General features: G+C 49.1%; 1 protein-coding gene across 1 annotated transcript; it reads left to right on the forward strand.

Annotated features, from left to right (window-relative positions):
- The first annotated feature begins 40,819 nt into the window (after positions 1–40,819).
- On the forward strand, positions 40,820–115,759 carry LOC142312716 (germ cell nuclear acidic protein-like). Its single transcript, XM_075351705.1, has 10 exons — positions 40,820–40,882; positions 49,356–49,415; positions 113,076–113,163; positions 113,268–113,304; positions 113,392–113,459; positions 114,171–114,216; positions 114,298–114,442; positions 114,755–114,884; positions 115,251–115,458; positions 115,660–115,759. The coding sequence occupies exons 1-10, from the start codon at positions 40,820–40,822 to the stop codon at positions 115,757–115,759; spliced, it is 945 nt and encodes a 314-aa protein (XP_075207820.1).
- Positions 115,760–144,179: the final 28,420 nt, after the last annotated feature.

Raw genomic sequence — 144,179 nt, forward strand, 5'->3', positions numbered from 1 at the left:
CGTTTTGGTAGGTCGGTGGACCGGATTAATAGGGCTCGGAGCAAGCTGAACCGGGCGATTGGTAGGTTTGTGGCGAGGAATGGTGGGTTGGTGGTGCGGCATAGAGAATTGGAGGAGTCCACGGAGCAGTATCTAAGGAGAGATGGGGTTCACTTGACCGATGTGGGTCTGGATTTATGGATGTTGGGTTTGAGGGATGGCCTGGAGCAAGCACTAGGGGTGTGGGGGGCCCGGGCCAAGTAAGGGGTCACTTGGCCGGTCTGTGGCAGGGTGATAGGTCCGTCTGAGAGGTTGGGAGTACCGACAGTTGGTTGGTTGGTACGAAGTCGCTCAAGGGGAGTGGCTTCGGATTGGATGGGAACTTGTGGGCGGAGGTCCCGCAGGTTCTGGGAAGGGGTAATTAACGATGGAACGTTGTTACCCCTCACCTTTGGGCCGGGTGGTTACGGCCGAGGTGGTCCTCTGGGCCGGTTTGGAGGTTACGGCCGGAGGGTTATGAAGGATGGTTGGCCTCTTGGACGGATCTATCGGGGTCTATGGTTATACGGGTATATATGTATAAGGTTTAAGTAACAATTGAGTGGCATGTTGAGCCACGAGTTTTGGTATACATATATACGGTTTAAATAAAACTGTGGCCATTCCTGCAATAAAGTCGTGGTTCTAGTCTTTATTTTAGGTAGATATGGTTGGGTGCTTTGTATGGTAACCTGCTTATCCCTAATAGATGCGTCATGCAGAGGTGGTGGAACTTGCTTGGATCCAGTGGGACACTAATTTAGTATAGCAGACACTGTTTGGATGCCACTAAGTTTCATCACTGTTTGCTATGAAAATAGCGTAGCAAAATGTGCAGGAGGCTAGAATGCAGAGGTGGTGCAACTTGCTTGGCAACAGTGGGACACTAAAGTTAGTATAGCAGCCACTGTTTGGATGCCACTAAGTTTCAGCACTGTTTGTTATAAAAATAGCGTAGCAAAATGTTCAGGAGGTTAGAATGCAGAGGAGGTGGAACTTGCTTGGCACCAGTGGGACACTAATTTAGCATAGCAGACACTTTGTGGATGCCATTAAGTTTCAGCACTGTTTGCTATAAAAATAGCGTAGCAAAATGGGCAGGAGGGTAGAAGGCAGATGTGGTGGAACTTGCTTGGCACGAGTGAAACACTAAGTTACTATAGCGGACACTTTTTGGATGCCACTACGTTTCAGCACTGTTTGCTATAAAAATAGCGTAGCAAATGTGCAGGAGGCTAGAATACAGAGGTGGTGGAACTTGCTTGGCACCAGTGGGACACTAATTTACTATAGCAGACACTGTTTGGATGCCACTAAGTTTCAGCACTGTTTGCTATAAAAATAGCGTAGCAAAATGTGCAGGAGGCTAGAATGCATAGGTGGTGGAACTTGCTTGGCACCAGTGGGACACTAATTTAGTATAGCAGACACTTTGTGGATGCCATTACGTTTCAGCACTGTTTGCTATAAAAAATAGCGTAGCAAAATGTGCAGGAGGCTAGAATGCAGAGGTAGTAGAAATTGCTTGCCACCAGTGGGACTCTAAATTTAGTATAGCAGACACTGTTTGGATGCCACTAAGTTTCAGCACTGTTTGCTATAAAAATAGCGTAGCAAATAGGGAAGGAGGCTAGAATGCAGAGGTGGGGGAACTTTGTTTGCACCAGTGGGACACTAAAGTTTGTATAGCAGACACTGATTGGATGCCACTAAGATTTAGTACTGTTTGCTATAAAAATAGCGTACCAAAATGTGCAGGACGCTAGAATGCAGAGATGGTGGAACTTGCTTGGCACCAGTGGGACACAAATTTAGTATAGCAGACACTGTTTGGTTGCCACTAAGTTTCAGCACTGTTTGCTATAAAAATAGCATAGCAAAATGTGCAGGAGGGTAGATTGCGGAGGTGGTGGAATTTGCTTGGCACCAGTGGGACACTAATTTAGTATAGTAGACATTGTTTGGATGCCACTAAGTTTCAGCACTGTTTGCTATGAAAAAAGCGTAGCAAAATGTGCAGGAGGCTAGAACGCAGAGGTGGTGGAATTTCCTTGGCACCAGTGGGACACTAATTTAGTATAGCAAACATTGTTTGGATGCCACTAAGTTTCAGCACTGTTTGCTATAAAAATAGCTTAGCAAAATGTGCAGTAGGCTAGAATGCAGAGGTGGTGGAACTTGCTTGGATCCAGTGGGACACTAATTTAGTATAGCAGACACTTTGTGGATGTCATTAAGATTCAGTACTGTTTGCTATAAAAAAAATTGCGTAGCAAAATGTGCAGGAGGCTAGAATGCAGACGTGGTGGAACTTGCTTGGATCCAGTGGGACACTAATTTAGTATAGCAGACACTGTTTGGATGCCACTAAGTTTCATCACTGTTTGCTATGAAAATAGCGTAGCAAAATGTGCAGGAGGCTAGTATGCAGAGGTGGTGCAACTTGCTTGGCAACAGTGGGACACTAAAGTTAGTATAGCAGCCACTGTTTGGATGCCACTAAGTTTCAGCACTGTTTGTTATAAAAATAGCGTAGCAAAATGTTCAGGAGGTTAGAATGCAGAGGAGGTGGAACTTGCTTGGCACCAGTGGGACACTAATTTAGCATAGCAGACACTTTGTGGATGCCATTAAGTTTCAGCACTGTTTGCTATAAAAATAGCGTAGCAAAATGGGCAGGAGGGTAGAAGGCAGATGTGGTGGAACTTGCTTGGCACGAGTGAAACACTAAGTTACTATAGCGGACACTTTTTGGATGCCACTAAGTTTCAGCACTGTTTGCTATAAAAATAGCGTAGCAAATGTGCAGGAGGCTAGAATACAGAGGTGGTGGAACTTGCTTGGCACCAGTGGGACACTAATTTACTATAGCAGACACTGTTTGGATGCCACTAAGTTTCAGCACTGTTTGCTATAAAAATAGCGTAGCAAAATGTGCAGGAGGCTAGAATGCAAAGGTGGTGGAACTTGCTTGGCACCAGTGGGACACTAATTTAGTATAGCAGACACTTTGTGGATGCCATTACGTTTCAGCACTGTTTGCTATAAAAAATAGCGTAGCAAAATGTGCAGGAGGCTAGAATGCAGAGGTAGTAGAAATTGCTTGCCACCAGTGGGACTCTAAATTTAGTATAGCAGACACTGTTTGGATGCCACTAAGTTTCAGCACTGTTTGCTATAAAAATAGCGTAGCAAAATGTGCAGGAGGCTAGAATGCAGAGGTGGTGGAACTTTGTTTGCACCAGTGGGACACTAAAGTTTGTATAGCAGACACTGATTGGATGCCACTAAGATTTAGTACTGTTTGCTATAAAAATAGCGTACCAAAATGTGCAGGACGCTAAAATGCAGAGATGGTGGAACTTGCTTGGCACCAGTGGGACACAAATTTAGTATAGCAGACACTGTTTGGTTGCCACTAAGTTTCAGCACTGTTTGCTATAAAAATAGCATAGCAAAATGTGCAGGAGGGTAGATTGCGGAGGTGGTGGAATTTGCTTGGCACCAGTGGGACACTAATTTAGTATAGTAGACATTGTTTGGATGCCACTAAGTTTCAGCACTGTTTGCTATGAAAAAAGCGTAGCAAAATGTGCAGTAGGCTAGAATGCAGAGGTGGTGGAACTTGCTTGGATCCAGTGGGACACTAATTTAGTATAGCAGACACTTTGTGGATGTCATTAAGATTCAGTACTGTTTGCAATAAAAAAAATTGCGTAGCAAAATGTGCAGGAGGCTAGAATGCAGACGTGGTGGAACTTGCTTGGATCCAGTGGGACACTAATTTAGTATAGCAGACACTGTTTGGATGCCACTAAGTTTCATCACTGTTTGCTATGAAAATAGCGTAGCAAAATGTGCAGGAGGCTAGTATGCAGAGGTGGTGCAACTTGCTTGGCAACAGTGGGACACTAAAGTTAGTATAGCAGCCACTGTTTGGATGCCACTAAGTTTCAGCACTGTTTGTTATAAAAATAGCGTAGCAAAATGTTCAGGAGGTTAGAATGCAGAGGAGGTGGAACTTGCTTGGCACCAGTGGGACACTAATTTAGCATAGCAGACACTTTGTGGATGCCATTAAGTTTCAGCACTGTTTGCTATAAAAATAGCGTAGCAAAATGGGCAGGAGGGTAGAAGGCAGATGTGGTGGAACTTGCTTGGCACGAGTGAAACACTAAGTTACTATAGCGGACACTTTTTGGATGCCACTAAGTTTCAGCACTGTTTGCTATAAAAATAGCGTAGCAAATGTGCAGGAGGCTAGAATACAGAGGTGGTGGAACTTGCTTGGCACCAGTGGGACACTAATTTACTATAGCAGACACTGTTTGGATGCCACTAAGTTTCAGCACTGTTTGCTATAAAAATAGCGTAGCAAAATGTGCAGGAGGCTAGAATGCAAAGGTGGTGGAACTTGCTTGGCACCAGTGGGACACTAATTTAGTATAGCAGACACTTTGTGGATGCCATTACGTTTCAGCACTGTTTGCTATAAAAAATAGCGTAGCAAAATGTGCAGGAGGCTAGAATGCAGAGGTAGTAGAAATTGCTTGCCACCAGTGGGACTCTAAATTTAGTATAGCAGACACTGTTTGGATGCCACTAAGTTTCAGCACTGTTTGCTATAAAAAAAATTGCGTAGCAAAATGTGCAGGAGGCTAGAATGCAGAGGTGGTGGAACTTGCTTCGCACCAGTGGGACACTAATTTAGTATAGCAGACACTGTTTGGATGCCACTAAGTTTCAGCACTGTTTGTTATAAAAATAGCGTAGCAAAATGTTCAGGAGGTTAGAATGCAGAGGAGGTGGAACTTGCTTGGCACCAGTGGGACACTAATTTAGCATAGCAGACATTGTTTGGATGCCACTAAGTTTCAGCACTGTTTGCTATGAAAAAATCGTAGCAAAATGTGCAGGAGGCTAGAACGCAGAGGTGGTGGAATTTGCTTGGCACCAGTGGTACACTAAATTTAGTATAGCAAACACTGTTTGGATGCTACTAAGTTTCAGCACTGTTTTCTATAAAAAATAGCTTAGCAAAATGGGCAGGAGGGTAGAAGGCAGAGGTGGTGGAACTTGCTTGGCACCAGTGGGACACTAAGCTACTATAGCAGACACTTTGTGGATGCCACTAAGTTTCAGCACTGTTTGTAATAAAAATAACATAGCAAAATGGGCAGGAGGGTAGAAGGCAGATGTGGTGGAACTTGCTTGGCACCAGTGGGACACTAATTTACTATAGCAGACACTGTTTGGATGCCACTAAGTTTCAGCACTGTTTGCTATAAAAATAGCGTAGCAAAATGTGCAGGAGGCTAGAATGCAGAGGTGGTGGAACTTGCTTGGCACCAGTGGGACACTAATTTAGTATAGCAGACACTTTGTGGATGCCATTACGTTTCAGCACTGTTTGCTATAAAAAATAGCGTAGCAAAATGTGCAGGAGGCTAGAATGCAGAGGTGGTAGAAATTGCTTGCCACCAGTGGGACTCTAAATTTAGTATAGCAGACACTGTTTGGATGCCACTAAGTTTCAGCACTGTTTGCTATAAAAATAGCGTAGCAATATGTGCAGGAGGCTAGAATGCAGAGGTGGTGGAACTTTGTTTGCACCAGTGGGACACTAAAGTTTGTATAGCAGACACTGTTTGGATGCCACTAAGTTTCAGCACTGTTTGCTATAAAAATAGCGTACCAAAATGTGCAGGAGGGTAGAATGCAGAGATGGTGGAACTTGCTTGGCACCAGTGGGACACAAATTTAGTATAGCAGACACTGTTTGGTTGCCACTAAGTTTCAGCACTGTTTGCTATAAAAATAGCATAGCAAAATGTGCAGGAGGGTAGATTGCAGAGGTGGTGGAATTTGCTTGGCACCAGTGGGACACTAATTTAGCATAGCAGACATTGTTTGGATGCCACTAAGTTTCAGCACTGTTTGCTATGAAAAAATCGTAGCAAAATGTGCAGGAGGCTAGAACGCAGAGGTGGTGGAATTTGCTTGGCACCAGTGGGACACTAATTTAGTATAGCAGACACTGTTTGGATGCCACTAAGTTTCATCACTGTTTGCTATGAAAATAGCGTAGCAAAATGTGCAGGAGGCTAGTATGCAGAGGTGGTGCAACTTGCTTGGCACCAGTGGGACACTAAAGTTAGTATAGCAGCCACTGTTTGGATTCCACTAAGTTTCAGCACTGTTTGCTACAAAAATAGCTTAGCAAAATGTGCAGTAGGCTAGAATGCAGAGGTGGTGGAACTTGCTTGGATCCAGTGGGACACTAATTTAGTATAGCAGACACTGTTTGGATGCCACTAAGTTTCATCACTGTTTGCTATGAAAATAGCATAGCAAAATGTGCAGGAGGCTAGTATGCAGAGGTGGTGCAACTTGCTTGGCACCAGTGGGACACTAAAGTTAGTATAGCAGCCACTGTTTGGATGCCACTAAGTTTCAGCACTGTTTGTTATAAAAATAGCGTAGCAAAATGTTCAGGAGGTTAGAATGCAGAGGAGGTGGAACTTGCTTGGCACCAGTGGGACACTAATTTAGCATAGCAGACACTTTGTGGATGCCATTAAGTATCAGCACTGTTTGCTATAAAAAATAGCGTAGCAAAATGTGCAGGAGGCTAGAATGCAGAGATGGTGGAACTTGCTTGGCACCAGTGGGACTCTAAATTTAGTATAGAAGACACTGTTTGGATGCCACTAAGTTTCAGCACTGTTTGCTATAAAAATAGCGTAGCAAAAGGGCAGGAGTCTAGAATACAGAGGTGGTGGAACTTGCTTTGCACCAGTGGTACACTAAATTTAGTATAGCAAACACTGTTTGGATGCCACTAAGTTTCAGCACTGTTTTCTATAAAAAATAGTGTAGCAAAATGTGCAGGAGGCTAGAATGCAGAGATGGTGGAACTTGCTTGCCACCAGTGGGACACAAATTTAGTATAGCAGACAATGATTGGATGCCACTAAGTTTCAACACTGTTTGCTATAAAATAGCGTAGCAAAATGTGCAGGAGGCTAGAATGCAGAGGTGGTGGAACTTGCTTGGCAAAAAGTGGGACACTAATTTAGTATAGCAGACACTTTGTGGATGCCATTACGTTTCAGCACTGTTTGCTATAAAAAATAGCGTAGCAAAATGTGCAGGAGGCTAGAATGCAGAGGTGGTAGAAATTGCTTGCCACCAGTGGGACTCTAAATTTAGTATAGCAGACACTGCTTGGATGCCACTAAGTTTCAGCACTGTTTGCTATAAAAATAGCGTAGCAAAATGTGCAGGAGGCTAGAATGCAGAGGTGGTGGAACTTTGTTTGCACCAGTGGGACACTAAAGTTTGTATAGCAGACACTGTTTGGATGCCACTAAGTTTCAGCACTGTTTGCTATAAAAATAGCGTACCAAAATGTGCAGGAGGCTAGAATGCAGAGATGGTGGAACTTGCTTGGCACCAGTGGGACACAAATTTAGTATAGCAGACACTGTTTGGTTGCCACTAAGTTTCAGCACTGTTTGCTATAAAAATAGCATAGCAAAATGTGCAGGAGGGTAGATTGCAGAGGTGGTGGAATTTGCTTGGCACCAGTGGGACACTAATTTAGCATAGCAGACATTGTTTGGATGCCACTAAGTTTCAGCACTGTTTGCTATGAAAAAAGCGTAGTAAAATGTGCAGGAGGCTAGAATGCAGAGGTGGTGGAATTTGCTTGGATCCAGTGGGACACTAATTTAGAATAGCAGACACTTTGTGGATGCCATTAAGTTTCAGTACTGTTTGCTATAAAAAAAATTGCGTAGCAAAATGTGCAGGAGGCTAGAATGCAGAGGTGGTGGAACTTGCTTCGCACGAGTGGGACACTAATTTAGTATAGCAGACACTGTTTGGATGCCACTAAGTTTCATCACTGTTTGCTATGAAAATAGCGTAGCAAAATGTGCAGGAGGCTAGAATGCAGAGGTGGTGCAACTTGCTTGGCACCAGTGGGACACTAAAGTTAGTATAGCAGCCACTGTTTGGATGCCACTAAGTTTCAGCACTGTTTGTTATAAAAATAGCGTAGCAAAATGTTCAGGAGGTTAGAATGCAGAGGAGGTGGAACTTGCTTGGCACCAGTGTGACACTAATTTAGCATAGCAGACACTTTGTGGATGCCATTAAGTATCAGCACTGTTTGCTATAAAAAATAGCGTAGAAAAATGTGCAGGAGGCTAGAATGGAGAGGTGGTGGAACTTGCTTGGCACCAGTGGGACTCTAAATTTAGTATAGAAGACACTGTTTGGATGCCACTAAGTTTCAGCACTGTTTGCTATAAAAATAGCGTAGCAAAAGGGCAGGAGTCTAGAAGGCAGAGGTGGTGGAACTTGCTTTGCACCAGTGGTACACTAAATTTAGTATAGCAGACAATGATTGGATGCCACTAAGTTTCAACACTGTTTGCTATAAAAAATAGCGTAGCAATTTGTGCAGGAGGGTAGAATGCAGAGGTGGTAGAAATTGCTTGCCACCAGTGGGACTCTAAGTTTAGTATAGCAGACACTGTTTGGATGCCACTAAGTTTCAGCACTGTTTGCTATAAAAAATAGCGTATCAAAATGTGCAGGAGGCTAGAATGTAGAGGTGGTGGAACTTGCTTGGCACCAGTGGGACACAAATTTAGTATAGCAGACACTGTTTGGTTGCCACTAAGTTTCAGCACTGTTTGCTATAAAAATAGCATAGCAAAATGTGCAGGAGGGTAGATTGCAGAGGTGGTGGAACTTGCTTGGCACCAGTGGGACACTAATTTAGTATAGCAGACACTTTGTGGATGCCATTACGTTTCAGCACTGTTTGCTATAAAAAATAGCGTAGCAAAATGTGCAGGAGGCTAGAATGCAGAGGTGGTAGAAATTGCTTGCCACCAGTGGGACTCTAAATTTAGTATAGCAGACACTGTTTGGATGCCACTAAGTTTCAGCACTGTTTGCTATAAAAATAGCGTAGCAATATGTGCAGGAGGCTAGAATGCAGAGGTGGTGGAACTTTGTTTGCACCAGTGGGACACTAAAGTTTGTATAGCAGACACTGTTTGGATGCCACTAAGTTTCAGCACTGTTTGCTATAAAAATAGCGTACCAAAATGTGCAGGAGGGTAGAATGCAGAGATGGTGGAACTTGCTTGGCACCAGTGGGACACAAATTTAGTATAGCAGACACTGTTTGGTTGCCACTAAGTTTCAGCACTGTTTGCTATAAAAATAGCATAGCAAAATGTGCAGGAGGGTAGATTGCAGAGGTGGTGGAATTTGCTTGGCACCAGTGGGACACTAATTTAGCATAGCAGACATTGTTTGGATGCCACTAAGTTTCAGCACTGTTTGCTATGAAAAAATCGTAGCAAAATGTGCAGGAGGCTAGAACGCAGAGGTGGTGGAACTTGCTTGGCACCAGTGTGACACTAATTTAGCATAGCAGACACTTTGTGGATGCCATTAAGTATCAGCACTGTTTGCTATAAAAAATAGCGTAGAAAAATGTGCAGGAGGCTAGAATGCAGAGGTGGTGGAACTTGCTTGGCACCAGTGGGACTCTAAATTTAGTATAGAAGACACTGTTTGGATGCCACTAAGTTTCAGCACTGTTTGCTATAAAAATAGCGTAGCAAAAGGGCAGGAGTCTAGAAGGCAGAGGTGGTGGAACTTGCTTTGCACCAGTGGTACACTAAATTTAGTATAGCAGACAATGATTGGATGCCACTAAGTTTCAACACTGTTTGCTATAAAAAATAGCGTAGCAATTTGTGCAGGAGGGTAGAATGCAGAGGTGGTAGAAATTGCTTGCCACCAGTGGGACTCTAAGTTTAGTATAGCAGACACTGTTTGGATGCCACTAAGTTTCAGCACTGTTTGCTATAAAAAATAGCGTATCAAAATGTGCAGGAGGCTAGAATGTAGAGGTGGTGGAACTTGCTTGGCACCAGTGGGACACAAATTTAGTATAGCAGACACTGTTTGGTTGCCACTAAGTTTCAGCACTGTTTGCTATAAAAATAGCATAGCAAAATGTGCAGGAGGGTAGATTGCAGAGGTGGTGGAACTTGCTTGGCACCAGTGGGACACTAATTTAGTATAGCAGACACTTTGTGGATGCCATTACGTTTCAGCACTGTTTGCTATAAAAAATAGCGTAGCAAAATGTGCAGGAGGCTAGAATGCAGAGGTGGTAGAAATTGCTTGCCACCAGTGGGACTCTAAATTTAGTATAGCAGACACTGTTTGGATGCCACTAAGTTTCAGCACTGTTTGCTATAAAAATAGCGTAGCAATATGTGCAGGAGGCTAGAATGCAGAGGTGGTGGAACTTTGTTTGCACCAGTGGGACACTAAAGTTTGTATAGCAGACACTGTTTGGATGCCACTAAGTTTCAGCACTGTTTGCTATAAAAATAGCGTACCAAAATGTGCAGGAGGGTAGAATGCAGAGATGGTGGAACTTGCTTGGCACCAGTGGGACACAAATTTAGTATAGCAGACACTGTTTGGTTGCCACTAAGTTTCAGCACTGTTTGCTATAAAAATAGCATAGCAAAATGTGCAGGAGGGTAGATTGCAGAGGTGGTGGAATTTGCTTGGCACCAGTGGGACACTAATTTAGCATAGCAGACATTGTTTGGATGCCACTAAGTTTCAGCACTGTTTGCTATGAAAAAATCGTAGCAAAATGTGCAGGAGGCTAGAACGCAGAGGTGGTGGAATTTGCTTGGCACCAGTGGGACACTAATTTAGTATAGCAGACACTGTTTGGATGCCACTAAGTTTCATCACTGTTTGCTATGAAAATAGCGTAGCAAAATGTGCAGGAGGCTAGTATGCAGAGGTGGTGCAACTTGCTTGGCACCAGTGGGACACTAAAGTTAGTATAGCAGCCACTGTTTGGATTCCACTAAGTTTCAGCACTGTTTGCTACAAAAATAGCTTAGCAAAATGTGCAGTAGGCTAGAATGCAGAGGTGGTGGAACTTGCTTGGATCCAGTGGGACACTAATTTAGTATAGCAGACACTGTTTGGATGCCACTAAGTTTCATCACTGTTTGCTATGAAAATAGCGTAGCAAAATGTGCAGGAGGCTAGTATGCAGAGGTGGTGCAACTTGCTTGGCACCAGTGGGACACTAAAGTTAGTATAGCAGCCACTGTTTGGATGCCACTAAGTTTCAGCACTGTTTGTTATAAAAATAGCGTAGCAAAATGTTCAGGAGGTTAGAATGCAGAGGAGGTGGAACTTGCTTGGCACCAGTGGGACACTAATTTAGCATAGCAGACACTTTGTGGATGCCATTAAGTATCAGCACTGTTTGCTATAAAAAATAGCGTAGCAAAATGTGCAGGAGGCTAGAATGCAGAGATGGTGGAACTTGCTTGGCACCAGTGGGACTCTAAATTTAGTATAGAAGACACTGTTTGGATGCCACTAAGTTTCAGCACTGTTTGCTATAAAAATAGCGTAGCAAAAGGGCAGGAGTCTAGAATACAGAGGTGGTGGAACTTGCTTTGCACCAGTGGTACACTAAATTTAGTATAGCAAACACTGTTTGGATGCCACTAAGTTTCAGCACTGTTTTCTATAAAAAATAGTGTAGCAAAATGTGCAGGAGGCTAGAATGCAGAGATGGTGGAACTTGCTTGCCACCAGTGGGACACAAATTTAGTATAGCAGACAATGATTGGATGCCACTAAGTTTCAACACTGTTTGCTATAAAATAGCGTAGCAAAATGTGCAGGAGGCTAGAATGCAGAGGTGGTGGAACTTGCTTGGCAAAAAGTGGGACACTAATTTAGTATAGCAGACACTTTGTGGATGCCATTACGTTTCAGCACTGTTTGCTATAAAAAATAGCGTAGCAAAATGTGCAGGAGGCTAGAATGCAGAGGTGGTAGAAATTGCTTGCCACCAGTGGGACTCTAAATTTAGTATAGCAGACACTGTTTGGATGCCACTAAGTTTCAGCACTGTTTGCTATAAAAATAGCGTAGCAAAATGTGCAGGAGGCTAGAATGCAGAGGTGGTGGAACTTTGTTTGCACCAGTGGGACACTAAAGTTTGTATAGCAGACACTGTTTGGATGCCACTAAGTTTCAGCACTGTTTGCTATAAAAATAGCGTACCAAAATGTGCAGGAGGCAAGAATGCAGAGATGGTGGAACTTGCTTGGCACCAGTGGGACACAAATTTAGTATAGCAGACACTGTTTGGTTGCCACTAAGTTTCAGCACTGTTTGCTATAAAAATAGCATAGCAAAATGTGCAGGAGGGTAGATTGCAGAGGTGGTGGAATTTGCTTGGCACCAGTGGGACACTAATTTAGCATAGCAGACATTGTTTGGATGCCACTAAGTTTCAGCACTGTTTGCTATGAAAAAAGCGTAGTAAAATGTGCAGGAGGCTAGAATGCAGAGGTGGTGGAATTTGCTTGGATCCAGTGGGACACTAATTTAGAATAGCAGACACTTTGTGGATGCCATTAAGTTTCAGTACTGTTTGCTATAAAAAAAATTGCGTAGCAAAATGTGCAGGAGGCTAGAATGCAGAGGTGGTGGAACTTGCTTCGCACGAGTGGGACACTAATTTAGTATAGCAGACACTGTTTGGATGCCACTAAGTTTCATCACTGTTTGCTATGAAAATAGCGTAGCAAAATGTGCAGGAGGCTAGAATGCAGAGGTGGTGCAACTTGCTTGGCACCAGTGGGACACTAAAGTTAGTATAGCAGCCACTGTTTGGATGCCACTAAGTTTCAGCACTGTTTGTTATAAAAATAGCGTAGCAAAATGTTCAGGAGGTTAGAATGCAGAGGAGGTGGAACTTGCTTGGCACCAGTGTGACACTAATTTAGCATAGCAGACACTTTGTGGATGCCATTAAGTATCAGCACTGTTTGCTATAAAAAATAGCGTAGAAAAATGTGCAGGAGGCTAGAATGCAGAGGTGGTGGAACTTGCTTGGCACCAGTGGGACTCTAAATTTAGTATAGAAGACACTGTTTGGATGCCACTAAGTTTCAGCACTGTTTGCTATAAAAATAGCGTAGCAAAAGGGCAGGAGTCTAGAAGGCAGAGGTGGTGGAACTTGCTTTGCACCAGTGGTACACTAAATTTAGTATAGCAGACAATGATTGGATGCCACTAAGTTTCAACACTGTTTGCTATAAAAAATAGCGTAGCAATTTGTGCAGGAGGGTAGAATGCAGAGGTGGTAGAAATTGCTTGCCACCAGTGGGACTCTAAGTTTAGTATAGCAGACACTGTTTGGATGCCACTAAGTTTCAGCACTGTTTGCTATAAAAAATAGCGTATCAAAATGTGCAGGAGGCTAGAATGTAGAGGTGGTGGAACTTGCTTGGCACCAGTGGGACACAAATTTAGTATAGCAGACACTGTTTGGTTGCCACTAAGTTTCAGCACTGTTTGCTATAAAAATAGCATAGCAAAATGTGCAGGAGGGTAGATTGCAGAGGTGGTGGAATTTGCTTGGCACCAGTGGGACACTAATTTAGCATAGCAGACATTGTTTGGATGCCACTAAGTTTCAGCACTGTTTGCTATGAAAAAAGCGTAGTAAAATGTGCAGGAGGCTAGAATGCAGAGGTGGTGGAATTTGCTTGGATCCAGTGGGACACTAATTTAGAATAGCAGACACTTTGTGGATGCCATTAAGTTTCAGTACTGTTTGCTATAAAAAAAATTGCGTAGCAAAATGTGCAGGAGGCTAGAATGCAGAGGTGGTGGAACTTGCTTCGCACGAGTGGGACACTAATTTAGTATAGCAGACACTGTTTGGATGCCACTAAGTTTCATCACTGTTTGCTATGAAAATAGCGTAGCAAAATGTGCAGGAGGCTAGAATGCAGAGGTGGTGCAACTTGCTTGGCACCAGTGGGACACTAAAGTTAGTATAGCAGCCACTGTTTGGATGCCACTAAGTTTCAGCACTGTTTGTTATAAAAATAGCGTAGCAAAATGTTCAGGAGGTTAGAATGCAGAGGAGGTGGAACTTGCTTGGCACCAGTGGGACACTAATTTAGCATAGCAGACACTTTGTGGATGCCATTAAGTATCAGCACTGTTTGCTATAAAAAATAGCGTAGAAAAATGTGCAGGAGGCTAGAATGCAGAGGTGGTGGAACTTGCTTGGCACCAGTGGGACTCTAAATTTAGTATAGAAGACACTGTTTGGATGCCACTAAGTTTCAGCACTGTTTGCTATAAAAATAGCGTAGCAAAAGGGCAGGAGTCTAGAAGGCAGAGGTGGTGGAACTTGCTTTGCACCAGTGGTACACTAAATTTAGTATAGCAGACAATGATTGGATGCCACTAAGTTTCAACACTGTTTGCTATAAAAAATAGCGTAGCAATTTGTGCAGGAGGGTAGAATGCAGAGGTGGTAGAAATTGCTTGCCACCAGTGGGACTCTAAGTTTAGTATAGCAGACACTGTTTGGATGCCACTAAGTTTCAGCACTGTTTGCTATAAAAAATAGCGTATCAAAATGTGCAGGAGGCTAGAATGTAGAGGTGGTGGAACTTGCTTTGCACCAGTGGGACACTAAATTTAGTATAGCAGACACTGTTTAGATGCCACTAAGTTTCAGCACTGTTTGCTATAAAAAATAGCGTAGCAAAATGTGGAGGAGGCTAGAATGCAGAGGTGGTGGAACTTGCTTGGCACCAGTGGGAAACTAAATTTTGTACAGCAGACACTGTTTGGATGCCACTAAGTTTCAGCACTGTTTGCTACAAAAATAGCATAGCATAATGTGCAGGAAGGTAGATTGCAGAGGTGGTGGAACTTGCTTGGCACCAGTGGGACACTAATTTACTATAGCAGAAACTTTTTGGATGCCAGTAAGTTTCTGCACTGCTTGTTATAAAATAGCGTAGCAAAATGTGCAGGAGGCTAGAATGCAGAGGTGGTGGAACTTGCTTGGCACCAGTGGGACACTAAATATTGTATAGCAGACACTGTTTGGATGCCACTAAGTTTCAGCACTGTTTGCTCTAAAAATAGCATAGCAAAATGTGCAGGAGGGTAGATTGCAGAGGTGGTGGAACTTGCTTGGCACCAGTGCGACACGAATTTAGTATAGCAGACACTGTTTGGATGCCACTAAGTTTCAGCACTGTTTGCTATGAAAATACCATAGCAAAGTGTGCAGGAGGCTAGAATGCAGAGGTGGTTTAACTTGCTTGGCACCAGTTGGACACTAATTTAAAATAGCAGACACTGTTTTGATGCCACTAAGTTTCAGCACTGTTTGCTATAACAATAACGTAGCAAAGTGTGCAGGAGGCTAGAATGCAGAGGTGGTGGAACTTGCTTGGCACCAGTGGGACACTAATTTAGAATAGCAGACACTGTTTGGATGTCACTAAGTTTCAGCACTGTATGCTATAAAAATAGCGTGGCCAATGGGGGCAAGTGGGTACAGTGGCCGGGTTCTGTGGGTACAAGGATAGGAAAGGAAGCCTTACTTTCTATCCCTCCTAATGATGAAATGCAGCAAGGAATTCCCTGAGCTGAGGTACACAGATGCTGTTATCTAAAGCTGTATACACCGTTTGCACGGACTTGCCTAGCAGCTATGGCTCGGAGAGCCTGGAAATCAGCCCTGAAAAGGGCTGAAGTAAACAGCAGTCCCTAATCTCTACAGCGCTGTGTCTATAGCGCACACAGCAGGAGCAGTGGCAGAAGTAGTGTGAGCGGAGACTGTCACCCACACATACAAGGCAGATAATGGTAGCGTGAGGGAAAATGGCCGTATTTATAATGCAAGGACATGTGACATTCACAGCCTATGACACATGCCCTTCCTTGTCTGGCAAAAAGTCCACTTAGCTGTGTGTGTGTCTGTGATTGGCTGAGATTCTAGCCCGACCCACTGCACGCGCGCTTAGAAAAAAAAAAAAAATGGCGATCGGCATTCTCTAAGCACCACAGATCTAAACCGCGTCCCCCCCGCACACTATACGCTGAAATTTGATAATAGCGTGAGTCACAGTGACTCACTCTATTACAGTGAAAAGCCAGCTAGTAAATAGCTAGGCTTTTTGCTGATCGAACCGTTCTCGAACGTAACTCGAGCTATCGAGCTTATAGCAAAAAGCTCGAGTTCGATCTCGAGCACCCCCCAAAATCACTTGAACATGAAATTGGCGAACCTCGAACATGGCTCAACTCTAATAATTAACCATATTTTAATGTACAAATAAAATATCTCCTTACTTATTTGTATATTGATCTAGTCATATGACCGAAAATCATCCAATATGTTCCACCATTAGTAGCAGGAGCACCGGAAGACTGGTAATTGCTTTTCGAACTAAAAGAATTTCAAGGAAGCCAACACATTCGGCCATAACTATATTGAAGATAGACATATGTACACACAGAGAGAAGTACTACATAGGTAAGGATGGTTGACCTCGGGGAGATCAACATCAAACACCGCGGCGACACCATCACGTGTTTCTCAACGCAGTGACACTAGAACAAAGCCCCCTAGGAAAATATACAAAACAAGAAAGGAAGAGCCCGGACTGCTGACCCGAAGGGGCTTAAGGGAGGGCTACATGACTAGGAGGGATGCCAGGCCATAGGGTTAATAAGGGGTTAATGGAGAAGTCAGTTTGGGCGCGAAATTTGGGGGTGGTGCTAAGGGGCAGTTAGGATCAGGGGTCAGTGTGATTGGTTAGGGGGTGGTGCTATAGGGGGTAGTATATAGGGCAGGTCAGAGGGGGGGTGGGCCATTCCTACCTGGACGGTGACTGGAATCGTTGTGGCTGGATCCCGAAGATGGAGGACTTCATGGCACAGATGAAGAGGATGGCGGAGCAGCGTGGACAGCGTTGGATGGACGAGCAGCTCCAGCGATGGTCCGGCGTCGGCGAGGAAGATGGGACCCCCCTGCCTCCGAAGCGGCAGCGAAGAACACGGCCCCCGGAGCGCCTCAGCCCGGAGATGACGCCGAGGAGCCGGCAGCGGAGACGGAGCCCGAGTGGACGTGCGGCGGTGGATCCGGGAGCCGGGACGTCGCGAGGCCCCGGCCGGAAGTCGGGCCGCGGGCGCTAAGGCAACGGGGCGGTGAGCGACACGGCCGGCCTCCCCTCCTCTTCCGGTTCGCGGCGCACGGCAGTGACGCGCGCGTCGCGGCCGCGTGACCCGGCGCGGTCACCTGACCCGGCGCGGTCACCTGACCCGGCGCGGTCACGTGGCCCGCTGCGCTCGCATGGCCCGGCGTCCCCTTGTGCTCCGGCGGCCTCACCTGATCGAGCGCGCTCACCTGACCCGCCGCGGTCACGTGGGGCGGCGCGGTCACGTGGGGCGGCGCGGTCACGTGGGGCGGCGCGGTCACGTGGGGCGGCGCGGTCACCTGACCGGGCGCGGTCACCTGACCCGGCGCGGTCATGTGACCCCGAGTACTCACACGTCCCGGCGCGTCCCCGCGATCCGGCAGGCTCGCCTGACCCGGTGCGGTCACCTGACCCGCCGCGGTCACGTGGGCCGGCGCGGGCGCGTGGGTTGGCGGGGTCGCGTGGGTCGGCGGGGTCGCATGAGCCAGCGGGGTCACGGGGGCCGGCTGGGTTGCGTGGGCCAGCGGGACCGCAGGGCACAGATGAGGCCACAGTGGCGGCGGCAGCAAGGGCCAGGAGCAGAGCGGGGCCCATGCAGGAGCATGGGGTCCCAGTGTCGGCGGGGGAGTCCGTACGGAGACGGCCCGGAGCAGCGGGGCCCGGCCTGGGATCACAGCGGAGGGACAGCGATGGGACGGCGTCGGGATCAGCTGGAGCACGCGGGGATGTCGGACGGCATGCCCCAGGCGGTGATTATGTGGCGGCGCCAGCGTCTGGTTCGTCGCGGAGGATGGACGGTGCTGCGGGCGGACGGGGCCTAAGGTCGAGTCTGCCGGACGGCGGGCTCCCTGGGCCTGGGTCCAGTGAGGAAGATGAGGCCACCTTGGAGGAGGACGCCGCGGAGGACGACACCGGGGACCAGATCGTGGAGGTCGGCGAAGCGGCTGGAGTGCGACGCGGAGGACATGTGACGGCTGTTTCGGGATCTTCTCGGAGTCAGCCTGGTAAGACCACGGTTTCTCCTATTTCTCGTGCACCTGGTTTGGCTATGGATGGTGTGTCTGGTGCTATGGATGGCGTGCAGGGCGTGAATGTGGTTGGTGGTACGGGTGGTTTGCTTGGTGGCCCGAGTGGTGGGCAGGTCATGAATGTGGTGACGGGTGACGGCAGTGTGGCATCCGAGTTGTTGAGGTTGGTCAGGGGTTTGTTTGCCCCTGTGGGGGGCCCTAGCTTGGTGTGGCAGGGAGCGACGGGGCAGGAGGTTGCGACTCCTGTGGTTGGAGGGGTTGCTAGTGGCAATGGGGTTGGTGAGCCGGTGGTGGCGGCTCCCGCGGCCGCAGCTGCGGCTCCCGCTGCCGCAGCTGCGGCTGCAGTGGACATTGTTCGATTGGATGACAAGGCGAGAGGGGAAGTGTATGTCTGCTTTGATGGCCCGTTGGGGGCGCATCTGAAGCAGGAGACCAGGGAAAAAATATGGAAGGATGAATATGTTGAAATATTCTCATTGCTTCCGTTGGAAAAGTTTAATCTGGATCGGGTTAAACCGGATGAGAGCAAGAAGGACGAGGAAGAACGGCGGCGTTATCACCTTATTCCTCGCACTTTTCAGAACTGGTTGCAGGCCTTTGTGATACTGGCCAGTGTGGTGGGGGAAAAGGCTCCGGATAACTGTTCGGCGCTTTTTTGTTATCTGGATTCTATCTGTGAGGCGTATAGGACCTATGGGGGGACTGCTTGGCTAAGATATGACGAGCAGTTTCGCCAGAGGAAGGCGGTCAGACCCAGTTTACGGTGGGACCACAAAGAGATTAGTCTATGGATGCGGCTGATGGCTGCGCCGAAGTCGGCATCGCAGTCCTTTCCAGGGGGCACCGGCGGGGGGTCATTTGGCACCTCGCCGGGGCCCAAAAAGGGCGTTTGCTGGCAGTTCAATGAGAAGGAATGCCGGTTTGGTTCCTCCTGCCGATTCAAGCACGAGTGTTCGGGCTGTGGTGGCGCCCATAGTCACCTTAAGTGCTTCCGGAAGGGAAAAGGAAAGGCCGCTGAGTCTTCGTCAAAAAGGGAGGACCCCGGTGAGGGTAGATCGGATGGCGCCGTTTCTAAGTAGATACCCGGATCGGGGGTCGGCTGAATTGTTGAGTGACGGTTTTAGTTTTGGTTTCAAGATACCGTCAGTGGTTAAGACGGGAGAGATTCGTTTGAAAAATTTACAGTCGACTCGCCTACATGGTGAGATTGTTGCGGATAAGTTACAGAAGGAGGTGGAACTAGGACGGATGGCGGGGCCTTTTGATGCCCCTCCATTGCCGGACTTGGTTGTGTCCCCGTTGGGGTTGGTCCCGAAAAAGGAACCTAACAAGTTCCGGCTTATCCACCATTTGTCCTATCCTACTGGCCGGTCGGTGAACGATGGTATTGATCCTGAGCTGGTTTCGGTATCGTATGTCCGTTTTGATAAGGCTGTGGAATGGTTAAGGAAGTTGGGTTGTGGTTCGCTTTTGGCGAAAACGGATATAGAAGCGGCCTTCCGCCTGTTGCCGGTGCACCCGGACAGCTTTCACCTGTTGGGGTGTTGGTGGGAGGACAAGTTTTATGTAGATTGTTGTTTGCCTATGGGCTGTTCAATTTCATGTTCATATTTTGAGAAGTTTAGTTGTTTCTTGGAATGGGTAATTAAGGAGGAGGCGGGTCTGGATTCAGTGTTGCACTACTTGGACGACTTTTTGTGCATGGGACCTGCTGGATCCTCGCAGTGTTCCCTTTTGCTTCGAACAGTGGAGCAGGTTGCTCGCCGCTTTGGCGTTCCGTTGGCGCCGGAGAAGACGGAGGGTCCGGTCACGGTTTTGAAATTCCTGGGTATCGAGCTGGATACGGTTGCCATGGAGTGCCGCTTGCCGGAGGACAAGCTGGTGGATTTGAGGCGTTGCGTTCAAGGGGCCATTGAGGCCAAGAAGATTCGTTTACGGGACTTGCAGTCCCTGTTGGGGAAGTTGAATTTTGCGTGTAGGATTTTGCCGATGGGGAGAGTTTTTTCCCGTCGCTTGGCTCAAGCCACCACCGGTGTGTTGCACCCTTTGCATTTTGTGCGTTTGAAGGTGGAGCATAAGGCGGACCTGAGAGTGTGGTCCCGTTTTTTGCAGCTGTATAATGGACGGTCATTGTGGCTTCGCGAGGTGGTGTCAAATGAGGAGTTGGTACTGTATACGGACGCGGCGGGATCCAGTGGTTTTGGCGCATATTTTGGGGGGAGATGGTGTGCCGGCAGGTGGCCTGATTCGTGGCGGGCTTGCGGTCTGACTAGGAATTTGGCCCTGTTGGAACTTTTCCCTATTGTCGTGGCCATAGAGGTTTGGGGACAGGATTTGAAAGACAGGAAGGTGCGTTTCATGTGTGACAACCTGGGGGTCGTTCAGTGTGTTAACAAGTTGACAGCTGATTCCCCCCCGGTGGTGGATCTCTTGCGTCATTTGGTGCTGAAATGTCTGGAGTTGAACTTGTGGGTCTGTGCTGTACATGTGCCGGGGGTGCTGAATTCTGTGGCTGATGCTTTATCTCGCTTCCAGTGGGACCGCTTTCGAATGCTGGCGCCGGACGCGGAGCAGCAGGAGACCGTGTGGCCCGTCTGGTTGTGGGACCTGGTTTGCAGCCGGCCTGGGAATTGATCAGACATTCGGTGGCACCCAGTACGTGGCGCAGCTATAATTCAGCGTGGGACCGTTGGCTCGAGTTGGTTGATGAGGTGGGAGGTCATGTATCTGAAGGTGACAGAGTTTATTTAGTTTTGTTCATGTTGGGCAGGGCTAAGGAAGAAGGCCTGTCGTGGTCGGCCGTGGCGGGCAGGTTGGCGGGCATTGCTTTCTTTTTCAAGTTACTGGGCTGGAAGGATGTTACGAAGGATTTCTGGGTGCGCCAGGCGCTGAAGGGTTACAGGAGGGCGGGGGCGCGCCGAGACCTCCGGCGCCCGGTATCTTTTGAGCTGCTGGGCAAGCTGTTGTCGGTCTTGCCTCGGGTGTGCTGTTCGGAGTATGAATGCCAGTTGTTCGGGACCGCTTTTGTTTTGGCCTTCTTTGGGGCGTTTAGAATTAGTGAACTGGTGAGCAGAAATACGAGGAGTCACGGAGGTTTGTTGTTGGAGGACGTGGAATGCGGTATGGATGTGGTACGGTGTTGCTTGAGACGGTCAAAGACGGACCAGCTGGGTAGAGGTCGGATGGTGGAACTATGGGGTGTACCTGGTTTAGCGGAGTGCCCTGTCAGATGGCTGTCGGCGTTTTTAGAAGTGAGGGGAGCTCGCCCGGGGTCCCTTTTGTCCCACCAGGACGGGTCAGCCTTGTCTAGTTACCAATTTGTCTGCATCTTTCGGAGGTGCCTGCAGTGTTGCGGTCTCAACGAGGCTGAGTTCGCGTCGCATTCCTTTCGGATTGGGGCTGCGACTCAGGCGGCTCGTTGGGGTCTGGGCGCGCAGGCTCTCCGTAAGATTGGACGATGGGACTCGGCCAGGTTTAGATCTTACGTCCGGCCGAACTTGTTGTGAGATATTGGTGGGGGAGGGGTCGGGGGCGGTATTTGTTTGGTAATCATTACCCATCTTTTCTTCCTCGTGCCCCCCCCCACCCCCCCTTGTGTTGTCACCTTTTGTTTTGTAGGTTTACCGTTGTTGGTGTGGGTGCTCGGCCACTCATACGTGTATTGGGGGGCGTTTCGTGCGGGAATACGACCGGACGGCCGCCAGTTGGGGCTTCCCAGGGAAAAGGCTACGGTGCGATGGATCGGGGTCAGGGGCATGCTGTGGAGTGAGGTGTTGCCTACCTGGCGCCACCATTCACAGCTGGACAGAGCACCGGACGTGGTAGTACTACACGCGGGTGGGAATGACCTGGGTCTCCGGGCTTCCAGGGACCTGATCCAAGACATAAAATGTGACTGCCTGCGGCTCCTGTCTTCCCACCCGGGTCTAATAATTGTCTGGTCGGATATGGTTGCGCGGCTGACATGGCGGCACGCCAGGTCGGTGGAGGCAGTAAACAGGGCGCGAAGTAAAGTGAATCGGGAGATTGGACGGTTCATTTCCCGGGTTGGGGGTGTCTCTGTTCGGCACCCGGAGTTGGAAGCGGCGTCCGCCGACTTGTTGCGCCGGGACGGGGTCCATTTAAATTCGGTGGGAAATGATATTTGGGCCTTAGGGCTGATGGAGGGGGTTGAGAAGGCTTTGTTGGTGTGGGAGGACTCGCGCGCACAAGGGGTCATGCGCGCTCGCAGTGGCGGAAAGGAGGGGGGTGTCTGAAGGTGGGGGTTTGCACAGAGGAGAGGACGGAACCCAGTGCCGGAGCGGGTTACCTCTAGCGGTGCAATTGTTTGGTAAACGGGTCCTTGCTGGGTTGAGTCTCAGCGGGACATAGTGGGGGCAACATCTGGCTTGGGCTCTCGAGTCGGTGTGTTGCGGCTGAGGGTCAGGAGACGGGCTGATGTTGCAAAGAACATTTTGGTTAACCTTCAGGTACCCCCCCCCTTCCTTTTCGGGTTCTTCAATGAAGAATTGTATTGTTACATGGCTGATGTTTCTGTTACGAATAAATGGGGCTGCTGTGGCCTTCATATCCAACGTCACACAGTGTTTGTGTTTATTTTAGATAAGAACCCTAGGGGGTAGGGGGTTGTTGGGGAAGGTCAAAGGCCTTCAGTCAGACATTCCGGAGTCAAGGAAGAGCCCGGACTGCTGACCCGAAGGGGCTTAAGGGAGGGCTACATGACTAGGAGGGATGCCAGGCCATAGGGTTAATAAGGGGTTAATGGAGAAGTCAGTTTGGGCGCGAAATTTGGGGGTGATGCTAAGGGGCAGTTAGGATCAGGGGTCAGTGTGATTGGTTAGGGGGTGGTGCTATAGGGGGTAGTATATAGGGCAGGTCAGAGGGGGGGTGGGCCATTCCTACCTGGACGGTGACTGGAATCGTTCCCGCCCGCCCGCCCTGATTGTGGATTCGACAGCAATGAAGAAAAGAAGGAAGATCGTATTTGTCGCAGCGGCGGAAAGGAGGGGGGTGTCTGAAGGTGGGGGTTTGCACAGAGGAGAGGACGGAACCCAGTGCCGGAGCGGGTTACCTCTAGCGGTGCAATTGTTTGGTAAACGGGTCCTTGCTGGGTTGAGTCTCAGCGGGACATAGTGGGGGCAACATCTGGCTTGGGCTCTCGAGTCGGTGTGTTGCGGCTGAGGGTCAGGAGACGGGCTGATGTTGCAAAGAACATTTTGGTTAACCTTCAGGTACCCCCCCCTTCCTTTTCGGGTTCTTCAATGAAGAATTGTATTGTTACATGGCTGATGTTTCTGTTACGAATAAATGGGGCTGCTGTGGCCTTCATATCCAACGTCACACAGTGTTTGTGTTTATTTTAGATAAGAACCCTAGGGGGTAGGGGGTTGTTGGGGAAGGTCAAAGGCCTTCAGTCAGACATTCCGGAGTCATGCTGCGAAGACACCATTACATGTTTCTCAACGGTGGCAGGAAACTAGACAGGTCTTTCACCGGGAAAGAACAACCACGGGAAGGGCAGTCTCCAGTAAAGGACACCGCCTATACCAAAACATGGTATCCATCCACAGACAGCTGTTTCTGGGTATTTGCCCCTCATCAGTGTGGAGTAGGAAACGGGCTAGTGGGAGCAATGCCTAGTAGGTGACTACATAGGTAAGGATGGTTGACCTTGCAGAGATCAACATCCAACACCATGGAGACCCCATCTACGTGTTTCTCAACGCAGTGACACTAAAATAAGGCCCCCTAGGAAAATATGCAAAACAAAATATGCCACGGAGACACCATCACATGTTTCTCAACGCTGGCAGTAAACTAGCCAGGTCTTTCATCAGGAAGGAACAACCACGGGAAGGGCAGTCTCCAGTCAAGGGGAGATTGAGAAACACGTGATGGTGTCTCCGCGGTGTTGGATGTTGATCTCCCCGAGGTCAACCATCCTTACCTATGTAGTCTTCTACTAGGTATTGCTCCCACTAGCCAGTTTCCTACTCCACACTGATGAGGGGGCAAATACCCCGAAACAGCTGTCTGTGGAAGGATACCATGTTTTGGTATAGGCGGTTTCCTTGACTGGAGACTGCCCTTCCCGTGGTTGTTCCTTCCTGGTAAAAGACCTGGCTAGTTTCCTGCCAGCGTTGAGAAACATGTGATGGTGTCTCCGCGACATTCTTGTTTCACACAGAGAGAAGAACAGAAAGATATTTTACCTGTGTAAATTATTGTGATTAGAAAAAACCTTAAAACTTACAAGCATAATGAACCTGTTTAATTAATCTCCATTCTAGTATACTAGGACATAATGAGATGGATATTAAGGGCTACTTATTCTCCTTCACCTAACACAGATGTACTATAAAGTTTGGATAAATTTCTATTTGCTCCGCTGCCTATGTTTCAACAAACTTTATTTGTACCTGAATGTTTTGTTTATATGTGTTTTTTTTGTGCATTTCCAGTGCAGAAACACAATGCATTAAACACATACTTGGATTTTTGAACATGCGGCTTTTACACTTCTAATCCAAGGTTATGCTGAAATTCCGCATAGGAAACTGTGGGCAAGAGAAATTGACATTCTGCGGACTGAATAAACACACTGAAGATGAATTTATGCAGCGTAAAAGAAAAATACAGTGGACATGAGATTCTATAAGTTCCATTCACTTTACTGGATCTATAAAATGCTGCATTTCTGCTGCAGCAAACATAGAGTGTCAAAAAACTCAATAAAAGCTCATCTTGAGCACATAGCCTTATAGCAACAGAGTTGTGTACAGAATAAAGGCCAGATGGAATCTAGTGACTATATCTTCCTCACTACTGTGAATGGTTCTGTTCAGGGTTTTGTCTGAATAACATTTTTGGGGAAATTACATGGAAACCCCAAGGTACAGTGTTGTGCAAATTAATCGTACGTTGGTTACCAGTCAGTGATTCAAACCAGTTTTAACTGCTTTGAACAGGTGTGAGTGTACAACCTTGAGTTACAAAATTGTGGTTTGACTGGTTTTAGTCAGAAAATAACAGCTAGCTGCCCCCTCAGCTTCAGTTCAGAGCTTATTTCTGTGACAAGTGGTTTAGTGTAGTTTTTCTCTCAGTGTGATTCGTGCCTGCAAAAATGGATGTTACTTCACAGAAGAGGTCTAGAATTATTACTCTTAATGAACATACAAGTCTGACAGTAAGAGAAATCGCTTCCACCGTTAATATTGGAAAAGCTACCGTTTCAAGAATAATTTGCACACACAATGAAACTGGATCATTTTCTCTAAAATGAAAGGGAAATGTGGAAGAAAAAGGAAAACGACACCAAGAACTGATAAAACACTTATCAGAAATAGTAAAATTAATGCAAGAAAAACAAGTAAAGACCTCCAAAGAGACATGTTCGCTGCAGGTATTGATATTAGCGATTCGACTATACGGTGCAGGATTCTGGAAGTTGGTCGGAGGGCAACAAAGCCAGTAAAGAAACAACTTCTAACATCTCCAATGAAGGCAAAACGACTCGCATGGACAAAAAATATAAATCTTGGAGAACTAGCCAGTGGAAAAAGGTAATTTTCAGTGATGAAACCCATCTTTTTGTTCAAGGATACAGAGCAAGTGTTGTTAGAAGAAGCAAAAATTAACCATTGCGAGCTGATCATATTCAATAAACTGTAGAAACACCTTCAAAAACAGATGTTTTGGGGCTTTTTTTACAGCTGATGGTACAGGGAGCTTATTTCCTGTTGATGGTATGATGAATTCATCCAAATACATAGACATTTTCAAATCTTTTATTGTGCCATTCATGCGTAAATTTGAAGGGACATTCCAGCAAGATTTGGCTCTATGCCACAATTCCAAGTGTGTGAAGAAATTACTGGAAGAAAATAAAGTAAAAGTGCTGGACTGGCCTGGCAATTCACCTGACTTAAATCCTATAGAAAATTTGTGGAGCATTGTGAAGAGACGTCTTGGCAAAATGGACTGTACAACCAAAGAACGCATGAGAAACAGAGCCATAAAAGTGTGGTTCCATGATGAAGGATTGAAGAATTTATGCAACAACTTGGTAGAATCAATGCCAAAACGCATTGAAAATCTCATATCTGCTACAGGAGGACATATTTCTTACTTTAATTGGTATGTAGCAGTGCATTATAACATTTTATTATTAAATATTCAAAAATGTGTTTTTTTGCTGTGTCCCAATTAATTTGCACAGCACTGTAAGTGGTAAGTATAAAAAAAAATAGTATAGGTGTGAACCAAGCCTTATTGTAATATTTGGGAAGCAGAATGAACAAATAAACAGCAGTTCAAGAATTTTTATTTTTTTATGCTGTTCACCATGCATTATAATAAGACCACTGTATTCTGTGCGTCAGTATGATTTCAGATTTATATAGGTTTTTTAATGCTTTGCTACGTTTATGCACTAAATATGCTTCTTTTTTTTTGTTTTAAAAAAAAGATTACCTTTATGTCATCATTTTTTTCAGATCTGTAATATAGGCTTGATTTAATATGCTTCTTTTTTTCCTTAACTAAAAGATTACTTTCATCTCGTCAGTTTTTTCAGATCTGTATGACAGATAGAAAACTACATAGGTAAGGATGGTTGACCTTGGGGAGATCAACATCCAACACCACGGAGACACCATCACGTGTTTCTCAATGCTGGCAGGTAACTAGCCAGATCTTTCACCGGGAAGGAACAACGACGGGAAGGGCAGTCTCCAGTAGAAGAAACCGCCTATACCAAAACATGGTATCCATCCCCAGACAGCTGTTTCAGGGTATTTGCCCCTGATCAGTGTGGAGTAAGAAACTGGCTAGTGGGAGCAATGTCTAGTAGAAGACTACATAGGTAAGGATGGTTGTCCTCGGGGAGATCAACATCCAACACCGCGGAGACACCATCACGTGTTTCTCAATCTCCCCGAGGTCAACCATCCTTACCTATATAGTCTTCTACTAGGCATTGCTCCCACTAGCCAGTTTCCTACTCCACACTGATGAGGGGGCAAATACCCCGAAACAGCTGTCTGTGGATGGATACCATGTTTTGGTATAGGCGGTTTCCTTGACTGGAGACTGCCCTTCCCGTGGTTGTTCCTTCCCGGTGAAAGACCTGGCTAGTTTGCTGCCAGCGTTGAGAAACATGTGATGGTGTCTCCGTGGCATTATTGCTTTGCATATATTCCTAAGGGGCCTTCTTCTAGTGTCACTGCGTTGAGAAACACGTGATGGTGTCTCCGCGGTGTTGGATGTTGATCTCCCCAAGGTCAACCATCCTTACCTATGTAGTCTTCTACTAGGTATTGCTCCTACTAGCCAGTTTCCTACTCCACACTAATAAGGGGCAAATACACGGAAACAGCTGTCTGTGGAAGGATACCATGTTTTGGTATAGGCGGTTTCCTTGACTGGAGACTGCCCTTCCCGTGGTTGTTCCTTCCTGGTGAAAGACCTGGCTAGTTTCCTGCCAGTGTTGAGAAACATGTGATGGTGTCTCCGCGGCATTCTTGTTTCACACAGAGAGAACAGAAAGATATGATACCTGTCTAAATTATTGTGATTAGAAAAAACCTTAAAACTTACAAGCATAATGAGCCTGTTTAATTAATCTCCATTCTAGTATACTAGGACATAATGAGATGGATATTAAGGGCTACTTGTTCTCCTTCAGCTAACACAGATGTACTATAAAGTTTGGATACATTTCTGTTTGCTCCGCTGCCTGTGTTTCAACAAACTTTATTTATACCTGAATGTTTTGTTTATATGTGTTTTTTTTTGTGCATTTCCAGTACAGAAACACAATGCATTAAATACACACTTGGATTTTTAAACATGCTGATTTTACACTTCTAATCCAAGATTATGCGGAAATTCCGCATAGAAAACTGCGGGCAAGAGAAATTGACATTCTGCGGATTGAATAAACACACTGCAGATGAATTTATGCAGCGTAAAAAAAAAATACGGTGAACATGAGATTCTATAAGTTCCATTCACTTTACTGGATCTATAAAATGCTGCATTTCTGCTGCAGCAAACATAGAGTGTCGAAAAACTCAATAAAAGCTCATCTTGAGCACACAGCCTTATAGCAACAGAGTTGTGTACAGAATAAAGGCCAGATGGAATCTAGTGACTATATCTGCCTCACTACTGTGAATGGTTCTGTTCAGGGTTTTGTCTGAATAACATTTTGGGGGAATTTACATGGAAACCCCAAGGTACAGTGTTGTGCAAATTAATCGTACGTTGGTTACCAGTCAGTGATTCAAACCAGTTTTAACTGCTTTGAACAGGTGTGAGTGTAGAACCTTGAGTAACAAAATGTGGTTTGACTGGTTTTAGTCAGAAAACAACAGCTAGCTGCCCCCTCAGCTTCAGTTGAGAGCTTGTTTCTGTGACGAGTGGTTTAGTGTAGTTTTTCTTTCAGTGTGATTCGTGCCTGTAAAAATGGATGTTACTCCACAGAAGAGATCTAGAATTATTACTCTTAATGAACATACAAGTCTGACTGTAAGAGAAATCGCTTCCACCGTTAGTATTGGAAAAGCTACCGTTTCAAGAATAATTTGCACACACAATGAAACTGGATCGTTTTCTCTAAAATGAAAGGGAAATGTGGAAGAAAAAGGAAAACGACACCAAGAACTGATAAAACACTTATCAGAAATAGTAAAATTAATGCAAGAAAAACAAGTAAAGACCTCCAAAGAGACGTGTTTGCTGCAGGTATTGATATTAGCGATTGGGGGGCGTGGCCTGCACGCTGATGGCGACGGCTGCTTGAAGGAGAGCTCTGTGCTGACAGCAGGATAAACCGGCTCTTATCAGCGCACAGATAACAGGATTACCAGCTACAGGAGGTGTGAGTAACCCCAGCCCCCAGCTATGCCTAAGGGGAGACCTAAAAAGACTGGCACTCCAGCCAAACTGACAGACTTCTACCCCCTGGATAGGGATCTCTGCTCACCAAGCAAGATGGCTTCACACTCAGCTTCTTCCCACTCCTCACAGGGAGAAACAGGCTGTTTAAGAGGCTGCACAGCCATTCCTTTGACAGAGGAAACAATGCAAGCTCTGCTGAAAACGCTGAGGGCTTCCTTGCAGGCTGATCTCAGAGAAATAGTAAGAGAGCTGAAGGAAGAGATCAGGTCTCTAGGGGTTCGCACAGAGCATGTAGAAACTAAGATGGCTGAGTTTGCAACATCACATAACAATCTGATAGATGCTAACACAGCTTTGGAAAAGGAGGTGGAGGCACTAAAGCTTAAAATCAGTGATATAGAGGACAGATCCCGAAGAAATAACCTAAAAATCAGAGGGATTCCCTCATCAGTAGCAGATAAAGACCTCCAGGAATACTTCCACAAGTTTCTGCAGCTTATACTCCCTGGATGGGACACCAGAGACCTGATAGTGGACAGGATTCATAGAGTCCCGAAAGCCAAAGGCATAGATCCAGCTCTGCCTAAAGATGTCCTGGCTAGACTTCATTTCTATAAAACAAAAGAAGCTGTGCTACACACACTGAGGGGAAATCCAGCCCTGCCAGACACTTTCATGGGACTAAAAATCTTCCCAGATCTTTCTGCTGCAACTCTTAATAAAAGAAGAGAATTTGCCCACCTTTCTAAACTCCTTAGAGATCAAGACATCAAGTACAAGTGGGGTTTTCCGGTGAAGATGATAATTTTCAAAGATGGAGGCACTCACATATGTCATACTCCTTCTCAGCTGGGCAAATTGCTGGATGACTGGGGAATAGCCCACCCACCAAACCCTGGTGGGCAGGAGAATCATAGAGGCCCTCCAGACAGGATTAACCCTGAATGGTCAGTAGCTTAGCTGGGACTCCTTCCTGCTTATGGCACCTGCTGTCCCTGCTCCTGTGACACGGGATGTCACGTAGCCCCCCTGATGTTCTCGGATATGGCGAGCGGTTATACACCGGGCACCCTATTCGAGGTAAACCGGTGTTGTTGGAATTTTTTTGTTTTTGTTCCTCTTCTCACAAATGTTCCTTAATTTTTTCTGGAAATTTCTCTCAATTCCTTGCTGGTCTAGCCCCTCTCATCCCTGATGGCGTTCCTAGGAATTCAACCCCCCCTGCGGCTCTAATATGAGAATTAAGATATTGTCTATTAATGTGAACGGGCTCAACTCCCCAGCAAAAAGGTCAATGATGTGGAGAGAGGTCAAGGCATCTAACTGTGATATAGCGTGCATTCAGGAGACCCACCTTCTTTCCACAGATAATAAACGGCTACTTCATCCAAGCTTCCAACACACCTTTTTTGCTAATGACTCAAAAAAAAGAGGAGGAGTGGCCATTTTAATAAAGAACTCAGTGGCCTTTAAATTGATAAATGTCAGTTATGGAGCGGATGGAAGATATATTATTTTGTCTTGTTATATCAACAGCGTCCCTTATACCTTGGCAACGGTCTACTCCCCAAATTCATCACAATTGAACTTTGCTAGGAAATTTTTCCAAGCATTCAAAGATACTGCCACAGGGGCGGAAATCATCTGTGGAGACTTTAATATACCTGTAATACGCTCCATGGATTGCTCCAACACCAGCATCCCACATGCTAAGGAACTTAAGCATCTCATCAATGAATTCCATTTTCATGACATCTGGAGATATTTGCACGCATCAGAAAGAGACTATACGTTCTTCTCTTCCAGGCACCGCTCATACAGTAGAATTGATTTTTTTTTGGTCGACAGCAAATCTATAAGTAATTGTGTGGCAGCTGATATTGGTTTAATTACTTGGACAGATCATGCGCCGATCTCTTTGTCTGTTCAGGGTAGCTTTAATGTTCAAAATTCCCCTAGGTGGAGACTGAATACCAGCTTGCTTGGTAGGCAGAAGGTACATGATGAAGTAGAGTCAGTGTTAACAGAATATTTTAAACTTAATAATAATGGGGAAATTTCTGACGAGACCCTGTGGGCTGCTCATAAAGCCGTAGTCAGAGGGCAGCTCATAAAAATAGCCTCCATCCAAAAACGGAAAAAAGACGCAGATATTAAATATATATTAACCCGTATTCATCACCTTGAATCCCTGAATAAAGCCAAAGCATCCCCTAACTTGACTAAAGAAATTGTAACCCATAGATTCCAACTAAGATCCCTACTCCTGCAAAAATACGAACATAATCTTAAAAAAAATAGATCGACATTTTATGCTATGGGGGATAGAGCGGGGTCCTTATTGGCAAGAAGGACGAAAAAACGTGAGATCCAATCTAAAATAGAATTCCTGAGGGACCCGAACGGAACAATCACTAGACATCCCATTGAAATAGCAGAAGCATTTGCGAAATACTATGAGGCCCTGTATAATCTAAAATATGATTCCAATACGTCACAGCCGACTCAAGTGGATATACAGGGTTTCCTAGACACCCTGGATCTTCCCCGGGTCTCAGATGAGCAATTAGAGGAACTTAATCTTCCCTTTACTACACATGAAATCCTAGGTGCCATCAAAATGACTAAGTCTAACTCTGCCCCGGGCCCCGATGGGCTGCCATACGAATATTACAAACAATTTACATCCACTCTGTCCCCCTTTATGTCAAAAACCTTCAAATTTTGGCAAAATAAAGGGTCAATTTCTCCAGACAACTTAGAAGCGATAATTATCACGCTACCAAAGCCAGGGAAACCTGCAGACACCCCGGGTAATTTTAGGCCCATCTCACTCCTAAATTGTGATGTTAAAATTTATGCCAAACTAGTGGCAGATAGACTTCACAAAGTGATCCCGACCTTAGTGGCTCCAGATCAAGTTGGGTTTGTGACAGGGAGGCAATCTAAGGATGGCACCAGACGGATGCTTGACTTGATTGGACTGGTGGAGATATCGGGTGAACCCAGTGCATTCCTGTCTCTTGATGCTGAAAAAGCCTTTGACAGGGTGCACTGGGGATACCTGGAGAGAGTTCTAACAAAATTCGGGTTCTTGGGGAACATCAAGTCATCCATTCTAGCCCTCTACTCTTACCCAAATGCGTCAGTGTTGGCATCGGGGTTTCTGTCATCTAAATTTCAAATAAGTAATGGCACCCGCCAGGGGTGTCCATTGTCTCCCGCTATTTTTGCTTTAGTGGTAGAACCTCTGGCGGAAGCTATACGAAAAAACATAGCCATTTCTGGTATAAGAGTTGGGGAATTTGAACATAAACTTGGTTTATACGCAGACGATGTGATAATTTCCTGTTCTAACCTTGCAGTGTCGATTCCAGCAGTGATGAACACATTATCAAACTTTTCTAAAGTGTCGTATTATAAGCTTAATGCGGCAAAGTCTTTGATACTGCCGTTTAATGTACCGGCGGAGGCCAGGAGTGCGCTGGAGGGGGCCTTTCAATTCAAATGGTGCGACAGGGGGATACCTTATTTGGGTATTAAGCTGACACCATCGCAGATGTTAATTAAAGAAAATTTGGAACCTCTGATCCAAAATTTAGAAAAGGAATTGGGAAGATATGAAAAAATATCATTGTCCTGGATGGCCAGGATACAGTCCTTTAAAATGGTTTTCTTACCCAAAATATTGTATGTGCTCAGATGCCTTCCCATCAAAATTTCTCACAAAACCCTGATGAAACTTCAATCGTTGACTAACAAATTTGTCTGGGGTAATAAAAGGGCTAGGGTCGCAGGTAAAGTGTTATACCCCCCATATGACTTAGGGGGATTGGGCACCCCAAACATAACGGCATATTATAAAGCCTTACTAATTGAATCACTAAAGGAATGGTGGCGTCCAGGTAATTCACATAGATGGGCTCAGATTGAAAATTTCCTGTCCCGCCAGGGCTCGGTCAGAAGAATGATGGAAGCAGAATATTTGAGCCGTTCACGGTTCTCCCCGTGTGTTCCCACCATGTCAGCCTCCCTGGAGGTCTGGCGAAATGACTTGATTCAGATTCCTCTTTCAGAGATTTCCCTCAAGTCGTTGGAATCTCAAATCCCCTTTTTGAATCTGGCCAGGTGGGAGGGATCGGGCATTACAGTGCTGGCGGATCTATACTCTGATTTGGGTGTTAACCCCTTTAATGAAATAGTACGGGAACACCCCTCTTTAAAGGGCTGTTTCTATCAACACATCCAAATTAGTCATTTTCTGGCCTCTAAATTTCCTCCAAACTCAAAGCCTCTGTTACCTACAACAAAAGCTTTGGTATTTAAAAAGATAATTAAATCCAACGGTATCTCCTCGACATACAAATGGCTCAATAACCCCCCCGAAGAGCAAAAATCTCCTTATATGAATAAATGGGACGTGGAGTTGAGTGTCTCTACCTCACCTTCAAACTGGCACTCGGCATCAGCAAATATCCAAAAATATTCCAAGTGTATAAATCATCTGGAGCAACTGAAAAAAGTACACCTGCGATGGTATCGGTCCCCAGCCAACTTAGCACAGTTCCTCCCAAATTATTCGCCACATTGTTGGAAGGGCTGCCTCCAAAGGGGTACTCTTGGTCACTGCTGGTGGGCGTGTCCCAAGGTTTTCTCGTTCTGGTTGGAGGTGTTTGGCCTGATGGGTGAGCTGACAGGCAATCGTATTAATCCGAATCCGGCTCTGGCAGTGCTAAACGTGGGTATAGAGGAGTTCTCTTGGGAATCCAGGGGTTTATTAGTTCACATTCTAGTAGCTGCCAGATATTGCATAAGTTTACACTGGAAATCCCCAAAGACGCCTACATTAGTTGAACTATATAACCGAATTAATCTCCAATGCCAATACGAGTTCTGTCTGGCTCACTCCATCCGCGCCAAAAACAAAATACTTCAGATTTGGGACACGTGGTTAAACTCTGTATATGCATCCCCTGTCAGGCATCTGTTTCCAGGGCAAACTGTTGATAATTAAAAACGGGTCAAATAGGCTCAAAGTGTGTGTTACGCAGGGAGTTCACCCATACCACATGTCAATAGTCAAGGTGTTTAAATCTCTGTTGTTGTTACTGCTCGGGCTACCCCAAAACGCCATCCAATTCCCTCCCTCCCCCCTCCCCCTCCCTGGTTGCCTCCTTGCAACCATCCATGGTTCTCCCCCTCTCCCCCACCTCTCTCTCCCCTCCCTTTTCTTATCTTCCTTTCTTACTCTCTGGTTCTGGTTGTTTGGATCCCTCATTTTGAGGATTAAAGAGTAAATTGGTAGGTTGATTCTATACGTATTGGGTATTGATTAACCTAAAAAAGTTGCAACTTGCATCAGACATGATTGGTGGTGGTGTGACAGGAAATGTGAATCATAATCAAAGGTGACACTACCACATGTTACAGCGTTGTTTTCTTTGTGTATTATTGCCAATGATACCTGAATTTCTCCTTTTTTTGTAATGTAACTTCCTACAATAAAAATTGATTGGATTAAAAAAAAAAAAAAGATATTAGCGATTCGACTGTACGGTGCAGGCTTCTGGAAGTTGGTCGGAGGGCAACAAAGCCAGTAAAGAAACAACTTCTAACATCTCCAATGAAGGAAAAACGACTCGCATGGGCAAAAAAATATAAATTTTGGAGAACTAGCCAGTGGAAAAAGGTAATTTTCAGTGATGAAACCCATCTTTTTGTTCAAGGGTACAGAGCAAGTGTTAGAAGAAGCAAAAATTAACCATTGCGAGCTGATCATATTCAATAAACTGTAGGAACACCCTCAAAAACAGATGTTTTGGGGCTTCTTTTACAGCTGATGGTACAGGGAGCTTATTTCCTGTTGATGGTATGATGAATTCATCCAAATACATAGACATGTTCAAATCTTTTATTGTGCCATTCATGCGTAAATTTGAAGGGACATTCCAGCAAGATTTGGCTCTATGCCACAATTCCAAGTGTGTGAAGAAATTACTGGAAGAAAATAAAGTAAAAGTGCTGGACTGGCCTGGCAATTCACCTGACTTAAATCCTATAGAAAATTTGTGGAGCATTGTGAAGAGACGTCTTGGCAAAATGGACTGTACAACCAAAGAACGCATGAGAAACAGAGCCATAAAAGTGTGGTTCCATGATGAAGGATTGAAGAATTTATGCAACAGCTTGGTAGAATCAATGCCAAAACGCATTGAAAATCTCATATCTGCTACAGGAGGACATATTTCTTACTTTAATTGGTATGTAGCAGTGCATTATAACATTTTATTATTAAATATTCAAAAATGTGTTTTTTTGCTGTGCCCCAATTAATTTGCACAGCACTGTAAGTGGTAAGTATAAAAAAAAATAGTATAGGTGTGAACCAAGCCTTATTGTAATATTTGGGAAGCAGAATGAACAAATAAACAGCAGTTCAAGAATTTTTATTTTTTTATGCTGTTCACCATGCATTATAATAAGACCACTGTATTCTGTGCGTCAGTATGATTTCAGATTTATATAGGTTTTTTTAATGCTTTGCTACGTTTATGCACTAAATATGCTTCTTTTTTTTGTTTTAAATAAAAGATTACCTTTATGTCATCATTTTTTTCAGATCTGTAATATAGGCTTGATTTAATATGCTTCTTTTTTTTCCTTAACTAAAAGATTACTTTCATCTCGTCAGTTTTTTCAGATCTGTATGACAGATAGCAAACTACATAGGTAAGGATGGTTGACCTTGGGGAGATCAACATCCAACACCACGGAGACACCATCACGTGTTTCTCAACGCAGTGACACTAGAACAAGGCCCCCTAGGAAAATATGCAAAACAAGAATGACGTGGAGACACCATCACTTGTTTCTCAATGCTGGCAGGTAACTAGCCAGGTCTTTCACCGGGAAGGAACAACGACGGGAAGGGCAGTCTCCAGTAGAGGAAACCGCCTATAACAAAACATGGTATCCATCCCCAGACAGCTGTTTCAGGGTATTTGCCCCTGATCAGTGTGGAGTAAGAAACTGGCTAGTGGGAGCAATGTCTAGTAGAAGACTACATAGGTAAGGATGGTTGTCCTCGGGGAGATCAACATCCAACACCGCGGAGACACCATCACGTGTTTCTCAATCTCCCCGAGGTCAACCATCCTTACCTATATAGTCTTCTACTAGGCATTGCTCCCACTAGCCAGTTTCCTACTCCACACTGATGAGGGGGCAAATACCCCGAAACAGCTGTCTGTGGATGGATACCATGTTTTGGTATAGGCGGTTTCCTTGACTAGAGACTGCCCTTCCCGTGGTTGTTCCTTCCCGGTGAAAGACCTGGCTAGTTTGCTGCCAGCGTTGAGAAACATGTGATGGTGTCTCCGTGGCATTATTGCTTTGCATATATTCCTAAGGGGCCTTCTTCTAGTGTCACTGCGTTGAGAAACACGTGATGGTGTCTCCGCGGTGTTGGATGTTGATCTCCCCAAGGTCAACCATCCTTACCTATGTAGTCTTCTACTAGGTATTGCTCCTACTAGCCAGTTTCCTACTCCACACTGATGAGGGGCAAATACACGGAAACAGCTGTCTGTGGAAGGATACCATGTTTTGGTATAGGCGGTTTCCTTGACTGGAGACTGCCCTTCCCGTGTTTGTTCCTTCCTGGTGAAAGACCTGGCTAGTTTCCTGCCAGCATTGAGAAACCTGTGATTGTGTCTCCGCGGCATTCTTGTTTCACACAGAGAGAACAGAAAGATATGATACCTGTCTAAATTATTGTGATTAGAAAAAACCTTAAAACTTACAAGCATAATGAGCCTGTTTAATTAATCTCCATTCTAGTATACTAGGACATAATGAGATGGATATTAAGGGCTACTTGTTCTCCTTCAGCTAACACAGATGTACTATAAAGTTTGGATACATTTCTGTTTGCTCCGCTGCCTGTGTTTCAACAAACTTTATTTATACCTGAATGTTTTGTTTATATGTGGTTTTTTTTGTGCATTTCCAGTACAGAAACACAATGCATTAAATACACACTTGGATTTTTAAACATGCTGATTTTACACTTCTAATCCAAGATTATGCGGAAATTCCGCATAGAAAACTGCGGGCAAGAGAAATTGACATTCTGCGGATTGAATAAACACACTGCAGATGAATTTATGCAGCGTAAAAAAAAAATACGGTGAACATGAGATTCTATAAGTTCCATTCACTTTACTGGATCTATAAAATGCTGCATTTCTGCTGCAGCAAACATAGAGTGTCGAAAAACTCAATAAAAGCTCATCTTGAGCACACAGCCTTATAGCAACAGAGTTGTGTACAGAATAAAGGCCAGATGGAATCTAGTGACTATATCTGCCTCACTACTGTGAATGGTTCTGTTCAGGGTTTTGTCTGAATAACATTTTGTGGGAATTTACATGGAAACCCCAAGGTACAGTGTTGTGCAAATTAATCGTACGTTGGTTACCAGTCAGTGATTCAAACCAGCTTTAACTGCTTTGAACAGGTGTGAGTGTAGAACCTTGAGTAACAAAATGTGGTTTGACTGGTTTTAGTCAGAAAATAACAGCTAGCTGCCCCCTCAGCTTCAGTTGAGAGCTTGTTTCTGTGACGAGTGGTTTAGTGTAGTTTTTCTTTCAGTGTGATTCGTGCCTGTAAAAATGGATGTTACTCCACAGAAGAGATCTAGAATTATTACTCTTAATGAACATACAAGTCTGACTGTAAGAGAAATCGCTTCCACCGTTAGTATTGGAAAAGCTACCGTTTCAAGAATAATTTGCACACACAATGAAACTGGATCGTTTTCTCTAAAATGAAAGGGAAATGTGGAAGAAAAAGGAAAACGACACCAAGAACTGATAAAACACTTATCAGAAATAGTAAAATTAATGCAAGAAAAACAAGTAAAGACCTCCAAAGAGACGTGTTTGCTGCAGGTATTGATATTAGCGATTCGACTGTACGGTGCAGGCTTCTGGAAGTTGGTCGGAGGGCAACAAAGCCAGTAAAGAAACAACTTCTAACATCTCCAATGAAGGAAAAACGACTCGCATGGGCAAAAAAATATAAATTTTGGAGAACTAGCCAGTGGAAAAAGGTAATTTTCAGTGATGAAACCCATCTTTTTGTTCAAGGGTACAGAGCAAGTGTTAGAAGAAGCAAAAATTAACCATTGCGAGCTGATCATATTCAATAAACTGTAGGAACACCCTCAAAAACAGATGTTTTGGGGCTTCTTTTACAGCTGATGGTACAGGGAGCTTATTTCCTGTTGATGGTATGATGAATTCATCCAAATACATAGACATGTTCAAATCTTTTATTGTGCCATTCATGCGTAAATTTGAAGGGACATTCCAGCAAGATTTGGCTCTATGCCACAATTCCAAGTGTGTGAAGAAATTACTGGAAGAAAATAAAGTAAAAGTGCTGGACTGGCCTGGCAATTCGCCTGACTTAAATCCTATAGAAAATTTGTGGAGCATTGTGAAGAGACGTCTTGGCAAAATGGACTGTACAACCAAAGAACGCATGAGAAACAGAGCCATAAAAGTGTGGTTCCATGATGAAGGATTGAAGAATTTATGCAACAACTTGGTAGAATCAATGCAAAAACGCATTGAAAATCTCATATCTGCTACAGGAGGACATATTTCTTACTTTAATTGGTATGTAGCAGTGCATTATAACATTTTATTATTAAATATTCAAAAATATGTCTTTTTTTGCTGTGTCCCAATTAATTTGCACAGCACTGTAAGTGGTAAGTATAAAAAAAAATAGTATAGGTGTGAACCAAGCCTTATTGTAATATTTGGGAAGCAGAATGAACAAATAAACAGCAGTTCAAGAATTTTTATTTTTTTATGCTGTTCACCATGCATTATAATAAGACCACTGTATTCTGTGGCGTCAGTATGATTTCAGATTTATATAGGGTTTTTTTAATGCTTTGCTACGTTTATGCACTAAATATGCTTCTTTTTTTTGTTTTAAATAAAAGATTTCCTTTATGTCATCATTTTTTTCAGATCTGTAATATAGGCTTGATTTAATATGCTTCTTTTTTTTCCTTAACTAAAAGATTACTTTCATCTCGTCAGTTTTTTCAGATCTGTATGACAGATAGAAAACTACATAGGTAAGGATGGTTGACCTTGGGGAGATCAACATCCAACACCACGGAGACACCATCACGTGTTTCTCAACGCAGTGACACTAGAACAAGGCCCCCTAGGAAAATATGCAAAACAAGAATGACGTGGAGACACCATCACTTGTTTCTCAATGCTGGCAGGTAACTAGCCAGGTCTTTCACCGGGAAGGAACAACGACGGGAAGGGCAGTCTCCAGTAGAGGAAACCGCCTATACCAAAACATGGTATCCATCCCCAGACAGCTGTTTCAGGGTATTTGCCCCTGATCAGTGTGGAGTAAGAAACTGGCTAGTGGGAGCAATGTCTAGTAGAAGACTACATAGGTAAGGATGGTTGTCCTCGGGGAGATCAACATCCAACACCGCGGAGACACCATCACGTGTTTCTCAATCTCCCCGAGGTCAACCATCCTTACCTATATAGTCTTCTACTAGGCATTGCTCCCACTAGCCAGTTTCCTACTCCACACTGATGAGGGGGCAAATACCCCGAAACAGCTGTCTGTGGATGGATACCATGTTTTGGTATAGGCGGTTTCCTTGACTAGAGACTGCCCTTCCCGTGGTTGTTCCTTCCCGGTGAAAGACCTGGCTAGTTTGCTGCCAGCGTTGAGAAACATGTGATGGTGTCTCCGCGGCATTCTTGTTTCACACAGAGAGAACAGAAAGATATGATACCTGTCTAAATTATTGTGATTAGAAAAAACCTTAAAACGTACAAGCATAATGAGCCTGTTTAATTAATCTCCATTCTAGTATACTAGGACATAATGAGATGGATATTAAGGGCTACTTGTTCTCCTTCAGCTAACACAGATGTACTATAAAGTTTGGATACATTTCTGTTTGCTCCGCTGCCTGTGTTTCAACAAACTTTATTTATACCTGAATGTTTTGTTTATATGTGGTTTTTTTTGTGCATTTCCAGTACAGAAACACAATGCATTAAATACACACTTGGATTTTTAAACATGCTGATTTTACACTTCTAATCCAAGATTATGCGGAAATTCCGCATAGAAAACTGCGGGCAAGAGAAATTGACATTCTGCGGATTGAATAAACACACTGCAGATGAATTTATGCAGCGTAAAAAAAAAATACGGTGAACATGAGATTCTATAAGTTCCATTCACTTTACTGGATCTATAAAATGCTGCATTTCTGCTGCAGCAAACATAGAGTGTCGAAAAACTCAATAAAAGCTCATCTTGAGCACACAGCCTTATAGCAACAGAGTTGTGTACAGAATAAAGGCCAGATGGAATCTAGTGACTATATCTGCCTCACTACTGTGAATGGTTCTGTTCAGGGTTTTGTCTGAATAACATTTTGTGGGAATTTACATGGAAACCCCAAGGTACAGTGTTGTGCAAATAAATTGTACGTTGGTTACCAGTCAGTGATTCAAACCAGCTTTAACTGCTTTGAACAGGTGTGAGTGTAGAACCTTGAGTAACAAAATGTGGTTTGACTGGTTTTAGTCAGAAAATAACAGCTAGCTGCCCCCTCAGCTTCAGTTGAGAGCTTGTTTCTGTGACGAGTGGTTTAGTGTAGTTTTTCTTTCAGTGTGATTCGTGCCTGTAAAAATGGATGTTACTCCACAGAAGAGATCTAGAATTATTACTCTTAATGAACATACAAGTCTGACTGTAAGAGAAATCGCTTCCACCGTTAGTATTGGAAAAGCTACCGTTTCAAGAATAATTTGCACACACAATGAAACTGGATCGTTTTCTCTAAAATGAAAGGGAAATGTGGAAGAAAAAGGAAAACGACACCAAGAACTGATAAAACACATCAGAAATAGTAAAATTAATGCAAGAAAAACAAGTAAAGACCTCCAAAGAGACGTGTTTGCTGCAGGTATTGATATTAGCGATTCGACTGTACGGTGCAGGCTTCTGGAAGTTGGTCGGAGGGCAACAAAGCCAGTAAAGAAACAACTTCTAACATCTCCAATGAAGGAAAAACGACTCGCATGGGCAAAAAAATATAAATTTTGGAGAACTAGCCAGTGGAAAAAGGTAATTTTCAGTGATGAAACCCATATTTTTGTTCAAGGGTACAGAGCAAGTGTTAGAAGAAGCAAAAATTAACCATTGCGAGCTGATCATATTCAATAAACTGTAGGAACACCCTCAAAAACAGATGTTTTGGGGCTTCTTTTACAGCTGATGGTACAGGGAGCTTATTTCCTGTTGATGGTATGATGAATTCATCCAAATACATAGACATGTTCAAATCTTTTATTGTGCCATTCATGCGTAAATTTGAAGGGACATTCCAGCAAGATTTGGCTCTATGCCACAATTCCAAGTGTGTGAAGAAATTACTGGAAGAAAATAAAGTAAAAGTGCTGGACTGGCCTGGCAATTCGCCTGACTTAAATCCTATAGAAAATTTGTGGAGCATTGTGAAGAGACGTCTTGGCAAAATGGACTGTACAACCAAAGAACGCATGAGAAACAGAGCCATAAAAGTGTGGTTCCATGATGAAGGATTGAAGAATTTATGCAACAACTTGGTAGAATCAATGCAAAAACGCATTGAAAATCTCATATCTGCTACAGGAGGACATATTTCTTACTTTAATTGGTATGTAGCAGTGCATTATAACATTTTATTATTAAATATTCAAAAATATGTCTTTTTTTGCTGTGTCCCAATTAATTTGCACAGCACTGTAAGTGGTAAGTATAAAAAAAAATAGTATAGGTGTGAACCAAGCCTTATTGTAATATTTGGGAAGCAGAATGAACAAATAAACAGCAGTTCAAGAATTTTTATTTTTTTATGCTGTTCACCATGCATTATAATAAGACCACTGTATTCTGTGGCGTCAGTATGATTTCAGATTTATATAGGGTTTTTTTAATGCTTTGCTACGTTTATGCACTAAATATGCTTCTTTTTTTTGTTTTAAATAAAAGATTTCCTTTATGTCATCATTTTTTTCAGATCTGTAATATAGGCTTGATTTAATATGCTTCTTTTTTTTCCTTAACTAAAAGATTACTTTCATCTCGTCAGTTTTTTCAGATCTGTATGACAGATAGAAAACTACATAGGTAAGGATGGTTGACCTTGGGGAGATCAACATCCAACACCACGGAGACACCATCACGTGTTTCTCAACGCAGTGACACTAGAACAAGGCCCCCTAGGAAAATATGCAAAACAAGAATGACGTGGAGACACCATCACATGTTTCTCAACGCTGGCAGGAAACTAGCCAGGTCTTTCACCGGGAAGGAACAACGACAGGAAGGGCAGTCTCCAGTAGAGGAAACCGCCTATACCAAAACATGGTATCCATCTCCAGACAGCTGTTTCGGGGTATTTGCCCCTGATCAGTGTGGATTAAGAAACTGGCTAGTGGGAGCAATGTCTAGTAGAAGACTACATAGGTAAGGATGGTTGTCCTCGGGGAGATCAACATCCAACACCGCGGAGACACCATCACATGTTTCTCAATCTACTCGAGGTCAACCATCCTTACCTATGTAGTCTTCTACTAGGTATTGCTCCCACTAGCCAGTTTCCTACTCCACACTGATGAGGGGCAAATACACGGAAACAGCTGTCTGTGGAAGGATACCATGTTTTGGTATAGGCGGTTTCCCTGACTGGAGACTGCCCTTCCCGTGGTTGTTCCTTCCTGGTAAAAGACCTGGCTAGTTTCCTGCCAGCGTTGAGAAACATGTGATGGTGTCTCCGCGACATTCTTGTTTCACACAGAGAGAAGAACAGAAAGATATTTTACCTGTGTAAATTATTGTGATTAGAAAAAACCTTAAAACTTACAAGCATAATGAGCCTGTTTAATTAATCTCCATTCTAGTATACTAGGACATAATGAGATGGATATTAAGGGCTACTTGTTCTCCTTCACCTAACACAGATGTACTATAAAGTTTGGATAAATTTCTATTTGCTCCGCTGCCTATGTTTCAACAAACTTTATTTGTACCTGAATGTTTTGTTTATATGTGTTTTTTTTGTGCATTTCCAGTGCAGAAACACAATGCATTAAACACACACTTGGATTTTTGAACATGCGGCTTTTACACTTCTAATCCAAGGTTATGCTGAAATTCCGCATAGAAAACTGCGGGCAAGAGAAATTGACATTCTGCGGATTGAATAAACACACTGCAGATGAATTTATGCAGCGTAAAAAAAAAATACGGTGAACATGAGATTCTATAAGTTCCATTCACTTTACTGGATCTATAAAATGCTGCATTTCTGCTGCAGCAAACATAGAGTGTCGAAAAACTCAATAAAAGCTCATCTTGAGCACACAGCCTTATAGCAACAGAGTTGTGTACAGAATAAAGGCCAGATGGAATCTAGTGACTATATCTGCCTCACTACTGTGAATGGTTCTGTTCAGGGTTTTGTCTGAATAACATTTTGGGGGAATTTACATGGAAACCCCAAGGTACAGTGTTGTGCAAATTAATCGTACGTTGGTTACCAGTCAGTGATTCAAACCAGCTTTAGCTGCTTTGAACAGGTGTGAGTGTAGAACCTTGAGTAACAAAATGTGGTTTGACTGGTTTTAGTCAGAAAATAACAGCTAGCTGCCCCCTCAGCTTCAGTTGAGAGCTTGTTTCTGTGACGAGTGGTTTAGTGTAGTTTTTCTTTCAGTGTGATTCGTGCCTGTAAAAATGGATGTTACTCCACAGAAGAGATCTAGAATTATTACTCTTAATGAACATACAAGTCTGACTGTAAGAGAAATCGCTTCCACCGTTAGTATTGGAAAAGCTACCGTTTCAAGAATAATTTGCACACACAATGAAACTGGATCGTTTTCTCTAAAATGAAAGGGAAATGTGGAAGAAAAAGGAAAACGACACCAAGAACTGATAAAACACTTATCAGAAATAGTAAAATTAATGCAAGAAAAACAAGTAAAGACCTCCAAAGAGACGTGTTTGCTGCAGGTATTGATATTAGCGATTCGACTGTACGGTGCAGGCTTCTGGAAGTTGGTCGGAGGGCAACAAAGCCAGTAAAGAAACAACTTCTAACATCTCCAATGAAGGAAAAACGACTCGCATGGGCAAAAAAATATAAATTTTGGAGAACTAGCCAGTGGAAAAAGGTAATTTTCAGTGATGAAACCCATCTTTTTGTTCAAGGGTACAGAGCAAGTGTTAGAAGAAGCAAAAATTAACCATTGCGAGCTGATCATATTCAATAAACTGTAGGAACACCCTCAAAAACAGATGTTTTGGGGCTTCTTTTACAGCTGATGGTACAGGGAGCTTATTTCCTGTTGATGGTATGATGAATTCATCCAAATACATAGACATGTTCAAATCTTTTATTGTGCCATTCATGCGTAAATTTGAAGGGACATTCCAGCAAGATTTGGCTCTATGCCACAATTCCAAGTGTGTGAAGAAATTACTGGAAGAAAATAAAGTAAAAGTGCTGGACTGGCCTGGCAATTCGCCTGACTTAAATCCTATAGAAAATTTGTGGAGCATTGTGAAGAGACGTCTTGGCAAAATGGACTGTACAACCAAAGAACGCATGAGAAACAGAGCCATAAAAGTGTGGTTCCATGATGAAGGATTGAAGAATTTATGCAACAACTTGGTAGAATCAATGCAAAAACGCATTGAAAATCTCATATCTGCTACAGGAGGACATATTTCTTACTTTAATTGGTATGTAGCAGTGCATTATAACATTTTATTATTAAATATTCAAAAATATGTGTTTTTTTGCTGTGTCCCAATTAATTTGCACAGCACTGTAAGTGGTAAGTATAAAAAAAATAGTATAGGTGTGAACCAAGCCTTATTGTAATATTTGGGAAGCAGAATGAACAAATAAACAGCAGTTCAAGAATTTTTATTTTTTTATGCTGTTCACCATGCATTATAATAAGACCACTGTATTCTGTGGCGTCAGTATGATTTCAGATTTATATAGGGTTTTTTTAATGCTTTGCTACGTTTATGCACTAAATATGCTTCTTTTTTTTGTTTTAAATAAAAGATTTCCTTTATGTCATCATTTTTTTCAGATCTGTAATATAGGCTTGATTTAATATGCTTCTTTTTTTTCCTTAACTAAAAGATTACTTTCATCTCGTCAGTTTTTTCAGATCTGTATGACAGATTGAAAACTACATAGGTAAGGATGGTTGACCTTGGGGAGATCAACATCCAACACCACGGAGACACCATCAAGTGTTTCTCAACGCAGTGACACTAGAACAAGGCCCCCTAGGAAAATATGCAAAACAAGAATGCCATGGAGACACCATCACATGTTTCTCAACGCTGGCAGGAAACTAGCCAGGTCTTTCACTGGGAAGGAACAAGGACAGGAAGGGCAGTCTCCAGTAGAGGAAACCGCCTATATTAAAACATGGTATCCATCCACAGACAGCTGTTTCGGGGTATTTGCCCCTCATCAGTGTGGAGTAGCAAACTGACTAGTGGGAGCAATGCCTAGTAGAAGACTACATAGGTAAGGATGGTTGTCCTCGGGGAGATCAACATCCAACACCACGGAGACACCATCACGTGTTTCTCAATCTCCCCGAGGTCAACCATCCTTACCTATGTAGTCTTCTACTAGGCATTGCTCCCACTAGTCCGTTTCCTACTCCACACTGATGAGGGGCAAATACCCCGAAACAGCTGTCTGTAGATGGACACCATGTTTTGGTATAGGCGGTTTCCTTGACTGGAGACTGCCCTTCCCGTAGTTGTTCCTTCCTCGTGAAATACCTGGCTAGTTTCCTGCCAGCGTTGAGAAACATGTGATGGTGTATCCGCGGCATTCTTGTTTTCCATATATTCCTAAGGGGTCTTGTTCTAGTGTCACTGCCTTGAGTAAGGGCCGTTTCACATTTGCGCTATTTTAACGGATTCGGGCTCCATTACAAATACAGTACAGATCATTTATTTACAGTGGAAGCGCGACATCGTGTGGACACAAGCGGGTACTGCATGACACACACACGCGCCATAGTAACGCGCTTCCAATGTAAATAAATGAACTGTACTACATTAGTGACGGATTCCGTTTGCGTCAAAACAACGCAAGTGTGAAACTAGCCAAACACGTGATGGTGTCTCCACGATGTTGGATGTTGATCTCCCCGAGGTCAACCATCCTTACCTATGTAGTCTTCTACTAGGTATTGCTCCCACTAGCCAGTTTCCTACTCCACACTGATGAGGGGCAAATACGTGGAAACAGCTGTCTGTGGAAGGATACCATGTTTTGGTATAGGCGGTTTCCTTGACTGGAGACTGCCCTTCCCGTGGTTGTTCCTTCCTGGTGAAAGACCTGGCTAGTTTCCTGCCAGCATTGAGAAACCTGTGATGGTGTCTCCGCGGCATTCTTGTTTCACACAGAGAGAAGAACAGAAAGATATTTTACCTGTCTAAATTATTGTGATTAGAAAAAAACTTAAAACTTACAAGCATAATGAGCCTGTTTAATTAATCTCCATTCTAGTATACTAGGACATAATGAGATGGATATTAAGGGCTACTTGTTCTCCTTCAGCTAACACAGATGTACTATAAAGTTTGGATAAATTTCTGTTTGCTCCGCTGCCTGTGTTTCAACAAACTTTATTTATACCTGAATGTTTTGTTTGTATGTGACTTTTTTGTGCATTTCCAGTGCAGAAACACAATGCATTAAATACACACTTGGATTTTTGAACATGCGGATTTTACACTTTTAATCCAAGGTTATGCGGAAATTCCGCATAGAAAACTGCGCGCAAGAGAAATTGACATTCTGCGGATTGAATAAACATACTGCAGATGAATTTATGCAGCGTAAAAGAAAAATACAGTGGACATGAGATTCTATAAATTCCATTCACTTTACTGGATCTATAAAATGCTGCATTTCTTCTGCAGCAAACATAGAGTGTCAAAAAACTCAATAAAAGCTCATCTTGAGCACACAGCCTTATAGCAACAGAGTTGTGTACAGAATAAAGGCCAGATGGAATCTAGTGACTATATCTGCCTCACTACTATGATTTAATATTTTTAAAAGAGAAAATTTGTAAAAAAAAAAAAGCCCCATAATGTGCCATGCAATTTTTGTTTTTCTATTTTAGTCCTCTACCTTTTAGGTACATCCTTTACATTTGAAGTGACAATAGCCAGCATCACACGGATCCTCTAAGTGTCAGAAGAGCAGAATACTCAAGTGACCCAATTTTGGAAATTACACCACTATCGGATTTCATCGAAGCTTGCAAATGTGCCATTGTAGGGCCATTATATTTAGGGTTCTTCTCGGTACACTAATGCCAAAAATTGCCAAAAATGTGGGCATTACATGTGGTTTAGGCACACTGTGGGGCTCAGAAGAGAGAGGAGAATTTGGATTTGGGAGTGCAAATTTTATTGTATTTCTTGGGGGGAAGGAGCCTGGCGCTCTTCCAAAGCATCTGGGCTACCAGTAACATGATATGAGTAATATATATATATATATATATATATATATATATATATATATATATATAATTTATTTGACTAATATCACACACTAAAAAACGTGTTTTCTTTTTACAAGAAAAAAGTTTTGCATCACCATATTTTGCTGGCTATGCTTTTTCTATATTTCTGCAGACAGAGTCATGTGAGGGATTGTTTTTTGCAGGATAAGTTGACGTTTTTATTTGTACCATTTTCGTGTACATAACATTTTTTAATCTCTTTCTATTCCCATTTTTGGGAATCAGAATGAAAAAAGAATTGTTTTTTAGATTTTATTTATGGCGTTCACTGTTTGGTTAAAAAGATAAGGCAGATTTATTCCTCGGGTCAGTGTGATTATAGCGATATCCCATTTATGGGTTTTTTTGATGTCAAAATTTTGTTTCTCTATCACTATCTTCTGAGAGGTATAACCTTTTTAATTTTTTTTTCTCTGGATGAACTGATCGTGAACCATGTTATTTTCAAGACAAGATGACATTTTCAGAGATACCAAAATTTTTTATCGTGTTTTATTGCACTTTTTTCGGCAGTATGATAGAAATGCATACTTTTTTCCATTTTTTAAGGTGTTCACTGAAGGGGTTAACTAGTGAGAGGTTGATAGCTCTAGGTGTTCTGGATGCAGATTATGTGCACTTTGTTATTACATAAATGTGTGTATAGCCAGAATATTTTTTATTTATTTAGATTTCTTTATATATTTTTTACTGAGTCCCTTTATTATTCTGATCACTGGTCTCGGCTGAGCCTCCGGCAGCATAAGACACACTGGTACACCTATTTGTGTGGACGCATTTCAAAGTCGGACATAGTACGGATACGTCCAATGTAGGGAAGGATTAAAAAATAATCAAGAATCAGTGAAATGACTGAATCCGCAATAGACATTTTTGCTGAATTTGTGTCAGAACATGTGAAATCTAGTCACAACTGCAGGTTTTCATTGTTTTTCTAATTATATAAGTGTCCATTTTAGTAGCACACATTATACTGTATGGTCAGGTGTTGTTTTGCACATGCTGTGCCATTTTCTAGGTAATTGTGGAAAGATTTTAGCACTGCTATAAGTAGAAGTGGAGAGCAGTGTCAGCAGCTGCCCTCCCTCAATCTGTGGTATTCAGCGCAGACGTTTTGTCTTTATACACAGACATTTTGTCTTTATACACAGACGCTCTGTCTTTATACACAGACATTTTGTCTTTATACACAGACATTTTGTCTTTATACACAGACATTTTGTCTTTATACACAGACGTTTTGTCTTTATACAGTAATTGCCCCAGTGCTTAATGTCGTGTGCGGGTTCAGGACGACGAGAACTGAGGTGAGACGCCTCATAATGCAGAATGCTACTGCGGCGTCGAGCGCGTCCACCTCACAGCCCTCACTTTTAAAAGCCCGCCAAAAATAATCGTGCGGCAGTGCGGAGCGCGCCGCTTCCAAATATGGAACAACTGACGTAGCCGGGTAAACTCCGCCCATTGCATTACGTCACACGGGGAAGTAGCGAGCTCTCGTCACTGCGCCTGCGCGTATGATCATCATCTCGGCGCTCGATTGCGGGTGCTGCCTGGAGGCGCCGGATAGAAAAGGATGTGAGTGATGATCGCGATCATAGGAGCGTCTGCGAGAATGGCGGCTACTGTCACCAGCAACCCGTCACAGCTGCTTCCGCTCGGTAATGCTAGGGTTTCAGATTGAAGCTGCCCGCTGTGCGCAGCTGCTGGGGAGCCTGAGCTCCATGCGTTCTGCCTGGGTTACACTGATTTACAGGCTTCCTTTATGTCTCGGCAGAGCTGGTGATAAGTGTATAGGCTCCCGTATACACATCGTCATGAAGAGTGATAAGGAGATTGTGGGCAGCTGCTGGGGTTTGATGACTTTGTCAGTGTCCTGTATGTTGGGTGCTGGGCTGTGATCTTGGTGTCAGTCACTGCCGTGGCTGCCTCCGGGCCGTGTCTGTGGCTACCGCCGGGCCGTGTGTGTGTGGCTGCCTCCGGGCCGTGTGTGTGGCTGCCTCCGGGCCGTGTGTGTGGCTGCCTCCGGGCCGTGTGTGTGGCTGCCTCCGGGCCGTGTGTGTGGCTGCCTCCGGGCCGTGTGTGGCTGCCTCCGGGCCGTGTGTGTGGCTGCCTCCGGGCCGTGTGTGTGGCTGCCTCCGGGCCGTGTGTGTGGCTGCCTCCGGGCCGTGTGTGGCTGCCTCCGGGCCGTGTGTGTGGCTGCCTCCGGGCCGTGTGTGTGGCTGCCTCCGGGCCGTGTGTGTGGCTGCCTCCGGGCCGTGTGTGTGGCTGCCTCCGGGCCGTGTGTGGCTGCCTCCGGGCCGTGTGTGGCTGCCTCCGGGCCGTGTGTGGCTGCCTCCGGGCCGTGTGTGGCTGCCTCCGGGCCGTGTGTGGCTGCCTCCGGGCCGTGTGTGGCTGCCGCGGGGCCGTGTGTGGCTGCCGCGGGGCCGTGTGTGTGTGTGTGTGGCTGCCGCCGGGCTGTGTGTGTGGCTGCCGCCGGGCTGTGTGTGTGTGTGGCTGCCGCCGGGCTGTGTGTGTGTGGCTGCCTCCGGGCCGTGTGTGTGTGGCTGCCTCCGGGCCGTGTGTGTGTGGCTGCCTCCGGGCCGTGTGTGTGTGTGTGGCTGCCGCCGGGCCGTGTGTGTGGCTACCGCGGGGCTGTCTATGGCTGCCGCCGGGCTGTGTGTGTGTGGCCGCCGCCGGGCTGTGTGTGGCTGCCTCCGGGCTGTGTGTGTGTGTGTGGCTGCCTCCGGGCTGTGTGTGTGTGTGTGGCTGCCTCCGGGCTGTGTGTGTGTGTGTGGCTGCCTCCGGGCTGTGTGTGTGTGTGGCTGCCTCCGGGCTGTGTGTGTGTGTGGCTGCCTCCGGGCTGTGTGTGTGTGTGGCTGCCTCCGGGCTGTGTGTGTGTGTGGCTGCCTCCGGGCTGTGTGTGTGTGTGGCTGCCGCCGGGCTGTGTGTGTGTGTGGCTGCCGCCGGGCTGTGTGTGTGTGGCTGCCTCCGGGCTGTGTGTGTGTGTGGCTGCCTCCGGGCTGTGTGTGTGTGTGTGGCTGCCTCCGGGCTGTGTGTGTGTGTGTGGCTGCCTCCGGGCTGTGTGTGTGTGGCTGCCTCCGGGCTGTGTGTGTGTGTGTGGCTGCCTCCGGGCTGTGTGTGTGTGTGGCTGCCGCCGGGCTGTGTGTGTGTGTGGCTGCCGCCGGGCTGTGTGTGTGTGGCTGCCGCCGGGCTGTGTGTGTGTGGCTGCCTCCGGGCTGCCGTCTCGGCGTAAGTCACGGCTGGGGCTGCCTCTGGGCTGCGGTCTCGGCGTAAGTCACGGCTGGGGGGGCCGCCGGGCTGCGATGTTGGCGTAAGTCACGGCTGGGGGTGCCGCTGGGCTGCGGTCTCTGCGTAAGTCACGGCTGGGGGGGCTGCCGTCTCGGCGTAAGTCACGGCTGGGGGGGCTGCCGTCTCGGCGTAAGTCACGGCTGGGGCTGCCGCCGGGCTGCGATGTTGGCGTAAGTCACGGCTGGGGGTGCCGCTGGGCTGTGATCAGGAGAAATGCTGTGCTCCTGTGAGTGCTGGCACTCTGACGACATTCACATGAAGTGAGTCATCACAGTGACTGCGGTCATCATCTGACCCCACGCTGTCATGGCAACACATTGGTGCCCCATGACTGAATTTACCTACATATAGAAGTGTTCTACAGGTGGATGCTACTTTAATGTTGACAGTTAATTTATATAGAAAACCAAAAACTCCGTGCCCACCCCAGGTAATTGTATGGTGGAAAAGATTGCCAGACACAGCTGCACCAATCACAAGCCACCAGGTGACAATGAACGCTGCTGGTCCAAGCATACAATGTAAATACTACAGCCTAGGCTGAAGGAGGGAGGGTGAAGAATATAAAGTATATTAATCCCATCACCCCACACATGCTCCCCTCCTAACCAGCCATGATCAGATAAGGCATTGTCACCTTGGCACATGATGTGCAGCAGGTGAATAGCCAAGTCGGGGGGCAGAGGCCTCGATGCGCGTTTTACCTGACAAAGCCATGCTTGGTGAAACCTGTGTCGAGACCTCTGCCCCCCGACTTGGCTGTTCACCTATTCGCTACATGGTCGCTGGTGAGCTGTCAAACAGGCAGATCTCACCAGTGACCATCCACCAGCGACATGGAAGCGATGCTGCGCTTGCAGGGAGCCGGAGTCTGGAAGCTGCGGACACTGGTAAACATCGGCTAACCAAGCGCTTGTTACCTGATATTTACCTTGGTTACCAGCGCACACCGCTTGCGCCGGCTCCCTGCACTCCTAGCCACAGTACACATCGGGTTAATAAGCAAACTGCTGTGCTTATTTACGTGATCTGTACTGCAGCTACATGTGCAGGGAGCCGGCACTGGCAGCCTGAGAGCGGCGGTGCTAGTAACTTATGTAAATATCGGGTAACCAAGAAAGGGCTTCCCGATATTTACCTTGGTTACAGCTTTCCGCAGGCTGCCAGAAGCCGGCTCCTTGCTTCCTGCACGTTCAGATCGTTGCTCTCTCGCTGTCACACACAGCGATGTGCGCTTCACAGCGGGAGACCAACGTCAAAAAAATGAACCAGGGCTGTGTGTAACGAGCAGCGATCTCACAGCAGGGGCCAGATCGCTGCTCAGTGTCACACACAGCGAGATCGCTAATGAGGTCACTGCTGCGTCACAAAATCCGTGACTCAGCAGCGATCTCGCTGTGTGTGAAGCAGGGCTGTGGAGTCGGTAAGCCAAACCTTCGACTCCGACTCCTCAAATTCTCTTGCACCGACTCCGGCTACGTCGCCGACTCCTACATATATTGCTTATAGTTAGGTGAAAAATTTATTGTAGTACATGAATATGTGTATGTGAACATCAGACATTTAATAATTTTTATGATACAATCAAGATATTTGGATAGAACATAAAATATATTTATTGGAATACAACTTAAAACACAAAAAACTGTAATAAATTGTAAATATGTAATACACTATGTAATATACAGTAGATTACATATATATCTTGTGTGTGTATATACACTGTATATATATATATATATATATATGTGTGTGTGTGTGTGTGTGTGTGTGTGTGTGTGTGTGTATAAGCGCTCGCTGGCCTGATGCCCGGACGTCCCCTCCGGAAGGGAAGGAGGGGACGTCCGGGCATCAGGCCAGCGAGCGCTTGCGCATAACGCTGGAGGAATAGGGCAAAGTGCGGTCACGAGGTTATGGGCGGCACTTACTGATGACACTAACAGCGCCGCCCATAACCTCGTGCCCGCGCAAAGCGTCACAGCGGTCACACGTGCACACAGTGCACGGCACCGCTACAGTGTAACAGCGCATGCGCGGGACCACGGGCACCCAGGGGCGGTGTCATGAGCTTTCAAAATCAGCGTTCGGGGGCGGCATAAATATGCTGGAGGAACAGCAACGGACCCCAGGCAGCCCGCCCACATGGAAAATTTAAGAAATTTACATACGAAAAGGTACCAGTTTACAAAGTGTTTATTTTGGGATAAAAGGTGCCACAAAAACTATAGGAAGCTTCCTAGAATGCAGCCCAGGAGCTGCAGAGGGGGGAACTTTTAGCTTTATAGCTAAATTTCTGATGACAGGTTCCCTTTAACAAAAGGGATCCTTGATGACCTGCCTATGACTGTAGGGTGTGGGTCTTCATTTCAAAATAATTTTCTAGCCTCTATGTTTTGCTGTGGGTTTGTGGTCAAATTTCACCAGGTAGATGCACTTTTTGGTTTGGTAATGTAATTTTTGTTATGTTCCAATAAAAAATACAAATGATAAAATGTATGTGATTCTTTGTGATGCAAAAAAATCAAAAGAGAATATTTGTTTGAAAATGTGTTTAATAATAAAATTCTGATTGAAAAATAAAGGAATTTCAATTTTTTTTATCCAATATATTTTATTAAGGTAAAAAAAAATAAATAAATGTAGACACATTAATAAGAACATATGTACAAATAAAACAGGATCAGAGGAAATGTTGAGCTGTTTCTTCAATTTCACTCTTGTCCCATGGGTGTCTGCTGATCCGGCTGCACATCACCAACACTGGAGTACTGCCAGTGCACGGCACCTTCTGGACTCATGAAGTAGTAAGTGAAGGTTTCTCATACCAACACACCCGAGTTAGAAGGTCTTCCCGAGACCACGTTGCTCAATGGATAAATTTCAGCCTGCTGTGTTTCCTCAACTTGCTGAGAGCTGTACTCTCGAGCAGAGGGCTGCTTCTCACTTGCGAGTTTCTCGCAGTAGAGCAATGCGAGAAAATCTCACATTGGAATCGGACACATGTTAGTGAATGATTCAGCTCCCATTTGTGATTTTTTTTTTTTTCCTCAGTCCAAATCGGACAGAAAAAAATCGCAGCATGCTGCTTTTTTGCGAGTTTCTACTGTGAGTTTCTCCAATGCAAGTCTATGGGAGCGTGTAAAAAAAAAAAAAAAAAATGGATGTCACGGGACAGCACTCACACCATCCTAGTGACATCCGATTTTCTAAATACTCCCAATAGGAGCTAGAAGAAAAGGAATTTACGGTAAGTAACAAAATTCCCTATTTCTCGCATGTTTCCCAAAACACTGGAAACGAGTGATGTCTCACAATGTCTGTCAATCACTATTCTCTGTCAGTCGGTCTCTATTCTCTCTCTCTGTCGGTCGGTCAATATCTCTGTTCCTCACTCTCTGTCCATGTCGGTCTATCCCTCTCCCCCCCTCTCTCATACTCACCGATCACCAGCGCGGCGCTGCACGGCGGTCACACTGCTGCGGCGGCTTCTCCTCTTTTGAAAAACCCAACCGCTCATTATTCAATCTCGTATTCCCTGCTTTCCATGCCCACCGGCGCCTATGATTGGTTGCAGTCAGACACGCCCCCACGCTGAGTGATAGCTGTCTCACTGCAACCAATCACAGCAGCCGGTGGGCATGTCTGTGCTGTGCAGTAAAATAAATAAATAATTTAAAAAAAACGGCGTGCAGTCCCCCCCCCCCCAATTTTAATACCAGCCAGATAAAGCCATACGGCTGAAGGCTGGTATTCTCAGGATGGGCAGCCCCCCAGCCTAACAATATCAGCCAGCAGCCGCCCAGAGTGGCCGCAGCTATTAGATGCGACTGTACCCGGCTCTTTCCGATTTTCCCTGGTGCGTTGGCAATCGGGGTAATAAGGAGTTAATGGCAGCCCATAGCTGCCACTAAATCCTAGATTAATCATTGCAGGTGTCTGAGATACCCCCAATGATTAACCTGTAAATTAAAGTTAAATGATTTTTTTCAGTGTGTGTGTTTATTTGAAATAATAACAAAGACCCTCGTTCACCACTTTATTAAGTACCCAAAAAACACCTCCATGTCAGGCGTAATCCACGGAGGTCCAATGTCGCTTCCAGCTCTGCTACATGAAGGTGACAGGAGCTGCAGAAGACACCGCCGCTCCTGTCACCTCCACGCAGCAACTGAGGTGAGAAGCGCGATCAGCTGATGTCAGTCAGGTTACTCGCGGACACCGCTGGATCCTCCAACAGTGACAGCAAGTCACCCGAGTGACAGCGATGAAGTCACAGGTGAGTTGCGGTCACGGGGGGAGGATCCAGCTGGCCGCGGGTAACCTGAGTGACAGCAGCGGTAATCACGCTGCTCAATTCAGTCACTCAGGGGATTAGCGGTCACCGGGGAGTCCTTCACGGGTGACCGCTAATCAGGACGCGACACAGACAGAGCTGCGGCATGACAATGAAGTCAGGTGAAGTTCACCCGAGTTCATTCTGATCGTGCGGCTGTGTCTGCTGTCATCTGCCATTCAGCTCTGCTACATGGCTGGCTGTGGCTGCTGTCAGCGGCCATGTAGCAGAGCTGAATGGCAGATGACAGCTGCTGAGAAAAAAAAGGATCACACGCACTGCAATCATGAGAAAAATCTCAGGATCGCAGTGCAGTTGCATTGCACTCTGACCTAACGTGAACTAAAATCAGCCGAATTTTTTTCAGCCAACTCGGACCGATTTTACTTTTCTGGTTCTAACTGGGTGGTTGTGTGGAGAATCCTCCACTGACTAGTCATGATTCCAAAGGTGCACTCCACATATCTGCGTGCACGACTCAGCCTACAATTAAAAATCCTCCGCCGGGTATCCAGTCCCCTCCGTGGGTATGGGCGCAGCAGGTTTGGCAAGAAAGGAAAAGCCTCATCCGATACCATCACAAAGGGGACTGGATCTGTGGAGCCCGGCAAAGGTTATGGGGCTGGGAGCGTTGCGCAATCTTGAAGAATTTGCAGTCCAATCTGTGATAATCGCAACACCCGGGAATCCCCCGTACTGCCATAAGCACCGACATCTATGGCAACAAATTTGTAATGTGCATCAGCCACCGCCATGAGGACCACTGAAAAATACTTCTTATAATTAAAGAAGAGTGATCCTGATCGCGGTGGCTTCTGAACTCTTACATGTTTGCCATCGACCGCACCTATGAAGTTTGGGAAGTTGGCCACAGTTTGAAAGCCTGCTGCAATCTGCAGCCAACTTTCCTCGGTTGGGGAAGGCATCACCATGGGCTGCAACTTCTGCCAGATCACGCCACATGTGCACCTCACAATTCCGGAGATGGTTGATTTGCCAACGCGAACTTGCAGGTGCAGGGATGTGAAGCTCTCTCCAGTGGCCAGAAACCTGCAAATTACAAGTAGAAAGAATTAGAAAAACACACAAATATAAAGCATTGTATGCATTTAAAAATTAACTCTTCACATGATCTAATATATAAAGTTGAGTGTATGTATGTATCTCCGCTAAAGCAATGTGCACACACACATTTACAATCACGAAATTTTGCTCAGACGCCTCAAGTGACTCAGGGTACATCATAGACTATGCTTTTAAGGGAACATGTAACCACGCACTTTCCAGTTACTTTCAAAAAAACCTGCATCCATTAAAGTGAATGGATCTGGGAGGTACAAATCATTAATAGGAGCTGAGATTGGTTGCTATAGGATCAAGGTACACTCTTTTTAGTATAAGAAGCTTATGTGTGAGGCGTTATGATGTTGATGGAGAGAGAGAGAGAGTGAAAGACAGACAGAGAAAGAGACAGACAGATGAAAAGACAGACAGAGGAAGACATGTAACGATACAGTCAAAGACACAGACAGAAAGAGATAGACAGGGAGAGATAGAGACAGCCAGGGAAAGAGACATTAAGAGACAGGGCGAGAGACAGTTAGGGGTACTTTGCACGTTGCGACATCGCTACTGCGATATTGTCGGGGTCAAATCGAAAGTGACGCACATCCGGCACCAGTAACATCTATGCGTAAGGAAGGATGTGGGCAGGATGTTTACGTCCCACTCATCTCCGCCCCTCCGCTTCTATTGGCCGCCTGCCGTGTGACGTCGCTGTGATGCCACACGACCCGCCCCCTTAGGAAGGAGGCGGGTAGCCGGCCAGAGCGACGTCTCCTGGCAGGTGAGTGCATGTGAAGCTGCCGTAGCGATAATGTTCGCTATGGCAGCGATCACAAGATATCGCATGTGCGACGGGGGCGGGTACTATCGCGCTCGACATTGCTAGCATCGGCTAGCGATGTTGCAGCATGCAAAGTACCCCTTACTATCCCGGGCAACACTGGTTACTACAGCTAGTCTCCGTATACAAAAGTAGTTTCATTTGGTTGGGGTCATGGCTCTACAGAGAGTAACTACACTATCTCCACAACAAAATAAAAAAATATGGCATTGATTTATGAAGAACGCCACATTACATGTCAGTCTTGATGAACAGTACCCTTGGGTTAGATGTGCTAAATTGGCGCATCTTTCACCTGCCACATGCAATCCCGAACAATATACTCTAGTTTGATTTTTTTTTAAAAAAAAATATAAATATATACACAAAAAGGATTTTTGAAGTTGCTTACCGCAAGGTGATGAGCAGCCGCTCCTCAGCAGACACTGGCTTCCTCATTCTCGTATCGGCATACGATAAACCATCATGGATCAATGATAACAGTCGTCAAAGCCGATGGGAAGACGACAAAAAGATGTGAACTTTTCAGGATATCTGCCAAAAAAAAGAAGCAATTAATTACAAATATAAAGAAAAAAAAAATATGTAGATACATACGTAAAGAGAGATATAGATAAAGAATAAAGAGAGACAGAGATAAGGATAGCTAAATAAATATAGATAGATGGATAGATAAAGGGATAGATAGATAGAGGGATAGATGGATATATAGAGGGATAGATAGATAAAGGGATAGATAGAGGGATAGATAGATGGAGGGATAGATAGAGGGATAGATAGAGGGATAGATAGAGGGATAGATAGAGGGATAGATAAAGGGATAGATAGATAGATATATAGAGGGATAGATAGATAAAGGGATAGATAGATAAAGGGATAGATAGAGGGATAGATAGATAAAGGGATAGATAGATAGATAGATGGAGGGATAGATAGATAAAGGGATAGATAGATAGATAGATGGAGGGATAGATGGAGGGATAGATAGATGGAGGGATAGATAGATAAAGGCATAGATAGATAGATGGAGAGATAGATAGATAGATGGAGGAATAGATAGAGGGATAGATAGATAGATGGAGGGATAGATAGATAAAGAGATAGATAGATAGATAGATAAAGGCATAGATAGATAGAGGGATAGATAGATAGATATAGATAGATGATAAATAGATCCACATATAGAGATAGATAATTAGAAACAGTGTTTTCAGGTTTCTTACCTTCTTTAATCTTGATAAAGAACACTAAAATGCCCTTTGGCTTCATGAGCCACAAGCAGGGGATGTACCCACAATCTTTTTCTTTGTGCCTAAAAAAGGAAGGTTAAAATTTAACACAGGAAAAAAATAGTTAATTAGTATAGAAAAAAAAACAAAAAAAAGATACCTGTTGTCTCCGACGACGTAGAAGTGGATTAAAGTCACCAAAAGGTGCTGAAAGTGCGGTCTGTGTAGCTGCGGTAGGCCTTCAGTGTTCAGGTTCACCCGGTTATAAAAGTAATGATCACCGGTCTCTTCATCCTCGATGAAACCATAACCCTCTTTCTGGTTGAACTTTACCACCGTTCCGACGGTATACTGCCTTTCGAATTCCTCACTCCGGGGACCAGCCATCATTTCACGGGCCACGGTCTCGGCCAGCAGCCTCTCCTGTACCGGATCGGGTTCTGGTGATGGGGACTTCCGCCGAATCTGGGACGACGGCTGCACTGGATCCCAAAAGAAACCCCACTCGTCCTTTTCGAGCTCCCGGGCATATGGTTCTTCCGGGGCCGGAACTGTTAACGTGGGTTGAAGATCCCACCGCGACTGGCGGGGGTATCTCCGGGCACGGGTATGGGGTTCCCAGGAGCCTGTTCCCCGACGGCAGCTGTGCGGTGTAAGTCGCTCGGACCTCGGTCGTGGTCTCTCCGGTCGCGGCGTCCCAGGTCGTAACCCAGGTGACTTTCGTGGGCCGCTCCGGTCCTCCGGGTACAGCCGGTAGGTTGAGAGGAAGTCCTTCCGCAGCCGCAGTCTGCTTAGGGCGTCCTCTGCCCGGGTTAGTTGCTGCTAGCGCGGCCACCACATCTTGCTGCTTTCCTGCGGTATCCATCTCGTTTTCAGTCAGCGTCTCTGGTAATGGCGTCGGGGTCAGTGGAGATGCTGGAGGAAGTGGAGGCGGGCCTACTTTTCCCGCTCTTGGGTATACTCCACCCCCAGTCTCACACATCAGATCGACCCCTCCGTGGCGGTTCTTCTTTTTTTCTGAAACACCGCCCACTTCACATATCTTCCTCAGCATCCTGGGGCCAACACCTCCCCTCTTTGAGCGGCGCACTCCGCACTTCTTTTTCTTCACCGGCCAGCCCCAGGCTCTTCTTTTGGCGCCAATTCTTCGAGCGCTTACTGTGTCCTTGAAGATGACGGCCATCTTGCCGCCATCTTGTGCCCGGTCCAACGCCTTAAGCACCACTCGTTCTTCCCACCAAGGGATCGGGACTCTTTGCATATAATCCGGATCCTGACGACTATGCCACATGTAACGGGGTGCCAGGGGCGCCTCGGGGGTTCTAGTCATGGCCCCTTTTTCTGTCAGGCTTACCCCTGGCTCCGCCGTCACCATCGGGACAGGAGATGACTTGGTGGGGCAGAGTGTGGTGGTGCAGACGCCGTCGTCGGTTGTACAGAGACTCTGCAGACATGGATCAATTGAACCAGTAGGCATTTTTATTAAACACTTCTTCTTCACAGAGGCACAACACTTCAGGTGACTTCACACTTCTTGGCTGAGGGGAAAAACCTGTCCTGACGTCTCCTCCAGTGGGGATGTGCCCGGCTAATCCGCTTCACCTGGCTCCCACTACGGCTACCCACAGACCGGACCCACTCCGGTACTGCTTCGCACTTGAGGTTCCACCTTCTCCTCTTCTCTCCGGCTTTCCTATTCACTCAGCTCCCACACTCTGCCCCTTCTCTGCTTCTTCTCTCCCGTCCCGGACCCAACTGCCTTCTGAACTACTTTTTTTCCTTTCCAACTCTCCTTCTCCCCCTCCCCTTTCTGCTGCCGGCTCCTCCTTTCCTCTGCCCTGTTTCTGTGGAGACAGCCGTCCCACCCGGCCACTAGGGGAACCCCTAAAAACAGTGCATATAGCAATAAAAACATTTTTATTAAACAACATCAACATTCCGGGGATACTGGGCTTCTTTGTAAGGGGTCTGCCCACCCCTTACAGTTGCACAAGCATATGTATTCTCACGAGAGAATCGGCCCGATTATATTAATGACACTGGGCTCAGATTCTGATCAGAGTGTAATGCGAGTGGCATTTACTGTGATCCGAATCTTCTGTCTATCAGGATCAGAGCACAAGTGAGGACAAGATGGAGAGTATAATTTCTCCATTATCTGAGTCCACGTAAATTGGCCTGCACTTGGATGACATCGGTGTGCAGTCCGATGTCTCACACTTGTGTTAGAAGTCCTATGGCCGTGGTCCCACAAGCGTAGATTCTCTCATGAGAGACAATCGGATTGATTATGGAAATGACCCTCTGATCAAACTGCACTTTCTTGTGCCTATTTTCTCATTACAAATAGGCACAAGAAAAATAAAATGTCTGATCAGCCGGCGGCATAGTATAAGAGTGGACAGAGGGCTGTCCAATAAACCATCAGCTAGCACGCAACCTTGTTATACGCTACACTCATGTGACGGAGCCCTAACACTGCGTGTGCAGCTACTGTAAAAGTAAATATCTGCTTCTCTAACAAGCCTCGCAAATATGACAAGATGCATTGCCTATGAGCCACCATACTCCACTATAGGCACGCCATTGCTGGGGAGCCGGTGTGCAGAGAGGCCTCAGTATCTGGGCTGTTCACCTGCCCAGGCCATAGGAACAAATGCACAAATTCCTCTCTGTGGTTTAGCTTTTACATTTAGTTAGGGACCCACAATACATGAGGACCCCTGACGTTGGGTTGTGGGCTTCTGTATTCTGGCCACAATATCAACTAATACCTCATATATAGATAGATAATATATTTTTTGCACTTATCATATCTTTACACAGGATGCAGCCAGGCCCATTAATGTAGGCCTTGTAAACTAGGGTCTCCATTCCTGTGTGGTGCACTTATATAGTGCTGGGCAGCCCACCTAATCTAATAGTATGGGCGTCATCAGTAGGCTGTAAGCCAGACACTGTGCACCTACATGTGTGAACGGCGCCCTATACAAGCCATTTGTGTGGAATTTTAATACTAAGCAGTCACCTCCTCCATGGACTGGTGGTGTGTGGGTGGTTGCTCCATCAGTGTTTTGCCCCTGTTGCCTCCATCTGTATTAGTGGCTTATTCTGCGTCTGTCTGTGCATTTGTTCCTATGGCCTGGGCCGGTAAACATTGTTGCCCTTTGTTTCTGTGAATTTTATGGGGAAAATATAATTCCTCTTTATGGTTTAGTCTGCCACAACACGTGGTAGATGTGGGATAAGTAAATAGCTGACAAATGTCTGAACAGCGGTGGCAGAAGCTGAATTTCCATTGCTGCTTTTAACTATTTAAACACTTGATTGTTAACAATGGCGTATAAATGATGTACTTGTGGTGCTTGCACACATCGGCTCCCTTCAGTCCTCCATGGTACACCTTTGTTTGTCTTGGTAGCTGCCTGCCGCTGACATTTTGGCACTCCTGTGAAGCCCATCCACAGGGCGCACATATAAGAGACTGCGTTTTTCATTATGTACTGCAACAATGTGATGTTGAATTTAGTCCGCACGCTGCGTTCTGGTTTGACGACAAAAACGCACCCTCTGGCAAACTCATGACAAATGTAAATGTCGCGGGCGGGGAGGACGCCGCCGCCATGCGCTCGCTAACGCTCGGGTCCGGCGCTGCTGCTGCGATGACTGCTCAGTGGCTCGAGCGGTGGGCCGGATCTGGGGACTCGAGCGGCGCTCCTCGCCCGTGAGTGAAAGGGGTAGTTTGGTTTGGGGATTTAGTCCGTGACGCCAACCACAGGTTGTGGTGAGGTTAGGCACCACCGCTGCTGGTGACGGGGATCCCGTGAGCGATGGCAGGGAGCAGCTGGGATGTTGTTCTCCCCCTCCGTGGGTAGGGGTTGGTGGTCCCGGGGCCCGGTGAGGTGACGGGGAGGCAGTGTTCGCAAGGTGCGGGGTCGCCTGGACTGCGCAGCGCGGTGCCGGATGGCACGGTTGTACTCACTCAGCCACAAATGCACGCAAAGTCTCTGGTAAACCAAACAGCTGGATGGACGGGTCCCGCAGCCGGCTGCTGTAGCTTCTCCCGGACGGTTGGTGGTGGCTGCCTTTCCCTGCACCTTTGTGTATGTTCGGTCCCGATGGATTCCCACCGGTAACCCGCTCCCCAGCGTGTATATGCGCCGGAGGAGCCCCTTTTGCCCGCAGGCTCTGGCCCTCGGAACTCTAGCTGTGGCAGTACCTGTATTTCCTTCTACTGGTCGGACGGTTGCCTTCAATCGGGTCTTGGCTGTTAGGAAACCCCTGGGGTTCCGGTCACTGACAGATTTGACCTCTAATGGCGACTCCAAGCCTGGTCGGGGTCCGCAGGCCCTGCCTGTGTGTGCTGGCTTCACTTCGCTCCCCGGTTCGGTACCGGCGGGCCACTGCCCGTTCCCGGTCCTACGGTTCCGCGTTGATTCGCCTCTCCTGCAGACGGCCACCACCGTCTGCCAACCTTGCTCTTAGTGCCCGGGCCACACACCCGGACACGGTCAGTTTACTCCTCCACTACTACTTCACTCCTCTCACTTGCACTTCCCTAACTGAACTCCCTTCCTTTTCCCGCCTCCAGGACTGTGCACTCCACAGTGGGTGGGGCCAACCGCCTGGCTCCACCCCACCTGGTGTGGACATCAGCCCCTGGAGGGAGGCAACAAGGATTTTGTGTCTGGCTGATGTGCCTGTCTCGGGGTGGGAGTGTGTGTTGCAGTACCTGTGACGACCTGGCTAGTCCAGGGTGCCACATTCCCCCTTGGTTAAATGCAGACCGTCCGCGGGCTGCCCATCCATCACCAGTTTTATTTTTCTTTTCAACTGTAACAATATAAAAGTAACAACAATTTATGCATTTCAAATCTTCCCTTACGGAAGGTAGGTCACTTAAACGTTGCAAAACACATATATATATACTAGAAGGTGGCCCGATTCTACGCATCGGGTATTCTAGAATTTACGTATTGTGTAGTTCATGTATGATTTTTGTTATATATATATATATATATATATATATATATATATATATATAGATGTTGTTGTGTGTAGTTACCAAGTGTTTGTGTAGGGCGCTGTACATGTTCTGGGTGCTGTCTGGGTGTGACGGGGGGTGACAGCGGTGTTGTATGTGTGTTGCATGTGTTGCGTTGTTTGTGGAGCGCTGTGTGTCTGTAGCGTTGTGTGTGTGTGTGTTGCGCGGTTTGTGTGTGTGTGGTGTGTTTTGGGGGGAGGTATAATTTGTGCAATGTGTGTGTTGTGCGGTATGTGCGTATATTTATGTATGCCGCGGTGTTTGTGTGTTGGGTGTTGTGTGTGTGCAGCGTTGTCTGTGTGTGTGGGTGTCTGTGTAGGGCAGTTGTTTGTGGTTCCCAGTGTGTGGTGTGTTGTGCAGTGCGCGCGCGTGTGTGTGTGTGTGTGTGTGTTGGGGGGAGGTGTGCACTTCCCATCGTGCTCCATCCCCCATGCAGCGCACTCCCCATCGTGCTCCATCCCCCATGCAGCGCACTCCCCATCGTGCTCCATCCCCTATGCTGCGCACCCCCCATCGTGCTCCATCCCCCATGCTGCGCACTCCCAAACGTGCTCCATCCGCCATGCTGCGCACTCCCAAACGTGCTCCATCCGCCATGCTACGCACTCCCAAACGTGCTCCATCCACCATGCTGCGCACTCCCAAACGTTGTCCATCCGCCATGCTGCGCACTCCCAAACGTGCTCCATCCGCCATACTCCGCAGTCCGCATCGTGCTGCATCCCCCATGCTGCGCACTCCCAAACGTGCTCCATCCGCCATGCTGCGCACTCCCAAACGTGCTTCATCCGCCATGCTGCGCACTCCCAAACGTGCTCCATCCGCCATACTCCGCAGTCCGCATCGTGCTGCATCCCCCATGCTGCGCACTCCCAAACGTGCTCCATCCGCCATGCTGCGCACTCCCAAACGTGCTTCATCCGCCATGCTGCGCACTCCCAAACGTGCTCCATCCGCCATGCTGCGCACTCCCAAACGTGCTCCATCCGCCATGCTGCGCACGCCCAAACGTGCTCCATCCGCCATGCTGCGCACTCCCAAACGTGCTCCATCCGCCATGCTGCGCACTCCCAAACGTGCTCCATCCGCCATGCTGCACACTCCCAAACGTGCTCCATCCGCCATGCTGCGCACTCCCAAATGTGCTCCATCCCCCATGCTGCGCACCCCCCCATCGTGCTCCATCCCCCATGCTGCACCAGCATCAGCCTCTCTACCCGCAGCATCAGCCTCTCTGCCCGCAGCATCAGCCTCTCTCCTCCCAGCATCAGCCTCTACCCGCAGCATCAGCCTCTCTCCTCCCAGCATCAGCCTCTCTCCTCCCAGCATCAGCCTCTCTCATCCCAGCATCAGCCTCTCTCCTCCCAGCATCAGCCTCTCTCCTCCCAGCATCAGCCTCTCTCCTCCCAGCATCAGCCTTTTCTGTCCCCAGCATCAGCCTCTCTCCTCCCAGCATCAGCCTTTTCTGTCCCTAGCATCAGCCTCTCTCCTCCCAGCCTACCCCAGCCTCAGCCTCCCCCAGCATCAGCCTCTCTCCTCCCAGCATCAGCCTCTCTCCTCCCAGCCTACCCCAGCCTCAGCCTCCCCCAGCATCAGCCTCTCTCCTCCCAGCTTCAGCCTCTCTCCTCCCAGCATCAGCCTTTTCTGTCCCCAGCATCAGCCTCTCTCCTCCCAGCATCAGCCTTTTCTGTCCCTAGCATCAGCCTTTCTCCTCCCAGCCTACCCCAGCCTCAGCCTCCCCCAGCATCAGCCTCTCTCCTCCCAGCCTACCCCAGCCTCAGCCTCCCCCAGCATCAGCCTCTCTCCTCCCAGCATCAGCCTCTCTCTTCCCAGCATCAGCCTCTCTCCTCCCAGCTTCAGCCTCTCTCCTCCCAGCATCAGCCTTTTCTGTCCCCAGCATCAGCCTCTCTCCTCCCAGCCTACCCCAGCCTCAGCCTCTCCCAGCATCAGCCTCTCTCCTCCCAGCATCAGCCTCTCTCTTCCCAGCATCAGCCTCTCTCCTACCAGCATCAGCCTTTTCTGTCCCCAGCATCAGCCTCTCTCCTCCCAGCATCAGCCTTTTCTGTCCCTAGCATCAGCCTCTCTCCTCCCAGCCTACCCCAGCCTCAGCCTCCCCCAGCATCAGCCTCTCTCCTCCCAGCATCAGCCTCTCTCCTCCCAGCTTCAGCCTCTCTCCTCCCAGCATCAGCCTTTTCTGTCCCCAGCATCAGCCTCTCTCCTCCCAGCATCAGCCTTTTCTGTCCCTAGCATCAGCCTCTCTCCTCCCAGCCTACCCCAGCCTCAGCCTCCCCCAGCATCAGCCTCTCTCCTCCCAGCATCAGCCTCTCTCCTCCCAGCCTACCCCAGCCTCAGCCTCCCCCAGCATCAGCCTCTCTCCTCCCAGCTTCAGCCTCTCTCCTCCCAGCATCAGCCTTTTCTGTCCCCAGCATCAGCCTCTCTCCTCCCAGCATCAGCCTTTTCTGTCCCTAGCATCAGCCTTTCTCCTCCCAGCCTACCCCAGCCTCAGCCTCCCCCAGCATCAGCCTCTCTCCTCCCAGCATCAGCCTCTCTCCTCCCAGCATCAGCCTCTCTCCTCCCAGCCTACCCCAGCCTCAGCCTCCCCCAGCATCAGCCTCTCTCCTCCCAGCATCAGCCTCTCTCCTCCCAGCTTCAGCCTCTCTCCTCCCAGCTTCAGCCTCTCTCCTCCCAGCATCAGCCTTTTCTGTCCCCAGCATCAGCCTCTCTCCTCCCAGCCTACCCCAGCCTCAGCCTCCCCCAGCATCAGCCTCTCTCCTCCCAGCATCAGCCTCTCTCTTCCCAGCATCAGCCTCTCTCCTACCAGCATCAGCCTTTTCTGTCCCCAGCATCAGCCTCTCTCCTCCCAGCATCAGCCTTTTCTGTCCCTAGCATCAGCCTCTCTCCTCCCAGCCTACCCCAGCCTCAGCCTCCCCCAGCATCAGCCTCTCTCCTCCCAGCATCAGCCTCTCTCCTCCCAGCTTCAGCCTCTCTCCTCCCAGCATCAGCCTTTTCTGTCCCCAGCATCAGCCTCTCTCCTCCCAGCATCAGCCTTTTCTGTCCCTAGCATCAGCCTCTCTCCTCCCAGCCTACCCCAGCCTCAGCCTCCCCCAGCATCAGCCTCTCTCCTCCCAGCATCAGCCTCTCTCCTACCAGCATTAGCCTCTGTCCTCCCAGCCTACCCCAGCCTCAGCCTCCCCCAGCATCAGCCTCTCTCCTCCCAGCATCAGCCTCTCTCCTCCCAGCTTCAGCCTCTCTCCTCCCAGCATCAGCCTTTTCTGTCCCCAGCATCAGTCTCTCTCCTCCCAGCCTACCCCAGCCTCAGCCTCCCCCAGCATCAGCCTCTCTCCTCCCAGCATCAGCCTCTCTCTTCCCAGCATCAGCCTCTCTCCTCCCAGCCTACCCCAGCCTCAGCCTCCCCCAGCATCAGCCTCTCTCCTCCCAGCATCAGCCTCTCTCCTCCCAGCATCAGCCTCTCTCCTCCCAGCCTACCCCAACCTCAGCCTCCCCCAGCATCAGCCTCTCTTCTTTCAGCCTCCCCCCTCCCAGCCTCCCCATCCCAGCCTTCCCCAGGATCAGCCTCTCTCCTCCCAGCCTCCTCCAGCACGCCGTGCTCCTCTGCCGACACTCACAGATCCGATCGCATACACTCACACACACACACACCCGATTGCATACACACACACACCCGATCGCATACACTCACACACACACACACACCCGATCGCATACACTCACACACACCCGATCGCATACACTCACACACACACCCGATCGCATACACTCACACACACACACACACACCCGATCGCATACACTCACACACACCCGATCGCATACACTCACGCACACACACATTGACGATATTACACATACGCGCTCACACTCACAACATCCGGAGATACCACATGCTTCTGGCCATGTGATCCTCCGGCAGGTCCTGGAAGCTCACAGCACAGTATCGCCGCCGAGAAGCAAGCGATATCCCAGGATGTTGTGAGTGTGTGGATGCGATGTGATGTGTGTGTGATGTGTGTGTGAGAGTGAGTGTGATCTGATGTGTGTGTTGTTATGTGTGTGCGTGTGTGTATGTTCCGCCGCTGCAGGACCTTGATGCGCTGGTAACTATGCTACCATGGTTACCAGCGTATCTCATCCCCCGCTCGCACGGGAGCCCACACCAGCATACGCCGGCAACCCCAGCAATGCGAAGGTATGTGTCGGCTGGGTTGGCGGCGTACGCTGATGTGGGCTCCCGGGGGTACAGTACTCACCTGGGAGTCGTGGCTCCGTGACCGTGTCGGTTCGGGGAATGCGTGGGGGGGCGGGGCCAGAGCTAGCGTGCATTGCGTGAGGGGCGGGGCGTGGCCGAGTTGCCAATGCCTGCAGGGTGCCGGGGCGAGAGGCCAATCTGTGGGGGGGGCGGAGCCTGGGCGAGCGGCCGGCCAATCCGTGTGGGGGCGCAGCCTGGGCGAGCGGCCAATCCGTGCGGGGGGCGGGGCCATGGCGAGCCCAGCGGCCAATCAGCTTTGTGTCACCGTAAGGACACAATTTTGGAGCAAGACAGACAGACAGACAGACAGACAGAATAAGGCAATTATATATATATACTAGAAGGTGGCCCGATTCTACGCATCGGGTATTCTAGAATTTACGTATTGTGTAGTTAATGTATGATTTTTGTTATATATATATATATAGATGTTGTTGTGTGTAGTTACCAAGTGTTTGTGTAGGGCGCTGTACATGTTCTGGGTGTTGTCTGGGTGTGGCGGGGGGTGAGAGCGGTGTTGTATGTGTGTTGCGTGTGTTGCGTTGTTTGTGGAGCGCTCTGTGTCTGTAGCGTTGTGTGTGTGTGTTGTGCGGTTTGTGTGTGTGGTGTGTGTTTTGGGGGGAGGTATGTTTTGTGCAATGTGTGTGTTGTGCGGTATGTGCGTATATTTATGTGTGCCGCGGTGTTTGGGTGTTGGGTGTTGTGTGTGTGCGGCGTTGTCTGTGTGTGTGGGTGTCTGTATATGGCGGTGTTTGTGGTTCCCAGTGTGTGTGTGGTGTGTTGTGTGTGTTGGGGGGAGGTGTGCACCTCCCATCGTGCTCCATCCCCCATGCTGCGCACCCCCCATCGTGCCCCATCCCCCATGCTGCGCACCCCCCATCGTGCTCCATCTCCCATGCTGCCCACCCCCCATCGTGCTCCATCCCCTATGCTGCGCATTCCCCATCGTGCTCCATCCCCCATGCTGCGCACTCCCTATCGTGCTCCATCCCCCATCCTGCGCACTCCCCATCGTGCTCCATCCTTCATGCTGCGCACCCCCCATCGTGCTACATCCCCCATGCTGCGCACCCCATCGTGCTCCATCCCCCATGCTATAATAGTTCTCCTATTATACTCAGAGAGGAGTATATTAGGAGGACTATAATAGGAGTAGTCGTCCTGGGGGGAGAGGAGTATAATGTCGGCTCACTGCACATGTGTACCGGGAGCCGGTGTACTCTGGTAACTATGATACACATCGGGTAACTAAGGGACCTTAGTTACCCGATGTGTATAATGGTTACCAGCGTTCACCGGCTCCGTCACGATCCCAGCAGCGCAAAGTTATGTCTGGCGATGCGTGCGGAGGGCCAGGGCGAGTGGCCAATCCATGCGGAGGGCGGGGCGAGGCCGAGGCGAGCAACCAATCCGTGAAGGGGCGGAGCCGAGGCGAGGCGAGCGGCCAATCCGTGCAGGGGGGCGGGGCCATGGTGAGCCCAGCGGCCAATCAGCTTTGTGTCACCATAAGGACACAATTTTGGAGCAAGACAGACAGACAGACAGACAGACAGACAGACAAAGGCAATTATATATATAGATATGTCACTGTCCAGTTGTGCATGTTTCTTCATCAGTGTCTTTATAAAGATGCGGCACATTCTGGTATCCTCTATATTGTTACAGGTATAATATATCTGATACAGATATAACAAAGATGTTTAAAAGAAGAGACAGAGAACATCCACAGTGCCCCCACAATGAAGCCATAGACAGTGCCCCCACAACGAAGCCATCCACACTGCCCCCCCACAATGAAGCCAGCCACAGTGCCCCCACAATGAAGCCATCCACACTGCCCCCCCACAATGAAGCCATCCAAACTGCCCCCCCCACAATGAAGCCAGCCACAGTGCCCCCACAATGAAGCCATCCACACTGCCCCCACAACGAAGCCATCCACACTGCCCCCCCACAATGAAGCCATCCACACTGCCCCCCCACAATGAAGCCAGCCACAGTGCCCCCACAATGAAGCCATCCACACTGCCCCCCCACAATGAAGCCATCCACACTGCCCCCCCACAATGAAGCCAGCCACAGTGCCCCAACAACGAAGCCATCCACACTGCCCCCCCCCTACAATGAAGCCATCCACACTGCCCCCCCACAATGAAGCCAGCCACAGTGCCCCCACAATGAAGTCATCTACAGTGCCCCCACAATGAAGCCATCCACAGTGCCCCACAACGAAGCCATCCACACTGCCCCCCACAATGAAGCCATCCACAGTGCCCCCACAATGAAGCCATAGACAGTGCCCCCACAAGGAAGCCATCCACAGTGCCCCACAACGAAGCCATCCACACTGCCCCCACAATGAAGCCATCCACAGTGCCCCCACAATGAAGCCATAGACAGTGCCCCCACAATGAAGCCATCCACAGTGCCCCACAATGAAGCCATCCACACTGCCCCCCACAATGAAGCCATCCACAGTGCCCCCACAATGAAGCCATAGACAGTGCCCCCACAAGGAAGCCATCCACAGTGCCCCACAATGAAGCCATCCACACTGCCCCCCACAATGAAGCCATCCACAGTGCCCCCACAATGAAGCCATAGACAGTGCCCCCACAAAAAAGCCATCCACAGTGCCCCCCACAATGAAGCCATCCACACTGCCCCCCCACAACGAAGCCATCCACACTCACCCCCACAATGAAGCCATCCACAGTGCCCCCCACAATGAAGCCATCCACAGTGCCCCCACAACGAAGCCATCCACACTGTACCCCAAAATGAAGCCATCCACAGTGCCCACACAATGAAGCCAGCCACAATGCCACCACAATGAAGCCATCCACAGTGCCCCCACAACGAAGCCATCCACACTGGCCCCCCACAATGAAGCCATCCACAGTGCCCCCACAATGAAGCCATAGACAGTGCCCCCACAACGAAGCCATCCACACTGCCCCCCCACAATGAAGCCAGCCACAGTGCCCCCACAATGAAGCCATCCACACTGCCCCCCCACAATGAAGCCATCCAAACTGCCCCCCCCACAATGAAGCCAGCCACAGTCCCCCACAATGAAGCCATCCACACTGCCCCCACAACGAAGCCATCCACACTGCCCCCCACAATGAAGCCATCCACACTGCCCCCCCACAATGAAGCCAGCCACAGTGCCCCCACAATGAAGCCATCCACACTGCCCCCCCACAATGAAGCCATCCACACTGCCCCCCCACAATGAAGCCAGCCACAGTGCCCCAACAACGAAGCCATCCACACTGCCCCCCCACAATGAAGCCAGCCACAGTGCCCCCACAATGAAGCCATCCACACTGCCCCCCCACAATGAAGCCATCCACACTGCCCCCCCACAATGAAGCCAGCCACAGTGCCCCCACAATGAAGCCATCCACAGTGCCCCCCCACAATGAAGCCATCCACACTGCCCCCCACAATGAAGCCAGCCACAGTGCCCCCACAATGAAACCATCCACAGTGCCCCCACAATGAAGCCATCCACACTGCCCCCACAACGAAGCCATCCACAGTGCCCCACAAGGAAGCCATCCACAGTGCCCCACAAGGAAGCCATCCACAGTGCCCCCACAATGAAGCCATCCACAGTGCCCCCATAATGAATCCAGCAACAGTGCCCCCCACAATGAAGCCATCCACAGTGCTCCCACAATGAAGCCATCCACAGTGCCCCCCACAATAAAGTCATCCACAGTGCCCCCCAAATTGAAGCCATCCACAGTGCCCCCCACAATGAAGTCATCCACAGTGCCCCCAAATTGAAGCCATCCACAGTGCCCGCTTAATGAAGCCATCCACATTGCCCCCCACAATGAAGCCATCCACAGTGCCCCCACAATGAAGCCATCCACAGTGCCCCCACATTGAAGTCATCCACAGTGCCCCCCACAATGAAGCCATCCACAGTGCCCCCACAACGAAGCCATCCACAGTGCCCCCACAAGGAAGCCATCCACACTGCCCCCCCACAATGAAGCCATCCACACTGCCCCCCCACAATGAAGCCAGCCACAGTGCCCCCACAATGAAGCCATCCACACTGCCCCCCCACAATGAAGCCATCCAAACTGCCCCCCCCACAATGAAGCCAGCCACAGTGCCCCCACAATGAAGCCATCCACACTGCCCCCACAACGAAGCCATCCACACTGCCCCCCCACAATGAAGCCATCCACACTGCCCCCCCACAATGAAGCCAGCCACAGTGCCCCAACAACGAAGCCATCCACACTGCCCCCCCCCACAATGAAGTTATCCACACTGCCCCCCCACAATGAAGCCAGCCACAGTGCCCCCACAATGAAGCCATCCACACTGCCCCCCCACAATGAAGCCATCCACACTGCCCCCCCACAATGAAGCCATCCACACTGCCCCCACAACGAAGCCATCCACACTGCCCCCCCACATTGAAGCCATCCACACTGCCCCCCCACAATGAAGCCAGCCACAGTGCCCCAACAACGAAGCCATCCACACTGCCCCCCCCCCCACAATGAAGTTATCCACACTGCCCCCCCACAATGAAGCCAGCCACAGTGCCCCCACAATGAAGCCATCCACACTACCCCCCCACAATGAAGCCATCCACACTGCCCCCCCACAATGAAGCCAGCCACAGTGCCCCCACAATGAAGCCATCCACAGTGCCCCCCCACAATGAAGCCATCCACACTGCCCCCCACAATGAAGCCAGCCACAGTGCCCCCACAATGAAGCCATCCACAGTGCCCCCACAATGAAGCCATCCACACTGCCCCCCCACAATGAAGCCAGCCACAGTGCCCCCCCACAATGAAGCCATCCACACTGCCCCCACAACGAAGCCATCCACAGTGCCCCCACAACGAAGCCATCCACAGTGCCCCACAAGGAAGCCATCCACAGTGCCCCACAAGGAAGCCATCCACAGTGCCCCCACAATGAAGCCATCCACAGTGCCCCCATAATGAAGCCAGCAACAGTGCCCCCCACAATGAAGCCATCCATAGAGCCCCCACATTGAAGCCATCCACAGTGCCCCCCACAATAAAGTCATCCACAGTGCCCCCCAAATTGAAGCCATCCACAGTGCCCCCCACAATGAAGTCATCCACAGTGCCCCCAAATTGAAGTCATCCACAGTGCCCGCTTAATGAAGCCATCCACAGTGCCCCCCATAATGAAGCCATCCACAGTGCCCCCACAATGAAGCCATCCACAGTGCCCCCACATTGAAGCCATCCACAGTGCCCCCCACAATGAAGCCATCCACAGTGCCCCCACAATGAAGCCATCCACAGTGCCCCCACATTGAAGCCATCCACAGTGCCCCCACAATAAAGTCATCCACAGTGCCCCCCACATTGAAGCCATCCACAGTGCCCCCCACAATGAAGTCATCTACAGTGCCCCCAAAATGAAGCCAGCCACAGTGCCCCCACAATGAAGCCAGCCACAGTGCCCCCCACAATGAAGCCATTCACAGTGCCCCCCACAATGAAGCCATTCACAGTGTCCCCCACAATGAAGCCATCCACAGTGCCCTGACAATGAAGCCATCCACAGTGCCCCCACAATGAAGCCATCCACAGTGCCCCCACAATGAAACCAGCCACAGTGCCCCCACAATGAAGCCAGCAACAGTGCCCCCACAATGAAGCCAGCCACAGTGCCCCCACAAGGAAGCCATCCACAGTGCCCCCACAAGGAAGCCATCCACAGTGCCCCCACAATGAATCCATCCACAGTGCACCGAAAATGAAACCATCCACAGTGCCCCCCACAATGAAGCCATCCACAGTGCACTCCACAATGAAGCCATCCACAGTGCCCCCACAATGAAGCCATCCACAGTGCCCCCACATTGAAGCCATCCACAGTGCCCCCAAAATGAAGCCGTCCTCAGTGCCCCCAAAATGAAGCCATCCACAGTGCCCCCCACAATGAAGCCATCCACAGTGCCCCCACAATGAAGCCATAGACAGTGCCCCCACAACGAAGCCATCCACACTGCCCCCCCACAATGAAGCCAGCCACAGTGCCCCCACAATGAAGCCATCCACACTGCCCCCCCACAATGAAGCCATCCAAACTGCCCCCCCCACAATGAAGCCAGCCACAGTCCCCCACAATGAAGCCATCCACACTGCCCCCACAACGAAGCCATCCACACTGCCCCCCACAATGAAGCCATCCACACTGCCCCCCCACAATGAAGCCAGCCACAGTGCCCCCACAATGAAGCCATCCACACTGCCCCCCCACAATGAAGCCATCCACACTGCCCCCCCACAATGAAGCCAGCCACAGTGCCCCAACAACGAAGCCATCCACACTGCCCCCCCACAATGAAGCCAGCCACAGTGCCCCCACAATGAAGCCATCCACACTGCCCCCCCCACAATGAAGCCATCCACACTGCCCCCCCACAATGAAGCCAGCCACAGTGCCCCCACAATGAAGCCATCCACAGTGCCCCCCCACAATGAAGCCATCCACACTGCCCCCCACAATGAAGCCAGCCACAGTGCCCCCACAATGAAACCATCCACAGTGCCCCCACAATGAAGCCATCCACACTGCCCCCACAACGAAGCCATCCACAGTGCCCCACAAGGAAGCCATCCACAGTGCCCCACAAGGAAGCCATCCACAGTGCCCCCACAATGAAGCCATCCACAGTGCCCCCATAATGAATCCAGCAACAGTGCCCCCCACAATGAAGCCATCCACAGTGCTCCCACAATGAAGCCATCCACAGTGCCCCCCACAATAAAGTCATCCACAGTGCCCCCCAAATTGAAGCCATCCACAGTGCCCCCCACAATGAAGTCATCCACAGTGCCCCCAAATTGAAGCCATCCACAGTGCCCGCTTAATGAAGCCATCCACATTGCCCCCCACAATGAAGCCATCCACAGTGCCCCCACAATGAAGCCATCCACAGTGCCCCCACATTGAAGTCATCCACAGTGCCCCCCACAATGAAGCCATCCACAGTGCCCCCACAACGAAGCCATCCACAGTGCCCCCACAAGGAAGCCATCCACACTGCCCCCCCACAATGAAGCCATCCACACTGCCCCCCCACAATGAAGCCAGCCACAGTGCCCCCACAATGAAGCCATCCACACTGCCCCCCCACAATGAAGCCATCCAAACTGCCCCCCCCACAATGAAGCCAGCCACAGTGCCCCCACAATGAAGCCATCCACACTGCCCCCACAACGAAGCCATCCACACTGCCCCCCCACAATGAAGCCATCCACACTGCCCCCCCACAATGAAGCCAGCCACAGTGCCCCAACAACGAAGCCATCCACACTGCCCCCCCCCACAATGAAGTTATCCACACTGCCCCCCCACAATGAAGCCAGCCACAGTGCCCCCACAATGAAGCCATCCACACTGCCCCCCCACAATGAAGCCATCCACACTGCCCCCCCACAATGAAGCCATCCACACTGCCCCCACAACGAAGCCATCCACACTGCCCCCCCACAATGAAGCCATCCACACTGCCCCCCCACAATGAAGCCAGCCACAGTGCCCCAACAACGAAGCCATCCACACTGCCCCCCCCCCCCACAATGAAGTTATCCACACTGCCCCCCCACAATGAAGCCAGCCACAGTGCCCCCACAATGAAGCCATCCACACTACCCCCCCACAATGAAGCCATCCACACTGCCCCCCCACAATGAAGCCAGCCACAGTGCCCCCACAATGAAGCCATCCACAGTGCCCCCCCACAATGAAGCCATCCACACTGCCCCCCACAATGAAGCCAGCCACAGTGCCCCCACAATGAAGCCATCCACAGTGCCCCCACAATGAAGCCATCCACACTGCCCCCCCACAATGAAGCCAGCCACAGTGCCCCCCCACAATGAAGCCATCCACACTGCCCCCACAACGAAGCCATCCACAGTGCCCCCACAACGAAGCCATCCACAGTGCCCCACAAGGAAGCCATCCACAGTGCCCCACAAGGAAGCCATCCACAGTGCCCCCACAATGAAGCCATCCACAGTGCCCCCATAATGAAGCCAGCAACAGTGCCCCCCACAATGAAGCCATCCATAGAGCCCCCACATTGAAGCCATCCACAGTGCCCCCCACAATAAAGTCATCCACAGTGCCCCCCAAATTGAAGCCATCCACAGTGCCCCCCACAATGAAGTCATCCACAGTGCCCCCAAATTGAAGTCATCCACAGTGCCCGCTTAATGAAGCCATCCACAGTGCCCCCCATAATGAAGCCATCCACAGTGCCCCCACAATGAAGCCATCCACAGTGCCCCCACATTGAAGCCATCCACAGTGCCCCCCACAATGAAGCCATCCACAGTGCCCCCACAATGAAGCCATCCACAGTGCCCCCACATTGAAGCCATTCACAGTGCCCCCACAATAAAGTCATCCACAGTGCCCCCCACATTGAAGCCATCCACAGTGCCCCCCACAATGAAGTCATCTACAGTGCCCCCAAAATGAAGCCAGCCACAGTGCCCCCACAATGAAGCCAGCCACAGTGCCCCCCACAATGAAGCCATTCACAGTGCCCCCCACAATGAAGCCATTCACAGTGTCCCCCACAATGAAGCCATCCACAGTGCCCTGACAATGAAGCCATCCACAGTGCCCCCACAATGAAGCCATCCACAGTGCCCCCACAATGAAACCAGCCACAGTGCCCCCACAATGAAGCCAGCAACAGTGCCCCCACAATGAAGCCAGCCACAGTGCCCCCACAAGGAAGCCATCCACAGTGCCCCCACAAGGAAGCCATCCACAGTGCCCCCACAATGAATCCATCCACAGTGCACCGAAAATGAAACCATCCACAGTGCCCCCCACAATGAAGCCATCCACAGTGCACTCCACAATGAAGCCATCCACAGTGCCCCCACAATGAAGCCATCCACAGTGCCCCCACATTGAAGCCATCCACAGTGCCCCCAAAATGAAGCCGTCCTCAGTGCCCCCAAAATGAAGCCATCCACAGTGCCCCCCACAATGAAGCCATCCACAGTGCCCCCACAATGAATCCATCCACAGTGCCCCCCACAATGAAGCCATCCACAGTGCCCCCCACAATGAAGCCATCCACAGTGCCCCCACAATGAAGCCATCCACAGTGCCCCCACATAATGAAGCCATCCATAGTACCCACATAATGAAGCCATCCACAGTGCCCCCACAATGAAGCCAGCCACAGTGCCCCCACAATGAAGCCAGCCACAGTGCCCCAACAATGAAGCCAGCCACAGCGCCCCCACAATGAAGCCAGCCACAGTGCCCCCATAATGAAGCCATCCACAGTGCCCCCCACAATGAAGCCATCTTCAGTGCCCCCCACAATGAAGCCATCCACAGTGCCCCCACATTGAGAACATCCACAGTGCCCCCGAAATTGAAGCCATCTACAGTGCCCCCACATTGAAGCCATCCACAGTGACCCCACATTGAAGCCAGCCACAGTGCTCTCACAATGAAGCCAGCCACAGTGCCCCCACAATGAAGCTATCCACAGTGCCCCCACAATGAAGCCATCCACAGTGCCACCACAATGAAGCCATCCACAGTGGCCTCACATTCAAGCCATCCACAGTGCCCCCACATTGAAGCCATCCACAGTGCCCCCACATTGAAGCCATCCACCATCCACAGTGCCCCCACATTGAAGCCATCCACAGTGCCCCCCACCATTGAAGCCATCCACAGTGCCCCCCACAATGAAGTCATCTACAGTGCTCCCAAAATGAAGCCAGCCACAGTGCCCCCACAATGAAGCCAGCCACAGTGCCCCCCACAATGAAGCCATTCACAGTGCCCCCCACAATGAAGCCATTCACAGTGTCCCCCACAATGAAGCCATCCACAGTGCCCCCACAATGAAGCCATCCACAGTGCCCCCACAATGAAACCAGCCACAGTGCCCCCACAATGAAGCCAGCCACAGTGCCCCCACAAGGAAGCCATCCACAGTGCCCCCACAAGGAAGCCATCCAGAGTGCCCCCACATTGAAGCCATCCACAGTGCCCCCACAGTGAAACCATCCACAGTGCCCCCACAATGAATCCATCCACAGTGCACCGAAAATGAAACCATCTACAGTGCACCCCACAATGAAGCCATCCACAGTGCACTCCACAAAGAAGCCATCCACAGTGCTCCCACAATGAAGCCATCCACAGTGCCCCCACATTGAAGCCATCCACAGTGCCCCCAAAATGAAGCCATCCTCAGTGGCCTCAAAATGAAGCCATCCACAGTGCCCCCCACAATGAAGCCATCCACAGTGCCCCCACAATGAATCCATCCACAGTGCCCCCCACAATGAAGCCATCCACAGTGCCCCCCACAATGAAGCCATCCACAGTGCCCCCACATAATGAAGCCATCCACAGTACCCACATAATGAAGCCATCCACAGTGCCCCCACAATGAAGCCAGCCACAGTGCCCTTACATTGAAGCCATCCACAGCGCCCCCTCATTGAAGCCAGCCACAGTGCCCCCACAATGAAGCCAGCCACAGTGCCCCCACAATGAAGCCAGGCAAAGTGCCCCCACAATGAAGCCAGCCACAGTGCCCCCACAATGAAGCCAGGCACAGTGCCCCCACAATGAAGCCAGCCACAGTGCCCCCACAATGAAGCCATCCACAGCGCCCCCACAATGAAGCCAGCCACAGTGCCCCTATAATGAAGCTATCCACAGTGCCCCCCACAATGAAGCCATCCACAGTGCCCCCCACAATGAAGCCATCTTCAGTGCCCCCCACAATGAAGCCATCCACAGTGCACCGAAAATGAAACCATCTACAGTGCACTCCACAAAGAAGCCATCCACAGTGCTCCCACAATGAAGCCATCCAGTGCCCCCACATTGAAGCCATCCACAGTGCCCCCAAAATGAAGCCATCCTCAGTGTCCCCAAAATGAAGCCATCCACAGTGCCCCCACATTGAAGCCAGCAACAGTGCCCCCACAATGAAGTTAGCCACAGTGCCCCCACATTAAAGCCATCCACAGTGCCTGCTTAATGAAGCCATCCACAGTGCCCCCCACAATGAAGCCATCCACAGTGCCCCCAAAATGAAGCCATCCACAGTGCCCCCCACAATGAAGCCATCCACAGTGCCCCCCACAATGAAGCCATCCACAGTGCCCCCCACAATGAAGCCATCCACAGTGCCCCCATAATGAAGCCATCCACAGTGCCCCCACATAATGAAGCCATCCACAGTGCCCCCACAATGAAGCCAGCCACAGTGCCCTTACATTGAAGCCATCCACAGCGCCCCCTCATTGAAGCCAGCCACAGTGCCCCCACAATGAAGCCAGCCACAGTGCCCCCACAATGAAGACAGGCAAAGTGCCCCCACAATGAAGCCAGCCACAGTGCCCCCACAATGAAGCCAGGCACAGTGCCCCCACAATGAAGCCAGCCACAGTGCCCCCACAATGAAGCCATCCACAGCGCCCCCACAATGAAGCCAGCCACAGTGCCCCCATAATGAAGCCATCCACAGTGCCCCCCACAATGAAGCCATCCACAGTGCCCCCCACAATGAAGCCATCTTCAGTGCCCCCCACAATGAAGCCATCCACAGTGCACCGAAAATGAAACCATCTACAGTGCACTCCACAAAGAAGCCATCCACAGTGCTCCCACAATGAAGCCATCCACAGTGCCCCCACATTGAAGCCATCCACAGTGCCCCCAAAATGAAGCCATCCTCAGTGGCCCCAAAATGAAGCCATCCACAGTGCCCCCACATTGAAGCCAGCAACAGTGCCCCCACAATGAAGTTAGCCACAGTGCCCCCACATTAAAGCCATCCACAGTGCCTGCTTAATGAAGCCATCCACAGTGCCCCCCACAATGAAGCCATCCACAGTGCCCCCACAATGAAGCCATCTACAGTGCCCTCACAATGAAGCCATCCACAGTGCCCCCACAATGAATCCATCCACAGTGCCCCCCACAATGAAGCCATCCACAGTGGCCCCCACAATGAAGCCATCCACAGTGCCCCCCACAATGAAGCCATCCACAGTGCCCCCATAATGATGCCATCCACAGTGCCCCCACATAATGAAGCCATCCACAGTGCCCCCACAATGAAGCCAGCCACAGTGCCCTTACATTGAAGCCATCCACAGCGCCCCCTCATTGAAGCCAGCCACAGTGCCCCCACAATGAAGCCAGCCACAGTGCCCCCACAATGAAGCCAGGCAAAGTGCCCCCACAATGAAGCCAGCCACAGTGCCCCCACAATGAAGCCAGGCACAGTGCCCCCACAATGAAGCCAGCCACAGTGCCCCACAATGAAGCCATCCACAGCGCCCCCACAATGAAGCCAGCCACAGTGCCCCCATAATGAAGCTATCCACAGTACCCCCCACAATGAAGCCATCCACAGTGCCCCCCACAATGAAGCCATCTTCAGTGCCCCCCACAATGAAGCCATCCACAGTGCCCCCACATTGAGAACATCCACAGTGCCCCCCAAATTGAAGCCATCTACAGTGCCCCCACATTGAAGCCATCCACAGTGACCCCACATTGAAGCCAGCCACAGTGCTCTCACAATGAAGCCAGCCACAGTGCCCCCACAATGAAGCCATCCACAGTGCCCCCACAATGAAGCCATCCACAGTGCCCCCACAATGAAGCCATCCACAGTGGCCTCACATTCAAGCCATCCACAGTGCCCCCACATTGAAGCCATCCACAGTGTCCCCACATTGAAGCCATCCACAGTGCCCCCACATTGAAGCCATCCACAGTGCCCCCCACATTGAAGCCATCCACAGTGACCCCACATTGAAGCCAGCCACAGTGCTTTCACAATGAAGCCAGCCACAGTGCCCCCACAATGAAGCTATCCACAGTGCCCCCACAATGAAGCCATCCACAGTGCCCCCACATTGAAGCCAGCAACAGTGCCCCCACAATGAAGTTAGCCACAGTGCCCCCACATTAAAGCCATCCACAGTGCCCCCACAATGAAGCCATCCACAGTGCCCCCACAATGAAGCCATCTACAGTGCCCTCACAATGAAGCCATCCACAGTGCCCCCACATTGAAGCCATCCACAGTGCCCCCCACAATGAAGCCATTCACAGTGCGCCCACATAGAAGCCATCCACAGTGCCCTTCACAATGAAGCCATCCACAGTGCCCGCTTAATGAAGCCATCCACAGTGCCCCCCACAATGAAGCCATTCACAGTGCCCCCACAAGGAAGCCATCCACAGTGCCCTAACATAGAAGCCATCCACAGTGCCCCAAACAATGAAGCCATCCAAAGTGCCCCCACATTGAAGCCATCCATAGTGCCCCCACATTGAAGCCATCCACAGTGCCCCCCACAATGAAGCCATCCAGCCATCCACAGTGCCCCCACTATGAAGCCATCCACAGCGCCCCCACAATCAAGCCATCCACAGTGCCCCCACATTGAAGCCACGCACAGTGCCCCCCACAATAAAGTCATCCACAGTGCCCCCACAATGAAGCCATCTACAGTGCCCTCACAATGAAGCCATCCACAGTGCCCCCCACAATGAAGCCATCCACAGTGCCCCCACTATGAAGCCATCCACAGTGCCCCCACAATCAAGCCATCCACAGTGCCCCCACATTGAAGCCATGCACAGTGCCCCCCACAATAAAGTCATCCACAGTGCCCCCACAATGAAGCCATCCACACTGCCCTTACAATGAAGCCATCCACAATGCCCCCACATTGAAGCCATCCACAGTGCTTCCACAATGAAGCCATACACAGTGCCCCCACATTGAAGCCATCCACAGTGCCCCCATAATAAGAGACAGAGAAATGTACCTGCGGCAACACAAACCACTCTGCTACATCTCAGAGCGATAACACTGCCCTCTCTGAGTATAGCGTGTATCCTTAACGATGCCGCCATGAGCGCGGCAGACGGTCACAGCCTCCGGGGCCGGCACACTGTCATAAGCTAGGGGGGCGTGCCAGCATGCACTGACGGCCGGTGGGCGGGGACCGATCAACACAGCACACTGTAACAGGCTGGGGGGCGTGTCAGCCTGCACGGACGGACGCTGGGCGGAGAAAACAAGGAAAGAAGTGTGAAGACCCGGAAGAAGTATGCCGCCATGACACAGAGTGTCGGTAAGTACGAAACGCTCATTTAGTTATAGTTTCTTTCATGTTTTTGGACTTGCCAAATCCGGATCGCTCACCCGGAATCCCGCGTCCTGGTCGTCCCCGGAGATAGCACGGAAACCGCACGGATCCAGACGTTTACAGTCCGGGTCCGCTCAACACTAACTGAGAGTCCTCAGTGGTTAATACCTTTAATGGCCAACTGAAAAGATGGTGGAATCTTTGTACTCGATTATTCCACACCAGGATGGATTAAATGCTTGTGAAGTCTTCCTGGAAAATACAGGAACTGATGGCGATCCTGTGGTGAAGCTTACAAAATTCATCCCCACTCATAATTACTTTGCATTTGATAATTACATGTATCTACAGGAGACTGGGACTGCAATGGGAAGGAAAATGGCTCCACAATATGCAAATCTTTTCATGGCCAAGCTTGAGAGTAGAGATGAGCGAACCGGTCGTGGTTCGGCTCGAGTTCGGTTCGCCGAACGGAGGTCTCGGTCGAGTTCGGTTCGGCGAACCGGTTCGGCGAACCGCTCGAACCGCATAGGAAACAATGGGAGGCAATCACAAACACATAAAAACACCTAGAAAACACCCTCAAAGGTGTCCAAAAGGTGACAAACAACTCACAACACAACACAAACACATGGGAAAGTGACAAGGACATATACTGATGCGAAAACAAAAGAGCTGGACAAGGAAAAAGAGGAGGAGAGACAGATATAGGCATGGCACGCCCTTCTAAAATCATGTAAAACACCGCAAGGTGACTCCAAGCGGAGTCTCCCTTTTTTCCAAAAATTGGGCCACACACACACCCACCCATTCAGTGGCAGCACTTGTGCCCCAGTTGTACACTTCACAGCTAGATTTGCATCAAGCACATTCAAAATCCACAAGCATTTACTCTCCCCAGGATGATACAGGGGTAGTAAATTCCTTGTGGATCCATGACTTGTTCATTTTGATGAACGTTAGTCTGTCCACATTGTCACTGGACAGACGCGTGCGCTTATCTGTCAGCACACACCCAGCAGCACTGAAGACACGTTCAGAGACAACGCTAGCAGCTGGACACGACAAAATCTCCAAAGCGTAAGTGGAGAGCTCTGGCCATTTTTCAAGATTTGAAGCCCAAAATGAGCAAGGCTCCATTTGCAAAGTAATGGCATCGATGTTCATTTGGAGATACTCCTGTATCATCCTCTCCAGCCGTTGACTATGTGTCAGACTTGTTGTCTCTGGTGGCCTTGCAAAGGAGGGTCTAAAAAAATTATGAAAAGATTCAATAAAATTGCTGTTACCAGCACCAGATACGGTGCTACTGGTACGGGTAGACTGTTGGAGATGACGAGACCGTCCCATGTTTGTCAAGTTACAACTGGGAGATTCACTCCCTGCACCTGCACGGTTGTTTGGTGGAAAAGCCGAGCAAAGATCGAGTAACAGCTTCTGCTGATACTCCTGCATACGTGCGTCCCTTTCTATGGCTGGAATTATGTCACAAAATTTGGACTTGTACCGGGGATCTAATAGTGTGGCAACCCAGTAGTCATCATCACTTCTAATTTTGACAATACGAGGGTCATGTTGGAGGTAGTGCAGCAAGAAGGCACTCATGTGTCTTGCGCAGCCATGCGGACCAAGTCCACGCTGTGTTTGTGGCATAGAGGTGCTAACCGTTCTTTCTTCCTCTGACATCTCCCCCCAACCTCTTTCAACTGAAATTTGATCAAGGTCTCCCTCATCCACTGAGTCTTCCATGTCCATGGACAGGTCGTCCTCCATTTCTTCATGGTCTCCTGCACCTTCCTCAACATTTCGCCTGCTACCATGCGCCCTTGTTGATCCCTGTCCCCCATGGTCCCATGCCTGCCGCCTTGGTGATGATGAACGTCTGGACCTTGTAGATGTTGGTATCCCTTGCGCATATGAATCCTCCTGTAGTTCCTCCCCTTCCTGTTGTCCCACCCCCTGACTCCGAATAGTGTTTAGCGTGTGCTTCAGCATGTAAATGACTGGAATTGTCATGCTGATAATGGCATTGTCAGCGCTAAACATATTCGTCGCCATGTCGAAACTGTGCAGAAGAGTGCATGGGTCCTTCATCTGAGACCACTCCATCAGGGTGATCTGCCCCTCCTCTGCATCTCATTGGCCCAGGCTATACGTCATGACGTATTGCACCAGGGCTCAGTGGTGCTGCCACAGTCGCTGTAACATGTGGAGAGTCGAATTCCAGCGTGTCGGCACATCGCATTTCAGGCGATGAACCGCCAGGCCGAAAGACTTCTGGAGCGATGCAAGTCGCTCAGCTGCGGCGGTTGAACGGCGGAAGTGAGCAGACAGTTTTCGTGCCCTGTTCAGAAGGCCATCTAGGCGGGGATAGTGTGTTAAAAATTGTTGGAAAACAAGGTTCAACACGTGAGCCATACAAGGCACGTGTCACCTTGCCCAGGCGAAGGGCCAAACCCAGGTTTGCAGCATTGTCGCACACGGCCTTACCAGGCTGCAGGTTGAGTGGAGACAACCATTTATTAAACTCAGTCTCCAGAGCTGCCCACAACTCATCCGCTGTGTGACTCTTATTTCCAAGACATTTCAAGCTAAAGACCGCCTGATGCCATTGCGCTCTGCTGCCAGCATAGTAATGAGGGGTGCATGATTCCTTCTGCGCAGTTAGAACGCTGGTGGCCTGACCAGGCAGGCTTGGGGCGAAGGTGGAGGACCCAGATGAGGTGGAGGAGGCAGAAGCAGTGGCGGAACTTGGACAGACAGAGGATTGACACACAAGTCGTGGGGACGGCAAGACTTGTGCAGCAGACCCTTCACCATCTATCACCATAGTTATCCAGTGCCCAGTCAGCGACATGTAACGTCCCTGTCCATGCTTACTGGTCCAAGTATCGGTGGTGAAATGCACCCGTTCACACACAGAGTTTCTCAAGGAAGCGGTGATGTTGTGTGCGACATGCTGGTGTAGCGCGGGCACACCTTTCTTAGAGAAGTAGTGGCGACTGGGCATCTGGTACTGGGGCACAGCGACAGACATAAGGTCTCTAAAATCCTGTGTGTCCACCAGGCGGAAAGGCAGCATTTCGGTAGCCAAGAGCTTACAGAGGGATAAAGTCAACCTCTTAGCTTTGTCATGGGTCGCAGGAAATGGCCTTTTATTTGTCCACATCTGAGGGACAGAGATCTGGCTGCTGTGTGTAGACGGTGTTGAGTAGGGTGTCCCTGGAAAAATGCAGGTTTGTGAGGAAAGTGCAGGCATAGACATGATGTTGCCTTCATCCAACGTTGGTGCTATCGATGTCTGAGAGAGCTGTACACACGCACTTGTTTCCCCTTCCAAACCAACTGACGACCTACCAAGCAAACTGCCTGTTGCGGTTACAGTGGTGGAAGTTGTGCGTGGAAAACCAGGTGTGACAGCTGTCCCCACAGTCCTAGAAGATGAAGAGCGCGCGGATGCACTGGAAGGGGCAGGCGGTAGATGGTCCGCTCCGCTAGGCCGCATTGCAGCACGGTGAGCTTCCCACTGGGACATATGATATTTATTCATGTGACGATTCATGGAAGAAGTTGTCAAACTGCTGAGGTTTTGCCCTCTACTAACAGAATCACGACAAATTTTACAGATCACATAATTTGGGCGATCTTTTGCTATGTCAAAAAAGGACCAGGCTAGGCAAGGCTTAGAGGGCATGCGACCTGCTGATCCACCCCGACTAATGTTCAGAGGCAGAGTGGTGGCTGAGGATGCAGTTGTAGACGTGCTACCAGTACTCATCCTCTGTCCAGGAAGGCGTAAGGTAACTTCGTCGTCAGTTGCATCCTCCTCCACCGCCTCTGTTGACCTCCTCGAGTGCCTGACTGTGGGTTGACAGTAGGTGGGATCTAGAACTTCCTCATCAATTGTTGTGTTTGCACTCCCCTCACCCTCAGACCAAGCCTCTTCTTGCCCTGACAGAATATTTAAGTTGTCATCCCAATCTGGTATCTGCGTCTCATCGTCATCAGTATGTTCCTCATTTTCTATAACAACAGGTGTTACAGTTTGTGAAAAAGGGTCAACATTATGCTCAGAAACATGGTCCTCACGGCCTGAATCAGAGTCACAAAGGTTCTGGGCATCACTGCAGACCATTTCCTGGTCTGTACTCACTGTAGCTTGGGAGCAGACTTCTGATTCCCAGGCTATAGTGTGACTGAACAGCTCTGCAGACTCAGCCATCTCATTTCCACCATACTGTGCAGGGCGGATGGAGACTTCAGAGCTGGGAGAAAGCAAGTATGATTGGGCTGACAACTCAGAGGACTGGTGTTTTTTGGATGCGGTAGTTGAGGTGGTGGAGAGGGCACTTGTTGGACCACTTCAGATAAATTCAAGCATTTTCTTTTTTTGGCCATCATCTACCTTTGGTCCAGTTGTTCGTGTCCGTAAAAAAGGGAGCACATCGGATTATCCACGGTAAGTAGTAGACATTTTAGTTTTGCTGGAAGATGGTCTATCTTCAGCAGATGTTAATGGAGCTTTGCCACCTTCCCCACGGACAAACCCCTTTTTTTCCTTTTCCAACACGCCTCTTTCCCTTTCCACCAGCATCTGTCATTTTGCCACTCATTTTGATTGCGACAAGATTGTGCACTTAAAATGTGGTAGTAAAAATTGAGAGGTGGTGTAGATTGCAGCGGTAATCTAGCTTTATTAACAGCAGAATAAACAACAATAACTATCCCTGACAATGCAACTACGGCCCTTAAACTGGCAGCATAGTTTGCTAGTATAATGGCTTAGTAACAATGAGTTTGAGTGTGCAATGCAGAGGTGCTGCAAATAGATTTGCACCAGTGGGACAGTAATGGAAGTCCAACAGCCACTTTTAGGATGCCACTAAGTTTCCTCAGTGTTTGCTAGTATAATGGCTTAGTAACAATGAGCTTGAGTGTGGAAAGGGCAGGAGGGTACAGTGGCAGGGTTGTGGGTCTGGGTAGAGGAAAGGAAGCCTCACTTTCTATCCCTCCTAATGGGGAAATGCAGCGAGTAAATCCCTGACCTTAGCTACACAGACGCTGTTATCTTGTGTAGCTGTTAAAATCTGTTTCCACGGACCTGACTGTCACCTATGGCTCTGAGCCTGCTGTAATTAGCCCTTACAAGGGCTAATAGAAACTTCTATCACTATTCTGTATAGCGCTGTGTGTAGAGCGTACACAGCAGTATCGGAGACAGGAGCTACGCCAGCGGTGACTGACACCCAGACGCAGAAGGCAGATAATGGCGTCCAGATGGGCACATGCCCGTATTTATAATGCAGGGACATGTGACATGGACATCCTATCACACATGCTGTTGCTTCTCTGGCTAAAAGTCCACTTAGCTGTGTGTGTCTGGGATTGGCTGACATGCTGGCCCGCCCCACTACACGCGCGCGCTTAGGGAAGGAAGACAAGGAAAAAAAAAAATGGCGATCGCCATTATCCCAACAGCAGTGATCTGAATGCGCTGTTCCCGCACACTATACGCTGAAATTTCAAAATAGTGTGAGTCACAGAGTGACTTACACTATTACAGCGGAAAGCCAGCTAGTAATTAGCTTGGCTTTTTGCTGCTCGAACCGTTCTCGAACGTAACTAGAACTATTGAGCTTTAGCAAAAAGCTCGAGTTCTAGTTCGATCTAGACCAGCCCCCAAAATCACTCGAACCGCGAGCTGGAGAACCACGAACCGCGAACCGCGCTCAACTCTACTTGAGAGTGACTTTCTATCCTTTTGTCCTTTCAGGCCTCTGACCTATTACCGTTACATTGACAATATTTTAATCATCTGGACAGAGTCTGAGCAGCAGCTGAAGACCTTCCATGAACACTTTAATCAGTTTCATGCCACCATCAACCTAACACTCAACTACTCCTGCACTGAAATCAACACCATCATTAAACTACGGAACAATGAAATAGAGACATCCCTGTACCAGAAGCCAATTGACCGTCCAACATACCTGAAATGGGATAGTTTTCATCCAAAACACATAAAAACTCTATAGTGTACAGTCAGGCCATCAGGTACAATCGGATATTCTACAACACTACAGATAGAGACTATCACCTTGAGGGCCTCAGAAAATCCTTTTTGAATCACGGCTACCACCCAAGAACAATTGAAAACCAGATTACACGAGCCACCAGAATATCAAGAAACCATCTCCTACATTATAAAACTAAAGAAGAAAACATACGGGCACCTCTTGTAATCACCTACAATACACATCTGGAGGTGTTTAGAGGAGCTGCACGGAAACTACAACCATTACTGCAAAAAGATGCCCGATTAACATCTATTTTTCCAGACCCCTCCACTTCTGTATTTTAGACCGCCCCCAAATCTAAGAAGCATCATTGTCAGAAGCTCCCTGCCCTCTCCAACAGGAACATTTCCCTGTAACCAGAAAAAATGTAAGACCTGTCCATTTATACTGACAACGGACAAGATAAAGATCCCCAGATCACATCAGGACTACAAGATCCCAGGTACCTTCAGCTGCACCACAACCAATGGGGTGTACTTAATTATATGTACCAAATGTCCCACTGGGGCTCTGTATGTACGGGAGACAGGACAACAGCTCAGGACAAGGATGAATTCCCACCGCCACACAATCAGAGAAAAAAGGATAGATCTACATGTGGCCAAACATTTTGGTAACCCAGACCACAGCATCATGGACATGAAGTTGCTGGTATTGAAAGGAAACTTCAAATCCCAGAGAGACAGAAAGGTTTGGGAATACAAACTTATGATGACCTTTGACACATTCAGAGCAGGAATGAATATGTCACATGGATTTATGTCTTTTTACATCAATTAAGAAATGTGCTCCTCAGACCATCTGGGGGCATCATAACTCTGGACCAGACCCTAATCAGAGGACAATAAAACTGTCACACTCCTTATCTATGAACTGCTGCAATATTTACGGCCACAACAGTCTGTCCTCTTGCCATACTGATCGTTCTGCTTCACATAAGTTCTGGAGGAGCGGGTAAGCGACCCACGCCCCTGTATCCCTACCGGGTCGGTCGTCGCGGCTGAGGGGCCCGGTCTGCACCCGCTCGCCCTGCTGCCTCCCCCACTGCCCGTGTTGGCTGCTGCTGCCCCGCCACTAGGCCTGCTACCACCGCAACCGGTAGCGGTACCCTGCCTATCCGCCCAAGCGGACCGATCTGCAGCCGAGGCCTGTGGCCGTCCTGAACTGCTTCCATGGAAGCTGCCGAAGACCGAGCCCGTCAGCGGAGACATACCGGAGGCACATTTGACCGTGCCTGGCCCCGTACCGACTCCGACAGCCCGTCTCGTGCAGGAGGAGGCGGAGGTCAAGCGGGAGAGGACCCCTGTACCCGTCCCCCACGCCTCGGCTGAGGCTGCGCCGGGTCGCCGCTGTGAGGCAGCACCCCAGGCCATGACACCGCGGGACCTTCCACCCAGAATGCCAGTAATGTGCAGCGTAAAGGAAGTCTCGCGGGGCCCGACCCGCGCGCAGGAGCCCGCAGCAGCCCCTTACTGGGACAGGGAACCGACCCCGCTGGGCCGAGAGATTGCGGAGAGGGAGAAGAGGAAAGCGGAGCTGGTGGCCCGCACCATCCAGGAGAAGGAGAGTCTCCGCAGAGCCACCTTCCGAGTACGTGGCCCGAGATATGAGGGGCAAGTGAGGAGATTCGATGTCCATAGGGGATACGGCTTCATCTTTGAGCCGGGCCTGGAGGCCGAAGTTTTTGTGGCCCGAAGGGACGTGAATGACCACCAGCCGGAGGACCACCCGGGCCACAACCTGCACCCCGGTGACCTCGTCACCTATACCCGGCACTGCGGGGAGAGGGGCTGGTTTGCCCTGGATGCTAGGCTGAGAGGAGGCCAGGGGCCTCAAGCACCAGCCCAGCCCCTCCCCCGGTCGGTGGGGTGGACCTGAAGTGATGGCAGTGGTCCTCCGCCGCAAGTTGTCCCCGTTGGGACCACCAGCACCGTTGTGTGAATATGTAGCCGAATGATAAAAAAAAGTAATCAACCGAGTAGTTAACCAGATTTGCACCGTGATTGAACCGGCCGTTGCCGGCAACTAGTCCCCATAGGGACCTTCTGCAACGGTTTGCGTAAGAAACTGCTTACGGACAAGCCCGAGAACTTGCAGGGCAACCACAAACTTGTGGCTTGTAAATAATTGTTGGCTTATTCCGTGACCGCCTCCGGAGAGGCTGATTTGGGAGGATGGGCCTGGAGGAAAGGGATGGCCCAGGCCCGCCACTACCGTAACCGGTGGCGATCCTCCGGGGGGTCAGGGGTTCCCCATGGATGTGGGTCCCCTGAAAGAGACCGTACCTGCTCGGGCAATTTAGTGATGGACTGGGGCAAGGGGTGCTGCCCACTTCTTAGGGGCAGCATCAGGGCCAGGTTGTTTGGGCGGGGGGAGAGCGGAAGCCGTTGTTAATAAAATTGACTACCGTTTAGTAACGTTTAAGAAAGTGCCTCCCGTTAAGGGAAGTTTTACAAAGTAATGCTTAAGTTGATGTTTTATGTGTTTTTCTACTTTTTTATAGCTTTTGTGAAAATAAAACCGGTGATGGACGGGCAGCCGGCGGACGGTCTGCGTTTAACCAAGGGGGAATGTGGCACCCTGGACAAGCCAGGACGTCACAGGTACTGCAACAACACACCCCACACGCCGGCTAGGCACATCAGTCACACATACAAATCCTTGTTGCCTCCCTCCAGGGGCTGATGTCCACACCAGGTGTGGTGGAGTAAGGCAGTTGGCCCCACCCACCGAGGAGTTCACAGTCCTGGAGGCGGGAAAGGAAGTGAGAACCGTGAGGGACAGTGAAAGTGAAGGAGTGAAGTAGTAGTGGAGGAGAAAGAGAAAACTGACCGTGTCCGGGTACGTGGCCTGGGCACCTGAGAGCAAGGTTGGCAGACAGTGGTGACCGTCTGCAGGAGAGGCCGATTGACGCACAACCGTAAGGACTGGGGTCGGGTGGTGACCTGCCGGTACCGAACCGGGGAGCGAAGAGAAGCCAGCACCATTTGGCAGGGCCTACGAACCCCGACCAGGCTTGGAGTCGCCGTTAAACCGGTCAAATCCATCAGCCACGGGAACCTCCGGGGTTTCCCAGCAGCAAAGACCCGACTGAAGGCAACCGCTCAACCGTGAAGGGAAATACAGCTACCGCCACAGCGAGAGTTCCCAGGGCCAGAGCCTGCGGGAAAAAAGGGGCTCCTCTGGCAAATACACCGCTGGGGAGCGGGTTACCGGTGGGAAGCCATCGGGGCCGAAAACACAACACAGGTGAAAGGAGAGACAGTCACCGCCAACCTACCGGGAGTGACCACCGCAGTCGCCTGTGGGACCCGTCCATCCAGCCGTTTGTTTTACCAGAGAGTCCGTGTACGTTACTGGCTGAGTGAGTACCACCGTGCCGTCTGGCACTGCGCTGCCCCCGCGACCCTGCACCTCGCCAAGCCCCGCAATCCACTTCCCAGTCGCCATCACTGGGCCCCAGGACCACCAAAACCCGCCTACCCACGGAGGGGGAGAGAAACATCTCAGCTGCTCCCTGTCATCGCTCCCGGGATCCCCGTCCAGAGTAGCGGTGGTGTCCCAACCTCACCATAACCCGTGGGTGGCGTCACGGACCACATCCCCAACTCAAACCACCCCTTTCACTCACGGGCGAGGAGCGCTGCTCGAGTCCCCGGATCCGGCCCACCACTCGAGCCACCGAGCAGCAAGCCAGCAGCAGCGCCGGACCCGAGCGCAAGCGGCGGCGGCGCCCTCCCCGCCCGCGACACTAGCACTAACAATAAAGACTTGGATTAACCAATTCCTGGCTTGCAGTGGTGATAAGTGCAGCGGTGATACCCGTTTTTACTTTTAAGAATTGCATCCTATTGCTTTGGGGCTGCAGCTGTCTCCATCCACAAATATGCGGTTATAGGTGTTGTGATCTTTTCACAACCCCTATAGGTGAGTGCAGAGGCGTATTTAGGGGGGCTGGCGGGGCATTTGCCCCGGGTGCAACTGTCAGGGGGGCGCTGTCGCGCTGCCTGATGTAACGCAGTGAAAGTCTCCCTGCGTTTGCCGCCCTGTAGTGGGAGCCGCCATTTCTCTGAGCGCAGCTGTCACGCTGACAGCCGGACTTACAGAAATTGCAGCGCACGTCTTCCACTGCTCAATTGTCCTTGTATCTTTCAGACTCGAGGACAATTGAGGCAGTGCCCACAGGCGCTGACTTCCGGGTCAGAGAGATGGCTGTAGTGTGATCAGGTCAGCTAATCACACAGTTGACCCGGAAGTGAGGTCCGCAGTGCAGAGGCGGCAGAGAACGCTGATGATAAGTGCTCCAGTGTGGAGCTGAAGACAGTGGCCCCAAAGAGGAACATTATGGGGTGAGAGGGAGGTATCTATTGACACAGAATGAGGGGACAAACGAAGGGGAGAAGGAACTCTCAGTGGACACAGTATGAGGGGACAGAGGGTGGGAAGGGGGCAGTATCTATAGACATAGTATGGGATGACAGAGGGTGGGGAGGGGGCAGTATCTATAGATACAGTATGAGGGGCCAAAGAGTGGGGAGGGGGCAGTATCTATAGACCCAGTATGAGGGGACAGAGGGTGGGAAGGGGGCAATATCTATAGACACAGTATGAGGGGACAGAGGGTGGGAAGGGGGCAGTATCTATAGACACAGTATGAGGGGACAGAGGGTGGGGAGGGTGCAGTATCTATAGACACAGTATGAGGGCACCGAAGATGGGGAGTCGGCAGTATCTATAGACACAGTATGATGAGACAGAGGGTGGGGAGGGGGCAGTATCTATAGACACAGTATGAGAAGACACAGTATGGAGGAGATAGGATGGGGAGAAGGAACTATCTTTGGACACAGTATGGGGTGAGAAAGGATGAGGGCTCATGTATGGGGAGAGAGAAGGGGTGATGTATGGGGAGAGAGAGGATGAGGGGTGATGCATGGGGAGAGACAGAGATGAGGGGTGATGTATGAAGAGGGAGAGGATGAAGGGTTATGTATGGGGAGAGAGAGGATGAAGGGTCATGTATGGGAAAAGAGAGGATGAAAGGTATGGGGAGAGAGAGGATGAGGGGTTGTGGCGCCCCTGAATATATCAGGGTGCCACAGGGAACTGCATCCTGTCACCCAGGGTGCATGACCTACCCCCCATTGTTCCAGGTTCCCAGAAACCGGTATCACTACCATCAGCACCACAAATCCCAATCAACACCTCACATCATGACCTGTCAGACACACCAGTGGGTTGGTCTAGCTGGAAAAGGACCAGCCACCTAGGGGTCAGGCAGACTGGTGGGAGGGAAGTACAGGAGTCAAGTGAGAGCCCTCAAAGAGAGAGGAGCTGGGGAGAGTGAGCTCCTGGGGAGCTAGACTGAGGTTGGGTTGCAGGCGGTGGTCCGGGACCAGAGGAGTCGGGGACCGGTAGCAGTGACATTGGAAAGGGGTGTGATGAACATAGTCTAGGAGGACTGTCGGCATCAGAAAACCCAAAAGAACTGACCGGTACCGAGCACGACAGGGTACAGGACCCTAGGTCAGGAACCGATTAAACGTCCTGATAATTAACCTGGGAGGGAGAGTATCTTCACGAACTTCCCTAAGAGCTCAGAGATTGAAGGCATCATTACACCGCGGGGGATAGGGTTTCCAGTAAAGCAGACGACTGAAATCCGAAGTGTCAGCCATCAAGAGACCAGCTACAGTACACATAGTGAGCGTGGCCCCAACAGCTTGAAGCCAAGGGACCACAAACAGACAACTAAATTGTGCACGGAGGTGGGCGCCGGATTATCAAGTGACACAGGTGGGAGCGTGTACCTGGACGGGCTCCCCGCAGTGACTGTGGTACACAAAGGATTTGGTTTACCTTCAGTGTGAGTGTCTACTTTATAATCCTCATCCAGCACCACGACTACCCACAGTGAGTACCTTGTTCCCCCGCACCCTGCACTCTCAAATAACCACCAAACACCCTGAGCCCGGGGCTTTCCCTACCTGTGGAGGGACTAACATCAGGCTGCTTAACTCCATCTGCCCCGGTACTCCTAACAGCAGCGGTGGTACTCCCATTACCGCAACCCACTGGTGGCGTCACAAACTTCTCCCCTGTAAATACCCCTTTTTCGGATCAAAGTCTCCGCCAACCCGGGTCTGGGCCCCTCGAGCCACCCCGATCCTGGATCCGAGCAATCCGACTAACACCAGGGCGGTACAGGGTCATGTATGGGGAGAGAGAGAGGATGAGGGGTGATGTATGGGGAGAGAGGATAAGTGATGATGTATGGAGAGAGAGGATGAGGGGTGATGTATGGGGAGAGAGAGGATGAGGGGTGATGTATGGGGAGAGAGAGGATGAGGGGTGATGTATGGGGAGAGAGAGGATGTGGAGCGAACTGGAAATACATTTTGAGGACAGAATAAAGAGTGACATGGTCTGAGGAGTAAGTGGGCAGGATGGGGAGTGAGGTGGAGAAGTATATGGACATGCAGGAGGTAGTAAAGAGACAGAAAGGGATGAGAAAAATGTGGTGGGGCACAGAATAGAGACTGGGTAGTGTAGGGTGGCGGTATGGAGAGGAGGCAGAATGGGAGGACAGTGAGGCCATAGCGAGGAGGGGTGTGTGATGAGAGCGCACAGTATAAAAACTGGGTAGTATAAGGGGACAAAGTGTAAAGGACAGTGTGAAGAGGCTCAGTATGGAAAGGAGGGCATGTACCATAAGAGGGACAGTGTGGGGTCATATTTTGTGCAGAGAACACAGTGAGGGGTCATTATTTTTTCTGGGGCACAGTGTAGGGCAGATAATTTTAAATATAAGTATTCTAATCATTCTGCTATTTTAGGGGCATCGTGTCATGATGTGCTGCAGAAGACCGGGGAAGATGGAAATCTGCAGAGACAAGATGTGAATGTGAAAAGTCATCATGGCATCAGGACAAGGTGAGGAATAGAAAGAAATGATTGGAGACAACGTCATCTATAAGGTACCTGAATATAAATATGTATTTGTCATACTGACTATGTCTCATCATTAGGCCTCGGTCTTACTTGCACATTGCTTCTGATGTGAGCGCAGTGGGACCTCCACTGATCAGCTGTTCCAAAGCAGATCCAGAACTGAGCACTTCCGGCCACCTGCCACCACCGGCATGGCACCTAGAACAGGCGATTTGCTGGCGTGCCAGCTGCCGGACCCCGACCAATCAGACTTTGGTGGTCTATCCTAAGGAAATACCATCAATGTTAAAGTAGTGGACAATCTCTTTAATAAAGTCTTGTGCCATCTGACTAGTTAGGGGCTACTATGATTTTATTTATGTTGTTAGGAGCATTAAAGGGGTTGTCCAAGTTTGTGATGAGCCTGCAGTCACTCTGTGTGTCACTTTATGTGACTGCAGACTTCTGAATTCTCACAGTGAGCACACTGCACACTGTCAAGATTCTCTGGTGCTGGCGGTGACAGTGGGAGGTTTCAAAGCTGCAAGTATGCGATTTACATAGATGTGGTCACGTGCTGAACAGACATGCTCAATAAAAATCAATTGACTGAGGCTGGACACATCAAATCAGAATGTGGCCAGAAGTATACAAATCTCATACTTGTGCTCACATGATCGTCCACTCTCGTCACTGGCACCGCAGAATTGTAAAAGTGTGCAGAGCATGCATTTAAAGAATTAAGAAGCTTGAAGTCACGAATAGAGTCACTGCAGACTTTCAGCTCTAATCTGGACAACCTCTTTAATTACAAAATTAAGCAGTGTAGTATCCTCAGTTCTAACAGCGTGTAATATACCCACTGTCACCACATGGCCTCTCCACTCATGTGATTTTCATACTTGCATGCGGAAAAAAGAGAATTTTGTTACTTACCGTAAATTCTTTTTCTTATAGTTCCGACATGGGAGACCCAGACCATGGGTGTATAGTTTCTGCCTCCGGAGGACACACAAAGTACTACACTAAAAGTGTAGCTCCTCCCTCCGAGCATATACACCCCCTGGATGACACATCTAACCAGTTTAGTGCAAAAGCTGAAGGAGGACATCCACCCATAAGTAGAGATAGAGTAAAACCCGGAATAACCGGAACCTCTGTCTACAACAACAGCTGGTGAAAACACACGGAACAAGAACTGCCAACAAGCAACAGGGAGGGTGCTGGGTCTCCCATGTCGGAACTATAAAAAAAGAATTTACGGTAAGTAACAAAATTCTCTTTTTCTTCATCGTTCCTTATGGGAGACCCAGACCATGGGACGTCTCAAAGCAGTCCATGGGTGGGAAATAAACAGAACTGAGAAGTAGGCAAAACCTAACTTCACAAATGGGCGACAGCCGCCTGAAGGATGCGTCTGCCCAAGCTCGAATCTGCCGAAGCATGAGCATGCACTTGGTAGTGCTTCGAAAAGGTGTGCAGACTAGACCAAGTGGCAGCCTGACAAACCTGCTGAGCCGTAGCCTGGTGCCTGAAAGCCCAGGAGGCACCGACAGCTCTGGTCGAGTGCGCCTTAATCCCTGGCGGTGGGGGCACCTGAGAACATTGGTAGGCATCGGATATGGCCGACCTAATCCAACGAGCTAGGGTCGGTTTAGAAGCCGAGAGACCCTTGCGCTGACCCGTGGTTAGTACAAAAAGAGAGGTGCACCGCCTAAGAGCGGCAGTGCGTGACACATAGATCCAGAGTGCCCGCACCAAATCCAAAGTATGCAACGCTTTCTCAAAGCGATGCACAGGGGCCGGACAAAGGGAAGGCAATGTAATGTCCTGGTTAAGGTGGAAAGGAGACACCACCTTAGGGAGAAAGTCCGGAGTCGGACGGAGAACCACCTTGTCTTGGTGAAAAACCAAAAAGGGTGACTCCGAAGAGAGCGCAGCCAAATCAGAGACTCTCCTGAGAGAAGTTATGGCCACCAGAAAGACCACTTTCTGTGAAAGTCGGAACAAAGGAACCTCCCTAAGAGGCTCAAAGGGGGATTTCTGTAAGGCCGTGAGGACCAGATTAAGGTCCCAGGGATCCAAAGGCCGCCGGTAAGGCGGAATGATGTGAGATGCGCCCTGCATGAAGGTGCGCACCTGGGCCAGTCGGGCGATACGCCGCTGGAACAACACTGACAGAGCCGAAACCTGTCCCTTGAGGGAATTGAGGGATAGTCCTAGCTGCAGGCCGGACTGTAGAAAGGACAGGATGGTCGGCAAAGAAAACGGCCAAGGAGCATGGCCGGAAGAGCGACACCAGGACAGGAAAATCCTCCAAGTCCTGTGGTAAATCCTGGCCGAGGAAGACTTCCGAGCCTGAGTCATAGTGGAGATGACCTCGGAAGGAATGCCTGAAGCCGTCAGGATCCAGGACTCAAGAGCCACGCCGTCAATCTGAGGGACGCAGAATTCTGGCGGAAAAACGGACCTTGAGAGAGAAGGTCTGGGCGGTCCGGGAGATGCCACGGCATTTCTACGGACAGACGGAGCAGGTCTGGGTACCAAGCTCGCCTGGGCCAGTCTGGAGCAATGATTATAATCCGAAGGCCCTCCATTCTGATCTTGCGCAGGACTCTGGGCAAGAGAGCTAGAGGGGGAAACACGTAAGCCAGACGGAACTGGGACCAATCTTGAACCAGCGCGTCCGCTGCCAAGGCCTGAGGATCGTGGGAGCGAGCCTCGTAAACCGGGACCTTGTTGTTGTGCCGGGATGCCATTAGATCCACTTCCGGAGTGCCCCACTTGCGGCAGATTGACCGGAACACTGCCGGATGCAGGGCCCACTCGCCGCTGTCCACGGTTTGACGGCTGAGATAATCTGCCTCCCAGTTTTCTACGCCTGGGATGTGGACTGCGGATATGGTGGACTTGGAGTCCTCCGTCCACTGAAGGATGCGTTGAACCTCCAACATCGCCAGGCGGCTGCGAGTCCCGCCCTGGTGATTGATGTAGGCAACTGCCGTCGCGTTGTCCGACTGGACTCGAATGTGCTTGCCTGCCAAAAGATGGTGAAAGGCTACGAGAGCTAGAAGTACAGCCCTGATTTCCAGCACATTGATCGAGAGGGCTGATTCGGACGGAGTCCAAGTGCCCTGTGCTCGGTGGTGGAGAAATACTGCTCCCCAGCCGGAGAGACTGGCGTCCGTGGTGAGGATCACCCAGGACGGAGTCAGGAAAAAGCGTCCCTGAGACAGAGAGAGGGGCCGAAGCCACCACTGGAGAGAGCTCCTGGCCTGTGGCGACAGAGCCACTAGCCTGTGCAAGGAAGAGGTCCGCTTGTCCCAACAGCGGAGAATGTCCAGCTGCAGGGGACGCAGATGGAACTGGGCAAAGGGAACCGCTTCCATTGACGCCACCATCTGACCCAGCACCTGCATGAGGTGCCTGATGGAATGACGGCGGGGCTTCAACAGAGAACGCACCGCCAGATGAAGGGACTGCTGTTTGACTGAGGGCAGCTTCACAAGTGCCGGCAGAGTCTCGAGTTGCATCCCTAGGTACGTAAGTTTCTGGGTCGGGGTCAGAGTGGACTTGGGCAGATTGACAAGCCACCCGAAATGAACAAGCGTGGCGAGAGTGAGCGAGACACTCCGCTGACAGTCTGCACTGGATGAGGCCTTGACTAGAAGGTCGTCCAGGTAAGGGATTACTGCCAACCCCTGGAGATGCAGAACCGCAACCACTGCTGCCATGACCTTGGTGAAAACACGAGGAGCCGTGGCTAACCCGAAGGGGAGAGCCACGAATTGGAAATGTTCCTCTCCGATTGCAAAACGTAGCCAACGCTGGTGTGAAACTGCAATTGGCACATGCAGATAGGCATCTCTGATGTCGATGGATGCTAGAAAATCTCTTTGGGTCATTGAGGCAATGACCGATCGCAGAGATTCCATGCGGAAGTGCCGCACCTGAACATGCTCGTTGAGAACCTTGAGATCCAGGATGTGCCGGAAGGAACCGTCCTTCTTGGGGACTAGGAAGAGGTTTGAGTAGAAACCTCTGAACCGTTCCCGGGCGGGAACCGGAACAATTACTCCGTTGGCCTGCAAGGATGCCACGGCCTGTGAGAAGGCGGCGGCTTTGGAGCAGGGGGGAGTGGACATAAAAAATCTGTTTGGCGGGCTGGAAGAAAATTCTATCCTGTAGCCGTGGGAGATGATATCCCGCACCCACTGGTCGGAGACGTGTTGAAACCACACGTCGCCAAAGTGGGAGAGCCTGCCACCGACCAAGGACGTTGCTGGCGCAGCCAGATAGTCAAGAGGAGGCTGCCTTAGTGGCAGCGGCTCCTCCGTTCTTCTGAGGACGCGGCTTTGCGCGCCAGCTGGGTTTTCTATCCTTGGCTGAGTTGGTGGACGAAGCTGAGGGCTTAGAGGATGACCAGTTAGAGGAACGAAAGGAACGAAACCTCGACTGGTTCCTGCCCTGGACAGGTTTCCTGGTTTTAGTTTGTGGCAAGGAAGTACTCTTCCCGCCAGTAGCCTCCTTAATTATTTCATCCAATTGTTCACCGACCAGCCGGGACCCAGCAAAGGGGAGCCCAGCAAGATACTTCTTGGAAGAAGCGTCTGCTTTCCACTCTCGAAGCCACAAGATCCTGCGGATCGCGAGGGAATTAGCGGAAGCCACCGCAGTGCGGTGAGAAGCCTCCAGAATGGCAGACATGGCATAGGATGAAAAATCCGAAGCCTGGGAGGTTAAGGCAACCATCTCGGGTATAGAGTCCCTGGCGAGGGAATGTATCTCCGCCAGAGAAGCAGAGACTGCCTTAAGAGCCCACACTGCTGCAAAGGACGGGGAGAACGAGGCTCCTGCCGCCTCATATACAGATTTGGCCAGAAGGTCAACCTGGCGGTCAGTGGGATCCTTAAGAGAGGTGCCATCGGCCACAGATACGACTGTCCGGGCTGAGATTCTAGACACCGGAGGATCTACCTTTGGTGACTGAGCCCATTCCTTGACCACTTCTGGTGGAAAAGGAAAACGGTCATCAGAACTACGCTTTGGAAAGCGTTTGTCAGGACAGGCCCTGGGCTTGGTCACAGTGGCCTGAAAACTGGAGTGGTAAAAAAACATACTCCTTGCTCTCTTAGGTGAGGTAAACTGGTGTTTTTCTACCAGAGAGGCTTGTTCCTCTGACACTGGTGGATTGAGGTTCAGTACGGAGTTAATGGATGCAATCAAGTCACTAACATCCGCATCACCCTCAGATAAATCAATGGGGTACATAGAGGTAGCGTCTGAGCCCACAGTAAAAGTATCCTCCTCGCCCTGCAATTCAGCCTGTGAATCAGAGCCGTGGGACGAGGCAGGAGAAGAGTCCCTGCGTCTCCGCTTAGGAGGACGGGGTCCTAAAACATGCTCTGTTAGCTCTGCAGAGCCAGTCGGAGCAGCAGAGACGCCCTGAGAAGGGGGCTGATGCATGGTCAGCAGAGTCCGGGACAGCTGTCCCATGGAGTCGGCAAAGGACTGGGAGATAGCATTAGAAAACGATGCTACCCAAGCCGGGGGTTCAGCCACCAGGGCCGGAGCAGCCGGAGGGACCCCTGGGGAGGCTCCAGGCTGAGGCACCACCATGTTAGAGCAGGCATCACAATGTGGATATGTGCTCGGTTCAGGCAGAATCAGCTGACATGCCGTGCATATAGCATATAGCCTTGCAGCGTTGCTCCTAGTGACAGACATGCTGCTGAGGTGGAGGCTCTGCAGTAAAGAACACACTCCGACAGAATGACCCCCAGAGAGTGTATAATAAAGCCCACAACCAGAGGTTGTGGCTTACCAGACCGATTCTTGTGTGCCCTCCGGATTCCCAGCTCGGACCCCCAGTGGATGCAGAAGTTGCAGCAGCCAGCGCCGATCAGTGAGTGAACGCTGATAAAATGGCGCTGGAGTGAGGAGGGGGGGCGGGGATTAGCCCAAGAGCGGGAACCGGAGGGCCAAGGAGAGATACAGGGGAGGGAAACATCTCCTCAAAGAGGAGTGTCCTCCCCTCTGCTGAACGGCCAGTGGGCGGCGCCGCACTGTTCCCCTGCATGATTGACATGCAGGGGAACTGAAACGAAACTAGGCCGCAACTGAAGCCGGGGCCTAGATTTTGCCATGCGGCCGACGAGCAGGCACCCTCGGCGCGGTTCTCAGGAAAAAAACAGAGAACCGGCCGGAAATTACAGCAAAGTGTCAAAACACACTCTCCCCACAATAAAAGTACCCGGGACCCCTGAATAACGTCTCAATACTTAGCTTTTGAGACGCAGGGCCAGGTCCCTGGGGGGGGGGGTAAACGCTCCGTCCGACAGGATCCTGACAGGGCTGCGGATGGAGGCCGGTCTCCTGCAAAGCAGTGAGAACCGTGATGGCTCCCACTTCAAGCCAGAGCCTCAGGGGATGGTGAAGGAGCGCGGCATGTGAAGGCTCCAGCCTTGTAAAGTCAACCTTAACAGCACCGCCGACACAGTGGGGTGAGAGGGGACATGCCGGGAGTCCAGACTGGACCCGCTTTTCTTCCAAATCTTTGAAATCAAAAATCTTAAAAATCAAAAATCAGAAAATGCATGTGTGTGTGTGACCTCCTGAACAGAAAGCATTGAAACTGGTTAGATGTGTCATCCAGGGGGTGTATATGCTCGGAGGGAGGAGCTACACTTTTAGTGTAGTACTTTGTGTGTCCTCCGGAGGCCGAAGCTATACACCCATGGTCTGGGTCTCCCATAAGGAACGATGAAGAAATTAGCTTTTATTCATACGTTTCTCATTGAACATTGAGAGAATTATGAGGAGAATCTCGTCATCACGTGACTGTAAGTGTGCAAATCACATATGAGTGCTTCGTCACATGATGACCACCCAAAGTGCTTGGTGGGGAAGGCGCCAAACTGAATTTTTGCCTTGGGTGCTGGAAAGTCTAGATACACATCTGGGAGAGTGTTCCTAACGTATTACCTCAATTCCTTATCTGGTAAGACCCTATGCACCTTTTTGTTCCACAGTCTCTGAAACCCCACCAACACAGAGAGGCAGCTGGCCACCGGCACTGACAGGCACCTGGCCATTCGCACACACGGACAGGCACCCTGCCGGCCGCCCGCACGCACCGACAGGCACCCTGCCGCTCGCATGCACCCGGCCACCCTCACACAGAGCCGCACAGACAGTCCACCATCAACTTATCTCCCGGTAAGCTATTTTTGGATTTTAAGACGCACCCCTCAGTTTCCTCCCAAATTTTTGGGAAGAAGAGTGCGTCTTATAATCCGAAAAATACGGTAATTAATAATAATTAATAATAAAAATAGTCAAGAGGGAAAAACAAAAAGGTTCTTACCCCCCTTCTTCCTTGATATAAAGTATTTTTCCTTTGTACTTTTTTCCTTACACATCTCTGCAACATTATTTTACCTTTTTTTTCATATTTTTGTTTGACACAAACATAAGATTAATTTTTCTTTTTTATTAATAAAACCTTTTATGTTTCTCCCTCTTGACTACTTTTCTCCATCAATTAATCCTTATTTCCACTCACCTTTCATTTTCATTCATTTTTTCATTACTGTTTATCATAATTTTTCTTAATTTTATACAATATATTCACAAATAAAGACTTTATTTAGTTGCTTTTCTTTTTTATTGACACTTTTTTCTTCATACATACATTCTTTATCTCTTCTTTATGTTTCACACATATAACAAAAAATGGCTTTTCAACATACTTTATTAAGAGACCCCGTATATATGTTTTTCAGGGTCAAATCATTTAATCTCTAGTGCGATTCTGGTATACTGATATATGTGTAGGACTCCAGAGTTCTAATCTCTCTATTGATTTCTTTTGTTTTCCTTTTTTTATTAATTTCCTTAAAATTTATTATCCCTTCTCACTGCATTAATGTACCATTTTCTATATCGGTTTGTACATATAATGGTTTTGTATTTTTTCATAATACTGCGTCATCGATGTAATGTTGTTTGCTCACCGATGTTTTGAATCTTCAGTGGGCGGTCTCTATCTTATCACATGTATATGTGCCTGTCAATTGCTTATGCCTGCATATTGTTGATGCAGTAGTTGATGACCAGCTCCAACATGCTCGTAAGACTTCCAACCAGCCTCCACACATAACGGCGGAGTGGGCATGGATGTCTGACATCTGTGAGGTTCTCCAAAACTTTGAGGACTCCACCAAGAGGTTGAGCAGTGATGACGACATAATTAGCCTAACCATCCCGAAGCTGTGTCTACTGACATGCATGCCGCTCAGTCTGAAAGAGGAAGCTTTGCATGCAGAGCAGGTGGCTTTGGAGCAAGAACTTACATTGGGTGATACTACTAGTCCAGCTTCATCCCATCTTCTGAGCCCAGATTGGGTAATAATCAGGAGGAGGAAGAGGAAGAGGAGTTGCTTGTCTATGCTACAGCGGGGACAACCAACACCGACTTCTTCTCTGTTCAGCGTGGATGGCCTGAAGAGGAGGAGCAGGAGAAGGAGAGGCAGGAGGAGGAGATGATGGATAGTCTTTGGCTTGTTGTGGACACTGAAAGGCTGCCTCTTGGTATTCTGGCACACATGACAGAATTCATGTCCGATTGCCTTTCCCAAGACCCAATACACATTTTGTCTGCCACTAAATACTGGTTGTGCACCTTTCTCGACCCACAGTATAAGAAGAAATTTCCATATCTCATTCTGGTTGCAGAAAGGGTTAATAGAATGCAAGAATACTAGAAGGCCATGGTTGAACAGTTGCTAAAAAAATCCCCCTCAGAAAATGCTGGAGGCAGAACTCCTGCTTCTTTGGCCAACCAGGGATTAGAGAGGAGAGACACACAGACCAGGTGCAACACAGGCCGGGGGCCAATGTACAAGACCTGGGACAGTTTCTTCAAACTTTCCCAGCACCAAGGGGTAACTGTGTAGGGCTCTCTGACAAGGAGGAAGAAGTTGACGAAGATAGTGAAGGAGTACCCTAGTCAACCATACCAGCGTCGTCCATGATTTTTCAGCACCATATAACTATTAGGTGTCCAAGCTGGATATGTGGCACGAACTCTCTTTGTATGCCTTGGAAGTGTTGGCCTGCTCTGCCTCTACCATCTTGTCTGGGTGTGTTTTTAGTGCTGCTGGGGCCATCATAACAGGTGTAGCCGCCTGTCACAGGTAAAATGCCCACAGGCTGATGTGACGCCCCTGGACTATCAGGTCGTCACAGGGTATTGCACAACCTATCCTCCCGTGCAGTATTCCACCTCCCTCTTGGTTCTGGGTCCCTTTCTTAATAGGGTTTCCTCCAACAGCAAATCAAATCCTAGATACACCCTGCACCACACCCACCAGGCACATCAGTGGATGGCTTGAGTGGAATAGAGTTGCCCACCTGGGGGGTCAGGGAGGGGAGGTGAGGAGTGTAGTCAGTTAGTCAGTTAGGTAGTGAGGAGTTGAGCTGTGAGGACCCTAGCTCGGGGAGAAGCTTCAAGCAACCCGACAATTCACCTTGATCTGTTCCCACCCGCTCCAGAATCGGGGCATTAGCGCAACGAGGGGGATAGGACTTTCCAACCCAAAACGGTCCAGAAAATCCCAAGCGTGACCCTGCGAGCAATCTCCCATACTTAGCCGCCACAGTGGGGAGCGGGACCCGGAAAGTTTCAGACTACTGGGCCACCACGTAGAAGTTAAACTTAGTGCCAGGAGGCAGGTCACGGATCACCAGGCAACACTATAGGGGACGGGATCCGGACAAGCTCCCCTTAGTGGCAGCGATACCCAGAGAATTGGTTTACCCGGTTGTCAGCGTCTGCTTATGGACTGAGTAATTACGAGAGTGACCCCTGCATCCAACACCGAGTCCCGGGGCATTCCCCCTACCCATGGAGAGCTACGACACCTTGCTGCCCCACTTCATCACCCCGTGTACTCCCAATGGCAGCAGCGGTACTCCCAATTACCGTACACAACGGGTGGGGTTACGAACTGTATCTAAACTTCCTTGTACATACTCCCCTTTCATTTGAGTTGCCGCACGACCCCGGGTCCGGAGACCCTCGAGCCACAGCGAACCCAGATCTGAGCAGCTCGGCTGCTTCCACGGGGGCAGCACACTGATTCTTATACAATTGAACAAGGGCTGGATTTCCTCAGACTTTATCACCCCACCAGATGTTATGTCAGAAAAATACCTATTCGCTTTAAGTGAAAAAACTTTAAAAATGTTTTATCTTTATTCATATACATTAAAAAGAGTTTTTTTAGACCAAGACAAACAAAATAATTACACATATGGTGAATGACTAGAATAGTCTAAACCACATCACTGAAGACAATTTGAGAGGTATGGAGTGAAAGACTAATAGTACTTCCAACCGAAATAGCATCAATGAAAAAGAAGGGTGAGTAGGAAAACGTTCTGTCCTTAGTCTTCCCCTCACATGAAGAGTCCCTGCCTGTCAATAGAGTACATCCTTACTTAAACGATGCCCCCATTCCTCGGCGGCTAATCCTTACATGTCCCTTCTCTATCCCTCTCAGAAAGAATGTCTCTTTTTGGTAAAGACCACCAATATTTCTGGCACTCAAATAAATACAATAATTTACACAGACTAACAGTATTTAAATAACAGGTTATCCCTCAATAGTCTATCTCCTACCTAACAATGGAGTACACCCTTATTTTTTCGGTGCCCCCATTCCTCGGCGGCTTGCCCTAGAGAAGCCCTATAATCCTGAGAAACAGATAACAGACCTCATTCGAGTAATAAATATTCAAAAATTTCAATAATTTCCAAACTTCAAAGAGAGTCTTAAATCTCAGGAATAATATTATTCAACAATTAGGCTTTACACTTATCTGTAAGTCTGTATCATGTTTGCCTAGAGAGCATCCATCAACTTCAACTTTCTTTTAACATAGAATCCTTATGATCTCATTTCATTGTGATCTCATTTCATTTTTGGGATCTCATCATATCTCTCATATCTCAATGCGTTTCACTCCATACTAGTGGGTAACGGAGCTCATCAGGAGATATTTTCATTTTTCAAAAAGGCAAAAATGGCCTCAGATATTATGGCCTCGAGGGATCAGAGCAGTGTGACACTTAAAGCGAATAGGTATTTTTCTGACATAACGCCGATTTGAGATACCGTTTAAAATTAAGTTTCTGCCACCCCACCAGATGACACCCAGGAAACCTAAAGTCACCCAAAATGTTCTGTTTTATAAGTTGTATTAACATACATCCCTTCCCATCCAAACAGATTCTACTTCATCCACCATGTCTTGATGCTCTTCATGATATATGTAGACCCCACAGAAGTAATTTTTTTTGTCCAGCCTTGCACATAGTGCATTGGCTCTATCACTCTAGGAGTGCAACTCCTTACCAATGGTAACCAGTGTTTTTTTTAGCGGCGGTACGTGGCGGTACATCGTACCGGAAAATCTGAAGAGCACCTCTGCCTCTGTTCACATGGCTAATTTGTAAACTATACAAATTAGCCATGTGTGGAGCGGAGGCACAAGCCAGAGGCGTATCTAGGGGGGAGCTGGCGGGGTGCAGCCGGGCTGCCTGATGCGGTGGTGTGGAAGTCTGCCACACTCATAAAAAGTGCAGCGGCGGCTCCCACTGCTCAATTGTCCTTGTATCTGTCAGACGCGAGGACAATTGAAGCGGTGATCCCTGGTGCTGACTTCTGGGTCAGCGCGACGGTTTTCATGTGATCAGGTCAGCTGATCACACTGCTGACCCAGAAGCCAGCGCCGCAGCGCGGAGGCGGCAGAGAAGCGCTGATAAGTGCTCCACTGTGGAGCTGAAGACACGGAGGAGGAACAGTATGGGGTGAGAGGGGAGTATTTATGAAACAGTATGGGGGAGAGAGGGTGGGGGAGGGAACTATCTGTGGACACACTATGGGGGGACAGAGGGTGGGCAACGGGAACTATCTGTGGACACACTATGGGGGGGACAGGGTGTAATCCTTCTGCTACTTTTTTTTTACAAAAAAAGCACTGATGGTAACACAATATTTTCTGAGCCCCACCTCACCATCTCTTCCACTGTATATCAGAGAGCTTCCAGGGGGTAATTTTTATGTCCGGCATTGCACATAGTGCATTGGCTCTACCACTCTAGGAGTGACACTTCTTACCAATGGTAACACAATGTTTTCTGAGGCCCTTCTCACTGTCTCTTCCAGTGTGTATCAGAGAGCCTCCTTCTAATATTTTTAGTCTGCCCTTGCACATTGTTTAGCACCAGCATTGGCACTCTGAGTACTATGAGCTCCTTCATCTGAGCTCTGTAACAGTTCCCGTCACCTGCATAATATGTTCCACAGATCTCTTCTCTCGCTGGGTAATATCCTCTGTTCTCTATACAAAACTCTCCAAGGGATACGTTATTTCTTTGTTTTGAGAAGCTGTCGATCTCTCTGGTTGTGGATGTGGCAGAAGACGTCTGCAGGGTTGTGTTGAGAAAGCACACCAACACTTCAGGCTCCTATCCGGGAGAAAGCACACCAAACCACATCAAATGGTGCTAGAGATTAATTTTACAGACCCTAAATGAATCTGTGGCTTCTGACTTCCATTTTACTGACACTGGTTAAACCTGGGTGTAACAAACAGGCCCTGAATGCAACACACAGAGGCTTGACGCAGTGGTGACTCTACACTGTATTTATTGTATACAGATCCTAAATAAATCTGTGGCTTCTGACCTCCATTTTACTGACACTGGTCTTTGCCCTGGGAGTGATAATGGATTAGAAAATCAAGTGCTTGCAAACTACATTCAGCATACAAACTCAAGATGTGGATTCCTCTCAAATGTATGAGTGAGCACCCTCCCAAATTTCTGGTAGACGGCCACTTGTGAGCCCTCCCAAATGTATAAGGGAGGAGCCTCCCAAATGCATGAGTGACGGTCACCTGATGGCCCCCCAAAAATTATAGTTGAGGGCCACGTGATGACTGTGGGTATTAAGAAGGAGGAGGCCCCCAAAAAATAAGATCCACAGATGCCATCTTGTGCACAGTGTGTCCCGCAAATGCAGTGCTAACAACTGAGCCACCGTGCTGTATGAGAGGGCCCTCCCAAATGTATGAGTGAGGGACGCCTGATGACTCTCCAAAAATTATGGTTGAGGGCCACATGATGAGTCTGTGGATTTGGTGGAGGAGGAGGCCCCCCAAAAATAAGATCCATAGATGCCATCTTGTGCGCTGTGTGTATGGACTTAGTGTGGGGGGAGCTTGTGTCATTTAAGGGAGAGATTTTTGGTCTACAATTTTATACCTGCTAGTACAATAATCAAACAGTCCTAATTACAATCCGGTCTGGCATGGATTAATACAGCTATTCATAAATTAAGCAGGAGGTGTCTGACAATATCACATACACTACAGGGCAAGCATAAGTAGTCAAATGTTACTATTACATTTCCTGGGATTAAAAGCAATGAGACAAACAAAAGCAACAACCCTACATATGAACATAGGCTAAAGGGGAGGATTTTGTTTTCTCTTTTATTTTGCCTTATCTACAAGTCATTTTACAGGAAAGAACTTTCTGAACATTTTTGCCTGTAAATTGCAATTTAGAATTGTTTTTGAAGCTTTTATTGTCACTTCATAAAAGTAGTGTAATAATCTGACATTTTTCCCAGAAACCAACCGTGAGTCGGAAATACATCCAGGCATCTTCCCACTGCTTTTCCCATTCAGTTTCAGCACTTTTCCATCCATTGCAGCATTTTTACAGCCCTCCTAGACCTCCTTGCAAGATCCCAAAAAAATATTCGAGTTTAACATTGACTTTCATTACGTTTGTTATTTGCTACAAGTATACCAATATTACAAATTATTCAGCATGAATAATTCAAACCCGAATATTTTACTATTTGCCCATCACTATTAATGACTATCAAACAGGAAAAGCTCTGCAGTCAGTAAGAGGCCTAGCCAAAGTGGCCAGGAGGCATGGCAATGCAGTCAGCAAGAGATATAGAGGATAGACTCTGATGCCATATTTTGTTCAAGTTTGAACACACTCTTAATTATTGACTCTCAAAATAGCAAAGGCTATGCAGGAAGTGGGAGGTCCAATAAAAATGACTATGAGGCACGGGTGATGTTATTGGACACGAGGTTGTGTAAGGCAGGGACACTACACCTGGAGAATAGTTAGGGCTGGGGATCGAGTACCGAAGGATGGCCACCGCCATCAAGCTGCAGAAATCATAAATGTCCTCAAACCTTAATACAAACATTTTGCGGGAAAGCAGATTGGAAATGTGGCAGTGTATTGTTTGGGCCTGTGGGTGGGTGGCTGCGTATTATCGCTTGCGCTTTAAGGCCAGGGATAAAGAAAGCTGGACGATGCGCTGGGACAAGGAAGTGGATGTGGTGGCTGATGGTGTTGGCGCATGTGGAAAGACAGTGCATCTGCGCCTTCATCCTGGACAGGGGATTGACCAGCACGTAGCACAGGAGAAGAGGCAGCAGGGTCACCAGAAGAGAATTACTGTGGACCTAGGTGTTTGGCCCAACTAGTCGACCCGGAGGCATGGTAATACACAGTAATAGACGTACAGAAGACACTCTGATCCCAATTTGGGATTAATTTTGAAAATATTCTGATTTCTTGACTCCAAAACTGCCAAAGGAGAAGCAGGCAGTGCAAGGCCTAGCTAAAATCAGCAGAAGGAATGACAATACAGGCAGCAATAGATGTCCAGAAGACACTCTGATCCCAGTTTGCAAGAAGTAGCTAAAATCGGCAGGAGGAATGGCAATACAGGCAGCAATAGACGTACAGAAGACACTCTGATCCCAGGTTGGGATCAATTTTGAAAATATTATTTCTTGACTCTGAAACAAGCAAAGGAGATGCAAAGATGACGCCTAGTCAAAATAACTATGATACATGTGTGATGTTATGGGACAAATGCTTGAGTAAGGCAGGTAAAGCCTCCCCGGGAAAAATATTCACAACTCGGGACCAAGTACCAATGACGGCCATCCCCATCATGTTGCAGAAAGCCTCAACATCCACAAGGCTAAATTACAAGATTTCTAGGACAAGCAGTTTGTAAAACTGGCCATTTAGTGCTTGGGTCTGTGGTGGCTGCTTTTTTCTGCTTGTGTTTCATGCCTTGGGGTAAAGAGCTGGCTGCTGAGCTGGGACAAGGAGACAGACTTGGTTGCTGATGATGTTTGTGAATGTACAAAGACAGCTTCAGGACATGAGACATCCACACCTGCGTTCTGGAGACGGGATTGACCAGTAGCATAGGGGAAGAGGCTGTGGTTTTACATGCAGACAATGAATGTGGACCCAGGTCTTCGGCCCAACTCATTAAAAGCTACAGGAAGCGACTAGAGGCTGTGATTTTTGCAAAAGGAGGATCTACAAAATATTAATGTCACTTTTATGTTGAGGTGCCCATACTTTTGCACCGGTCAAATCTTGTTTAAATGCGGATTGCACATTTTCTGTTAGTACCATAAACCTCATTTCAATCCAGAAATATTACTCAGTCCATCAGTTATTAGATATATGAAACTGAAATAGCTGTTCCAAAAACCCAAATTCTTATAAAGAAAAAAGGTTAACATTAATAGGGGTGCCCAAACTTTTCCATATGACTGTATAGTTAGGATTCTGGAATTATCTGATATAATTTATTACAATACTCCAAATAATATATAGTACATTATATCACATTATGGTCCCCTAATACATTTCATCAACATTTACCTGGAACATTACAGAGCTTTTCCCAGTAATATATATTGATGCCTCATCCATCAATGTGTGATCAGTGGGTGTCTGATCTACAGAACACTATTTGATCCGCAGAAGAAAGAAAATGAATTGCAGTACTAGGCACAGATGCTGTTTAAGGGTAAAAAGGTGAAAAATATTATAAATGGTGTCCGTTACAGTCGCCATTTCCTCCTAGAAAAAAATACAACACATACGGCAAGTTGATAGCAAAACCCTTGACATGCTGCAATTCAGAGCACAAGCAGTTTGGGGCCATCCATATAACATAGACATCTTGTGAGTGGCGATCATCTCACGTCACACGTCTGGTTATACTGAGACAAGGGCAAAAGCTAAGGAAGGACACATCTGTATTTTCAGCGGGGCAGACACTGACAGTTTGGGACCCTGTGCACGAAATGTGTTGGGCCCCTCTCCTTTTATAGTAACAAATATGTGCCTATATTTTTCATGTATTACATAGTCTACACTTATAGTGTCCTCTCTTGTTAGATACAAACTAAAATGATGGAAAAATGGTAAAATTTCTTTTTTTTATTGTATGAGTCTGATAGATGGTTTTCTAGCCAAATAATGGTATATCAGCAGTCCTTTTATTTTATATCTAACAAGAAAGGATGCTATGTATAAATAAAGGGTGCAATAAATAACAAACATAATATTCTGTGTAAGTGTTGGTTTTATATATAACAATACATGATACTATGTAATAAAGGGATAGCACTATACTATACATTTTATATATATATATATATATATATATATATATATATATATATATATATATATATATATATATATATATATATATATATATATATATATATATATATATATATATATATATATATTACATTATATTATATAATAAGGGATGGCACAATTCATAACCAGAGAGGATGCTGTGTAATAAGGGACAGTTTTATATATAAGAAGAGAATACTATGTAATAAAGGGATGGCACTATAAATATTAACAAAGGACGTTATACAATAAAACATGTAACATGCCTGGCTTGAGGAAGACGTGTGTCTGATGGGAAAACGCATAGCCCCTATTCTTTTGGTAAATTCTTGTGAAGATATTACCTGCCTGTCTGTCACACTGAGCAGCACTAACATCACCGCTTTTTTACTTTAACTATTCAACTGTTAATCAGTGGAAAGGATTAAAATTTGGGGAAGAGGAATAACCAGCCCCCAATACAACAATGGGATCTATTTTGTATTTTTTTTTAATATTAGTTTTTGGGGGAATAATTGGAAATAGCCAGGAGGAGGGAATAAGAGCGCTTCTTATTTTCTCTGATTTCCATTTTCGTATCTGTAAATGTTTTATTTTTTTTATATTCTAAATAAAGTTGTAATAAAAAAAAACACAATAACACCATTCCGATTATGTCACAAATGGCTGGATGCTATAGAACAGCCCGCGATCCAAAGTTCCGCTGAGGGTGTTTTAGGCGTTTGAGGAGAGAGGAGTGTTTTGAGAGTTTTCAGTGATTTTAGTGTTTTGAGTGTATTTAATGTGTTGAGTGAGTTGTGTGTGTTTTGAGTGCGTTGAGTGTGTTGCGTGTGTTGACAGTGTTGTGTTCAGTGTTGAGTTTGTTTTTGTGTGTTTTTGAGTGTTTAGTGTTTTTTGTTTTTGTGTGTTGAGTGTTTAGTGTTCAGTGTTTTTAGTGTTGAGTTTGTTTTTGTGTGTTTTTGTGTGTTGAGTCAGTTCTGTGAATATGTCCAGAAATAAACGCTTTAAGCGTATTGTTGTCCTCTCTGACACAGAGGACAGCTGTGATGATGATGACTTCCATCAGGTAAGCGTCACTTTTATATTTTTAAATAATTAGAATACATGTGGGATAAAAATCCCAGAAAAAGATGGTGGAAGCAAGAATATAGCTCCAGAGAGGGAATATTGGGGGATAGTTTAGATCATGTTTGCAGAGTAAAGAGTACCCTGGTATTTCTTATATCTCCATGTACGAGTTATATAATAATATTGCATGAAAACATATAAATGTCACCACCGCCCCTATCCATATCCTAACCATAAGTTTCCCGTACACCCGTCATACTCTGTACATGAAATAAGCACAGGACAATGGTAACCACATTCATACAGGTGAATAAATGTGAGGCAGTGGAATATGGACTAAGATTATATATTGGAGATCTTCATGTTTATAGATTTTATCTGACATGTTTCCCATTTTTTCAGTCTCATCCACGGAAGAAGCCAATACCTAGGTCTGCAGACCAGGATACCATCACTGGCTTTAATTCGGGCCCAACTCTGGGCATACCAGGTACTGTGCTCTGATCCAGTAAAGGCTCTGGGGGTAGGGGGAATACTTCTATTAATATATTAATAATATAGTAATAAGAGATTTATGTTGTGTTTCTCCCACAGATCGGATTTCTACACCTGATCCGGGCAATAACACCTGGTAAGACTCACATCTCCTCCATTACCAGATATCTGATGGGTATTAATGGCTAATGTTGGCTCATATTCTGTTCCTTTTATTTCCCAGCTCCGATGCCGTCATTACCATCAGTGATGATGAGGACTCCAATATTGGAGGGATTCCCCCATGTGATGGTAAGTGATCATCTCTAGATACAATCCAGGTTATAATGTAACAATGAGTTTTCTGTATGGTCTCAGGTCAGTGTATGAATCTAACAATTAAAGGCAAATTATAAATGTGCCAGTGTCTTTATTTGGTCAGTTTTTAGCTTTTCCACATTTGTTTTTTCCTCTCCTTCTTTGAGAGATAACTTTATCCTCTATTTCCTCCCACATTGCTGTATCAGTGCTTGTTTTCAGTCTGATGAGATGTTCTTATCAATGATATTCATGTTACCATATAATGTACTGAAAAATGGGAAAAATTCCAAGTGAGGTGAAATTGGAAAAAATAATTAAATACAATTCCAAATGTATTTTTTGGGCAACCCAGGGGTCCACCCCGGCTATTGAGGACGGGCTCACTTCTGGTCTTGTACTGAGCACATACATCATTATTAAGTATAGATTACTGAAGGAACAGGTGGGGTAAACGTCTGCAGAAACTCATGGGCCCTGTTGTGGTTGAACGCCATTATTATTTCTGATCCTGGTCCAAGTGGAGGGTCCTGTGGTCTCTGGTGGTCTGGTCAGCTATGTATTCTGATCTGATCCCTTATGTGTAGTGTTATTAGCTCTCTACGCTCCATATTTATACACCCCTCTCTAGTATGGACCTGCACACTGACACGTCTGATGTGAACCATATAGAAATCATTTTCTCTCTTCCATATTTCTGTACAGATAATTTTCCATGTGATGGTGAGGAAAGCTATGCTGCACAGCATAGGTGAGTTATTCTGGACACATCTATCTCTATATAGTAAGAAACGTTCCCTGTAGATTTATAGACGATTCCTTTTCTCTCCAGGACACCGCTGTGTAACATCCCCGGCTGCTTCCTGGAGGACATAATATCTCCTTATTCCATCTACGTTACCGACTTCGAGGTAACACGGGAAGAGCTGGTGGAGCGGCTATACCACCATTATAATAGCACAGTCTTCGGTTATCAGGTATCTTACCACTTATATCTGGGGGATATATGACTTATCCATTATCTCCATCTACACTCATGGGCCCCCTAACCCAATGTCACTGGTCTGAAATGTAGTTATTATCTCAGGTAAAACTCGCTTAGTTTGGCAAATACTTGATATCTGGACATTTTAGAATCAGTTTATGTTTATGTGTTCTCACTTTTCAGAAGACCTCACGCCCCATGTAATGAGCCCAGTAGTGTAACTCACACATGAGAGTTGGGTACTTTGTTACATTGGGGGTCAAAGAATTTCCAAATTTAATGTAATTTGTTTCCTCTTTTTTAGCTTCCTAAGAAAATGGACTTCATGTGGAACAAGAAGCTAAAAACATCATCTGGCCAATGTCTCCACATGATGAAAGATAACCAGCGTATGTCATTAATTCAGCTCTCCAACCGAGTGCTGGATTCTGCCGGTAGGTGACACATCACTTCCATCCTGCAGCTTCATGAGACCCTGTATACAGGGCAGAAGCTGCTACTTAGGATGTAATACATCTTATATACTAATCCTGCATACTGTTCTAAGAAAAACTGAGTACACCCTCTTTAAATTCTAAAGTTTTACATGTCAGGATAAAATAAAATTGCATCAGGTCCTTAGAAGGTCTAAAAAGTAGGGAAAAAAACACGATAGGAAATATGTTGTTCATCTCAGGATCTTTTTACCTTATTTGAAGACCTCTTAAGGAGCATATATTTTATATTGTGCCCTGATATGTAAAGAGCTCCAGTAGGGTGTACTTAGATTTTCTCATCATGTACAATCTCTTTTATTTTAGAGAGACTACGATCCACAGTCGCACATGAAATGTGCCACGCGGCTTGCTGGATTATTGATGGGGAAGAGCGTGACAACCATGGCCCATTATGGCAGAAGTATGCACAAATGATACGCGAGATCCACCCTGAGCTGCCGGAGGTGACAAGGTGTCACAACTACACCATCAAGTATGATTACAATTACCAGTGTACCATATGTGATCACAAGTAAGTGGTATAATGCTTTTATACTTATATCAGCATGGACTGACGTCTGGCAGCTGTAGGGTTCAGGTGCTGCATATTATGTTTTCTGTACTGGGACCAGTTCTTAATATAATGGTTTTCAACTTGTTCTTTTCATGTAATTCATGGTATTAACCAACATTCATTCTAGTATGATAACCAATATTCCTTTTCTCTTTGCAGATTTGGACGATACCAGAAAATAGCGGATGCTAAATCCTATTGTCGCCGCTGTGGAGGACGATTGCTCCTTCTGTCCTCCAGCGAAACACGAAACGTGTAACATGTTACACAAAAAGAAACAAAAAAAAAATAAAATTGAAGTTATATATTGTTGTCCATGCTTTCTCTGTGTAGATAACTATATAATCTCCCATTACCACCTACCAGAAATCTCATGTGCTCACTAGATCTCCTCTCTTCCCTCCTCTTGTCTGCCCCTCACACATCATCTCTAACAAGGTACAATGAGTCAGAACCTATAGACTTGGTGACGGGAATTATCCTGTTTCTCCTTGTATGGTTCACTTATATAGGGTTGGGCCGTCCGCCTGATGGCATAGTATGGATGTCACAGACTGTAATCTGGCATTGAGCACTACACGTATCTGTGTGACCGGCTCCATTCACTAAAGTGGTAAATCTTGCTGCTAATATAGATTTTATTTGGATCCAACATAAAAGGAAAGACTGTTATTGGCCAACATTTCCACCAGTACACTGTGTGCAGAATTATTAGGCAAATGAGTATTTTGATCACATGATACTTTTTATACATGTTGTCCTACTCCAAGCTGTAGAGGCTTGAGAGCCAACTACCAATTAAGTAAATCAGGTGATGTGCATCTCTGTAATGAGGAGGGGTGTGGTGTAATGACATCAACACCCTATATAAGGTGTGCTTAATTATTAGGCAACTTCCTTTCCTTTTGCAAAATGGGTCAGAAGAGAGATTTGACGGGCTCTGAAACGTCCAAAATTGTGAGATGTCTTGCAGAGGGATGCAGCAGTCTTGAAATTGCCAAACTTTTGAAGAGTGATCACAGAACAATCAAGCGTTTCATGGCAAATAGCCAACAGGGTCGTAAGAAGCGTGTTGGGCAAAAAAGGCGCAAAATTACTGCCCATGAATTGAGGAAAATCAAGTGTGAAGCTGCCAAGATGCCATTTGCCACCAGTTTGGCCATACTCAGGGACATGGCCAAGGTAAGGAAGGCTGAAAAACGACCACCTTTGAACAAGAAACATAGGATAAAATGTCAAGACTGGGCCAAGAAATATCTTAAGACTGATTTTTCAAAGGTTTTATGGACTGATGATCTGAGAGCGACTCTTGATGGGCCAGATGGATGGGCCAGAGAGCTCCATTCCAACTAATATGCCAGCAAGGTGGAGGTGGGAACTGGTATGGGCTGGTATCTTCAAAAATGAACTTGTGGGATCTTTTCGGGTTGAGGATGGAGTGAAGCTCAACTCAAAGACCTACTGCCAGTTTCTGGAAGACAACTTCTTCAAGCAGTGGTACAGGAAGAAGCCGGTATCGTTCAAGAAACACATGAGTTTCATGCAGGATAATGCTTCATCACATGCATCCAACTACTCCACAGCGTGGCTGGCCAGAAAAGGTCTAAAAGATGAAAAAATAATGACCTCCCCCCCTGTTCACCTGATCTGAACCCTATAGAGAACCTGTGGTTCCTCCTAAAATGTAAGATCTACAGGGAGGGAAAACAGTACACCTCTGGGAACAGTGTCTGGGAGGCTGTGGTGGCTGCTGCACGCAATGTTGATCGTAAACAGATCATGCAATGACAGAATCTATGGATTGTAGGCTGTTGAGTGTCATCATAAAGAAAGGTGGCTATACTCGTCACTAATTTTTTGGGATTTTGTTTTTGCATGTCAGAAATGTTTATTTCTAAATTTTGTGCAGTTATATTGGTTTACCTGGTGAAAATAAACAAGTGAGATGGAAATATATTTGGTTTTTATTAAGTTGCCTAATAATTCTGCACAGTAATAGTTACCTGCACCAACAGATATCCTCCTAAGATGGCCAAATCTAAAATAAACCCACTCCAACTTCCAAGAATATTAAGCTTTGATATTTATGAGTCTTTTGGATTGATTGAGAACATAGTTGTTGATCAATAATAAAAAAAACCCTCTAAAATACAATTTACCTAATAATTCCACACACAGTGTGGATGTTCTTTATCAAGGACATGTTTGCTGATTACAGCCGGACATGGGGAAGGTGGAGCATAAGCGAGGGGCTTTATGTCATAAGGCTCCTCACCTATACACCACCTTCCTCATATCCTGGACTAAATATATATCTGCAGGAAGATTACTGCTTTTTTCTTCTTCATTGCCGATGTCTTTCATACTGTATTATAGGACTATGATCCCTTCCTCAAGCACGACTACCTCCATAGCGGTGTTTCCAGTTATTCTCTACTTGGCACCTAATACTAGCCTTACCCATGTACATGTGTAATTCAGGGCAGCCGTACCCCACCTTACTGTTCATCAGTAGTTCTCACCTGTGCGGCCCTAGTCTTTCATCATGGGCGTCTGCTGCATCCGGCAGTGCATTAGTAATGTGACCAGGTATTAGTAAGTATGGCTGTTTATTTTCTATGTACACACTTAATTCTTCTCAGTATTAAGCAATAAATTTAATATTAACCCCTTAGTGACCTATAACGTACTGGGTATGTCATGACTCCCTGGTACTTCATGGCGAAATCGCGGCCCGGAGGCTGCGATCGGTTTACAAAAACCAAAGATTCAGAAAGGAGGGGGCCTCTGTTTGACCTCAGGAGGGGTGGTGTCTCTTCCCCGGACCTACGGACACTGTGATTGGCTGACAAACTCCGCTCAGCCAATCACAGCCACTGTAATGTTTTAGCCATTGAAAATGGTTGTAACATTGAAATCCAGCCATGATCAGTGCAGCTATAGCACTGATCATTGGCTGGAGCTGGGTGACCTCTGTTTCACCTTCCCCCAGCTCCACCAGCTCTGATTGGAGAGACCGACCTTGTTGTGACTGATCTCTCCAATCACCGTGGATTTGGGGGCGGTGACCGCTCCCCTCAACTTCACTCCGTCCGTGGAAGCTGAGGAGAGCGATTCCTGCGCGTGCCCCATCGGTAAGTTATTGCCACTGCCCCCGATCAGCCGCTGCCACTGTTCTCGATCACCCGCCGCCGCCACTGCCCACTTTCAGCTACCGTAGCAGCCACTGCCCCCGATCCGCCACCACTGTCCCCGATCTGCCGCCACTGCCCCAGATCAGCTGCCGCCCTCCATCCATCACAGCTCTCCCCCATTAGCTACTGCCCCCCTCCCTGATCTGCTGCCCGCTCTCTCGCATCCTCTTCATCTGCTGCCCCCTCTCCCACCTCTCAGCCTTCCCGATCTGTTACCTCCTTCATCTGTTGCCTCCTTCCTCTGCTGTGATCCTGTTGCCTCCTTCATCTGCTGTGATCCTGCTGCCTCCTCCATCTGCTGTGATCCTGCTCCCTCCTCCATCTGCTGTGATCCTGCTGCCTAGATCCATCCTGTAAGTTAGCTATCCCCGATCTCACCATACACCCCCTCCCCCCGTCCTCTCCCCCATCCCCCTTCCCTTCCACCCATCCACCTTCCCCCCCATCCTCCCCCTCTCCCATCCTCCGCTGCTCCTCCATCTGCTGCACCTTCTCCCATCCTCCGCCACACCTCTCTCCGCCACGTCCTCTCCCATCTTGCATTGCATCATCCAGCACGCTTCCAGGCAAAAGCGTGCAGCTGTGCCGGATGATGCGATGCGAGACTCGTGCATCGCTCCCACGTGTGGCACTAGCCTTAGTGTCAGGTGCAAGCACTCATATTTTTTTTAATTTTTTTTTTTAATGACATCCGATTTTTTATTTTGCCAAACTAATATTTTTCTGTATTTTTTTTCTTTCTTTCTAGATTTTCCTTGTTCGACGAAGACACACACTAAACAAAGTATTTTTTTCCTCACACACACCGACACTAAATAAATTTTTTGTGCACATACCACACATACAATGTCCAGCTCCTTGCGATCCCAGAGATTATATTCAGCTGAGGAGGTATATTTCTTTGTTGCCTCCGAGACTGATAGCAAGGGAGAGGACTCCACATTCCTTTGCTCCTCCCAATCCTCTTCCTCCTCCAGTGACGAAAAACCACCGCGAAGACATCACAGGATGAGGAATCGGTCACGGTACAGGGGAGAAGAGCCGGAGCCCAGGGAGGAAGACTCGGAGGAGAGCGTGAGTGACCCCCAGCCCAGCACTAGTGACCGGGTATGGACCCAAGCCTCTGAAAACTTTGCACCACAGATTTCTGATTTTCTTCCCCAATCAGGAATCCAGTTTGATACTACCAACCTAAGAGAAATAGACTTTTTTAAAGTCTATTTCTCTGAAGAGTTAGTCAGTCTCATGGTGGTGCAAACGAATCTTTACACCCAACGATTTTTGGCCCAAAATGCTAACTCAGCATATTCTAGCTGGATCCCGACAGATTCAGTAGAAGTGATGAAGTATGGGGGTCGGGCTCTTCACATGGGGCTGGTGAAGAAGCCAAAACTTCGCCAATATTGGAGTGTTGATGTTTTATACAACACTCCAGTATTTGGCATGGTTATGACCCGTAAGCGTTTTGAGGCCATGCACAAATTTTTCATTTTAGGGACAATTTGGAATGTCTTCCCTGCGATGACCCGAATTTTGACAGACTGCTCAAAAGTCGTCCGGTCATCGAACACTTCAGAAACAAGTTTGCTGAAGTGTACGTTCCCCGGAGGGAAATTTGTGTGGATGAGTCCCTCATCCACTTCAAGGGCACACTGAAGTTCCGACAGTACCTGCACAGTAAATGGGCAAGGTGCGGCATTAAACTCTATAAGCTGTATGAGAGTACCTCAGGGTACACTCACAGCTTTAGAGTTTACAAAGGGAAGGATGCGCGGATCCAACCCCCAGAATGCCCACCTACTCTGGGGGTGAGCGGGAAAATTGTGTGGGATTTGATCCACCCACTGTTTGATAAAGGTTATCACCTGTATGTTTATAATTTTTATACAAGCATCCCACTCTTCCAATCCCTCTCTTCCAGAGGTAACGTAGCTTGCGGTACTGTCCGGAAAAATCAGAGGGGCCTACCTGTGTCACTAATTGGGCAGCTGCTCCCAAGAGGTGAGAGCAGAGCCCAATGTAGCGACAACATGGTTGTGGTCAAGTTCAGGGATAAAAGGGATGTCATTTTCTTGACCACAATGCATGGTCCCGGCACCAGCCATCAGTGTTCGAGGTACATCGGCACAGGTTCGTAAACCGGACTGTGCCTTGGGGCACAACAAACACATGGGAGGAGTTGATCTTTCCGATCAAGTCCTCCAGCCCTATAGTGTCATGCGGAAGGTGAAGGTGTTATATAAGAAGCTGGCTGTGCACATCATGCAGATGGCACTGTACAACGCAATCATGCTCTCACGAGGTGCAGGCCAGCCCAACACCTTCCTTCAGTTCCAGGAAGCAGTCATCAAGACCTTGATGTTTGGAAGAGAAGAAGCAGCTGTCCCTAGCACTTCTGGAACTGCAGGTGCCCGCAAGGTATCGGCAACATTTCCCTGGTGAGGTACCGCAAACCACCGGAAGAGGAAGATCGCAGAAAAGGTGTCGGGTGTGCTATAAAAGGGGGGTGAGGAAGGACACAGTATTTTAATGCGACACTTGTTCCGATAAACCTGGACTAAGTGTGGTAAAGTGCTCAAAGTCTATCACTCATCCAGGTACTAAATTAACATGTGCCATCCCAATATGCCTCCATAACACACCATCCTGATATACTCTACAAAACACACACACAACGACCTGACGTACACCACACAACACAGACGAGGACCAGACGTACACCACGCAACAAAGACGGGGACCTGATGTACATCACACAACAAAGACAGTGACCTGACGTAGACCACACAACAAAGACTGTGACCTGACGTACACCACACAACAAAGACTGTGACCTGACGTACACCACACAACACAGACGGAGACCCAACATGCACCACACAACACAGACGAAGACCCGACGTACACCACACAACACAGACGGGGACCTGACGTACAGCACACAACAAAGACGGTGACCTTACGTACACCACACAGACAGGGACCTGACGTACATCACACAATACAGAAGAGGATCAGACGTATACCACACAACACAGAAGAGGACAAGACATACATCACACAACAAAGACGGGGACCTGACGTACACCACACAACACAGACAGGGACCAGACGTACAACACACAACACAGACGGAGACCTGATGTACACCACACAACAAAGATTGTGACCTGACGTACACCACACAACAAACACTGGAACCTGACTTACACCACACTACACAGACGGGGATCTGATGTACACTACACAACAAAGACAAGGACTTACCATACACTAAACAACACACACAACAGCCTGATGTACCCTACACACATACCACACTATAAAATTGACAAACCAGGTCCCCGTTAAAATACAGCACTCCTTCCCTTCAGAGCCCTGCTGTGCGCACAAACAGTGGTCTTCTGCCACATATGAGGTATCAGCGTACTCATATTTGGCCCCCTTGATAACGCAATAAGAAAAGCCCTTAATAGGAATTGGCACATTCTTGAAAATGATCCTGATTTGAAGAAAATGACGAGCGCAGGACTCCTAGTTGCAGATAGACGGTGCCACAATCTAAGAGATCTGCTTGTGAGGAACAGGTTATCTAGTCCGTCTACATGGTTAGAAAAATATTCCCCTGTAGGAACTACCGGTGTGGTCAGTGTAGATTTTGTAACCTGCACCTCACTGGCACTTCTCTCCAGATTGGCTCTAATGCACACCAGTTCAGATAGTTTATACAGTTAGGTCCAGAAATATTTGGACAGTGACACAATTTTCGCGAGTTGGGCTCTGCATGCCACCACATTGGATTTGAAATGAAACCTCTACAACAGAATTCAAGTGCAGATTGTAACGTTTAATTTGAAGGTTTGAACAAAAATATCTGATAGAAATTGTAGGAATTGTACACATTTCTTTACAAACACTCCACATTTTAGGAGGTCAAAAGTAATTGGACAAATAAACCAAACCCAAACAAAATATTTTTATTTTCAATATTTTGTTGCGAATCCTTTGGAGGCAATCACTGCCTTAAGTCTGGAACCCATGGACATCACCAAACGCTGGGTTTCCTCCTTCTTAATGCTTTGCCAGGCCTTTACAGCCGCAGCCTTCAGGTCTTGCTTGTTTGTGGGTCTTTTCGTCTTAAGTCTGGATTTGAGCAAGTGAAATGCATGCTCAATTGGGTTAAGATCTGGTGATTGACTTGGCCATTGCAGAATGTTCCACTTTTTTGCACTCATGAACTCCTGGGTAGCTTTGGCTGTATGCTTGGGGTCATTGTCCATCTGTACTATGAAGCGCCGTCCGATCAACTTTGCGGCATTTGACTGAATCTGGGCTGAAAGTATATCCCGGTACACTTCAGAATTCATCCGGCTACTCTTGTCTGCTGTTATGTCATCAATAAACACAAGTGACCCAGTGCCATTGAAAGCCATGCATGCCCATGCCATCACGTTGCCTCCACCATGTTTTACAGAGGATGTGGTGTGCCTTGGATCATGTGCCGTTCCCTTTCTTCTCCAAACTTTTTTCTTCCCATCATTCTGGTACAGGTTGATCTTTGTCTCATCTGTCCATAGAATACTTTTCCAGAACTGAGCTGGCTTCATGAGGTGTTTTTTAGCAAATTTAACTCTGGCCTGTCTATTTTTGGAATTGATGAATGGTTTGCATCTAGATGTGAACCCTTTGTATTTACTTTCATGGAGTCTTCTCTTTACTGTTGACTTAAAGACAGATACACCTACTTCACTGAGAGTGTTCTGGACTTCAGTTGATGTTGTGAACGGGTTCTTCTTCACGAAAGAAAGTATGCGGCGATCATCCACCACTGTTGTCATCCATGGACGCCCAGGCCTTTTTGAGTTCCCAAGCTCACCAGTCAATTCCTTTTTTCTCAGAATGTACCCGACTGTTGATTTTGCTACTCCAAGCATGTCTGCTATCTCTCTGATGGATTTTTTCTTTTATTTCAGCCTCAGGATGTTCTGCTTCACCTCAATTGAGAGTTCCTTAGACCGCATGTTGTCTGGTCACAGAAACAGCTTCCAAATGCAAAACCACACACCTGTAATCAACCCCAGACCTTTTAACTACTTCATTGATTACAGGTTAACGAGGGAGACGCCTTCAGAGTTAATTGCAGCCCTTAGAGTCCCTTGTCCAATTACTTTTGATCCCTTGAATAAGAGGAGGCTATGCATTACAGAGCTATGATTCCTAAACCCTTTCTCCGATTTGGATGTGAAAACTCTCATATTGCAGCTGGGAGTGTGCACTTTCAGCCCATATTATATATATAATTGTATTTCTGAACATGTTTTTGTAAACAGCTAAAATAACAAAACTTGTGTCACTGTCCAAATATTTCTGGCCCTGACTGTATCTTGTAAGACTAAGTACGTTGTGCACATTATATACTGCCCATGTGGGAGATTCTACATTGGGAAAACGATCAGATGTATGTATATACGTTTCAGGGAACATCATAATTCCGTTATTACGGGTAAGGGTTCCCCACGATTAATAGAACATATACATACAGTACACGAAGGTAACCCCGATACCCTGCGTTTTGCTGGTCTGTTACAGACGTCTTTACCCCCCCAAGGGGGGGGGGACCTCCATAAATTGTTATTGCAAAAGGAGGCTAAACTCATAATAAAATTTGGAGCACAGGGTAATCTGGGGCTGAACGACCGCAACGATTTAGCAGTGTTTTTATAAAGTAGAGCAGAAAAATCAGTCTGCTAAAATATTTTATACTATCATATTATGCCCTTATTACATTTTGTTCCTTGTTTGCTTTTTTGGATGTTTGTTTTTAACTTGCACTGTAGTGCCTTGTAGGCACGGTTTCTTATACAGTGGTACCTCGCTTAACGAGTAACCCTCTTAACGAGAATTTCGCTTAACAAGCAAAGCTTTCTGTAAATTTGTAACCCGCTTTACGAGAAAGCTTTGCTGTACGAGCGAAATTTTCACCGCACACACTTCCGGTTTCGTCCATCCACCACACTCTGACCCGCACTTGCAGTCCGCACAAACACACACATGTACGCACAAACACACACAAACACACACGCACGCACACACATACAGTATTATGCTCACCTTACCTTCCGTTCCACCGCTGGTCTGATGGTTCTTGTAGTTCCCAGGTACATCGCGACGTCCTCGCGGCAAACTACAAGACCCAGGAGGCCTGCGATGTAACGGAGGGTAAGGCGAGCATATAATATAGCATAATATGTTTACCTTTCGTTTCATCACCGGCCTCCTGTGTGCTGTAGTGCGCCGCTGCGCTCCAGTCCACACTGTGTATCTGCATCCATAGCGACGAGGGAGGAACTTCCTGTCACCGCTAATGAAAGGCAGAGCGCTGGCCAATCAGAAGCAAGCGGCTCTGCCTTTGACGTCAGCGCTCTGGCCGGGAAGTTCCTGTCTCGTCGTTATGGTGATGCGTTACACAGCCCGGCCCCGTACCAGAGAACATCAAGTCCGAGCAGACCGGCGATGGAACGGAAGGTAAGGTGAGCATATAATATGTGTGTGTGCATGTGTGTTTGTGTGAGTTTGTGTGAGTTTGTGTGAGTTTGTGTGAGTTTGTGTGAGTTTCTGCATGTTTGTGTGTGTTTCTGCATGTGTGGAATGACAGAATAGGGGACCAGGATGGGACATTTTAGAAGTTGTGGAACGGATCGTCAGCATTGCAATGATTTCCTATGGGAAATCTTGCTCTGCTGAACGAGTACCTTGATTAACAAGCACAGTCCCAGAACGGATTGTTCTCGTTAAGCAAGGTACCACTGTAATGTTGAACAGTGATATGTATGTAAATTACTATTTGGTGGTGATTCCTCTGTTTTTTTAACATGTGGTGACGTGACCTGGGTGCACTCCCCTTTTTAAGGATTGTACGATCATCCTCTCATGTGGACCCGTAAAAGCCTGATTGGCAGGCGAAACAGCCGTCGTCCTCCCGGAGGGACTCGCATCCAGGTCACCTCCCACTGATTTTACCTGCACTTATGGAGAAAATTCCTAAATAAAATTTTCCGGCACGGCAGCTGTATGCAGTCAAGTTTCCTTCTTCTGTATATGGACTATCAATATTGATGTTCTTTCCTGATGTGCACGTTGCACCCGGAGTAAACTAAGCGCTGAAAACCCCATCCTCTGCACGTGTGTGAAAATCACAAGGTAACCGGAAGGCTGGCGGTGCACGACTTTTCCTTCACTTGTAGTATATCAGCGTACTCAGGACAAATTGTCCAACAACTTTTATGGTCCATTTTATCCTTTTACCCCTGTAAACATTTAAAAAATGAGCCTAAAATAACATTTTTGTGGCAAAAAAAAAGTACTTTTTTATTTTTTTTTAGTCTCCAAAATGGGGTCACATGTGGGGGAGCTCCACTGTTTCGACACTTCAGGGGCTCTCCAAATGCAACATGGTGCAGCTAACGATTCCAGCTAATTATCCGTTGAAAAAGTCAAATGACTCTCCTTTCCTTTGGAGCCCTGCTGTGCGCCCAAACAGTGGTTGTTCACCACATACGAGGCATCTGCGTGCTCAGAAAAAATAGCCCAACAAATTTTGGGGTCCATTTAATCCTGCTACTGTGGCGCCCCTGACCTGGTCAGGCACCACAGAGTACTGCACCCATGCTGGGGCAGTGCTTCCAGTTAAACTCCAAAGGCCAGAATGGGGTGTGTACACACAGACACACAGCAACCAGGTCTCCAACACCACTAGATGGGACCCTTGGGAAGTCCCCAATCTGGGGGCGGGCTTACAATTCTTTGTCAGGGGGTGGAGTGGAGAGGCTGGAATTTAGTTGTTGCAGGAGAGTCTGAAGGGAGGAAGCAAGAGAGGAGACACTGCAAGTGTGGCAGCAGCTGGCAGGGGAGAACGGGTACCTGTGAGTCAGCCTGAAAGACACCTACAGAGAGGTGGCCGAGTACAGGGACTGCTGGTATTCCGGCATGCACGGGGATACAGGTCCCCAGAGCAGAGATCTATTTACTGGAGCTGCTCAACCTGCCGGTGAGGGTACTTGAGGTACCTCACCAGAAAACACAGAGTCCGAGCCCAAGCAGCAACAGGGGGACCCACAAGGAGACAGTGCCAGAAGCCACCTCACCAAGGTCTACGCTTGCGGCAGACAGGCCAGGGAGTGGAGTGAAGTCAGAAGCATCTTCCCTGGAGGAATCCCACCATACTACCAGTAAGGAGTCCTCTCAAACAAAAGGAGTGCTAGGAAGGCGAGCTAACGGCTACCCTCAATCTGGCCTGACAGAGTTCCTGGTTCCTCCTGGTACAATCTCAGCATCGCCCGGGTATCTCACCGAATAGCAAAAAGTGAGTAAAGCAGTTAAAAGACATTCTGGACTCTGCCTGTATTATTTTGCAACCCGTGGCTCGACACCCACACACCCGTGCATCTGGGGCCGGCCTCACTCTCGGGAGGCCATACCACCTTACTGCCGATACCACCACCCCCAGACGTCCGTTAGACAGCAGTGGCGGTCACCTATCCCTGACCACAAATACCGAGAGTGGCGTCACGACTAGAATAATAAAACCAACCTACCTGTTGTCCCGCTGACTGAGCACAGTGGCGTCCCCGAACAGGATCATCGCTCCTGGGGCGTCACAGCTTTTGGCATCACGAAAAGGATCATCGCTCCTGGGGCGTCACACTACCCTTGTGAAAATGCAATATTTGAGGCTCAATTAACATTTTTGTTGCAAAAAGTAAAATGTTCATTTTTCCTTCCACATTGCTTTAGTTCATTTGAAGCACCTGAAGGGTTAATAACCTTCTTGAATGTGGTTTTGAGTAGCCTGAGGGTGCAGTTTTTAGACTGGTGTCACTTTTGGCTGTTTTCTGTCATGTAGACCTCTCAAAATCACTTCAAATGTGATGTGGTCCCTAAAAAAAGTGGATTTGTACATTTTGTTGTAAAAATGAGAAATTGCTCAGAAACTTTGAACCCCTATATCTCCCTTATAATTTTTTTCCCCAAAATTGTGCTGATGTAAAGTAGACATGTGGGAAATGTTATTTATTAGTAATTTTGTGTCATATGTCTCGCTGGTTTAAGAGCATAAAAATTCAGACTTTGAAAATTGCATCATTTTCAAAATTTTCGCCAAATTCCTGATTTTTTCACAAATAAATGCAAAAAATATTGTCCTAAATTTACCATTAACATGAAGTCCAATATGTCCCAAAAAACAATCTCAGAATCACCGGGATCCGTTGAAGCTCCAGAGTTATAACCTCATAGTGACACTGGGCAAAAATGCAAAAAATGGCCGGGTCATCAAGGTGAAAACAGGCTGGGGCTGAAGGGGTTAAAGGGGTGGTTCACTCATTTTTTAGCTTTTCCTAAGGCTAGCGCCACACATCCGTGCTGCCGGCACGTGTTTGTCATTTTTTACACGTACCGGCGGCACGGAGACACGTTAACCAATGCTACCCTATTGTAGCAGGCACACACACGTAAAACCACACGGAACGTGTGCCCGTGTGCGTTTGTACGTGTGTGCGTTTTTAAAAGCGCTGACATGTCAGTGATTTCTCCCGCAGCACGGGTGTCACACGGCCCGCACCCGTACCACACGGGTGTAGTGTGGATGCGGTCCCGTGTGACACGCGCCGGAGAAAACACACATGTCAGTGAAAAAAAAAAAACATTAACTCACCTTCTCCAGCCCTCCTGTCTCTGCCGCTGCTGCCTCTTGCTGCCGACCGCCGCTCATTATTCTCATTGAATATTCACTTCACTGCCTGGCAGCAGCAGCAGCGGGGAGACGGGAGGGTTGGAGACCGAGGATCAGCACCATGGACAGAACCGCGGACATCAGGAAGGACCAGGTGAGTATAATAATTACCGGTTCTACGTGTGCTATCGCGGATAGCACACGTAGAACACACGTGTCACGCACGTACCAGAGACACGTACTTACCTGCACGCAACACGCAGGGAAAATACGTGTCTCTCGGCACGTGCGTGAATTTCACGTGAGTGTGGCAGAAGCCTAACAATTTAGCTTGCTATTTCAATTCTCTTTTTAATTACCTTGTGTTTCCAGTTGTGCCACTGAGCGGCGCTACTCCCCCGCTCAGTGCCGATCACATGACCCCGGTGCTGTGGCCGCTGACATCACGTCAACTTCTGGTCTCTGAAAGTTGATGTTACCTCAGCAGCTCCAGCGGCCACTCATCCTGAGTGACTGAGCTGTGGGCAGTTTCACCGCACGTCACAGCCCAGCATCAAGAGGAGGGTTTACTTACCAATCCTGCAGCTGTGTGCGGTGCGGGACTGCACCAGAGAGGAGAGGGGTGAGCCTAGAATTTATGGGCTAATTTCAGGTTAGTGGGCATGACCAGCTGCCTGGAAACGGGCTGCATTCAGAACAAGCCCCTATCATATGAGAGCAGTGTGTTGAAGTGACATCATACCTGGAAGTAGCCCATACACTCTAGCATCTACCGAGAGGAGGGTTCCTTTGTCTCAGGGGTGGGGAACCTCTGGCCCGCGGGCCGTATGTGGCCCGTGGCGACTTTTTATGAGGCCCCCGGGCACATTCCCAGGGACCACTGTGCTCTGGCGGCAGCCGCGCTTTTTCCGGCTGCTGGTCCTTTAAATCCCACTGCCTGATGACCTGAGGGTAGATGCTAGAATGTATGCGCTCTATCCAGATCCTGACTTCCAGGACCTGACTGCAGCCCATACATTCTAGGCTTAACCCCGACCTGTGCTAGTGTGCTCTGGTGGGCGGGGTAAGCAGCACGCTGCGATAAAGTCACAAAAGAGCTGCAGCAGATTTACTGACCTCCCGGACCTGTGCTGTGTGTGTGACTCCTCCCCCACCCCAGTACTGTGAGTGCTCAACCCATCGCTGCCCCCCGCTGTGTGTACCCCCTAATGCTGTGTGTACCCCCAGTGCTGTGTACAGCCTCAGTGCTGTGTAACCCCCCACTGCTGTCCGTGCCCCCCTAGTGCTGTCTGTACCCCCTGGGTGATGTCTATGCTCCCCCAGTGCTGTCCACACCACCTAATGCTGTCCATGCTGGCACCAGTGCTGTCCATGCCACGGTCAGTGCTGTCTGTGCCCCCTTTATGCTGTCCGTGCTCCCCAGTGCTGTGTGCCACCACTCAGTACTGTGTACCCCCCAGTGCTCTGTACTCGCCACTGCTGTCTATGCCCCCCAGTCTGTGCCCTTCTGGTGATGTCTATACTTCCCCAGTCCTGTCTGTATCTCCCTAGTGATGCCTCCTAGTGCAGTCCGTGCTGCCTCCTAGTGCAGTCCGTGCTGCCTCCTAGTGCAGTCCGTGCTGCCTCCTAGTGCAGTCCGTGCTGCCTCCTAGTGCAGTCCGTGCTGCCTCCTAGTGCAGTCCGTGCTGCCTCCTAGTGCAGTCCGTGCTGCCTCCTAGTGCAGTCCGTGCTGCCTCCTAGTGCAGTCCGTGCTGCCTCCTAGTGCAGTCCGTGCTGCCTCCTAGTGCAGTCCGTGCTGCCTCCTAGTGCAGTCAGTGCTGCCTCCTAGTGCAGTCAGTGCTGCCTCCTAGTGCAGTCAGTGCTGCCTCCTAGTGCAGTCAGTGCTGCCTCCTAGTGCAGTCAGTGCTGCCTCCTAGTGCAGTCCGTGCTGCCTCCTAGTGCAGTCCGTGCTGCCTCCTAGTGCAGTCCGTGCTGCCTCCTAGTGCAGTCCGTGCTGCCTCCTAGTGCTGTCCTTGTCCCCAGTCATGTCTGTGCCACCGCCAGGGCTGTCCATGCCCCCCTAGTGATGTATATGCCCCAGCCCCTCCTGTGATGTGTATTCCCAGTGTCTCCTGTAATTTATGCGCCCCAGCGTCTCCTGTGATATATATGCCCCAGCATCTCCATACCGAGACAAACCTGGAAAAGCAGCTGTGAGAAACAAGATGATCAATATCACCAAACCTCACAGCCACACCACAGAGAAGCCGCTCCAGCAGCCACAGTAGGGGTGAGTTAATTAATCATTTGACCAAATATACCAGGGTAGTTTTCAAGTTGATAATTTTGTGTGGCCCCCAAAGGTTAGTAGGAAATTCCAAATGGCCCCCGACAGTAAAAAGGTTCCCCACCCCTGCTTTGGCTGGAGTCAGGTGAATATCGGATCGCACTGCCTGACAGGAGAGAAGTCGGCCGATCAGTCCAGTGCAGTCCGGCAGCACAGGGGATTGGGAGCAGCGCAACACAAGGCCGAGCAGCGGGACGTGGGGCCGGGCAGAGCGACACTTGGGGGTGCACAGGCCCACTCTTTGCATGGTGAATGTGTAATATCTTTGTGCACTTGTAGATTGTGTAACACGACCATATAACACGTAGTCACGGCTGCGTCCAGTATTACAGCTCAGGAGTGGCTTAACACATGTACCCATGTCTGGTATAGCGCTATAAAAAGCGTCCATGTTGCACCCAGCAAAGCGCTTGTAAAAAGTGTTCAGAAAAGCGCCGGTGAACACAGCCCTATTGAAGAACATGGGCTATTTGGCGCTTGGCATTGGAAAATAGCCTCATGGCACAAAGATGATTTTTAAGCGCTAGGGCTTAAAAGGCAATAGGAAGTAATATTAAAAAAAAAAAAAGCCCCCTCACTGAGTGCTTGCTAATCGCCGCTCGCAAAATGGCAGCAATTAGCGCTCTGAAAAGTGCTGCTGTAAAGAGGCCTTGGGCTGCTCTCACAACAGCGCTTTTCACAGGAGCTCTTACAGGGCCAGAAAAAAGCACTCAGGAACAGTGCGGGTGTGAATGTGGCCTTAGAAGCGCCATAGGCACTCATTGTAACAAAACGGCTATTTTCCTAGCGCTGATCTGAGCGGTTTTCCAAGTGCTTTAACCTCTTCACACCGCGGGGCGTACGGGTACGTCCTATTTTTAGGTGACTTTAGCCAGGGACGTACCCGTACGTCCCAGAAATCACGGGGGCACAGAGGGCTGTACACGCGCGATCACGGCCGGTGACTCTGCTTACCCGACAGCCGAGTCACTGCCCCGCAGCCAGGGATGGAGACTGCGCCGTGGCTGGTAACCCCCTAATTGCTGCGATCATTACCGATCGTGACACTTGGGGGATTAGGAGAGTGATCGCGCTCCCTCTTACCTCTGATCCGGACCCCTGCGATGTAATCCCAAGCACCTGATTGTTGTCATGGTGACCCGAGGTTGTCCTGACGCCCTCCGGGTCACCTGACTGCTGGGGGCCTACAGAGAGCGTCTGTGACCTGCCTACAGCATGATCAGACACACTCTCACTGCAGAGCTGACAGCTGCGATGTCCTGCAGGGATCGAGCTCTGCAGAACATTGCAGCTGCGATCAGAGCACTGTGAGGTGCTGTCCCATGAAGGGACTTAGATAAAAAGTAAAAAAAGTTTTTAGAGACAGGAAAAATATTTAAAAAAAATCAGAAAATAAAGAAAAAAAGAAGAAAAAATATTTCAATAAATAGTTCTATTTGTGTAAAAAAATGAAAATAAACAAGAAAAGTCACATATTTGGTATTGCTGCGTCCGTAATAACCCGAGCTATAAAACTGTGACACCAGTTAACCCCTTCAGTGAACACAGTAAAGAAAATACATAGCAAAAACTGTCTTTTCAACATACAGCTGACATAAAAAGTAAAATAAAACGCGATCAAAAAGTCACATAAAAATAAAAATGGTACCTCTGAAAACGCCATCTTGTCCCGCAAAAAACAAGCCGCCATACAGCTCCATCAGCCAAAAAATAGCTTCTAAAAGGTTATAGCTCTCAGAATACAGCAATGCCAATACTGGTTTTTGTTTTTGTGTAAAAGAGGCAAAGAAAAAAAAACCACAACAATATAAGGCCATGTGCGCACTAGAAAGTGCCTTTTTCTTAAGGAAAATCTGGACCCTCTTAAAGAATCCTGCACCCGTGGTAAAAAAACGCACCAAAACCGCAGTGAAATCTGAATGCGGATTTTCCGTAGGTTGGTCCCTGTGGATTTTTACCATTATCTATGGCAAAAACCGCAGGTACCTGCAGAAAAAAAGTGACTCATTAATTCCGTAGCGGAAAATCCGCAGGTAAATTTGGGAGGAAAATGAGGGGTGCGTTTTAAGATCCAAATACAGCTTACCGGGGTGCTGTTTGTGCGGCGACCGGGTGCGTTCTGGTGGCCCGGTGCCTGTGGCTGCGTGCAGGCAGCCGGGTGCCCGTTGGTGCCGGATGCCTCTCTGTACGTGCGGGCGGGCGGGCAGCCGGGTGCCCGTAGGTGCCGGCTGCATCTCTGTACGTGCATGCGGGCAACCGGGTGCCCGTCGGTGCAGGCTGCCTCTCTGTGCGTGCGGGCAGCCGGGTACCCGTCGGTGCCAACTGCCTCTCTCTACGTGCGTGCGTGCGGGCAGCCGGGTGCCCGTTGGTGCCAGCTGCCTCTCTGTACGTGCGTGCGGGCTTGCAGCCGGGTGCCCGTTGGTGCCGGCTGGCTCTCCGTGCGTGCCGGGCGGCTGTGCAGCAGGTATCCCAGTGTGTCCGCAGTCCCAGTTTCAAATGATGGTGCCGGGAGTCAGCGAGTGCGCAGATGGATCTCTTGGATGAGCGCTCCATCTGCGCATGCGCCGCTCCAGGCGCCATCATTTGAAGCGGGACCGCGGACACACTGAGACACTTATTTCACCGGCCTGCTCCACCTGTCACCCGCCGCCACGGAGCCGCCGCGGCTCCCACCGCGGATGCCGTCACGGCTCCCACCACGGATGCCGCTGTCACCACGGACCCGCTGCGGCTGACGCTACTAACCGCTTCACCACCACTGCTGGCCCCCTTCGGTAAGAGAACACCGGATTTTAAGACGGACCCCATTTTTTTTTAAAACCTTTTTTTAGCTCTAAATTTGGGGTACGTCTTATAATCCGGTGCGCCTTATAAAATGAAAAATAAGGTACATAGATTTATTTCTAAGTAGTAAATTAAAATATAAATGCAAACTTGGCCGTGTTACTTTTAAAACTAGAATATTTTAAACCACAAAATTCTGTTTTAAAGCAGATCTGTCCCCTAAATCTACCCCATGTACAAAACTGCAGACTTCATGACAGATCCGCTCTATTAGATAAAATATCTCTAATAATTCTTTGCTTTTGGTTAATGGGAGGAATTAGTGAATACAGGCAACTTACTGTTCTGATTGTTCCAATTGTAGAGACACAGGGGTCAGTGGATGCTCTCGTCCGCTGGCCCAGCCGCCTTTAGAAAGACAGCATGGCCCAGGGCTCATCCCAACTGAACGCCTGACATCCTTAATCCCTCCCTCTCCTCCTCAGCTGTGATCCGACGGCAGGATCAGATCACAGTGTAATGGCTCACGCTCACAGCACAGCAGGAGCGAGGGTCATTAGCATATCGCATCACATGTGATATGCCAGTGTGACCTCAGCTTGGTATGTGGGCACGTTGCGTTCTGTGCAGTGCGGAAAAGAACACACCCTCTGGAAGACTGGACAAATGTAAACACTGCGTTTGTAAAAAAAAAATAAAAAAATGCACCCAAAACTCATGCATTTTGGATGCATTCTCCATGCGTTTTGCATGCATTTTTGACAGTGCGTTCCCCCGTCAATTCAGCTCTGCTACATGCCCGCTGACAGCAGACACAGACAGAGTTGCGAGATGAGAATGAACTCAGATGAACTTCACCCGACTTTATTGTCATCCTGCGGCTCTGTCTGTGTGTCGCGTCCTGGTTAGCGGTTACCCGTGAAGGACTCACCGGTGACCGCAAATCCCCTGAGTGACTGAAGTGAGCAGGGCCATCAGCGGTGCCGTCACTCAGGTTACCTGCGGCCAGCCGGAGTCCTCCACCTGAGACCGCAACTCACCTGTGATGTCATCGCTGATCGCGCAGCTCACTTCAGTCACTCGGGTGACTTGCTGTCACAGTTGGAGGATCCAGCAGGGTCCGCGGGTAACCTGAGTGATGTCATCGCTGATCGTGCGGCTCACTTCAGTTGCTGCGTGGAGCTGACAGAGAGCAATCGTGGTCTGTGGCCGCTCCTCTCAGCTTCATGTAGCAGAGCTGGATGCGTCGCGGGACCTCATGTGGATTACGTCGGACCTGGAGGGGTATTTGGGGGTTTAATAAAATGGTAAAAGAGGGGGGTTTTTTTGTCTTTTATTCCAAATAAAGGATTTTTGGTTGTATGTGTTTCTTTTCTTTAACTTACAGGTTAATCATGGTAGATATCTCGGGGAGACGCCTGCCATGATTAACCTAGGACTTATTGGCAGCTATAGGCTGCCATTAATTCCTTATTACCCCGATTGCCACCACAACATGGCAATTCGGGATGAGCTGGGTAGAGTCCCAGGACTGTCGCATCTAATGGATGCGGCAATTCCGGGCGGCTGCTGGCTGATATTGCTAGGGTGGGGGGCTCCCCATAACATGGAGCTCCCCATCCTGAGACTACCAGCCTTCAGCCGTGTGGTTTTACCCTGGCTGGTATCAAAATTGGGGGGGGGACAGGTTTTTTAAGATTATTTATTTATTTTACTGCATGATATAGACCCGCCCACCGGTGACTGTGATTGGTTGCAGTGACACAGCTGTCACTTAGTGTGGGGGTGTGTCTAACGGCAACCAATCATAGGTGCCGGTGGGCGGGGAAAGCAGGGAATATGAGATGGAATAATGAGCGGCCGGCATTTTCAAAAGAGGAAAAGCCGCCAGAGCAGTGTGACAGCCGTGCAGTGCCTCGCCTATGATCGGTGAGTATGAGAGAGGGGGAGAGACTGACCGACGGACAGGGAGACAGAGAGAGAGAGAGACAAAGAGTGACAGACAGAGGGACCAACTGACAGAGAAAGAGACCAACCGACCGACATCGACAGAGAGAGACTGAAAAGACCTGCGTTTTGTTTGTCAAAAAAGCATGCGGAACGCAACAAAAATGCAGTCCAAGTGCATTTTGGTTCCGTTTTGACCCATATCATTGATTTCAATGGGTGGAGAACACAGCTACAACGCACAAAAGAAGTGACATGCTGCTTATTTTTCCGCAGCGATTTTTGGCATCCAAAACACTGCGTTTACAAATGCAGCGTGCGCATTGAATTTTCGGACTTCTCATAGACTTTGCTGAAGAAGCAGAACACATGCAATTTGGCACTGAAACGCTGCAGTTCAAAACGCAGCATTAACGCGGGGAAAAAACGCAACGTGCGCACATAGTTGTAGTTCGCCGATGCATCGCGACGAGGAAGGAATCCTCGCGGCGAACTACAAGACCCAAGAGGCCGGCGATGGAACAGAAGGTAAGGTGAGCATAACATGTGTACCTTCTGTTCCATCGCCGGCCTCCTGGGTCCTATAGTTCGCCGCTCCAGGCTGTGTATCGGTAACCATCGGCGACGAAGCAGGAACTTCCGCTGTCAGACGCTACTCAAACACAGTGTGCTGACCAATCAGAGGCTCCTACCTTTGACGTCAGCGCTCTGGATGCGGAAGTTCCTCCCTCGTCGTCATGGTTACCCGATACACAGCCCATGCTAGCGAACAGCAAGTCCCAGCAGGCCGGCGATGGAACGGAAGGTAAGGGAGCATATAATGTGTGCGTGTGTTTGTACGTGTTTATGCGTGTGTGGAATGGCACAACGGGGACCAGGATGGGACATTTAACAAGTTGTGGAACGAATTGTCTGCATTGCAATGATTTCCTATACATACACATTACTGGGGCCTGTGGAGCCTACATACTGACAGTGGTGGCCTGTGGGGCATACATACTGGCCCTATGGATGCTTAGCGCACAGGCTAGCAGCAGTGGAAGATGCTGAGGGCCCAAGCTGGCAGCACTGGAGGGTGCTTAAGGCATAAGCTGGCAGCACTGCGGGGGAGCGCTGAGGGCACAAGCTGGAAGCACTGCGGGGGGCACTGAGGGCACATGCTGGCAGCACTGCGGGGGGCACTGAGGGCACAGGCTGGCAGTACTGCGGGGGGCACTGAGGGCACAGGCTGGCGGGGCACTGAGGGCACATGCTGGCAGCACTGCGGGGGGCACTGAGGGCACATGCTGGCAGCACTGCGGGGGGCACTGAGGGCACAGGCTGGCAGTACTGCGGGGGGCACTGAGGGCACAGGCTGGCGGGGCACTGAGGGCACAGGCTAGCAGCACTGGGGGCACTAAGGGCACAGGCTGGCGGGGCGCTGAGGGCACACGCTGGCAGCACTGGGGGGCACTGAGGGCATAAGCTAGCAGCACTGAGGGGCACTGAGGACACAGGCTGGTGGGGCGCTGAGGGCACAGGTTGGCAGCACTGGGGGGGACACTGAGGGCACAGGCTGGCGGGGCGTTGAGGGCACAGGCTGGCGTGGTGCTGGGGGGCGCCGAGGGCACAGGCTGGCGTGGTGCTGGAGGGCGCTGAGGGCACAGGCTGGCAGCATTGCAGCAGAGCTTGAGAGCTCCTCTGGCTGCGTTCTCTGAGTCCCCTGTTTGTCTGCTTTTTCTATTGCAGGCACAGGGGGGACCTGAGAAGACAAGTGCTGGACTCTCCCCTGCTCTCCCCTCCTGCAAGCACACTGCTTTCCCCTCCTGCAAGCACACTGCTGTCCCCTCCTGCAGGCACACTGCTGTCCCCTCCTGCAGGCACACTCCTGCCCCCTCCTGCAGGCACACTGCTCTCCCCTCCTGCAGGCACACTGCTCTCCCCTCCTGCAGGCACACTGCTCTCTCCCTGCTGCAAGCACACTGCTGCCCCCTCCTGCAGGCACACTGCTGCCCTCTCCTGCAGGCACACTGCTCTCCCCTCCTGCAGGCACACTGCTCTCCCCTCCTGCAGGCACACTGCTGCCCCCTCCTGCAGGCACACTGCTGCCCCCCTCCTGCAGGCACACTGCTCCCCCCTCCTGCAGGCACACTGCTCTCCCCTGCTGCAGGCACACTGCTCTCTCCCTGCTGCAGGCACACTGCTCTCTCCCTGCTGCAGGCACACTGCTCTCTCCCTGCTGCAGGCACACTGCTCTCTCCCTGCTTAAGGCACACTGCTCTCTCCCTCCTGCAGGCACACTGCTCTCTCCCTCCTGCAGGCACACTGCTCTCTCCCTCCTGCAGGCACACTGCTCTCTCCCTCCTGCAGGCACACAGCTCTCCCCTCCTGCAGGCACACTGCTCTCCCCTCCTGCAGGCACACTGCTCTCTCCCTGCTGCAAGCACACTGCTGCCCCCTCCTGCAGGCACACTGCTGCGCTCTCCTGCAGGCACACTGCTGCCCTCTCCTGCAGGCACACTGCTCTCCCCTCCTGCAGGCACACTGCTCTCCCCTCCTGCAGGCACACTGCTCTTCCCTCCTGCAGGCACACTGCTGCCCCCTCCTGCAGGCACACTGCTGCCCCCTCCTGCAGGCACACTGCTCCCTCCTCCTGCAGGTACACTGCTCCCCCCTCCTGCAGGCACACTGCTCCCACCCTGCTGCAGGCAAACTGCTCTCTCCCTGCTGCAGGCACACTGCTCTCTCCCTGCTTAAGGCACACTGCTCTCTCCCTCCTGCAGGTACACTGCTCTGTCCCTCCTGCAGGCACACTGCACGCTCCCTCCTGCAGGCACACTGCACTCTCCCTCCTGCAGGCACACTGCACTCTCCCTGCTGCAGGCGCACTGCTCTCTCCCTGCTGCAGGCGCACTGTTCTCTCCCTGCGGCAGGCGCACTGCTCTCTCCCTGCTGCAGGCGCACTGCTCTCTCCTTCCTGCAGGCGCACTGCTCTCTCCCTCTTGCAGGCGCACTGCTCTCTCCCTCTTGCAGGCGCACTGCTCTCTCCCTCCTGCAGGCGCACTGCTCTCTCCCTCCTGCAGGCGCACTGCTGTCTCCCTGCTGCAGGCGCACTGCTGTCTCCCTGCTGCAGGCGCACTGCTCTCTCCCTCCTGCAGGCGCACTGCTCTCTCCCTCCTGAAGGCGCACTGCTCTCTCCCTCCTGCAGGCGCACTGCTCTCTCCCTCCTGCAGGCGCACTGCTCTCTCCCTCCTGCAGACGCACTGCTCTCTCCCTCCTGCAGGCACACTGCTCTCTCCCTCCTGCAGGCACACTGCTCTCTTCCTCCTGCAGGCACACTGCTCTCTCCCTGCTGCAGGCACACTACTCTCTCCCTCCTGCAGGCACATTGCTCTTTCCCTCCTACAGGCACACTGCTCTCTCCCTCCTGCAGGCACTCTGCACTCTCCCTGCTGCACGCACACTGCTCTCTCCCTCCTGCAGGCACTCTGCACTCTCCCTCCTGCAGGCACTCTGCACTCTCCCTGCTGCACGCTCACTGCTCTCTCCCTGCTGCACGCTCACTGCTCTCTCCCTGCTGCACGCTCACTGCTCTCTCCCTGCTGCAGGCACACTGCTCTCTCCCTGCTGCAGGCACACTGCTCTCTCCCTGCTGCAGGCACACTGCTCTCTCCCTGCTGCAGGCACACTGATCTCTCCCTGCTGCAGGCACACTGCTCTCTCCCTGCTCCAGGCACACTGCTCTCTCCCTGCTCCAGGCACACTGCTCTCTCCCTGCTGCAAGCACACTGCTCTCTCCCTCCTGCAAGCACACTGCTCTCTCCCTCCTGCAGGCACACTGCTCTCTCCCTCCTGCAGGCACACTGCTCTCTCCATCCTGCAGGCACACTGCTCTCTCCCTGCTGCAGGCACACTGCTCTCTCCCTGCTGCAGGCACACTGCACTCTCCCTGCTGCAGGCACACTGCTCTCTCCCTGCTCCAGGCACACTGCTCTCTCCCTGCTCCAGGCACACTGCTCTCTCCCTGCTGCAAGCACACTGCTCTCTCCCTCCTGCAAGCACACTGCTCTCTCCCTCCTGCAGGCAAACTGCTCTCTCCCTTCTGCAGGCACACTGCTCTCTCTCCCCCCTGCAGGCACACTGCTCTCTCCCTGCTGCAGGCACACTGCACTCTCCCTGCTGCAGGCACACTGCTCTCTCCCTCCTGCAGGCACACTGCTCCCTCCCTCCTGCAGGCACACTGCTCCCTCCCTCCTGCAGGCACACTGCTCCCTCCCTCCTGCAGGCACACTGCTCCCTCCGTCCTGCAGGCACACTGCACTCTCCCTCCTGCAGGCACACTGCACTCTCCCTCCTGCAGGCACACTGCTCTCTCCCTCCTGCAGGCACACTGCTCTCTCCCTCCTGCAGGCACACTGCTCTCTCCTTCCTGCAGGCAAACTGCTCTCTCCCTGCTGCAGGCACACTGCTCTCTCCCTCCTGCAGGCACACTGCTCTCTCCCTGCTGCAGGCACACTGCTCTCTCCCTCCTGCAGGCACACTGCTCTCTCCCTCCTGCAGGCACACTGCTCTCTCCCTGCTGCAGGCACACTGCTCTCTCCCTCCTGCAGGCACACTGCTCTCTCCCTCCTGCAGGCACACTGCTCTCTCCCTCCTGCAGGCACACTGCTCCCTCCCTCCTGCAGGCACACTGCTCTCTTCCTCCTGCAGGCACACTGCTCTCTCCCTGCTGCAATCACACTGCTCTCTCCCTCCTGCAGGCACATTGCTCTCTCCCTCCTGCACGCACACTGCTCTCTCCCTCCAGCAGGCACACTGCTCTCTCCCTCCTGCAGGCACACTGCTCTCTCCCTCCTGCAGGCACACTGCTCTCCCCTCCTGCAGGCACTCTGCTCTCTCCCTGCTGCATGCACACTGCTCTCTCCCTGCTGCAGGCACACTGCTCTCTCCCTGCTCCAGGCACACTGCTCTCTCCCTGCTGCAAGCACACTGCTCTCTCCCTCCTGCAAGCACACTGCTCTCTCCCTCCTGCAGGCACACTGCTCTCTCCCTCCTGCAATCACACTGCTCTCTCCCTCCTGCAGGCACACTGCTCTCTCCCTCCTGCAGGCACACTGCTCTCTCCCTCCTGCAGGCACACTGCACTCTCCCTGCTGCAGGCACACTGCACTCTCCCTGCTGCAGGCACACTGCTCTCTCCCTGCTCCAGGCACACTGCTCTCTCCCTGCTCCAGGCACACTGCTTTCTCCCTGCTGCAAGCACACTGCTCTCTCCCTCCTGCAAGCACACTGCTCTCTCCCTCCTGCAGGCACAATGCTCTCTCCCTCCTGCAGGCACACTGCTCTCTCCCTCCTGCAGGCACACTGCTCTCTCCCTGCTGCAGGCACACTGCACTCTCCCTGCTGCAGGCACACTGCTCTCTCCCTCCTGCAGGCACACTGCTCTCTCCCTCCTGCAGGCACACTGCTCTCTCCCTCCTGCAGGCACACTGCTCTCTTCCTCCTGCAGGCACACTGCTCTCTCCCTGCTGCAGGCACACTGCTCTCTTCCTGCTGCAGGCACACTGCTCTCTCCCTGCTGCAGGCACACTGATCTCTCCCTGCTGCAGGTACACTGCTCTATCCCTGCTCCAGGCACACTGCTCTCTCCCTGCTGCAAGCACACTGCTCTCTCCCTCCTGCAAGCACACTGCTCTCTCCATCCTGCAGGCACACTGCTCTCTCCCTCCTGCAGGCACACTGCTCTCTCCCTCCTGCAGGCACACTGCTCTCTCCCTGCTGCAGGCACACTGCTCTCTCCCTGCTGCAGGCACTCTGCTCTCTCCCTGCTGCAGGCACTCTGCTCTCTCCCTGCTGCAGGCACACTGCACTCTCCCTGCTGCAGGCACACTGCTCTCTCCCTGCTCCAGGCACACTGCTCTCTCCCTTCTCCAGGCACACTGCTCTCTCCCTGCTGCAAGCACACTGCTCTCTCCCTCCTGCCAGCACACTGCTCTCTCCCTCCTGCAGGCACACTGCTCTCTCCCTCCTGCAGGCACACTGCTCTCTCCCTGCTGCAGGCACACTGCACTCTCCCTGCTGCAGGCACACTGCTCTCTCCCTGCTGCAGGCACACTGCTCCCTCCCTCCTGCAGGCACACTGCTCCCTCCCTCCTGCAGGCACACTGCTCCCTCCCACCTGCAGGCACACTGCTCTCTCCCTCATGCAGGCACACTGCACTCTCCCTCCTGCAGGCACACTGCTCTCTCTCTCCTGCAGGCACACTGCTCTCTCCTTCCTGCAGGCACACTGCTCTCTCCCTGCTGCAGGCACACTGCTCTCTCCCTCCTGCAGGCACACTGCTCTCTCCCTCCTGCAGGCACACTGCTCTCTCCCTCCTGCAGGCACACTGCTCTCTCCCTCCTGCAGGCACACTGCTCTCTTCCTCCTGCAGGCACACTGCTCTCTCCCTGCTGCAATCACACTGCTCTCTCCCTCCTGCAGGCACACTGCTCTCTCCCTCCTGCACGCACACTGCTCTCTCCCTCCAGCAGGCACACTGCTCTCTCCCTCCTGCAGGCACACTGCTCTCTCCCTCCTGCAGGCACTCTGCTCTCTCCCTGCTGCATGCACACTGCTCTCTCCCTGCTCCAGGCACACTGCTCTCTCCCTGCTGCAAGCACACTGCTCTCTCCCTCCTGCAAGCACACTGCTCTCTCCCTCCTGCAGGCACACTGCTCTCTCCCTCCTGCAAGCACACTGCTCTCTCCCTCCTGCAGGCACACTGCTCTCTCCCTGCTGCATGCACACTGCTCTCTCCCTGCTGCATGCACACTGCTCTCCCCTCCTGCAGGCACTCTGCTCTCTCCCTGCTGCATGCACACTGCTCTCCCCTCCTGCAGGCACTCTGCTCTCTCCCTGCTGCATGCACACTGCTCTCTCCCTGCTGCAGGCACACTGCTCTCTCCCTGCTCCAGGCACACTGCTCTCTCCCTGCTCCAGGCACACTGCTCTCTCCCTGCTGCAAGCACACTGCTCTCTCCCTCCTGCAAGCACACTGCTCTCTCCCTCCTGCAGGCACACTGCTCTCTCCCTCCTGCAAGCACACTGCTCTTTCCCTCCTGCAGGCACACTGCTCTCTCCCTCCTGCAGGCACACTGCTCTCTCCCTCCTGCAGGCACACTGCTCTCTCCCTCCTGCAGGCACACTGCTCTCTCCCTCCTGCAGGCACACTGCTCTCTCCCTCCTGCAGGCACACTGCTCTCTCCCTGCTGCAGGCACACTGCACTCTCCCTGCTGCAGGTACACTGCTCTCTCCCTGCTCCAGGCACACTGCTCTCTCCCTGCTCCAGGCACACTGCTCTCTCCCTGCTGCAAGCACACTGCTTTCTCCCTCCTGCAAGCACACTGCTTTCTCCCTCCTGCAGGCACACTGCTCTCTCCCTCCTGCAGGCACACTGCTCTCTCTCTCCTGCAGGCACACTGCTCTCTCCCTGCTGCAGGCACACTGCACTCTCCCTGCTGCAGGCACACTGCTCTCTCCCTCCTGCAGGCACACTGCTCTCTCCCTCCTGCAGGCACACTGCTCTCTTCCTCCTGCAGGCACACTGCTCTCTCCTTGCTGCAGGCACACTACTCTCTCCCTGCTGCAGGCACACTACTCTCTCCCTCCTGCAGGCACATTGCTCTTTCCCTCCTGCAGGCACACTGCTCTCTCCCTCCTGCAGGCACTCTGCACTCTCCCTGCTGCACGCACACTGCTCTCTCCCTTCTGCAGGCACTCTGCACTCTCCCTCCTGCAGGCACTCTGCACTCTCCCTGCTGCACGCTCACTGCTCTCTCCCTGCTGCACGCTCACTGCTCTCTCCCTGCTGCACGCTCACTGCTCTCTCCCTGCTGCACGCTCACTGCTCTCTCCCTGCTGCAGGCACACTGCTCTCTCCCTGCTGCAGGCACACTGCTCTCTTCCTGCTGCAGGCACACTGCTCTTTCCATGCTGCAGGCACACTGCTCTCTCCCTGCTGCAGGCACACTGCTCTCTCCCTGCTCCAGGCACACTGCTCTCTCCCTGCTGCAAGCACACTGCTCTCTCCCTCCTGCAAGCACACTGCTCTCTCCCTCCTGCAGGCACACTGCTCTCTCCCTCCTGCAGGCACACTGCTCTCTCCCTCCTGCAGGCACACTGCTCTCTCCCTGCTGCAGGCACACTGCTCTCTCCCTCCTGCAGGCACACTGCTCTCTCCCTCCTGCAGGCACACTGCTCTCCCCTCCTGCAGGCACACTGCTCTCTCCCTGCTGCAGGTACACTGCTCTCTCCCTGCTGCAGGCACACTGCTCTCTCCCTCCTGCAGGCACACTGCTCTCTCCCTCCTGCAGGCACACTGCTCTCTCCCTCCTGCAGGCACACTGCTCTCTCCCTCCTGCAGGCATACTGCTCTCTTCCTCCTGCAGGCACACTGCTCTCTTCCTGCTGCAATCACACTGCTCTCTCCCTCCTGCACGCACACTGCTCTCTCCCTCCAGCAGGCACACTGCTCTCTCCCTCCTGCAGGCACACTGCTCTCTCCCTGCTGCAGGCACACTGCTCTCTCCCTACTGCAGGCACACTGCACTCTCCCTGCTGCAGGCACACTGCACTCTCCCTGCTCCAGGCACACTGCTCTCTCCCTGCTCCAGGCACACTGCTCTCTCCCTGCTCCAGGCACACTGCTCTCTCCCTCCTGCAAGCACACTGCTCTC

This window comes from Anomaloglossus baeobatrachus, chromosome 5 (genome assembly GCF_048569485.1).
Source record: "Anomaloglossus baeobatrachus isolate aAnoBae1 chromosome 5, aAnoBae1.hap1, whole genome shotgun sequence".
NCBI classification, from domain to species: domain Eukaryota; kingdom Metazoa; phylum Chordata; class Amphibia; order Anura; family Aromobatidae; genus Anomaloglossus; species Anomaloglossus baeobatrachus.

Coding starts and splice junctions, on each gene's coding strand:
- LOC142312716 (XM_075351705.1), top strand. CDS start 40,820: ATGGATGTTACTCCACAGAAGAGATCTAGAATTATTACTCTTAATGAA. Junction 49,416..113,075: donor GTCACAGCTGCTTCCGCTCG/GTAATGCTAGGG, acceptor CCATTTTTTCAG/TCTCATCCACGGAAGAAGCC. Junction 113,460..114,170: donor AGGGATTCCCCCATGTGATG/GTAAGTGATCAT, acceptor ATTTCTGTACAG/ATAATTTTCCATGTGATGGT.